At 33.0% G+C, this 144,179-nt stretch overlaps 2 protein-coding genes across 4 annotated transcripts in view; both read right to left on the minus strand.

The window, feature by feature from the left end:
* Positions 1–16,682: 16,682 nt before the first annotated feature.
* On the minus strand, positions 16,683–57,429 carry LOC129231545 (uncharacterized). Of its 3 annotated transcripts, none has more exons than XM_054865892.1 (7): positions 57,377–57,429; positions 53,770–54,100; positions 35,987–36,101; positions 33,505–33,799; positions 26,392–26,516; positions 26,152–26,306; positions 16,683–17,017 (listed from the first exon to the last, which is right to left on the minus strand). In XM_054865892.1, exons 2-7 carry the CDS (start codon positions 54,045–54,047, stop codon positions 16,810–16,812), a joined length of 1,176 nt encoding a protein of 391 aa, XP_054721867.1. In that variant the 5' UTR covers positions 54,048–54,100; positions 57,377–57,429; the 3' UTR covers positions 16,683–16,809. The 3 variants fall into 3 exon arrangements, with proteins under 3 accessions (XP_054721867.1, XP_054721868.1, XP_054721866.1); XM_054865893.1 differs by lacking the exon at positions 57,377–57,429 and adding an exon at positions 57,092–57,227; XM_054865891.1 differs by lacking the exon at positions 57,377–57,429 and having other exon boundaries at positions 53,770–54,185.
* Positions 57,430–84,952: 27,523 nt separating this feature from the next.
* The window catches only part of LOC129231218 (activator of 90 kDa heat shock protein ATPase homolog 1-like), a 60,524-nt gene continuing 1,297 nt past the window's right edge, over positions 84,953–144,179 (minus strand). The window contains exons 2-9 of the mRNA XM_054865474.1: positions 114,782–114,861; positions 111,052–111,162; positions 103,788–103,873; positions 103,117–103,237; positions 99,777–99,853; positions 99,438–99,566; positions 94,392–94,493; positions 84,953–87,436 (exon numbers count right to left, since the gene is read on the minus strand). Coding sequence (XP_054721449.1) covers positions 87,212–87,436; positions 94,392–94,493; positions 99,438–99,566; positions 99,777–99,853; positions 103,117–103,237; positions 103,788–103,873; positions 111,052–111,162; positions 114,782–114,861 — 931 coding nt within the window. The 3' untranslated portion in view covers positions 84,953–87,211. The remainder of the gene's footprint in view (positions 87,437–94,391; positions 94,494–99,437; positions 99,567–99,776; positions 99,854–103,116; positions 103,238–103,787; positions 103,874–111,051; positions 111,163–114,781; positions 114,862–144,179) is intronic.

The following is a 144,179-nucleotide window of genomic DNA, read 5'->3' on the forward strand; positions in this document are numbered from 1 at the left end:
GATAAAAACTGTACTGTGTGTCAAGCAAGTGTTGTACTTCATATCCACCTCAAACGCTTTGGCAAATTCATGTGGTCACATTAATTTCATAATCGAACTGACATTTTTTTTAACAAATTTTAACTAATAAACATTTAGCAGAATATCATAACAAAACGTTTCCATAAATCAAAATGTTATTAAAAGATACTGCCAGCAAGCACTGAAAGTCCTATAATTTATAAGCATTTTATTTCCTATGCATCTCCTTTCAAAAAACAAAAATTTGACACTGTAAATACTTACGTTGCATAAAGTGAAGATTGCTTAAAGGAAAATGAAAAACGATACATTAGTCAATTTTTGTCTAAGAAATGATCAGGAAAAATAAAAACCTTAACAGTAAAAAATAAGTTAAAATGGGTTTTAATATCAAGTCACATTCATTTAAAATAAACATTTCCGCAGCATAAAGCATTTATATACAAATCACAAGTTAAGATCTCTTCACAAGTATATGTTTTGTTTACTTTCACTCGTCGCCAAGCACGAAATTGATCGCGCCAAACCGAATACAGAGATCGATCGTTAAAAAAAATTTAATTTACACAATTTAAACATTTGCCTTGTCTTAAAGTGTTATTTTTCAATAACATTGTGATTGGAATCATAGATTTAACAGAAAAAATAACTATAAAAGGCCCAAATAAAGTGTCAGGATGAAATTTTAGCACACCGGAACACATGTTCTTGATATAATTACGCGATAGTTAAAGAAATAGGAATGGACTCACTCAAGTAAAGCTACACACATATAATTTGAACATTGTAGAACAGTAATATGAGCATAAAAATCCTGGACTCACCTTTAATTTTTCAGATTCTGGGTTTTTCCACAGCACTGTCATACGCTCCATGTTAATCCTACGGGAGAAGAAGAAACCTTGCCTCAGGCGGTCTTCGACCAATAGGGAGGAAAATGATACCGCGTTGTCGCAACTCTGAAAACTACGTTTTCATATAGGGACTCTAGTGTCAACTGGTTACCGTTCTAAGCAGTTGATTGGAGCACGTGATCATTAGCTGTCACGTGGTTAACTAACCGGTAGCTACCGTAACGTAAGCATTGAGAGCGTTTCAAAATTCGCCGCCGGGAACATTGGGCGCCGAGCATTTTGGACGCCGGAAATATTGGGCGCCGAGCATTTTAGGCCCCGGGAATACTGGGCACAATATGCTCGGCGCCCAAAGTTCCCGGCGCCCAATAGTCGGCGCCCAATCTTCGCATTTCGTAATTTTTCGAACGTAGAAATTTTTTTCCGCCGAAAGCAGAGGGTAAGAAAAGGATTTCTTATTTTTGAAGTTAATAACAAATTTAATGTTTTACATCGTTTTCGAATAAATAGTTGGAGGTTTACTGGGTGAGACTTGTAATTTTAATTTGGGATAGTAGTTTTTTATTAATACAAAAGATCGAACACTGCTAACAGCAAAATCTACATTTCGGCATCAATGAAGAGTTTTTCTGCGCAAAATGATTTTTTTTTTTAATCCAATATTTTTTTTATGCTTACATTATGCTAAGTAATCTAAACGGAGTAAAAGCTTTAAAAAAAAAAGAAAGAAAGAATACCCTTTGATTAATAGTCAATTTATCTAAATAATAACTAAGAGTTGAAATGCCAAGGAGCATTCCTGCAGCGTTTATGTTATTGCCTTGCGTGTGTTATCTGTTGTAATGAGTATTGTGAGGCTCTGAAAAGTTGAGCTCCGACTCTGACAATGTTTACCTCTGTTTCGGTAAATAGGGAGCGGTAATTGGCGCTAAATTGAGTTGTAAAACTTTCTTAGTAGTTTTTCAAAAATATTCCAACTAAAATCCGAGCCAGTAACACGTCTATTTTTTCACTAAACTCCCCTAAAACAGGTAAACATAGTAAAGGTCACAGCTCAACTAACCAGAGCTGCACTATACATGTAATGCGTAATATTAATCTAAATTAGGTATAATGGCGGACCAGAAGTTCAGCTAATTTATAGTCGAACGCTCTACCAAAAAAAAAAAAAAAAAACTTATCAGTGAAACCGAACAACTAAGCCCAGTGATTTTGAGCTTTTTTAAAAAAAAAAAAAAAAAAACTAAATGAAAAGCGTAATTTCAATTTATAGTAGTAATTTTTTTTTGTCCAAAGAGTCAAAAACTGTCATTAGAAGATCTACATTTTAGTATACGATTTTTTTATCTAAACAAAAATTATGCCATTTTAGTCTGAAATCTTAAACCTGATACTTATATTTTCGCTAACATCATGCTTTATTTTTCTGACCGGAGCCAAAGCTTTAAAAACAAAACAAGAACCTTACAATTAAGATTCAATTGAGCTACAGGTTGCATCAACTTTTCGTAATAGCAAGGAGGGTTCCTATCTCATTTATTTTCTTCCCTCATTTGTGTTATTTATTGTTTGCAAGTGCCCAATTAATGCATGATATTTGTCTAATTTTTCGGTGCAGGATTATCCGGGACGGGGCCCGACCACTCGTTCTTCTGGTTACTAGTCGAACGCTCTATCAATCGAGCTATTCTGCTCTGCCGATCACGGAGCACGTTAAATTTATAAATCTAACCGAAAACCTCAGTCCAGTGCTTTAAAACAGGTTTTCTTAACAGAAAAAATAAATTTTAGACTTTGGGTCCATTTTTCGTCAGTAGCCAAAACGATAAGTTTTAAAATGAGGGGTAAATCAAAGATATCGATCAAGAATTGAGGCAGATCTCGCGTAGAAACAAAATACTGGCTACAGAAATAATATATAAGGGTTAAAAAGTTATTCTGTGTTCACATTGTCACCTACATTGAATCCGTTTAAAAAAAAAGAAAAACTTAACAACTTATTTTGCAGTACACTCAAACCTGTTTCTTGGGGTCCTTTTTCTTTGCGATGCATGAAAATTTCAATCAAATACGGACTCAATTGACCAACTTGTCTATAAAACGAGTGCTCGGAAGTATTTTTAAGTCATGAAACGTTCTGATGTATATTTTAAGGGCGGATTATAAAAGGTTAGCGAGATTCCAAGTAACTGCAGTGTCTTGAATTTGTTTGAAGAAGAAATTCCCGTTTTGGGTTATTTTTTTTTATAAGTGAGACTGTGTTGCGAAAACATTTTTTTATAGGTAAAAGTGAAGTTTTGAGTGAATTTTTTAATACAGTCCCTATTCACCACACAAAACCAGGTTTGAGTGTAATTTGTTGCCACATTATAAAGAATGACAATTTTGTGAAGTAGTGCTTGTTATTTTTCTTTGACAATAATTGTTAGTTCATTATTGAGTACTTTTTGCTGTCTATGAAAATATTAGACACAAATGCATGCTGGAGTATATGATAAATTAATTTTAAAGGTCTACTCTTATTTGGTTTACGTAAACATGCTCAAACATTTTACTGAAGGAGTTGATTCTTGTAAAATTAAGTTACTATTTCTGTAACTATCCAGTTCAAAGAAAAATGAACTTAAAAGTGATGTTCATGTTTATTTTTTTTTTTAATAGGAATAAAAATTCCTACCACTAATTGTTCAGTAATGCAAAATAGCTTTACTAATCAGTTATTTCAAATTTAAAAGTTTATTATTAATTTTTCATGTGTTTTAAGGATTTAAAATTTTATATTGTGAACAAATTTTATTGAAAACTATGTTTTCTTGATTATAAATAAATGAAAACGGTCAAGCAAAGATTTTGAGCAACTTTTGCTCTGTATTTTAATAACATTTCCTTTCTGAGCAACCGTAGAATTGCAATGCAACCAAATGTGTACAAATTTTCTATTTGTTCGTCAAGGGAGAATTAACTCTAATCTGAATTCTGCTCAGGAACTTTTGTAACTAAGATTTGTAGCAATGTTAGTAAGTTTTGCGCAGGATTCGGATATATCCAATATTTTCACTTAGCACAAATTAAAGTCTTTAAAATAGTAATTGCATCCTCAATTTACTCTTTATTTTCGTATATTATTATTACAATATGTAGAATTAAAGTTAAGTTTTCTTTTTATTATTTATATCTATTATTTCATTTTAATCAATTTTTATGGAGTTAACTTAGCATTTGCTGTTTCATTTCTCTTCAGTTAGCTACTTTTACACAGTTGTATGATTCAGAAATAAAAATATGCATTAGTTGGTGCACACATTCTCTTTTTTTTTTCTGACCAACCTTTAATAATTAATCAGGCACTTTTAATATGAATTAAATTGATGGTGTTGTGAGATTCCGGGCTGTTATGCTGTGGTCTGAGTGTTGTTATCCCAAACGTTTGCAAACTGCATCTGCGGCAGTCATCTTCAGTGTTTACGTGGTCGAAGCTTCCAGGGAGGGGACTTTTAATTCCTTCTTCCTTTTTGTTGGGATCCTAACAATTTCAATCTTGGTTAAACTGTAAGAGCTAGCTACACTGTTGGCCACACGAAATGCAGCAACGCTAAGAAGGATAATGAAATAAAATTTTATACACGTGATGGCAACATTATCAGAAAGTGAATACAAAATGAAAGCAAAGTGATCATTTATTACTGGAAAAATCCCAAATGAATGAAGGTTTAAGTCTCCTGTCAAGCTACTTATTGCGTGGATGTACGAGGTAATACAGTCAAATATTGAAGCATAGCAGTCTTGTAGGATATCCTACTGCAAAGGTACTAGAAATGTGCCACTAATTCCATCAAGCTCATAGCCAACACAATTTACCTTCTCAAGTGATCCCAGATATGCTCAATTTGTGACAAAGCAGGGTGTCGGGCTGGCCAAAGAAAGTGGAAAAGGAAGTCCCCTCACACCCTTGCTGTGTGTGACCAAGCAGTGTCTTGTGGCAAACATGGCTCCTGGGAGCTCTGTCATGAGTTCCAACACATGTGACAGCAGAATGATATTAACGCAGTTTACTGTCATGGGGACCGCAGGGTGACCTGTCGCGGTGCTGTGGATCAATATTAGAAGTGACTGTGTTTTGTACATGATTGCAACCCATAACGGCATCCCAGCTGTGGATGGGGTATGCCGCTGAAAAGCAAAAGCATTATTTGGTAGTTCACAACGTGTTCTCCATAAATTTACAAAAATGGTATTTTTGCCAAATTCGATATGGATTCATCGCTGAGAGCAATCTGGATCCATTCGGTTGCAAACAAATCGCTTTGAACTCGAACCTACTCCAAGTGTATGCGACAGTGTGAATGCTCTAATAATGCCCCCCTGCTTTTCAGGAGCACACAACATCGACAGCTGTAGTGATGCTATGGGGTGCTATTGTGTGTGGGACAGGATCTCCTCTAATATTGATTCGCTGCACTATCACAACCTAACGGTACATTTTTGTCATGTGTTGGGACTTGTTTTCAATAGGGCAATGTACCGTCACACACAGCAGGGGGGGGGGGCTCCTCTTTCGCATTATCACCTTTTCTGATCTGCGTGATGTACTGATTTGTCACAAATTGACCATATCTGAAATGACTTGAGACGGTAAATTGGACAATCTATGAGTTTGATTGAATTAGCTGTGCTTTACATTAACGGATAGGAATTGACCTAGGACATCATATGAGATTGCCATACTTCAAAGCTCGACTGTATCATGTTGTACATTCATGCTATAGTTGGCTCAACAGTGTACTTAAACCTCCATTCATTTGGGATTTTTCCAGTAATAAATGTTCATTTTATTTTCATTTTGTAATCAATGTTGCCATCAAGTGTAAAATTTTGTATCATTCTGACTGTACCTTCTTGATGTCGCATTTTGTGTAGCCAGCAGTGTATATAACAATACCAATAATGGAAGCTACTAATTAGCCGATATTAATTTTCAGCCAGGCTTGAAATCGGCATGCAATAATGGCTCAAGAGTGTGATTGCAATATTGGCCGATATTGTCAAAATGTATCTCCTCCGTGCTTCAGTCAATATTGTGAACCACTATTTAGCCAACGTAACGCCAATATTAGCCTTAGATCGGCATGCAAAAATGACCCAAGATTGCAACAGCAATATTGGCCGATATTGTCAAAATGTATCTCCTACGAACTTCAGCCAATATTGGGTGCAAATCGTACGTCAACATTCAACCAACCAAGTACAATATTGCGCCAAGATTCAATGCTACTTGGGAAGAGTTTTTTTTTTTTTTTTTTTTTTTTGTTGAAGATATTTGGAACGCAATTTACAGATTAAATAGTTCAAAAAAAAAAAAAAAAAAACTTCACAATTTACTGATAGTTAATTACCCTAAATCCGACAACCACGGACTTTGCCGAATTTCGGATCGCTAACGAAAATTTTGACATTGCGCATGAAAAAAACTTTGAACGATCACTTTTATGGATGTTTAAAAAGTTATGAACTTACTTTGAAATAATTACATGATAAACTCGCTTAAATTTCAGCACTTTAGTCCAAACAACGATGCATAAAACAAGAGATTCGAACTTTACCGAGAAATAAAAATTCTGCAAGTTTTCCCGATCTATACTCGAAATTTAGGACATTTTTCCGATTTTAGCTCAACCCTTTTAATTAAAAACTAAAGCAATAAAACGCATTCTGGAATAAAATTTAATATTATCTTCCCGTTAATTAAAGATTTAAATTACTGTGCGGAAAAGGCGGGACACGCCGATTGTGAATTCATCAATTTTTTGTACAGTTCAATCGCTTGGGGGGGGGGAGGGGGAGCGTGTTTAATAATGCTACCAGAAATTCAAAAGTTATTATTTTATTCAAAATACATTTTGAACACAATTCCGATCATTTCGGAAGTTCCAAGAAAGTTCCAAACATTTTATTTTCCTTCTTTTCAAAATAGTTATTTTCTGAAAAATGTTGTAAACTAGAAAAAAAAAGAAAAAAACATCGCCGCACCTGCTGTATCTGCCACATCGGCAATTTATAAACCTTTTTCTCGTAAGCGCCGCGGCGCTTAGCCCCAAAAATACGGTATAGTTTTGAAATCCTTGTCTGCATTGGACTATTAAGAGACCAAACGCAGATGGGGGACTTGCTCCCAGTGGTATCTCTCATCCTCATAAATAACACTCTTGCTACTAGATTTATTGACTTGTTTTTGTCCCCTCCCTCAACAAAGCATTTCCAAGAAGCAGGAATAGCTAGTTTTTAATTTGTTCTCAGAAATTTGGGTATCATATTGATTTCTTGATTTGACAGCTTAAGAAATGAAAGGTCCCACCAATGTATAATCTACAGTGAAGATATAATTCCCAAAAATATGTGAGCTTACGAATTCAAAGATTTCTGCTAAAAGAAGCTTAGTTTTAAAATTTTGAAATTTAACTTAGGTCTTTGCATAGGCTCACATAATTGGCACGAAAGTTAGTTCCTTGTAACCTCAAAGCATATAACCTGCAGTTATTTGCAATTTTGTGTTTTATAATGTTGTTTTAGCCAATAAACTTTTACAAAATGTATTTATTTCTTATGATTAAAATATTTTTTTCTTTTTCTTACGTTATAGACAATTATTAGCTTGCAGATACTTTTGAGTTGCGTGCGCAGATACTTTATATTTTTATCTGACTCTGAATGTACGTATATACACCTATACAGGTATATAATCCTGTTTACACGTATACATACGTTTATACCCGTGCTTCCATACGTGAGTAGACACGTACGTTCCTTTAATTCAACTTTTAGATCCAATCTCATGTACCTGCAATGCATGAAAGGTCCATGATGTAAAATCAAGTGCTTTTGCAATTTAAAAAAACATACACGCACTGGATGTATCCAAATTCACTTGTGTATACCCGTATATTCATGTATCTTCACTTATATACGCATATGTTATGCACGCACTGTAACAAATTTCATAAACGTTTCTGAATATATTGGAAACGTTTCCGAAATAGTAAAAATCCTTCATCCAATAGCGAACTTCTCATTACTCAGAAAGCTTTTTGTTATTTCAAGAAATCTAGAAGCGGAAGTGCTGACCGAAACGTATTTCATTCTTCCAACACGGGCGCCAGTGAGTCGGAAGTAACGAGAACTTATTATTATTATTTATTTATTTATTTATTTATTTATTTATTTTTTTGTTATCTATGGTTGCTGCAGTCAGCAACTGTTTAGCATTGGATTGCTTGTTATTTCATGTCTAGAGAGTAGTAAAATGTGTCGAAACTAATTGTACGCCTTTGCATTTTGGACTGTCCTTGATTTTTTAGACGATGTACGCAGCTATTAAGTTAGTTAATAACGATTTGCTTCTTTACAATTTTCATTGCGACCATGATTAGACATATATTGTGTGTTCAAGCGTGAATAGTTTCAACACCCGTGTTTATACTTTATGAAACGAAACCCTTTGGATTACTTATCCGGTTGTAATGGAGGTACTTAGACTTTATTCCGCTGATGTTCACTTGTAAGTATTAATGAATATTTTAAAGCATGTTCTTATATACATTTATATTTTTGTTGATTTGCATTTGATGAGGCCCCAATTGTAACTGTTTTTGGGTTTATCGAATTAATTTAAAGTTATCCTACATACCTATGTGCGCAGTGTAAATGTTATTCCGAAATACTCGAAAATGGTTTGGGTATACATACATTGGTTCTAAATGAAATCAATTGTTTAATTCATTAAAAATATGGTAATGCCAATTTTTTCTAGTATTGTAATATGCTTCACAAAAAATGTGACAGTATCATTTATCTCTTTTTATTATAATTTATTCATTCATTTAAAAATATTTCTACCATTAGAAAATGACCCAGTTATCTATTAGTAAGCAACATAGTTATGCAAATAATTCATCTGCTTATTCATTTTGTTAAATGTGGTTAACAATAAAAAATTGCTTGACATTAGTTGTTCCATAAATAACATTTCCTTCGTGGATATACCAGTTTAATGTAGGACAGTTAGGAGGAATGAGTCAGTGGCAAAAATGGAACAGCTGCATTTACATGCCGAAATAAAAAGAAATATTATTTCATGTCATTGTTTTAAAAGTGATCATTTTTTAAATACTATGTTATTAATATGCAATGTACATATGGGGAGAAGACGAGGGGCGTTCACCACTCAGATTGTGCCATTGACATTTTCAGGGGGTTGCTTTTTTTAAGGGGGGGGGACCGCTTTATAGCATTTTATGGGTGCACCATCACTCTTATGGTGTGAGGGAGGGGGGGTTCTCGTATATATGAAATGGAATAATGATGCAATAGAATTCAATGTTTTAATAAATAAAATATATAATGCATTTTGCGCACACTGTAAAAATAAAATCAGTAACCGATTTTGATTAAGTATTTATATTTGTGATGAACTGGAAAAGGGCAAGAACAGAAGAATCAGCCCGAATGGTTCCAGGAGGGGGACTTGGTGTCATATTTAAATTCATCAATTTCTCTGTTGGTACTTTTCGGTACACTTTGTTCGTCAGAGAAATTGACTTGAGGTGAACGAAATCCGGAACGCGAAGGGTAGGTAAGTTCTGTCAAATTTTATCCGAAAATAAAAGCTATCAAAATTGATACAAGATATGTTTTTAAGTTCTGCATTAAAAATACAATATGTTGATAATTTTGTCTTGAAAATATTGAGAGAAAAACTGAAGTTTAAGATTGTTTAACTATGAGAAAGTATTTGAGAAAGTACCCCCCCCCCCCTCCCCTCCCCCGAGGATTTTGTGATTAGGAATGAAGCTACTATATTATTTCATAAATTTTCAAAAATTTATAACTGCATATGTTATGCTGTTAACCATGCTATTTGTCATTAGAAATTCAGAAAAAAAAAAAAAATCCACGAATGATTCTAAAATTGCTTGTTTTATTACTCTTAGATATGAAAGAATTGAAACTGATATGGTATGCAATACTATAGTAAAGAATTATATTTTAGAAAAAATCACGGAAAAAGGATTCCGAAATTCTCGGAAACGTTTTTGAAAATTGTTTGGAGAATTCCGAAATGCTCGGAAACGTTTCTGAAAATTACAGAAAGAGAATTTCTAAATACTCAGAAACATTTCTGGAAATTACAGAAAGAGGATTCCGAAATACTCAGACACGTTTCTGGACATTACAGAAAGCGAATTCCGAAATACTCAGAAACGTTTTTGAAAATTTCATGAACCGCAGCTGCACGATATACTCAGAAACGTTTCCGGATTTTTTTTTACAGTGCGTATATATTCATTTATGCTTGTATATACTTGAGATACAAGTGTATACATAGGGGAGGGTGGCCCAAAGCGGGTAGGTTTTCGAAGAAATTCGAAAACTGTAGTTTTTGGACTTTTATCATAACAATTTCGATTTTATTTCTTGGCAGGGCTCTAGAACTTTAATATAAAAAGTGATTTTTGTATTATTTCAAAGCCAATATTTATTTATTAGCAAACTTCACAAACATTTGAAAAACCCGCTTTGTGCTATTAGGGAGTCCAAAGCGGGTAAACTTAACTAATTGTGATTTGGTACATTTGCTAATCAAATATGAAGTTATAAAGGATTAAAATAATTGCTAAACTAATTAAAATAACTAGCTAGCTGCCATTATTAAAAAAATAACAATAATAAAACAGCTGTACTTATCCAATTTAAAGTCAGCACATTTGTTTATAAAACATAAAGAACTAACTGATTAAATTAATAGACTAATTCGTTGCCATCTTAAAAAGTAACTTTTTAAAATTATACTTATCTTATTGAAATAGAAAATCTAAGTCAGTACACGAGTCAAGAAATTATAAATGAATACATATGATTAAATTCTATACACGCTTTGTCCGAAGACACGCTTTTTACTTCAATTAGTATAACCTTCAATTTAAAAAAGAAACAAATGAAATGACTATTGTAGTTTGTAGGTGGATGGTGTAAGAACAACGTAATATTATTGACAATAAAAAGAATAAACTGGTCTTCGACTAATCACAAGTTACAAAACTTCATTTTTTTAAGTATCATTTTCTTTATTTTAAGCCTGGTTGTGCCATGCCACTTCACTGAACTGATTAACACTCGGTTGTGCTCACGTAAACACGACATACGTACGCATCACTGCTTACACACCATGGGGGGGGGGGGGAACGAGGGCCTATCCACTTTGGGCCACTCTCCCCTACATGCATATGTTCGTTTATAATCGTATATACACGTGAAACTTGTATACTCATGTATACTCGTATATACTAGAGCAGACGGGTATATACATGCTTATGATGTTTGTATGTACAGATATATATTCGTCTTCAAGTGCAAATATTCATTCATTTTCGTAAATAAACATGTATACATATGACACACATACTCGTGTAGACCCGTATACACTCCTGTAGGTAATCCCGTATACATACTTATATACTCGTGTATACACGTAAACACTTGAGTAGAGACGTGCATGTATCTACTCATATATGAACGTGTTTACTCATGTTTACTCGACACGTATGCGCGATCTTTGTAACCATAAGAATAACCGAAAAGAACATTTTTGGCTGTCAGCAAATTTCTTTGATTACTCTTCTCGATGGGGGTTCTTTCCCTCTGGAAAAGTGACAGGTCCAAGTACTCCCTTCCATTTGCCGCCCACTCTATTGGCCGTTGAAGTGTCCATCACTTGATTGAGGCTCACTCCCGCCATTCAAGAAAGAAAACCATTTAAACTTCGATGTTTCCCTAACTGAAGAGCAGCCTTAACTGATGTTTTTCTAGTATAAATTGATCACATACTAGTAAACTAATGATAAAATATCATTAGTAATCAATTTCTCTTCAAACAATTAAGATAAAAAAAGTGTCAAATACATTTTTTTTCTTTAAAATTCTTTTAGACAGGGAATGTTCATTAATGTACATAACATGGGCGCCAATATGCAAAATTGTAAGGGGGGGGGGACTCAGAAACTTTAACCATGGTTTAGCAGGATATTTTCCCCATGGAGGCAGATTTTAGGACAGATTAGAGTCATTACAATTTGACATTTTAAATAATTTATTCATTAATGGCTGGAGAAGAAATCTTTATATATTATTTCTGTAGCCTGTTTTTGGTTTCTACGCCAGATCTTCCTCAATTCTTGATCGATTTCTTTGATTTACACCTTATTTTAAAGCTGATCCTGCAGGCTACTGACGAAAAATAGACCCACAGTCTAAAAAAATTTTTTTCTACCAAAACACCTGCGTCTGGACAATCTGCATCAAAAAATTAGAGAAATATCGTGCATTACATGAACGCTTCATACTGAATATGAGGGCATAGAATAAATGAGATGGAAACGCTCCTTGCTGTTCTGAAAACTTGATGCAACACGGAGCTAAATTGATTCTGAATTGTAAAACTTATTTTTGTTTGTTTGTTTTTAAAGCTTTGGCTTCAGTAAGAAAATTAAAGCTTGATGTAAGCAAAAATATATGTATCAGGTTTAAGATTTCAGACTACAATGGAATTGTTTTTTGTTCAAAAAAAATAATAAATCGTATATTGAAATATAGATTCTTCTAATCAGTTTGTGACTCTTTGTGCAAATAAAAAAATTACTACTTCAATTTGAAGGGTAAACTACATTTTTTTCTTCTTTTTGTAAAAAACAAATAGCCTATCACATTTTTACTACATTCGAAAAGCTACGCTTAAAAAGAGCTTAGTTCAAATTATTTTTTATTTCAACTGTGCTGTTAAAAGATGAACACGTGCTGCCATCTAAGTCATAACGGTTCAAGCAGCCTGCGGTAACAAATTGTAAAATTTTTCAAAAATAAAAACATTTCTCTTCAACATATTATTTTATATATTATTCCCCTCTCATTTTAAAACTTATCAGGCCGGCTAATGACGAAAAATAGACTTATGGTTGAAAAAGCAAATTTTTGGAAATGCCCCTTGATGTTGCAAAACCTTGATGCAGCCTGAAGTTCTTATGCAGATTTTTTTTTTTTAAATCAAAGTTCTAATAGTATTTTCCAATTTCTTACGTCGCTTTAGGCTAGAAAAAAAAATAATAACCTGTGTGTGTGTATGTTTTTTTTTTCTTTTTTTCAATAAAGCTTAAAAGCACTGGACTTAGTTGTTCGGTTAAATTGATAAGTTTTTTTTCTGTAGAGTATTCGGCTGTAAACTAACTGAACTTCGGGCAAGCTCGAGCTGTCCGACATATTAGCAAATTTATATTAATATTACACATTAAATGTACTCATAACATACATCAGATAACACATGTAACAAAATACATGCAATGGGAATGCTGCTTGGTGTTTCGACTTCTTTATGCAGGCTACAGTTATCATTCGGATAAGTTGACTGTTAATCAAAGGGTGTTCTTTTTTTTTTTAAAGTTTTGGCTCCATCCAGACACTAAGCATAAAAAAGTATTAGATTTACCTAAAGGGAATCCTTTTTGTGCAGAAAAACATTTTCATTGTATGCTGAAATGTAGATTTTTCTAATAGCAGTGTTCGACATTTAGTACTAATGAAAAAATACTCCGCCAAATTGAAACTACGAGTTTCACCCATTAAACCTTTAATTTCTTATTTGTGCGAATCCTTATATATTATTTCTGTAGCCTGTTTTTTGTTTCTATGCGAGATCTTCCTCAATTCTTGATCGATTTCTTTGATTTACCCCACATTTTAAAGCTTATCGTTTAGGCTACTGACGAAAAATAGACCCACGGTCTAAAAATTGTTTTTTTCTGTCAAAAAAACCTGTTTTAAAGCACCAGACTGAGGTTTTCGGTTAAATTTATAAGTTTAACTTGCTCCATGATCGGCAGAGCAGAATAGCTCGATTGGTAGAGCATTCGACTGGTAACCAGAAGAACGAGGGTTTGGGTCCTGTCCCGGACGATCGGTATCGAAAAATTAGACAAATATCATGCATTGCATGGACACTTATAAACAATAAATAACACAAGAGAGGGAATAAAATAAATGAGATAGGAACACTCCTTGCTATTACGCAAAGTTGATGCAACCTGTAGCTCAATTGATTCTTAGTCATAAGGTTTTTGTTTTGTTTTTAAAGCTTTGGCTCCAGTCAGAAAAATAAAGCATCATGTAAGGGAAAATATAAGTATGAGGTTTAAAATTTCAGACTACAATGGAATAATTTTTGTTCAGATAAAAAATCGTATACTAAAATGTAGATCTTCTAATGACAGTTTTTGATTCTTTGGACCAAAAAAAAAAAAAAAAAATACTACCCCAAATTGAAATTACATTTTTCATTTAGTTAAACTAGGAATATTTATTAGAATACAAAGTAAAACATTGAAATTACTAACAACTTGATGGATAAAATATCTTTTTCTTCTTTCGGCAGCCTGCTATAGCAAATTGTATAAATTTTCAAAAACAAAAACACTTCTCTTCAATATCTTATCTTATACACTATTTCTGTGGATTATTTTTCTGTCTGTATGCGAGATCCTTATATTTTATTTCTGTAACCTGTTTTTTGTTCCTACACGAGATCTTCCTCAATTCGTAATCGATTTCTTTGATTTACCCCTCATTAAAGCTTATCGAGTCTGCTAATGACTAAAATCAGATCTACGGTCGAAAAATAAATTTTTCGGAAACATCACTTGCTCTTGCATAACCTTGATGCAGCCTGTAGTTCTTATGCAGATTTTATTTATTTTTTGATTCAAAACTAATACAATTTTCAATTTTTTGCACCGCTTTCGGCAAAAAAAAAAAAAAAAAATCAAACCTTTTTTTAAATGTATTTATTTTTAAGTAAAGTTCAAAAGCACTGGGCTTGGTTGTTCGGTTTCATTGATAATTTTTTTTTTTTTTTGGGGGGGGGGGGGGGGGGGGTAGAGCGTTCGGCTATAAGTTAGCTGAACTTCGGGTCCCCCATTATAGCTAATTTAGATTAATATTACGCATTACAGATTAATATTACGCATTACATGTATAGTGCAGCTCTGGTTAGTTGAGCTGTGACCTTGACTATGTTTACATGTTTTAGGGTAGTTTAGTGAAAAATAGACGTGTTATTGGCTCGGATTTCAGTTGGAATATTTTTGTAAAACTACTAAGAAAGTTTCTCAACTCAATTTAGCACCAATTACCGCTCCCTATTTACCGAAACAGAGGTAAACATTGTAGAGTCAGAGCTCAACTTTTAAGAGTCTCACAATACTCATTACAACAGATAACACACGTAAGGCAATAACATAAACGCGACGAGAATGCTCCTTGGCATTTAAACTCTTTTATGCAGGCTACAGTTATTATTCAGGTAAATTGACTATTGATCAAAGGGTATTCTTTCGTTTTTTTAAGGCTTTTACTCCGTTCAGATTACTAAGCATAATGTAAGCATAAATAAATATTAGATTAAAAAATTCAGATCTCAAGGGAATCCTTTTTGCACAGAAAAACTCTACATTGTATGCTGAAATGTAGATTCTGCTGTTAGCAGTGTTCGACCTTTTGTATAAATAAAAAACTACTATGCCAAATTGAAATTACGAGTCTCATCTAGCAAACTTTTAATTATTTATTCGAATACGATGTAAAACATTAAATTTATTATCAACTTCAAAAATAAGAAATCATTTTCTTATCCTCTGCTTTCGGTGGAAAAAAATTAATTTTTATACGTTCGAAAAATTACACTTAAAAATTTGATTCAGTTCAATTGGTTTTGATTTTGAATTTTAAGTATTTAATTAAAAGAAAAACATGTGCGGGCATTTAAGCCGTAACGGTTAAAAGCATCCTGCTATGGGAAATTGTTCAATATTCAAAAATAAAAACACTTATTTTCAATCGAATTTTATACTTCTCTAGAATGTTTGTTTCAATCGCTATGCGAGATCTTCATCATTCCTTAATCAAATTGCATGTTTTACAAATAATTTTAAAGCGTATCAGCTGGCTAATGACAAAACATAGACGCATGGTCTCTTTTTTTTTTTTCTGGCAAAAAGCTTTTTGGCTGTTTTTTATTACACTTTGATTCAATGAATAGCACTCAAAAACAAAGGTGAAGTTGCTTTGTTGTTAGGAGTGTCATGCTGACAATCAGAATGGCGTCAGTTCGAATCCATGCCAATACATATCTCTTTTATGCCTCTTTTTTTTCCGTCACAGGCTCACACAGGCAGGATTGTATTTGCCACAACCCGTTTTTTTTACATGCACAACTACTGATTTTTCACGAGTCATTCAGTCACACTTTTAATGATATTTACGTTTGCATTGAAAATACGTACAACCAAAAAGTGAGCGATGATTTCATCATCACAACGTTGTATTTAACGAGGTTTTGTCGCTGATGTCTTTAAATTACATGCCTTCTTTTGGGCCTTTACTTTTTTCCGTTTACTTTTTTTGATTCTTTTTCATAATGTTCTTCTTTGAAATTTTTAAAGAGAGAAATGCCACACGAAACGATTTGAAGCAGAGTGCAGAGTTCCGCACGGGTCAACTATTATTTTTATATTTTTGCAAAGAAAAAAGTACTAAAAGCAAGGAAGTTCTAATTTCCAAGAGAGGCTGGAGCCCCCCCTTTCCCCCCTATACGGGCGCCCTTGGTACATAATGGTTTTAAGAAAGAGAAAGAAAAACAGTTTTAAGAAAGAGAAAGAAAATCTTGAAGAGATATTACAAGAGGCATAAAGTACAATGGTAAATAAGTCACTAAAACACAATTTATTACAAACTTACATTATTAATCGTACATGATATAAAACTTCTTAATTCATGTTTAGAGTATGAGCAGCTGAAATATATATTAACAAACGTTCGAATTTAAACAAGCATACATTTTTCACTGCACTGTAGTCATTTTCTTTTTTTTCTTTCTTGATACAGATGCCTCATCTTTAGGAATTTTTTGATTCTTTTTAGAAGGAACTGTTGAAAAAAGATTTCTCCTGCATGTTTTCTTCTTTGCACTATTTAGTTTAGAAGAATTATCTTCTTGAGGAACATTTGTCTGCAAGCAATATTCTTCACCTATGTCTTTGCTTAGCAATCTGAATTATAAAATTTATGCTTTAATGAATGTATATTCACAATCATTTTAAAATTTTACCAATGAAGACATTTAATACTTTTAAATACAGGTAATAATGAACAAATAAATATATCAGGGGGTAGCTACTAGAGGGAAGGGTTAAGGCCGCAGACTGTGCCATTGATATTTTGGGGTGGGGGGGGGGTTGCTTTGTAGCATTTGAGGGGTGCTCACCCACGCCTGGATACATTACATTGAAAAAGATCTTTGAGCAAAGAGTCAAATCCACCTATTATAGTAATTACTTTTTCTCAGTATTTGTGTTTAGGTATTTAGAACTGAATAGTGACATGAAGACATAAAAATACACTATTGAGAAGGAATATTGGGTTCATTAAGCTCATATATATTGCTGGTTTTGCAAGACACATGACAATTTTTCAACTTATCTCTGAAGAAAAAAGGTTTGGCAGAAATGTGTAAGGTAATAAACATGATGAACATGGTTACAATCACAAAAAAATATCAAAGGAAAAAAGTATTTAAATATTTCAAAAGAAAATTTGCAAGGTTCAGTCATTAGTCAGGCAGAAAAAGTTACTGATCTGGGCATCTTAATAAGTCAGGATTTAAAGTTCAGCCAACACAGTGTAGCATAGCTAGTAACAAAGCCAATAAGATGCTTGGGTTTATCAATAGATCTATTTCAAACAAATCTAAAGAAGTTCTTCTGCCCTTATATACAAGTTTGGTAAGACCTCATTTGGAGTATGCTGTTCAGTTTTGGTCTCCTTATCTTAAGAAAGACATTAATGTATTAGAAAGGGTTCAAAGGCGGGCTACAAGGCTAATAAATGGACTTTCTCATTTAAACTATGATTCCAGGCTTAGAAGGCTAAAAATGTACAGTCTTGAGCAAAGAAGAGACCGAGGGGACATGATTCAGTTGTTCAAATTTATTAAAATGAAAGATGTTATGGGGCTGAAGTTTAGCACTGAAAACAGGACAAGGGGTCATTGTTTTAAGCTATTTAAATCTCAGGCTAACATGGATATTAGGAAAAATTATTATTATAGCAGGGTAGTGGAACCTTGGAACAGCTTACCGGAAGAGGTGGTAATGAGCACGGGAGTAGATAGTTTTAAGAGGGCCACTGATCTTCACTGGGGATTGTAAATTGACTAGGACCAGTCTAGCTGAGCCCAGAGCCTGTTGCTGGTCATCACTTTTGTATTTGTATTTGTAAAATGAAAAGGGAGAAAAATACAGTAAGAAATGTGTCCATGTAAAGCAGTGACCGACTGTGAGCCATTCCATGAAAACTTAAATCACAAAATTTTTCTTCCCCTCATCAAATTGAGATTTGTACTCATAGATATTGCGCAAAGTTTAGTAACTTTTATTAAAAACTGGTGACAGCTCTGTCTTTGTCTGTTAATAAAATTTTAGAGAAAGGTAAAATGGTTGTTGGAAAAATGGCTTGCACACTTACATTTTAGAAAACTTTCTCAAGGATAAGTGCATACCAATTTTGAAAATTAACATTATTTTCATGTGTATATTTTTTTTATATAACCCTGAGTAAGATCGTCGATTCTTGTAATTTTATTTTATACTTAATTCTAGAGGCCAAATGAGCAGTTTTTTTTATGTCCTGTTCCATTGCAAGAACATGTATTTTTTTAGTTTTATTTTAGAGCTATCAACATTTATTCAGTACCAATACATATTGTTAGTGACTATTATGTGACAAATACCAAATACCACCACAATATCAAGTAGCATGAAAATATAATGCTAGATATAGTTTTTGATGAGTGTCCTGTTTTGTCCCAGCTCAGTACATTCTTTAGAAAATTTTAAAATCTATGGCAGGGATATAGCCCCCCCCCCCCCCCACACACACAGAGATTAGTTGTACTTTACCGTATTTTCCTGCGTATTATCCGCGGGTGGCCTATAATCTGCGGGTCCTAAAATTGGCATGAAGAAAAAAAAGCTTTGTATAATCTGCGGATAATACAATGTAAGAAAAATAAAGTTTGAATTTAACATACCATTTGAGCAACTAAACAAAAAACTTAAAAAGGTAATTACTTTGAAGGCATAATAAATATTAATTTGAAATATAATCTATATATAAGGATTTCTTTTTGAAATTAAGATTATAGTACGCTAATTACTTGAAAAACAGAGTCAAGACAAAGGAGCAAACGGTCTTATCTTGTGCAAATGGCTTACTAATTCACTGTAGTGTTGATTATTTTACAGGGCCTGAATCGCGTAAGAGGAACATTCAAGTAACGTAAAATAACCAACATACAGGGAGGCAGCGAGAAGGAACATGCAAGTAATGTAAAATAAACAACATTCAGTCGGCGTACGGTCTCTATTGGTGAATCGAAGCGTTGGTGTTAAGAAGAAAAAAATCACAGATAATCTGCCGCAGCGTATAATCCGCACCTCATAAACTTTGCCTTTTTTAACAGATAATCCACGGATTATACGCAGGAAAATACGGTATAATTTTTAGATATCTTCAAAGTAAATGATGGATGGAAGCATAGCAGTAAAACAAAGAAAACAGGGACAACATTTGAAAAAAAGATTTATAAGATACCTATCAAAAAAATGTAAAAAAAGAGGCAAAGCAGCACACAGCAAAACAAGAAAGTGGCAGGAAACATGCAATAAGTACCAATTTCAATGGAAAGTGAAGAGAAAATAATAAAATATGGAAGTCATTACATCTTTTAGACACATCTCATTATTCCTCACCTTAAAATAAGGCAAAAGCTGTGAAAAGGACATTGTTACGGTCAGGGCTGGTATTTCGCCAATTAGATCGAAAGTGTCCAATCGGACCAACACATGGTACTTTATCAAAAGATTTAAAAATCAATGTTGACTACATCTATACACTTTTTGTTATCTAAAGCCATGAGAACCTTGTCATAGAAGAGCAATAAATTAGTTGCACAGGATCTCTGTTCCTATAACCATACTGCAACCCAACAACAGACCATTATTTTCTAGAAAATTCATTACTTTCCGTTTCAACAGAGTTTCAAAAACTTAACACACTACCAAATTTACTCACAGGTCTGTGCTGTCGACTCTCACTAACTCAAAATTGAAGGGAAGACATACAAAATTTGAGTAATCAAAAATCTTACAAAAAGTCATTCCAGTTAATATAAGTACTATTTATCTCATTAACAAAAGCGAATACATTATAAGAACTTGCCATACTTGATTTTAAATAACTGTGAAGAAGAATTTGACAAGTATTCTGTTTTCTTTCCATGTTTTGTTCTGTTTTCTTTCCATGTCAATTACATTTTTCAGACGGGATGTTTTATATGTCATTAAATGTTTTTGTGTCCATATTAGGTCTTGATTCAACAAATGCTCTCATCACATGCATGGCACTTTCTGCTCTTTTAAGGTGATCTTTTTTGGATTGATAAGTTCTTCAATGTCATCATCTCTCTCTTCTGAGAGTGGTCAAAACTTGTCAATTATGTCTTTATCTGGTACATTTCCACACACTTGAACATCATTATCCATGTTGACAAAGTCTCTAAATGTTGTTACAGGATCCAGCTGTAGAACTTTCGACACTAAACTCCTGATCGCTGATTCCTCAATTTCCTTTCCTTTTCTTTCTTGTCTAGGTGCTTTTCCTTCTCAGATGCTTTATGGTAACCTGCCTTTCTAAAGCAGTTTGCAGATGTTCTTTTTTCAATGCAATTCCAGGCTTTATCAATCATTCTCATTGCCGGCAACATTTACAGAAGGGTTGCTTCCTTCGTCAATCTTAGCAATGCATTTTTTTACTACTTAATGACGATATTTCAGTTTGAAATTTTGGATGATTCCCTGATCTAACGGTTGCAGTTTTTACGTTGTATTGGGCAGCAGGAACTCCAGTTTTAGAGTTTAACTTTGTCGTAATTGAGCTTGGATGGCCTTTAAAGTTGTCAATAAATAGGACAATCTTGCGTTTTTGACTAAACATTTTACAGCAGAGGTCGCAGTGGTGATTTCAAAAATTTTAGGACACAATTCTGCTAAAACTTTAGGACATTTGAGGACAACAAATATCAAGTTTTTTTTTAAACTTAAATGCAATTTAAAGTTTGATTTTTGTAGCGGATGATAGATTGTTTCAAATTCAATCTTGAAAACTACAATAGAATACATTTAATGTTTTATTCTTTAACACAAAAACCTATACTACACACTAGTAGGATTAAATGTATGTCCAATTGCTTCTTTACTTGCCTTGTTGTTGTAGAAAAAATATCCATAATAAGGAGGGGTTAAAAGTAGGGTGCAAGTCCAAAATTTATTACATACTCAACTTTTATCAGATAATTTGATACCTTTTATATCTCAGAATCATCAAAAATATCCTTGTAAATTACACATAAATCATTAAAAGACGCAAATGACCAATTATTTTTTACGGCAACTAAAACTAAGAAACCTCTGCTTACGAAATTTTATCTTGGAGGGAATTTTGAACAAAAGCTTTGGATTGCTTCATCATAACCAAAATACAGCTTGATTTTTCAAGTTACTTGTCAATCTCTTTTCTCTCACTGCATCAGCATGAGACAATACTTGTGAAAATCTTTGATTCTCAATTTTGGAAAGATAATGCACAAACAGAACAAAATGCTTTAAATTCATTCTTTTCTGCATGGCACCATGTGCTGATGTTACATCTGTGTGTGTGTTTCTGACTGCTTCTTCCAACCACAACGAAGAGAAATTTGTTTTCTGTGGCATTTTAATAAAACAAATTACTACTAACATTTTTTAAAGCAAAAAATTAGTGACGAAATTTAAAAATTATATGTGCAAGAAATAATCCAATTTCACTGAACGGAAACACAAAGCAAACTGACTCTTTGTACTGAAAGAACAAGCTACCGTATTTTCCTGCGTATAATCCGCGGATTATCTGCTAAAAAAGGCAAAGTTTATGAGGTGCGGATTATACGCCGCCGCGGATTATCTGTGATTTTTTTTTCCCTTAACACCAACGTATTGAACCTCAATATTTTTACAGTAGGATTCACCGATCGAGACCGTACGCCGATTGAATGTTATTTTACGAAGCAAACATGTTCTTCTTCGCTGCCTGCCTGTATGTTGGTTATTTTACGTTCCTCTTTGGGATTTAGGTCACGTAAAATAAGCAAGATTACAGTGAAATAGGTAGCCATTTGCACAAGATTAGACTGTTTGCTCTTTTGTCTTGACTCTTTGTTTTTCAAATAAAACAAAGCGTACTATAATCAAGATTTCAAGAAAAAATCATATTTTAGATTATATTTCAGATTAATTTTGATTATGCCTTCAAAGTAATTACTTTTTCACGTTTTTAGTTTAGTTGCTCAAATGGTATGTAAAATTCAAACTTTATCTTTTTACATCGTATTATCCGCGGATTATACGAAGCTTTTTTTTCTTCAGGCCGATTTTAGGACCTGCGGATTATAGGCCGCCCGCGGATAATACGCAGGAAAATACGGTAATGCACAGTCTATAACACAAGATAAGCACTATAAAAATAAATATTACTTCCCACCTGGGGACAACCCATTTACATTTTGCTCTAAATATATTTTTTGAACCAAGTGTTTATATTTAGGTTCTTACTTTATTTTATATCTTTTTTTGCAAAAGAGGAATGACTACAAAAACTACAAAGTATAGATTAAACAAACAGCTTTATACTGAGAATTTGTTTTGGTTAACAGCACCCCCCCCCCTTCTCCAGAACAAAAGTAGCAGCAGCATAGGTTTTTTCTCTTTCTTAGTTAGAAAAAATTTTAAGGATCAATAAAGTTTATTTTGTCCCAAAATACAGGCATATCATGATGAAAAGTTTCATTTTTAGGTTGAATTTCATTTTTCTGTGCAAATAGGGAATAAATAAAATAAGAAAGTGTTAGGAATTTTAGGACAAAACTCAAAATTTTAGGAATTTTAAGACAACTCCTACCCCTGTTTTACTGTCTAAATTTTTTAGCCATTTTTTAAACAATTCAGCTGTCATCCATGATTTTGTGTTAGCTTCATAATACACAGGAAATTATTCAACACCAGCAAAGCTTCTTGGCTTTTTTGATTTTCCTATCATTACTGGCTTCATTTTTCCTGATCCATCTATGTTGGTGCATAATAACAAAGGTACAATTTCTATGCTTTTCTTTCTGCCATGGCAAGCTCCCCCTTTCACAGTCACTGTTTTGTCATCTAGACATTTAAAAAACAGACCTATTTCATCGGCATTGAAAACATATTTGTCGTCATACTCTTTTAGAATTGAAGACAATGATCTCTTCCATTCTTCGCAGACCACTTCCACTTTCTCCACAAATTTTGTTTCTTTCCTTGAAATTTTCAAACCAACCGCTACTTGCCTTGAGATCTGTAAAGCCAAGTTGCTTTCCGAAATCCACAGCATTTTCTCTCAATATGTTTCCACCAAGTGGAATGTCCTGGGTCCGCTGCGTTGTCCATTTTATCAAGCATTTTTCAATTTCTAGACATTCCTCAATCTTCATTATTTCCCGATCCCTTTGATTATCATCAAAGTGTTTTAAGAAAAATCTCTTTGTTTTTGAGAGTGGTTCACATGTGCTGTTCGGAATACCAAACTCCTTCAAAATATCAATCTTTTCCTTTGGCCCCCTTTTCAACCGCATCAATCACCCTTTTTTTATCTCTGCAATAGAAAGTGCAGTGCATTTTTCTTTTATAGTAATAATTTGATGAAAAATAAACCTTAGCTTCTTTGCAGCATTAATAAAGTGAAGTAGGAAGATGAAGACTAGAACGAGAAAGGGTTGTGTTCTGAGATCTAGTCACCCAGGTTGAGAGAACGTTTATTCTATAAACTTGACCAAATTCCTTGTTCAAATTATCGCAAGATGACTGTAGTTACTTGCCTTCTCTTTTGACCCTTTCTTAAAGGGTAGCATGATGTTCGTCAGCTTCAAGTCTTCTGGCACTACATCTGAACAATAGGAAGCATTAAAAATTTTTAAGATTACATGTACTAATTTGTCTGCACACTCAACTAGATTTCTGGACACATATTATCAGATCTTGCAGCCTTAGATGTTTTAATTTGTTTAAAATAATATTATACATCTTTCCTAGAAAATACAAAATCCTCAAGCTGTCAAGTTCTGAACTGTTACGGATATCTTTTTGTTTTGACTTTTAATTGTATGTATGGAAGATTCACTCATACTTGTTGTCATGCTACGGTTGATCTTTTGTAGTTGTTCAAGTTTATCAAGAATCTTAATCTTTTTTTTGGCAGAAACTTTCTTTTTCTTCCCATCTTCAAACTTTGGATGAAACAGAGCACTAAGGAAAGTCATTATATCTCATGAACTTATTAGAAAGAATTCCAGAAGAATTTCATGAAATAATTAGAATGAAAAAAAATAAATAGATGAAAGACGCTGAGCGGTTATGTGATGCAATAATAACGCGATGCGTAGACTAGTTTGGTGGAGAACTTTTTGTGTCAGTGATGCTAAAGAGACGTAATAACATTTCACGAAATCAATATTTAGCATACTTGCCAACTTTTGAAGAATAAAACAGGAGATTCCACGAGAGGTATAGAGGTGATTCACAAGCGACATATTTCACAACAAAATTAATAAATTATGCTTTTAAATAACATAAATACTAAATTTAAAGTGAAATGGGGATTTTTTGCAGATTTAAGCTAATTGGTAGCAGCAAGAAAAAAAATACTGCAAAGGAAAAACCAAATAATGAGTGAATTTGCTTAAAGTTTCGTACATTCCATAGTCTGTACCAAAAAAGTCGCTACAAAAATTTAATTACTAATATCCAAAAAAAAAAATCAATATTTTATGAAAATAAAATATAAATTGAGTAGGTATGGGGTAGCACATGTCAAAATAACTTCAAACTTTCAAAATAATTGAAGCATTTTCAAGATGCAAAGAGATGGAAATCTGCTACAATTCTTGGCAAAGCACATGTTTCGTTGAACATGCAATATGGAAAGCATCCAAAAATAAATTTTTACTAACTGAGTTATTAGTTGGAATTTTTTTTTCCCTGACCTTGGTGGATGACATGAAAAGGGCGCCATCTATTGAGAAGAAACTGGAACTTTTTATGATTGATTGAAAAAACTGCAAAAACAGGAGAAAATGGTAAAAAATGGGAAATCGGGAGATGGAAGCAAAAAACGGGAGTCTCCCATTAAAAACAGTAGAGTTGGCAAGTATGATATTTAGTAGCCCATAACAAAGCCGATACTTCCTTCCAAAAACATTCGTGTAATCGACGAGGACTTTGCTTTAGCTCTAAAATTCGTTACTTGTGAAAAATTCGCGTTATAGTTCTTTCGCGTAAGTCGAATCTCATTTTAGCGGGAGTCGACTGTACTTAAAATCATGCCAAGACTTACAATATTCGGTCTTAAATGCACAACTATTATCACTTTAAACTGACAAAAAGAGACAAGCTTAGAATAAAGAGCATTTTTTTTCCTCCCTGCATAGGCCAAATTTTTGCAGAAACTCCAATTTTCTTGAAAGGAACATAGTCCCCTACTTTCATTTTCTGATTTTCTCTTGAACTTTGCGCCCTGAACATAAGCATCACAATTTTCCAAGCTTCAAGAAAAAAATCCTCGTTTAGTCTAAGTGCTACAAAAATCAGCATTCTCGGCATTCTTGAAATTGGTACCAATCTTAAATTTTCGCTTTTGTAAACCTCAAAGTTAGTCCAGAACCTAATAGAATTGTAATCACTATCTCTAGTATGATCCCCTCTATCCTTAACCTCTGAATAGAACTTTACAAAAAATAGAACTTTACAAAAAATAAACTTAAAACTGCATCATGGCGAATACCTTAGGTAACAACTTGATCTAAGAAGCTGTCGCCATCAAATTCAACCACTAGAAGTCAGTTCTAATGGTTGAATTTGATGGGAATCTAAATTTGGTTATCATTTGGCCTTGAGTTGAGTAAGGAATGAAGAAAAAGGAACATTAAATTGATAACAAAGATCATGAAATATATCCTTATTCTATCCTTTAAAAACTAACTGCAAATAATAAATACACAACTTACTTCTCTAAAATTTGCTGTTTTGAACAAAATTTCTTATGTAGTTGAACACAAGATTCTAATGCATATTCATGTCTCTGAATGAGTTGCTTTGGATAATTTAACAATGGTTCCATTCCACCAAATCCTGTTTCACAAACTGTCTTGTCCAATGCATACTAAAGATAAAACAAAATAACAATGTAACATTTTGTTACTTGAACACAGATGTAATACATAGAACAGACTAAGCATTTGTGATACCTCCAAATTTTTTTCCTTATCAGAATATTTTCTTAAAGCAACATTATCCCTCAATCTACAAACCATATTTCTAAAAAGTATATCCACAAATGCAACCAAGACATCAAGAGCTTCAGAATCAGCACCTATATTAAAACATTAATTCTATTAACTTTTACAGTTTCATAAAATTTCAAGTAAATACAAAGAAGACAGAAAATAAATATTACATTAACATGCATAACTTTAGAAAAAAAATTGCTAGCACATAGATCAAAAGAAAAATATAGGGTCATTCCACGAAAAGTCAACTTGTAGGCCGAAATTTCAAACTCAATCAATATCAATGTGTTACAGATCATTTTAGAGATAACATTCAGAGTTTTCGAATCTGGTAAAAGGTTTTTCAAGATGGATGTTGTGCATGGAATAATTACTGCTTGAAAATCTTCTACAACAACATGTAAATTTTAACTATAAAGCATTCAAGAAACACAGCCTGTAATTTTTTAAGCATACATTTGATGTAACTATTTTTTTTTTTTTTCCAGTTCCTTTAATTTCTTTCATTGAATTTTTATTTTTTTCTCGTTGAGAATAATTTTAATTCTGTATTGAACAGCCTGTTACGTCATCACAAAACGTCTTTTTTTCTCTTCCACACTTTTCATAGGACTATAAAAAGAAAAATGTTCCTTTATTCTCCTCCCAAAGGCTACCTAGAAACTAGAGCTTTCTAAATAACACAAGGATAATATTAACACTGGTATAATTGTAATAGTTATTAGTAAGCATGTGATAGGAAACATTTAACAAGTCAGACCCCAAAACTTTAATAGGGTTATTAAAATGGTTTAAATGTTTTTGAACAATTTAGATATTATGCAAGTAAGTGCTGATCACACACAGTAGAATTTTATATGGTACATCAAGCTTTTAAATCACAAAAAAAAAAAAAAAAAATGCTTAACACAGCTAGTAAATTTGTTATGGCTTTTGCAGATAAAACAATCTGTAGCTTTTATTTACATTTTCACATTTTAAGTTTTGTTTATATTTACAAAAAAAGAAAATAATAATAAAAAGGCTGAATGCTCCATGTTCATTAAACAACATCATCAAAATATTGCAGTTGCAGAGAGGATCAAGCTGAGAAAAATGACAAGGTTGCCAGAAGTTAATGATTGAAAGTAACCTAAAATAACTTTAAAAAGTCGCTTTTTCACCTTTAAACTTTGCTTCGCCACTGAATCAGCATTTTTTGAAATGAAATTAAGTGCAATTGTTTGAAATCTAAACTACTTCTTTCCATACCAAGGTACAGGGGTACAAGGTTGTAATTGCCAACCAACAAATCAAAACAAATATTCCCTTTCACAAGGTATTACAGTAAGCGACACTTGATTGAATCACAATTAATGTTATCATTCACTACATGTTATCAGAATCATGACGTCCCAAAACACTTATATATGATCATGTGTTAAAAAAAAAGTTGAATATTGTAATCAGTGCCTTTGTTTATTATCACTTTTTCATAAACTTTACATTTTTTCCCCTTTTTGGCTCCTCAACCAACAGAAAAACAAAGGCAAATCCTAACAAGTAGTTTACGGGAAAACAAGTTCCTTTCTTATCAGTAAAACAGAAAATTTTTTCTCCCTACTTAAGTAGGTGTCCAAAAAAAAAACAACTTTCAAAAGTTTAAAGTCTCACACTCTAAAAAGTTTCCTGTGGTGGACATAAAACCACTGGTAAAATTTTATAACTCTACAAAAATATTTAGAGGTCCCCTAAGAGCGTTGAATTTTGCCGAAATGTCCCAAAGTTAGCAAAATTTCGCTAAAACAAGGGTTTATGTCTACTAGCGTCCCTTACATCATTTTAAAATTTAACCATTTATAAATACACTATTAACTTAGTTGCAATCAATTTATAAAAAACAAAGAGGCACCAACTATTTTAACTGCAACCATATCACTGCAAATTAATATAAAGCCATTTTTTTCTCTTTAGATCCTATGCTCATGACATCAACTGCTGGTTATAAAAAAAAGGATACTACATAACTCTGATTGAAATTTCTGATAATATCTATCAGTACAATGAAAAATAATTATGTATGGCTTATTTAATTCTTAAATTACGAAAAAAAAATGTTTAGTAGGTTTGATAACTTATAGAACAGTAATGAGCACTGTAAAAACGATTCAGAAAAATTCCTGGAAAATAATACGCAGCTGATATGCCTAATTTCAGCCAGTAACATATCTTGCAACAACCAGGAACGTTTTCCGCTAAAAGTCGGTAATCTTTTTGATATTTATCTTGAAACTTTCTAAAATATTGGAAAATCACCTCTGTTAAAGCCAGACGTGCCTCGAGAACCTTCTAGACAAATTAAGTAGGTTTAATGTAACTACTTAGAACTTTCCTAATTTACCAAGAAAGCTCTTGAAGCATCTGAGCAACCATGGTCGAAGCTATGCGATAATTGCAACCAAGAAACAAGCATATTCCTTGCCTGCAATTCTTGCAGCTATCCAGTGACTTATTTGCTCTCATAAGGAGCTTAGTCAATCTGGATGGGCCGTGATCAAGCCATAGCCGATACACTTAATAAAAGCACTCAATCAATCTTTAAACTGGTAGCAAAAAATATTTTTCACACTAGTGAAAAGTCTGCATTTGTGCATTTTTTAGCAATTAAGGAAACTTTTGCTAAGATACTTAATTTTATGGAGAAATAGATGAAAACCTTTGAAATCCGGAAACATTTCACGGAAATAACCAGTAACGTTTCGGATTTTCTTTACAATGAGTAAGGGGGTAGATAGCTTTCAGAGGACCATTGATCTTCAATGGAGACTAATTGACTAGGACCAGCCTAGCTGGGCCCAGAACCTGTTGCTAGTCGTCATATTTGTATTTGAATATCCAAATAAGAAAATTAAAGGAACATGTCTACCATCAGGAAGAGATATAATTAATGCAAAACTTCATTTATTTTCATTTTATCAAGAAGCGCACAATCAAAGACAGTGCTTCATATGATCAAATTTTGCCATTTTGGGAAAAATCCAGACTGTCAAGAAGGCAAAAACAACATGTATCAAGAGAGGTCAAGGATTTATACAAAAAGCAGGCTAACTTAATGAAGCATTGAACCAGAAACAATCCAAGAGGTCAGGTGAATCAAAAGCCTGGATCCATTGTTTGATGTAAACCATGCCAACTCAAAACAATTCGTAAAAAATTATGAGAATAGGCAGTTTTTCAAATTGCAACTAGATTCAAGGAATGGGTTTATTGATGCTTTAGATAAATGATTAACTATCCGTGAAAACAGAACAATAAGGAAAACTTGCTAAGCAATTGACAGTCTCATCCATATCAGTTCATGTGCCAGCTCTTTCATCAGAAGCATCCTTTTGAAATGATTACAGAGAACTTTTGAATCTTTGTCTAATTGTTGGAATAAATGTTAAAACTTCCATTCAAAAACCAGGTGCTCTTCTTACGGCATGTTGGATGAGCAGAGTAACTTATTATTAAAAAATGATTTTTCTTTAAAAATTGGATATCCAAATGCAAATGTGACGATCAGCAACAGGCTCTGGGCCCAGCTAGGGTGACATTAGTCAGTTTATTAGTAACCAATGAAGATCTATGACCCTCTGAAAGCTATCTACCCCCTTACTCATTACTGCCTTTCCCGCTAAACTGTTCCATGTGCCCACAACCCAACTAAAATGAAATTTTTTTCCTAATTTCCAGCTTAAATAAGCCATACATAATCATTTTTCCTAGTACTGATATAGATTATCAGAAATTTTAATCAGAGTTATGTATTCTTTTTTTATATAACCAGGCAGTTGATGTCACCAGCATAGAATCCAGAGGAAAAAATGGCTCTATTAGTTTACAGTGATATGGTTGCAGTTAAAATAGTTGCCTTTTTTTTAATATATAAATTGATTGCAACTAAGTTATTAGTGTATTTATAAATGGTTATACAGTCAATCCTCGTTTATAGCGGTTAATTCGTTCCAGACTTTACCGCGATAACTGAATTTCCGCGAAGTAGGATTCTGTATTTATAAACCGTATATTTTCCTAATTGGAGCGCATAAAACTTACTTAGGACAATTTAAATAAGTTTTTAACATTGGTAGAGCCCCCTAGACATGAAACGTAGCCACCATTACATTTGCATTATTTATAAAATTGCACAAAATGTGAGAAAACAAGATATGTTAGATGTAATAGGTATCACGTTGTTGATTATTGGGAAATAAACTACACACACAATACAGTTCGTACACACTACTACTAATCTGTAAAAATAGCTCAACTTGTTCGATGATGAATAAATTGCCAGTTAATGACCGTATGTGCCCCCGTTCTTCCTCTACAATTATCCTCATTTAAGGAATTACGTATACAACTTAAAAATCTAATACATTCTTGAACACCAATTACAATTACAGATGTAATAATACAATGATTTATACTTTTCAGTTAGGGATTAATGATTAAAGTGAGATAGCGATACCCAACTCTTTCCTCGACGATTTTATACCTCCACTCCCTCAACTAGTACAGCTACAGCCCTCAGAAGAACTTGTCTTACTTAAAAGACATACTTTGTTATTCTTATGTAGGAAACAGTTTACACGAGCGCATAAAAAAAGTTAATTACTATATTTGAAAAAAAAAAAACAGAAAAAACCGCGATGTTGTGAAGCCGCGAAAATCGAAGTGCGAAGCAGCGAGGGACGACTGTATTTTAAAATGATGTAGGTGTATTTATAAATGGTTACATTTAAAAAGGATGTAGGGGCGCTAGTGGATGTAAACCCTTGTTTTAGTGAAATTTCGGCAAAATTCCATGCTCTTGGGGGACCTCTAAATATTTTTATAGAGTTATAAAATTTTCCCAATGGTTTTTTGTCCACCATAGGAAACTTTTTAGACTTTCAACTTTTGAAAGTGTTTTTTTTTGTGACACCTTACTACTCAGTTACATCAAAAACTTAACTCTAAACGGTCAAACATTTTAAAGCACACTGATTTAACTGATAAGGGAAAAACTGACATTTAAAAACGCTTCGAAAGTTTAACCGTGATGAGTCACAGAAATGCTGCAGAACAACTAAACATTTTTCAGCCATTACTTTGCAAGTTTCTAAAGATCCTGACGAGATTGAAAACCAAATGAAGCTAAATGAAAATTCAAACAACAAGCAAAACCGTGCTGGAAAAGGTGGTGAAGGAGAATCTGCTTTGAAATTGGTTTGCGAATGTCAGGGAATAGGATACACGAGTAAACGGTCCGTTAATGTGACAAAAAGCAGAAAATCTTGCTTTTAAAATGAGCAAAAAAGACTTTGTAGTATCGGACATATGGTTTAATCGATGGAAAAAGGAACTATTCCATTCTGCTAATTTAGTAATCTATAATTTAAAACTGCTTTCAGTCGAGTCATTGTAATTTAATTTGCAGTTGTAAAAAACAATGCTTTCTAATTGAAAAAATCATTTTTGTCCAGCATTCTATTCAGTTATTGTTATCAAACCCAATGTGTTCCAAAGTGATCCCATTAAGCGGGCCTACTGTATTATTTACAAATACAAATACAAATGTGACGACCAGCAACAGGCACTGGGCCCAGCTAGGCTGGTCCTAGTCAATTAATTAGTCCCCAATGAAGATCAATAGCCCTCTTAAAGCTATCCACTCCCTTGCTCATTACCGCCTCTTCCGGTAAGCTATTCCAAGTGCCCACGACCCTGCTAAAGTAGTAGTTTTTCCTGATTTCCAAGTTAGCCTGAGATTTAAATAGCTTAAAACAATGACCCCTTGTCCTGCTTTCCCCGCAAAAATTTAATCCGTTTACATCTTTCATTTTGATAAATTTAAATAACTGAATCATGTCCCCTCTGACTCTCCTTTGCTCCAGGCTATACATGTTAAGCCTATTAAGTCTGGTATCATAATCTAAATCTGAGAGTCCCCTTACTAATTTAGTTACCCTTCTTTGAACCCTTTCCAATACAAAAATATCTTTCTTCAGATAAGGCGACCAAAACTGAACAGCATACTCCAAATGAGGTCTTACTAAACTCCTATATAAAGGCAGAAGAACTTTCTTAGATTTGTTTGAAATAGATCTATTGATGAACCCAAGCATTTTGTTGGCTTTGTTACTAGCAATACTGCACTGTTGACTAAACTTGAAGTCCTGATTTATAAAGACACCCAGAAGAAATATGCATTAATGATAGATGCATATTTCTTGTGCCATCAAAAAAGGGTGATGGCACAATAAATACTGTGATACTTTTTTTTGGCAATAAATAAGTCCATGTTAGCCGATTAGGGGACTTTTGCGTAATTTGGCACCCTAAACGCGTTTCAAATTGGAAAATTTCGGCCAATGATACTTGAGGCTGAAGGTTTATTTATTTATTTACTTTTTTTATATCAGTCATATTTTTTACATTTTAATCGCTTTTAGGCTGAAATAGTAGCAGCTTTTACAAAATAGTCGTTTTTGTCTTAATTTTGTCTTCATTAATTAACAAAAATAGTCCTCATAGTCAGCAACTTTTTCAAAGAGTCATCAGTGGTAGCCCTGCAGACTGCATCAATCGTCAGTAATGGTTCATTTTGGCTCACGCCAAAGTTTTTTTTTTTTTCTATAACCGCGCCAAGTGTTTAAAAATGATATTGCAATTAATATTTTATTTTACATAGAAAATCAGGCAATTTTGGTATTTCGTAGTTGACTTACAATTTTTGAACTTTACTGTAGAAACTACGGATAATCAACAGTATTCGGCATCTCTGACTTTTCCGTGTTATTTAGAACATTTTAAAATATTTTTTAAATTTTATATGTGTTCCCACCTGTGAGAATCATTTTAATATGAGGTGTGGCCCTAGTGTAAAAGCAGATGGGCACCACTGTTTTATACTATAGCTCTTGTTAAGTGCATTTTAATTCTGTATGCATCAATTATGAAATTCAAAGTGTACGCAATGCTTTAAAACTAGCTGAAATTTGCTGTGAATGTGCTATCACTAGGACATGAATACAATGCATTTTTTAAACCATGAATGAAACTTACTTTCAAATCCAGCATTGTTAAGGAAATAAGCAACACTCATTACAAGCAACTTTCTGTGAGAATCCTTTTTTAACTTGATATTTTTTGTAGCTTCCAAGGAATTTTCTGGTTTCATTGGGGTATAATTTTCACCAACGGCGACTGAAAAGGCATGTGGAATAATAGATGGGTTTTCTGAATAGAGTTCGATTATTTTATCGTTCAACTTTCTGGTCAGATGGAAGTTTTTAGGAAATGGAGGAAAATCAATCTGCATCGGAAACTGAGATGAGCCAGATAAGTTCCCTGCTTTTGCCTTTAAAAATACATAAGATAGACATCATAACTTTTGAATTATTTCAGGAACCATAATATGAAATAATATATTATTGATTAATCACACAGGTGAGTTTTTTTATATACACACATTTTTTATATATACACACAAAAGTCTTAGTGCATAATTCTAAGCAAATCAAAAATACAGAAATCAAAAAATGATAACACTGCTTGTTTTACTTCTAGTATCAAATAAAGAAAACAATAAACTAAAAATACAAAAGGAAAAAAAAGGGGGGGGGGGGAGGGAAGCTGTTTTACTACTACACTTTTTCCTTTGGGGTTATGTGAAATCCAATGTACATCAAGGGAAGATTGGTAGCATTCAACAATTAACGCAACAAATCTATATATATATATATATATATATATATATATATATATATATATATATATATATAAATGGATGTATGTTTGTGGGTATATGTTCCTTATACAAATCCAGTTTTTGTCGGATTTTTTCCAAATTTGGCACAGAGGTTAATTGTTGATCAGAAATTCATATACTGGGTTGGAGTTTTAAAAGGATCCAAAGAGGCCTTCAGTTGAACATCGCTGAAAAACCCCACCAATCAGGTTGGTACTTTCTTGCTGCTTAGCCGCAAAACGTATTCTTCTGCGTTGAACTGCTTTGCCAATAGAGATATTGTGGCAAATGTTGCCCTTAAATAAAAGTCTTTAGGAGACGAGTAGCACAGAGAATAACAGAAGAGAATTTTTGCGCTTTTCAACGTCGTTTACATCACGCCTTTAGGGGTTGCTCTCAAAAGTGCTGGAAGTAAAAGGAATCTTCAACCGTTTGCAATTCATCGTACAATTAAAAGCTAAAAATTGTACAAAACTGCCGTAAGACCATACAATCGTACAAAACGTCTGAAAATCTTATAATGTACGGCTAAATCGTACAAGTTGGCAGCTATGCGCCATGCAACAAGGCATCAACCAACTATTTTTACTCAGTAACCACGCTGCCCATGGTTTGAAACAAAAACCATCAATAGGCATGCTGTGTGCACACTCGAAATCCCTTCAATCACCGAGAGTCAAACTTCATCCTTCCTCTCATACTAGCGTGCGTGCGTGCGAATCTTTTCCTTCGGAGTAGCTAGATGATCGAAGGAAAAAACAAATTTCAGTGACTGCTATGTGAAATTAGTCCGAGTTTTCTGTTGGGTCCTTTTTTCTTTTGGGATTTTTGTGAAAAGTCCGTTTTTGGGGTGCGAATTTTGTGAAGGGTTCGTTTTTAGGGGACAGAATTTTGTGAAGGTTCCGTAAACGGACCTAATTTAGGTCCGTTTACAGACCTAGCCTAGATTGATCCGTGCTAGTAGCCATTTAATGCCTAGATTGACCCGTGCTAATCAAGCTTCTTGAGGCGAAATTAAAATGGAAATTTAAATTAAAATTTGAATGATAAATTTCCCTTTTTATTGTTCAAGAAAAGGTGCACATCCTTATATGGTTGAATTTCACAATCACTAAGAACTTTCCACATTATTCAAAATTTTCAAGATGGAGTGAGCCCCAGAATTACTTTGGATTTTCAAGACTCCATTTTAACACCATGTTGCTCTCCGAATCCCATCGGATTTTTGAAACCAATGATTAATTTCTTCAAAATTTTGAAACACTCTGACACCCTCTGGATGATTTTAAGATACATTTCCAACAGAAAATGTAGATAATTTGCATTGAAGAAAATTAAGACTTGGGGAAATATATAATTGTCTAAAATTCATTATTATTTAGTTGATAAGTTACTTTCTCACTAAACTAGTAGAGACCAATTTAGCAATTTATAACTTATATTTAAAAACTTTAGACCTTCTGGAACACCAATATTTTACTTTGGTGGAGTAATTGATAAAGGTAGAAAATTAGGAAAAGTTTTTTGCAAATTAATATAATGTATATAAACACACACACAGAGAGAGATAGGAATTACTAAATTTTCTGAATTTATCCTGAAAGTTTCAAACTATTGTGACTATTAATGAAACTACTGATTAAATTTTTAAATGTATCTTAAAATTAATTGAATGGGTCCAATGGAAAGAAGGGCATATATTACAAACTGTTTTTTTTTTTTTAAATTTAACATATGCCTTTCTTCTAGAGAGACCCCTATATATATCCCATACATATGTGTGTGTGAGTGACTTACTTCTTTAATAAGAACAGAACACTCGTCCACTTTAAGCTTTATTTCTCCAGCTAACCTATTTAACTCTATAGTATGTTCTGTAATAGGATCTTGAGGCACTAAATAATCTCTCGCTCTAAAAAAAGTAAAAAGTACTGATTGTGTTTTCATTTTCATAATCACTTCATTTACATACATAAAACTGGTACAAAAATCTAAAGAAATAAAAAGTATTGGGGAGGGGGGGGGTTAAAAATTCAATTTTGTAAAGAGATTATTTTATGATATAAGAATTAGAGCTCAAAATTCAAAATTTTATTTTGTAAATAATACCAAAACAGAAAGTGCTAAAAATTGAAATGTGCATTACTGAGCAATGGCAGTTAAATCATTGGATGACTCAAAGCAAATGGTGAAAGGCTCAACACATTTTCAAGAGGGAATCATTTTCTTTCTTCAAAATGTTGTGAGAGCAGAGCCTATTTCACTGGTGTGGGGATAGCCCAAAATAGCTTCATATTTTATAAGGTGTTTAACAACCTTTAGGGAAAGTAAATATCTCACAGAACATTACACCTGAACAATCCCTGAAGGACTGCCACCGAAAATGGCAAAATATTCTGCTCTTCGTGTCAGGCCCAGCTCCAGGGCTACTGGCAGTCCAGGTAAGTGGAACTTTTCTGTTTTTAAGTTTAAAAAAAAAAATCAGACATAGATCTGAGAACATACAATAGGGTGTAGACTACAAAAGCCTACACTAAGAAAACCCCTGGCCCCTCAAAAATCAAGGAAAAATATTTAAATAAAACTTATCATTCGGTTGGCATTTGTGCACAGATAATTTCTAAGCTTTTAGCTCCAAAAAAAAAACTTTTTTGCAGCCCGCTATAGTTTTAGGCTCTCCAAATTAGGATAGGGCAGAAGGGCTCGTCTGTGCCCTGGGCGGTACTTTTCTACGGGCGGCAAATTGAACCTTTTGATGTGGAAAAAATAAACGCATTTTCCAAATAAGGAAATTATGGTTTTAATCTGTTCCTGCAGGCAAAAAGGAAATCTCTTCAAAATCTAAGGCTTTTGTATCACTACCAGATTTAAATCACTCAAATTTCAAATGGTGTTTGTGGTTTTTTACAAATACCAGCCATTTTAAAATAGCAAGCACAATATTAAGGAATAAATAAACAAAAAATTAAAGCCAAATGAATCTTAAGGGTCAACACAATGCAAAAATAATAATTAAAAAAAAAAGACATATGATAATTTTAGTCATGAATTTATTCGAAAATATTTGAGTGTACGATGACTTTTGTGGCTTATTTCTCTGTCTCTTCGTTTTTTGACCCATTTCAAAAAGAAAATCCATCAATATTTTGAAAAATCTACAGGATTTTATTTAGAATAACATAGGAATGATGTGAAAAAAAATTGGACTTCATATTCGAATTCAATTTCGCGTTATTTTGGTTTTAAAAAAAAGTTTTAAAGTGTACAAACACTTTTGGGAGCCACTGTATATGAAAATAACATTTCATCAGCCAAAATATTTAAATATTTGCAAGATGCAAAAAGATTGAAATTTCAAACAGGAGAAGCAATTTTCCCCAAAGTCTGAAGAAGTTCAACGTTGGCATGTTTTGCATAAAATAAATTTATTGATTTTTTGCTAAAATTAAAAATAAAATATGCTAATCTGAGGTAGCATATGCGAAAATAACTTTTGATTAGCCAAAATATCTAAATATTTGCAGGATGCAAAAAAAAATTGAAATTCCAATTTGAAAAAAAAAATTTGAACCAGAGAAATTTTCGGCGAAATCCGGGAAAGTTCAATGTTGTTATGGTTTCCAAAATAACTACTCTTTTAGACATCGAAATTGAACAAAAAATAAACTAATCTGAGGTACCATATGTCAAAATAGCTTCCGATACTAAAAAACTTCAAAATATTTACAAGATACAAAAGGATTGAAAACGGAAGCGATTTCTCGCGATGTTGCAAATTGGACGCATCTTCAGAAAATGGAATTAGTAAAATACTTTTTAAAAATTTTTAAGCACAATCCGATGATTTTTGAAAGAATTTAAGCACTAAGAAACTTTTTCAAGGTTTTCAAGTAATTGAAAATGAATTTTTTTTTCAAGCACTTTTCAAGGTTTTTCAAGGGAGTACGAACCCTGATTAAGGAAACTGTTTCTAGAAAATATGTTGTTACCAATTTCATAATTTGATATTAGGAAGCATGGCTAAATCTAAATTAATGCTGCTACGTGATCAACTGATTGTGTTGATATCAAAAGTGTAATAGTAGTTTGATTAATGTTGAGTGTTGTTTATTACTTGTTGCATGGGTGGAGTGAATTTAAATTTAGATTGTTTACCTTGAAATTAAAAAAAAATAATCAAGTTGATTATTTTCTAAAACCACCTATTTCAACTTTGATGCTTGAAGAGAAGCTCGAAATAAAGATACTGCAAAAGGATTATATTTTGTTGTTCAGTATTCTGTATAAATATTATTGTGACAACTTAACACAGCGAGCCCACTCGCTAAATTAAGGCACGAGCCTCCAGATTGTATGGCAAACAGGTAGGCATAGGGGTTAAGTAAGTGTTGAATCCCGTACAGAAAAGTTGCACATTAAAACCCAGCTCTAGTCAGCAGATGTACAACAAGCAACAGTATCTATGTCAAATGATTATGCAGCATAATAGAACTGAAAATAAAAGAAATTCTATCTTTTTTTCTAAAACACTCATAAAGACAGGTTTAAAATAATGATGATGTTTTCAAATGGTATTGGCTCAAATCAACTCGGATGCAACTGAATTGAAATTTTGAAAATTGTGAGGCAAAATAACATGCTTACAAGTTCTCAACTGAAAGCAAAACATAATGATCAAGAATTATGGTAAATACAAATTTAACAATGTCTAAATGGTAGAATTACATAGTAAACAAAAACTAGAAAGTTTGTAGAAGTGAATGAAATTTGATTTTAAAATACGTAAAAATCTGGGCCGATTCTTAAAAATGGAAAAAAAAAACAGTTCTTGGCGCAAGTTTGCTCGATTTGGCATAAAAATGAAAATTTAAACCGAATTTTGAGGGAAATTATTTGTGCCAAAACAATATTTCCTGTACTTCGTACAAGGAAGTAAAAAGATAAGAGCCTGTGACGACTAACTTTTATATCCTAATTTTGAACCATGAATAGAAGGTAGCTTAAAGCTGGCCTTCAAATGCAAAATGCTTTTTGAATCATTGCAACAATCATCAATTCTCGCACAGTCTCTTTAATTATTTTGTGATAAATTCATTTCTTATTTTATTGTTTCAAAGGTACTTTTTGATTTTTTTTTTTCGAGTTTTAAAATTGAATAGTTATTTAAAAAAATTTACATTTACCTAATAAAAGACTTTGCATGTAAATGGAAACAGTAGTTTTCAAACAAAGTTGAAGGGTTCAATTTTGTTCAAATTCAGAGTGTGGAATGGTAACTAACACGACACTTTGCGATAACCTTTATAACTGGAGAAAAAAGGAACGGGAAAAATCATACACACTTTTTTTTTTTTTGGAAGAGGAAGAAGGACTTAAAACAATACTACCCGAGAAAACAATATTGTCTCCGATCTACCAAAGAAGTTCCGTTGGGAGAATACTTCTTAACAATGCTCTGGAGAAAAAGGGGAAACGGACAGGCCCTGGGACAAATGTCTTGAGTTAGTGATTGGTCCGCTTCGGGTCAATCTTTTTTGAAGGGACAGTTAAGAATGTTAGGCTACAGATTTCAGGGAAAAAATGCAACAAAGTTAATTAAAAAATTAATAAAATTAATTTCCAAAACCCGCCCCCCCCCCATCCCACACATACTTCTTTTTCATTTTAAGTATACATGCACAAAAAAAAAAAAAAATTGAAAATAAATAAAAAGTTATAAATTATAGACTGAAAAAAGTGAGGGGGGGGACGGGCCCCCTTTTACGAGCCGCCACTGCTTCAAGACAAGCAAAGTTTTACTTATATGCAGTGACCGCCACTTATATGAATCAAGTTTGTTTTAAATAGTATAGATTTTTTTTTTTAATGTGGAACATGCTATAATTTAAGAATATTCAAATGTAGTCAAGCAAGCAGAAATATACTTAGAAATTTTTTCTTTCACAATCTTCATTCTATGATTATTGAGGAAAAAAAATGATAATGCAATATGGAACAGCAAATAAAAAATTTAAATTTCAAGTGCTTAAAAACAATTATCAATTGCTTAGAAAGGGTTGTAATTAATTTAAATAACTTTTTGTCAAAGTCATAAAAAAATCAATATAGTCTTGATAATTTGGATCTCGTTGCATCAATGTTAACACTACTGGTAATCAGACCTAGATCAAGTTTAAAACTTTCTGCGAAATCAAATAATTTCTTTAAAAATTTCTGCAAAAAAAAAAAAACGTTGTACTTCTCTAAAGTCTTAAATCATGGCAAATAGCAAAAAAATCAAGTTGAAAGCGAGTATAGTACTACAATGAAAGCAGCATGTTTTTCAATTATAATTGCTCCTTTTTCAACATTATTATTTGGGGGAACCTCAAAATTGGGGACCAAAATTAGTCGTTTGCCAAAAAAAGTGTAACAATATACAGAAATTTGTTTTAAAAATATCAAAATTGCCTGCAAACGTTGAAATTTCTCTTCATTTAAGCGGCGTATTTGCAAATAATAATTTGTAAAACAAATATAGAAAGAAATATTTCAACTAAGAGTATTATAAATCTAATTAAATGTTTAATGGAAATTTAATAGGAATTCATAGAATCACTTTATATATGATGCCAAAATAATACGGTGAGGGAAGAAAAGGGGCATTTCACAGTATTTGGCTATTACGGATTCTACACTTCACAAGGATGTTTTAGCCTCCTACTCATGATTAATGCAAAATTGTAAAGTTAAACTTTTAGTAAATGATTAGTTCTATGTGTACTTGTGTCATAGCATTGAAAAATTTATATTTGTGTTGAATTTCTAAAGATATAGGAAGATATACAGCATGTTACGGACTCCACACTCAAAAGACATGGAAATTTTTGCTCAAACTATCTTCAAATTTCCTATGAAAGTATTAACTATTCTTACCTAATGAAGGTTTTCTACTATGTCTCAGTTTATCTATAATACATTTAAGCACCAAAATAATTTTCAAAAAGGTAAAAAATATTTTTCACGGAATATATATATATATATATATATATATATATATATATATATATATATATATATATATATATATATTCACACAAACAGTCAAAATACAAATGAAAAAAGCGAGAACATCAAAATGGAAAATGAAAAAGGTGAACCCAGGACCAACACTTTATCAAGGGGGGGATTGGTCCTAAAGTTCACAAGGCCCTTTCTGTCTAGCAAGAGGGAAGGTCCCAATAGCTTGCTAACCTCCCCGAGAGCCTTAGAAGAGAAAGGAATCAGAGAACATACCTTAAGATAAAAGAGCACAAGAAAGTTCCGGAGTGCATCCAAACGGAATGAGCACATTGAAATTAAAATTGACCTGCACGTGCCAGGCAAAGATGCAGTTAGGACACGGCAGTAGCGGGGCATGGAATTGAAAACCGTGGAGTTGAAAAAACCTGGAGTAGAAATTGGATCAGAAGTTACATCAGAAATATTCAGGATAGCTCCTGGCAGACCTTCATAGCTTAGGTGGCCTTACTGCAATAATACAATTGCGCTATACTTCACTCTGCTAGGCAATTCCCTACTTTTCTAATGTAGCTTAAATAAAAAGATTGAGGGACTTTATTATAGTCTAAAGTGCTTTTCATTAAATTAAGATTTTTAGAAACAAAATCATTTCTGTTGCATCTAGTTTTAATTCTGTTAATTTCATTAATCAAGGTATTACGAAAAATTTTAATAGAAATATTTGAATCCCATGAAATCAAACGATTAACATGGAATTGAAAGGACATTCGTTTATCAAAAAGATCAATCTATTATCCACACCAATAATAATATCAATCAGATTGATTGATATTATTATTGGTGTGGATAATAAATACTTTTGGAATCATTAAAAAAGTTGTGATAAATGAAAATAATGAAGTCATCGACGTATCTGAAAGCCCTAGGAATGGATAGATTATGATTCCAGGCTTAGAAGGCTAAAAATGTACAGTCTTGAGCAAAGAAGAGACCGAGGGGACATGATTCAGCTGTTTAAATTTATTAAAACGAAAGATGTTACGGGGCTAAAGTTTAGCACTGAAAACAGGACAAGGGGTCATTGTTTTAAGCTATTTAAATCTCAGGCTAACATGGATATTAGGAAAAATTATTATTTTAGCAGGGTAGTGGAACCTTGGAACAGCTTACCGGAAGAGGTGGTAATGAGCAAAGGAGTAGACAGTTTTAAGAGGGCCATTGATCTTCACTGGGGATTGTAAATTGACTAGGACCAGTCTAGCTGGGCCCAGAGCCTGTTGCTGGTCGTCACTTTTGTATTTGTATTTGTATTTGTATGAAGTTTTTTTCAAAGTGGTGAAAGTACAGGTTGGCTAATACTGAAGAGAACTTAGATCCCTGAGGAATACCGTTGACTTGCAAAAAGCAATGTTCACCATTGTAAATGTAGTTGTTAAACAAACAGTAATTAATTAAATCGGACCATCCATTTTCATTAATGTCCAGCGTGTTGCTAAAGTCATAAAAGTATGACATAAGAACTTCTTTTAAACTAGAAATAGAAATACTTGTAAAGAGGTCTTTGAAATCAAAGGAATAGATACATTTGATTGTATTATTTTTCAGAAATTCAAGAACAGGTTTATTATTCTTAATGATCCAAGTGTGGCCGTCATCCAGAATTTTATTAAAAATTGAATTTAACAAGTTAACAAAAAATTTTCCTGGGGAATTCATATAAGAGTTGGAACCACATGTTATATAGCGGAATTTTACAGGATTTTTATGAAATTTGGGATAGATGGTGATATCCAGAAAAATAATTTTAGAGATTTTATCACAACTTTTTTAATGATTCCAAAAGTATTTATCCTCCCGAATTAGAACTTATCCACACGAATAATAATATCAATCAATCTGATTTCCTGGATCTTAACATTTCTCTTTCGGATAATTCTGTGCATATTGATCTTTTTGATAAACGAATGTCCTTTCAATTCCATGTTAATCGTTTGATTTCATGGGATTCAAAAATTTCTATTAAAATTTTTCGTAATACATTGATTAATGAAATTAACAGAATTAAAACTATATGCAACAGAAATGATTTTGTTTCTAAAAATCTTAATTTAATGAAAAGCACTTTAGACTATAATAACGTCCCTCAATCTTTTTATTTAAGCTACATTAGAAAAGTAGGGAATTGCCTAGCAGAGTGAAGTATAGCACAATTGTATTATTGCAGTAAGGCCACCTAAGCTATGAAGGTCTGCCAGGAGCTATCCTGAATATTTCTGATGTAACTTCCAATCCAATTTCTACTCCAGGTTTTTTCAACTCCACGGTTTTCAATTCCGTGCCCCGCTACTGCCGTTTCCTAACTGCATCTTTGCCTGGCACGTGCAGGTCAATTTTAATTTCAATGTGCTCATTGGGGCCGTGGTAGCCCGATCGGTAGAGGGTCGGATTCGGGGCCGGAGGGTCCTGGGTTCGAACCTCGATGGTCGAAGACCCACCGTCGTCATTAAAGGGGACTGGGCAACGTTAAATATGCTCGTGGTCTCAATGTCCTCCAAGTGAAACAATACTTCTGGGGGTGCTAGTACTAGGTAGCTATTGGCTCAGGGACTAGTTCTAAATTTTCTCTAACTGTTCGATCCGGTGATGGTGCTGCCATCTATCGGTATATAAAATAATGAAGGCAAGGCACTTAGTATACAGTCCTCGACATAAATACAGTTGTAGTCAGTTGTGACTCTGAATAGGAATAGGAATAGGAATGTGCTCATTCCGTTTGGATGCACTCCGGAACTTTCATGTGCTCTTTTATCTTAAGGTATGTTCTCCGATTCCTTTCTCTTCTAAGGCTCTCGGGGAGGTTAGCAAGCTATTGGGAACTTCCCTCTTGCTAGACAGAAAGGGCCTTGTGAACTTTAGGACAAATCCCCCCCTTGATAAAGTGTTGGTCCTGGGTTCACCTTTTTCATTTTCCATTTTGATGTTCTCGCTTTTTTCATTTGCTTTTTTCATTTGTATTTTGACTGTTTGTGTGAATATGTTTGTACTGTTTTTGTTTCTAGCAGCTTTGCGCTGGCATTACGGTACACTTTTGTATTTATTCTTTCAGTTTTTTTAATGTCGTTGATTTTTCAATTTCTTTGAATTTCTATTTTAAATTTATCTTAAATTGTATCTCTTGTTTTATATATGTATATATATATATATATATATATATATATATATATATATATATATATATATTTGATAGCAATATAAGGATTGAACAAGAAAGAAAAAACCTTTTAAAAGAAGGAAAAAATGAAAAAATCCCAAAATATCCTGGGGCCCCATCAGGGGGTACCCTTGGGTACCAGGGGGTACCCAAGGGTAGGGAAAAACCATGAGATGTTTCTTGTTTCGTGAGTGCTGCTGGCGAAATTGCCTAAAAAAGCAGCACTAGTAACCGACATCTCACAAAACAAGCAATTGGGGTACTGAAAGTCCAGAATATCAGCATGACATGAAATACAAACATTGAACCTTTTATAAACGAAAAATACAAGTTTTATCTAAAGAAAATAGAACAATATTTAAGCTACAAGATTTATATAAAGAAAATAGAACAATATTTAAACCACAAGAGAAACAAAATTCATACCTGAACTCAAAATCAGAAGAAAGAACGTACAACCATCAAATTCATGGAACAGAAAATTCAAGGAACTTTTTTTATATAAAGAAAATAGAACAATATTTAAACCATAAGAGAAACAAAATTTATACCTGATCTCAAAATCAAAAGAAAGAAAGTACAACCATTAAATTCATGGAACAGAAAATTCAAGGAACTTATATATATATATATATATATATATATATATATATATATATATATATATATATATATATATATATATACTAGAGGACCCAACAGACGTTGTTCAGTTCAAACTTCGTAAATTGAAAAGTTGAAAAACTTCAAGAAATTGTCAAGTGTTTGAACCGTTTTGTAGAAAAAAATAAGTAAATAGAAAATGTTTTAAGCTGCTTGGTGTCAGAATGGGTATATTTATTACAACCTGATTTATCTAGTGCCCACTGAGCAGTTGCTTCATCAACTTTTTTTTAGCGTACTTGAAAGATAATCTTCATAGATTGTATGGTTTGTTCCTGGTTACCATACCCAAAGGATAAAAATCACCCTCTGATATTAAGTATAAATAACTAACTACCCATGCAGAAAAAATGGGAAATCCTGCTGCAACGTCCCTCATATGAAAAAGAATAAAACGATCGAATGGATATCGTTTTAAAAAAATGATAAAAATAAAAACAGTACAATGAATGAGGCGAAAATCACCCCCATATCCCCTCCTGATGTAAAATAAAAACGTTCGTCAACTAAAATGACTAAACACACACAAAAACAATGCTTTGCAAATTTAAAATATGTCACCAAATGAACAAAAAAATGCAATAAATTACATTAACAGTAATAAACAAATAATCACGCAACTGTATTGTTATGGCCAATGTCGCCAAGCCACCACGTTCCTGCAATCTAGCCGATCAGTGAGCGAAGCAAACTCCGACCGATTAGTGACCTCATCTTTTGAACGAAAACTTCATATATTTGCCTAATTTGTCCTTTCCACCAAAGCTAAAAATCTTCCACTGCACTGATTTTGTGTATACAGAACTACCTTGTAATAATTTATCTAATCGAAAATAAAATTTTTTTCGTCTTCAAATTCCACCATCATTTCCTTTAATCATGTACTGATTAGTTTGATAATCCTTAAAGTATTCTTGCCATTGGTGCCAAAACTCAGATGGATTTGAACCGAGAAACAAATGTTGTTATGTAAGGTCAGTAGCGTAACTATGGGGTCTAGCGCCCCTGCCGAACGATAGTAATTGCGCTCCCCCCCTCCCCCCCAGGGTCGCCCACATGGGAAGTCACCAAAGGTCGTTATGACCTCCAAAAAAAAAAACTTTTTTTTGGAACATTTTGATTAATTGATTCGACAAATAGGAGGCAGCATTGTAATTTTTTTTTTCGAATTCTCTTTTTTAGAATTGTTTTCAATGATGCTCAATGCTCCTTCTCAGCAGATGTTATGTATGTGTATATATAGTTAACTCCTCTAGCTCTTTTTCTTGAGTTTTTTTTTAAAGCATTTTTCAAATTCTATGAGCAAAAAAAAATCCTTATAATGTTTTTTTGTTTTTAATCAGTCAAAATGCCGCCCTCCTGGCTGCTGCGCCCCTGGTGAAAGCCACTCCTGTGCGGTACTATCCGATCATTTGGTTAGGAAAACCTAAAGAACCAATCCGGTCACTTTAACTACGACGAAAAATACGCGTTTTGCATGAACCTAGTGAAAGAACCCCGATTTCTTCCAGTACTTTACTTTAAAATATATCACTGGACCTAAATGCATTGCTTTCAAGAAATGAAGGCTTCACTCTCTCGCTCTCTCTCTCTCTACGTTTTATCTATTCTCAATTATTGACATCTCACAGTAGGAAATTTCCTTACAAAAAGCAGAGCTGGCTTTCTTATTGTCCTTTGGCAATGGGTTAAATACTTATTTCAGTTCTCGCTTAACAATAGGTTAAAATAAATATTAATCATTTGGGAGATATAAGCATCCAATGTTTTAATTAATTAATTAATTAACAAAAACATTTCTGATTCGATCCATCGCGCTTCGAAACGATGCTTGCCACAACTTAATAATACACAAAAAATTTGATCAAAATCGGTCCAGCCGTTTAAAAGCCTTATGGTGACTAACGTCCGCACAGAAGATTTTTATATATTAAGATATATTATTGTTTATAGAGTCTAAACAACAGCAATACTACCTCATTGTTCAATAGTTTCAATAATAGAAACGACTGTTATGACTATTTCTTCATCATATATGTGAGGGGTGCCCACCTGGGGGGGGGGGGTTCTACAACTCCTATAAAGAAATCATATAGTACAGTTATTTTGAACAAATTTCAGAAACTTAATTTGGCAGAGCTATTTTTGATTGATTAACTTTCATAACTAAGCAACTTTTATTTTTTTTAAATGGTTTTCATGAAGAATTTCATGAAGATACAACTTTTTTTAGACCAAGAACCTAGGGTATGTTGCTTCACTTTTAGAAAACCCACAAAAACTTTTAGGACAATTAAAAAAGCAATACACTAGTATTAGCAATAGTGAAGTTGCTCAAAACACAAATTGTGCTGATTCTTGAAAAATTGTAACAGTAGATGTTCACCAATTTTAATTATATTGATCTTTAAACTTTGGTTTTGATTCTAATCACAAAACAACATTTGTTTGGTACAAATGTTGGATAATCCTTATATATTATTTCTGTAGCCTGTTTTTTGTTTCTACGCGAGATCTTCCTCAATTCTTGATCGATTTTTTTGATTTACACCATATTTTAAAGCTTATTGTGCAGGCTAATGATGAAAAATAGACCCACAGTCTAAAAATTGTTTTTTCTGTCAAAAAAACCTGTTTTATAAAGAACCAGAATGAGGTTTTCGGTTAAATTTATAACTTTAAATTGCACTGAGACTGACAGAGCTGAATAGCTTGATCGGCAGAGCGTTCCACTGGCAACCAGGAAAATGAATGTTGGAGCCCATGTCCGGACAATCTGCATCAAAAAATTAGAGAACTATCGTGCATTACATGAACACTTAAAAAAAATGAATAATAAATATGAGGGAATAGAATAAATGAGATGGAAACTCTCCTTGCTGTTATGAAAACTTGATGCAACGTGGAGCTAAATTGATTCTTAAATGTAAGGCTTGTCTTTTTTTTTTTTTTTTTAAAGCTTTGTCTCCAGTAAGAAAATTAAAGCATAATGTAAGCAAAAATATAAGTATCAGGTTTAAGATTTCAGACTACAATGGAATTGCTTTTTGTTCAGAAAAAAATAATAAATCATATATTGAAATATAGATTCTTCTAATGAGTTTTTGACTCTTTGTACAAAAAAAAATTTCTACCTCAATTTGAAGGGTAAAATATATATTTTTTTTTTCTTCTTTTTGCAAAAAACAAATAGCCTATCACAATTTTACTACATTTGAAAAGCTACGCTTAAGAAAGAACTTAGTTCAAATTATTTTGTATTTTAACCGTGCTGTTAAATGATGAACACGTGCTGCCATCTAAGCCATAACGGTTCAAACAACCAGCGATAAAAAATTGTATAACTTGTTTTAAAAAATTAAAACACTTCTCTTCAGTATCTTATCTTATTTCTGTGGATTATTTTACCGTCAGAATGTGAGATCTTTCTTATTGCTTGAAGAAATTCCCCTCTCATTTTAAAACTTATCAGGCCGGCTAATGACGAAAAATAGACTTACAGTCTAAAAAACAAGTTTTCGGAAATGCTTCTTGCTGTTGTAAAACCTTAATGCAGCCTGTAGTTTTTATGCAGATTTTTTTTAAAAGCAAAGTTCTAATACAATTTTCCAGTTTTTTGCGTCGCTTTCGGCAAGAAAAAAAATTAAAATTAACCCTTTTTTTTTTTTTTTATAAAACTTAAAAGCACTGAACTCAGTTGTTCTGTCAACGTTTCTTTCGGTAGAGCGTTCGGCTACAAACTATCTGAACTTCGGGCAAGCTCGGGCTGTCCGACATATAATAGCATTTTTACACTATACTAGTTATCATTCAGATAAGCTGACTGTTAATCGAAAGGTGTTCGTCCTTTTTTTTTTAAACTTTGACTCCGTCCAAACCACTAAGCATAATGTAAGCTTAAAAAAAGTATTACATTCACCTCAAGGGAATCCTTTTTGTGCAGAAAAACATTTTCATTGTATGCTGAAATGCAGGTTTTTCTAATAGCAGTGTTTGACCTTTTGTACAAATGAAAAAATACTATGCAAAATTGAAACTACGAGTTTCACACAGTAAACCTTTAATTATTTATTCGAATACGGTATAAAACATTAAAATTATTATCAATTTCATTAGTATGAAATCATTTTCTACTCCTCTGCTTTCGGCTGGAAAAAAAAAACAAAAAAACCCAAACATTTTGTCTATGTTCGAAAAATTACAGTTAAAAAATGGACTCAGTTCAACTAGTTTTGGTTTTGAATTTTAAGGGTTCGATTAAAAGAAAAACATGTGTGGGCATTTAAGACGTAACGGGTAAAGCAGCCTGCTATGGGAAATTGTTCAATATTCAAAAATAAAAACACTTATTTTCAATCTAGTTTATTACTCTCTAGAATGTTTGTTTCAATCACTATGCGAGATCTTTCTCATTCTTTAATGAAATTCCATGTTTTATAAATAATTTTAAATCGTATCATGCAGGCTAATGATAAATTATGCATTCCTTTAATGAATAACATTCGAAAAGGAAAGCACAATTGCAAGGTTTGTTGGAGTGTCGTCCTTTTAATCAGAATGGCGCCAGTTCGAATCCGTGCCAATAAATATCTCCTTAATGTTTATTTTTTTTCCGTCAGATGCTCACATGGGCAGCATTGTATTTGCCACAAATTGTTTTTCCACTTGCAGAATTACTGCTTTTTCACGAGGTCACTCAGCCACACTTTTAATGATATTTATGTTTGCATTGAAAATACGTACAACCAAAAGGTGAGCGATGATCAAATTATCACTACATTGTATTTAACGAGGTTTTGTTACTGATGTCTTCAAATTACATGCCTCCTCTTGTGCTCTTACTTTTTTCCATTTACTTTTTTAGGTTCTTCTTCATTATGTTCTTCATTCTTTGAAATTTTTTAAGAGCGAAATGCCCTATGAAACTATTCGAAGCATAGTGCCAAATTCTGCATGGGTCAACTAGTATTTATCATTAAAATTGTAACAGAAGTTGTTTTTATAATGCGGGGCCCCGGGACTGTGGCAGGTTGGTTCACTTCAAGTTCTGTTAAAATATTAATGTGAAAAAAGTTAATGAATTGAAAATTGTCTGGGATGATGAGAAATATTTAATGCAACTCACGGTAGAAAATAAAACCACTAATTGAATTTTATGATGAGGTAAAAAAAAGAAAAGTAGAGCCAGACCAATGTGTCCTACTCCCCCTATTCACTTGTGCAGTCAAAAATCTTCTGAAAATCAAAGTTTTTTTTAAGTATCCTTATATATTATTTCTGTAGCCTGTTTTTGGTTTCTATGCCAGATTTTCCTCAATTCTTGATCGATTTCTTTGATTTACGCCTTATTTTAAAGCTTATGGTGCTGGCTACTGACGAAAAATAGACCCACGGTCTAAAAATTGGTTTTTTCAGCCGAAAAACCTGTTTTAAAGAACCAGAATGAGGTTTTCGGTTAAACTTATAACTTTAATTTGCGCTATGACCGACAGAGCTGAATAGCTTGATCGGCAGAGCGTTCTCTTCGTAACCAGGAGAATGCGTGTTCGGGCCCGCGTCCGGACAATCTGCAACAAAAAATTAGAGAAATGTCGCGTATTACATGAACCCTTAATTAAGTGAATAACAACTATGAAGGAATAGAATGAGTAAGAAGGAAACGCTCCTTGCTGATATGAAAACTTGAAGTGACTTTGTGATAAATTACTTCGGAATTGTACGTTTTTCTTTTTAAACTTTGGCTCTGGTAAGAAAATTAAAGCATAATGTAAGCGAAAATATAAGTAACAGGTTTAAGATTTCAGACTACAATAGAATTGTTTTTTGTTTTGAAAAAAATATTAAATCGTATATTGAAATATATATTCTTCTAATGAGTTTTTGACTCTTTGTACAAATAAAAAAATTACTACCTCAATTTGAAGGGTAAAATATATATTTTTTCTTCTTTTTGCAAAAAAACAAATAGCTTATCACATTTTTACTACATTCGAAAAGCTACGCTTAAAAAAGAGCATAGTTTAATTTATTTTGTATTTTAACCATGCTGTTAAATGATGAACACGTGCTGCCATCTAAGTCATAACGGTTCAAGCAGCCTGCGGTAACAAATAGTAAAAATTTTCAAAAATAAAACCATTTTTCTTCAATATCTTATCTTATATATTATTCCCCTCTCATTTTAAAACTTATCAGGCTGGCTAATGACGAAAAATAGACTTACGGTCGAAAAATCAAGTTTTCGAAAACACCCCTTGCTGTTTCAAAACCTTGATGCCTGCAGTTCTTATGATTTTTTTTTTTCAGTAAAGTTCTAATGCAGTTTTCCGATTTTTTACGTCGCTTTCGGCAAAAAAAAAAAAAAGCCTGTGTGTGTGTGTGTTCATATTTTAATAAAGCTTAAAAGCACCAGACTTAGTTGTTCGGTTAAACTGATAAGTTTTTTTCGGTAGAGCGTTCGGCTATAAACTATCTGAACTTCGGGCAAGCTTGGCCTGTCCGACATAATGTCAAATTTATATTAGTATTACGCATTACATGTACACATAACATACACACGTAATAAAATAAATGCAGTGGGAATGCTACTTGGTGTTTTGACTCCTTTATGCAGGCTGCAGTTATCATTCGGATAAGTTGACTGTTAATCGAAAGGTGTTTTTCCCTTTTTTAAAGCTTTGACTACATCCAGACCACTCAGCATAATGTAAGCATAAAAAAGTATTAGAATTACCTAAAGGAAATTCTTTTTGCGCAGAAAAACATTTTCATTGTATGCTGAAATGTAGATGTTTCTAATAACAATGTTCGACCTTTTGTAAAAATGAAAAAATACTACGCCAAATTAAAACTACGAGTTTCACCCAGTAAACCTTTAATTTTTTATTCGCGCGAATACGATATAAAGCATTAAAATTATTATCAACTTCATTAGCAAGAAATCATTTTCTACTCCTCTGCTTTCTGCTGAAAAAAAAAACATTTTGTCTACGTTCGAAAAATTACACTTAAAAAACGGACTCAATTCAACTGGTTTTGGTTCTGAATTTTAAGTGTTCGATTAAAAGAGAAACATGTGCGGGCATTTAAGCCGTAACGGTTAAAGCAACCTTCTATGTGAAATAGTTCAATATTCAAAGATAAAAACACTTATTTTCAATCTAATTTATTACTTCTCTAGAATGTTTGTTTTAATCGCTACATGAGATCTTCGTCATTCTTTATTCAAATTCCATGCTTTACGAATAATTTTAAATCGTATCATGCTGGTTAATGACAAAACATGGAAGCATGATCTTATTTTTTTTTTGGCAAAACGCTTTTTTGCTGTTTTTTACTACGCATTCCTTCAATGAATAGCTTTTAAAAAGGAAGGCGCACATACTAGGTTTGTTGGGGTGTCGGGTTGTTAATTAGACTGGCGCCAATTCAAATCCGTGCCAATAAATATCTCTTTAATGTTTCTTTTTTTCCCGTCAGATGCTCACATGGGCAGGACTGTATTTGCCACAACCTGTTTTTTCACATGCACAATTATTGTTTTTTCACGAGTCACTACTCAGCCACACTTTTAATGATATTTATGTTTGCATTGAAAATATGTACGACCAAAAGGTGAGCGATGATCAAATTATCACAACGTTGTATTCAACGAGGCTTTGTTACTGATGTCTTTAAATTACATGCGTTCTCTTCTGCGCTTACTTTTTTCGGTTCTTCTTCATAATGTTCTTTCTTTGAAAATTTTAAAGAGAGAAATGTCTTATGAAACGATTCGAAGCACAGTGCGGAGTTCCGCACGGGTCGACTACTAAGTTGTAATTCCTTTTAAAGGGCTACTTTTATTCTTTTTTTTCTTTGCAGGCTGTTCAAGCATTTTGGTAAAGAAAGAGCTGTGTTGAAACAGTTGCCAAATGCAGAGTCCGTAACGTTTTGTCGAGTCCGTAACCAAATTTAGAAAATTAATAAAAAATACCAAATTTTTATAATCATGAAACTTATTTTAGAATAGTAACACCATAGGTGAAATTAGAAAATATTCAATTTAGTGATATAAAATGCATAAATAAAAATTTTAATAAAACTTTTCTTCTAATTATTGTTATGGACTCTACAGTCACCATTTCCACAACTTATAATTTTTTAACGAATGCACTTTTTGATTAAAATTATTATATGTATTAGAGATAATCTTTTATTTTATTTGTCCCAAGCAACAGTTTTGGCTTGAAATTCAGTTCAAGTCACTCTTGAAGAAAAATTCAATTTAGAGTCTGTAACGATAAAAGTTGTGTTTCGGATGTTTTGATTGCGATTACGTAGATAATATGAAGTAAATGAAGAAAACAATGTGACATTCATGTGCTTTGGAATGTGCTTTTTCAATATATATATAAAAACTGTAACTTTTTAACAAGTTTTGTTACGGACACCTCTATGTCACAAATACCGTGAAATGTCCCAAAAGCAACCTTTTTTAAAAATTCAATAAGTCACGTAGTAAGAATTTTTTTTTTACAAATTTGGATATCTCAAGTAATGAGAGAAAATTCTATACTAAATGTAGGTAAACAAATCTATCATTAAGTGCTAGTGAAAAACTTCACAATATTATTTTTTATAGATTGTAATGTTGCTATTTAAAAAAATTACACATGAAACAGTTTACATTAAATGTACTTTAAGCTCTGTGGAAGATACTTACCGTGCAGGATTACGTCGTTCTAATACATGCATAATATTATGTCTTTCAACACCTAACACTTCACTTAGAATCAAATCATCAGGTTTTGATTTTAAAAATTCATCTTGGGGACACTCTTCTATTTCGCCCCATTCTTCATCGGAGTCTGTACGTCCCAAGTCGCTCAGGTCAGAATCATCACTAGGATCTGTCAGTTTTGAATTTTTCTTCTGGTCAAAAAGATTTCGAACCACAGTAGAGTGGAGATTAAGATTGCTTTGGCAGCCTGTATTAGACATATTATTGCATGTCAAATGCAAACCAATTTTCTTTTAAAGGACGATATATCAATCTAAAATGAGAAAATAAAACCTTAAAATAGAGTCAGGTGGGGTAAAATGGGTATAAAATAGCCTACTTTTGGATTTTGACTCAAATATTTTTGTCAAAATGTTTTGTTTCTAATTTTTTTTTTTTTTTGTTTTTGTTTTATGTATACATTACATATGTTGAGAGTAGAATTAAATGATTTTCACACATAATTTGATACAAATTTATTTTTGAGAGGAGTGTTTATGACTATATGTTTATACCCATTTTACCCCACGCAGGTAAAAATGGGTAGCCTGTTGGGTAAAATGGGTATTGAAGCCTAAAAAGCGATAAAAAACATACTATTTGTTCAATACAGTGTGATAATATAGACTTAAGAGTCAGTTAAAAAAATTTAACTATTTCATTTAAAAAAAAATACTGCAAACAGTAAATTTGACAAAATATTAATAAGGTTTCTCTCAATGCATGATATCCATACTTGTCGTTCTTTAGAAAAAGTAATGGCCTCTATTGTTGTTCGTTTACTGGGCTACTGCTATTATAAGTTTTTTGTTCATTTTCAAAAGAACAATCACCTCTAATGAGCTTAAAGTTTTTTCATAGCACTCTTCCACTTCAAACCACAACGTTTTGTGTGCTATAAAATATTTATGTAAATGTATCCAACTTTTTAATACGGTAACGTAACCAGCCTGTCTGCCAAAGAAATATAAATTTTAGTGAAAATTTGGAGAAATATGATCCATGGCGGCATAGGTTACGCCATTGAAAAATTTAGGGTCAGGGGATAATTTGAAAGAGTTTTGATCTAAATTTTTGGTGGGGGGGGGGGGTGTAACCTATGAGGGGGTATGCCATAACCCTTGGCGGGATTGGCACCCCTGTTTAACTGATTTTTTATATGGTATAACACGTTGACCATTGAAACTTGAACCCCCTTTCAAAAAAAATTCTGGATCCGCCCCTGGTGCAGACATCAAGGAAAAAAAAACAATCAAAACTCATTTAGGATCAATTAAAACATAAATTTATCTTGAAATTTGAGTGATAAATTTTTCGAGGAGACAGTATTTCCTTTTCATAGCGTAAGAAGTAAAACAAACGGTCGAACAGAAAACAGAATATTTTCATTATCTTACGAAAACGTTTAATATTTCTTACTCTGTACACAGAAATAGAAAAACAGGCAACATAAAATTGAAAGAAATGTCTTGATTAAGCTGGAATTCAGTAAAAAGGGATTTATACTACTTGAGGTTCTACAGTAGTTTTGCACGACAAAATGAAATACAATAAAGTAAAACGCAAAAAAAAAAAATGTAGTAATTAAAAACGAACAATAGATTTTATCACTCAAGAAGTAACTTTGCCCTAACTGTTGGTAATCATGGAAACTAAACAATCTGAAACTTACGCTACAATATGCTACAAGCACCCTACATTTTTCCTAAAAAAAAACAAAAAAAATCCACATTTCTTTTCAAAAAACCCAGCTTTACTTGGGTTTTATTTAAAAAACCCGAAAAACCCTGGGTCCATGGGCTTTTTTTTAAAAAAACCCGGATTTTTGCCAACCCTGCGCTCCAACGAGATTGCCCTCTCTCTTCTCGTCTTCCTATGTCAGCGCCAGTGATAATTGTCCGCATGCATGTCAGTATCCAGTATTTCGTTCTCGTGCCTCAACGAGAAAAATTTCCTGAGACAAGTTAGAACTGAAGAGTAAAAAAAAAACATTTTGATGTTGATTTAGTGATACATCCCTAGCAAAGCGCCGTCTTAATTTTTAAAAAAAAAGCCTTTTCGATGATAATGTAGTGCTACAGAATTTACCACCCCTAGCAAAGTGCCGCCCCGGGGCGAGTGCCCCCCCCCTATGCTACGCCACTAAGTTTAAATGACGCAGTTTGTGCCACCTCTCTATCTCTAAATTCTAAAATTTCGTTTTAACAGAATTTTTCTTTTGTTTTTGCTTTTTTTTTTTTTTGAAAAATTTGATTTTCCACAAAATTAATTGATTTTTCACAAAAAACGGACCTTGTAAAAAATCCTGGACAGACCCCTGCTCTTAACGTTAGGACCGCCGAGATGGACTTATTTATCTTATCCACATTATGCGGAAGAAATGCAAATTATTCTGGAGGTTAAGAGCTGCTTGAAATGTTTGCAAAAGATACTCAATGAATGTTCTAAGGACAATGAAACTGAATTATTTCATTACATACGTCATGATATACTATTAGTTAAGGCGCTGCTAAAATTTTCTCGTAATGTGATAAAATCAATTTTCTGGTATTAAAATATTTTGTATAATTTAACAACTAAAATGAAATCTTTGATAAATAACAGATTCATTTTTATTATGAGTATAAAATTTTTTATTGCAACATATGATTTTTCTCAAAAAATGTTAAGACTCTAGCAAAATTTCCTCGGAAAAGGTAAATTTTAATTCAAATTTCAAAAATATATATTTTTCTTCTGTTAACAAAAGTTCAAAGATCATCTACGGGAAATAACAGGAATGTATCGAATTAGACGATTTTTTAAAAACTTGTAAATAGAGAGGTCTCTGAGACCTCATGTCCTCTGTTACGTCCCATTTTTTCACCTCCCCTGCTTTACGAGTTAAGTGAATAGTAAAAATATTTAGTACTGAAATCTATGATAATCTTTTGCTGGCAGAACAAAAAATTAGCAAATTTCGGGGGAAAAACCAAAAGGGAGAAAAAAATTTAATCTCCCAATTACAGCAAAAACCTCAAAGCAAAAGCAAGAATTTTATTTGTTCACACAGGAAATAAATGGCAACATATTTTTTCTATTGTGCCAGAACTACAATTTCTGAAACAGAGTATAAATAAAGTTTGTTCTCCTTAAAGCCTTCAGTAGCACTTAATTATCTGTAACTAACTCAAAACAAATAGGATTTGATAATAGGAATATAGGAGTTATTTAATAACTCCTACATCTCTTTTATCAGTTTTTTTTCGTTATACGCACAACAAACATGATTCAAAATTGTTCCTTTTCCAGTATCCAGCATTCTCAAAGAATTTACTCAAATTGTGATTTCAAAAATGAAAAATAGTACATAATAAAGCAAATCAGGAAGCTTGTGTGTTGTGTAAACAAATACATTAATAGTGAACGGAAAATAACTTGAGCACTAATGTTTCAAGTTTAAAACAATAGTAATTTCAGTGATCTTTAATTTAAATTTTCGGGAGTAGCAAAAGAATGCTATTATACACATTTTAAGGAACAATAAGCAACAATATGGAAAAAATCTTACCAACTCCTTCACATAACAAGTCTTCCGTAACCGTAACTTAGTGCTAATTGCACGGTTTCCCTTCGTTAATTGTTTTGTCTTGTATCGTGGCGCCATCTCGGGATTAAAATTTGTTCTATCGTGGCCTACGAGAATCGTTATTTTCACATCGGCAGGGAATTTCGCTCCTAGATGGCGCTTAACAAGCCTCGAAAATGAGATAAGTTCCGATCAGAGAATTAAAGTAATAATTTCAAACAAAGAATGTCCTTGTTTTTCGTAAATTTTCGTTAAAAACTTCTTTTACTCTTCTCGGTGCATTTATCAGATGGCATTTTGTTTTTGCCAAATGTATTTTTATACTTTTAATATGATTTTTTTTTTGTTTGTTTCATTGGATGCTAAAACCTAACTTTCTGAAAGTATTTCATTTTTTTTTAACGTATGAAATCCAGGGGTGTCCCCCCCCTCCAAGTCCAATAACGCAAATCCCCTCCTCCCCCAAAATATACATTCTCGACCTTTTATCCTTTTGTATTTTTAGCTTTCTTTTTTTAAACAAATTTATTTTTTAAAAATAATTTTATGTTTATTTATTTGAAATTATTATTATTATTTTATTTGAAAAGTTCTGTGTTACGCAAATGAAATACACAGACACACATGCTAAATAAATAAAAAATCCAATTAGTTTTTTAAAAAATAATTTAAATTCAAAATGAATAAATTTAAACAAAAAACTTTGACCCCTCCCCCCTCCAATTTAGATGGAATTTTTTTACAGTTATATGGGATTTAACAAAATGAGATCAGAAACCTTTTTACCCCCCCCCCCCCTAGAAATTGTTGATGGTACAGACTACATATACGTTATGACCCCCCTCACCCCTGAGACATATATAGCAATCGGAAGAAGCATAATTGTAAGATTGTGATAAAAAAAAATATGTATGACCTTGAGAGAATTAATTTCACTATGAAAAGAAACAGGCGGGGAGGGGGGGAGTCCTGGTGCAGACAACGCTGAAATTTTTAGGAGGTAGTTTAAAAATGTTATTTGATCTCACGGCACATGATTTAATCTCATTGACTGTCTTCACCTGGATCCCCCCTCCCCTCGTCCCGCTTGTTTCGCTGTCTGCTTTCTTCCACACTGAAATGAATTCTCTCAAGGTTATACATTTTTTTTTATCAGAGTCATAAAATACAAGCACTTGCTTATGATTTTTCAGATAGTTATGTCTGGGTGCCAATGAGGAGAGGGGGTAGGTGTAGCACCGAGAAGATTGAAAATTTCAGAGGGGGGGGAGCAATTGAAGAAGGTTTTCGATCTCGTTTCATGTAGTCCCCTTTTGGGGGGTGGAATGGGGCTCCGTGCAATGGAAGGGGTGCGTCATCGTTCTTGGGTGGATGGGCAACGTATCGCCCCTTCGAACGCTATGGAGCGCCCCCCGCCCCCACTGACAAGACTTTCCAAAATGAGATCTAAAATTAAAAAAACTCTAAAATTATCCCCTATCAATTTCAGTGAAAAAGACTATCTTTGTACCCTCGTGCGCACCCAAATGAGAAATATCCCCCCCCCCCCCCCCAGGATGAAGGCGCACACCCTCAAGTGCAAGAAGCACGCTCCGTTAATGAGACCTCCCCCCACCCCTCAATGAGATTTGAAAAGCTCCTAAAGTCCCCTCCCCCTTTGTATATTTCGCAGTATCTGCCAAGAGTCCCCGTTCCCCAGTACTCTTATTTTCTTTCCACACAGAAATGAACTCTCTCAAGGTCATACGTCTTTTTATCAGAGCTATAAAATACAAGCACTTGCTTATGCCTTTTCAGATAGTAGTTATTTCTGTCAGCACAGAAATATATAGGTATAGCACAGATCTACCATTTTAAATTTCAGGGGGGGGGGGAATATTGTTTTTTATTTCCTTTCGGTGTAGACTCATTTGGGGGAGGGGGTGTGACACCGTTCTTGGGTTCATGAGCAACGTATCGCCCTTCGAATGCCTGTAGCGGCAATTCAGGTTAATCTCCCTTAACACCTGGAAATCAAAAATATTATGCTTTGAGTCACATTATTGGGAGTAGAACAAACCACCTTTTCCAAAATGAAATAAGTTCAAATCAGATAATCTATAAATAAAACAAAGAATATATATATATATATTGTAACGGATTCGGTGCGACTTCCACTTTCTTGAAATGAAGACACAGTTCTTGATAAAAGCACAGGAAATTTATTTACACTATGTACAGGAAAGATCGTCAACAACTGCTAAATTATTCATCAGCAATTAAGCAATTATCACACAACACCGTAAACTCAACGTTTACACACGTATTTACTTCCAAATACGAAAACAACACAGCGAAATGCCTCGCAATAAACAGAGCAAATACGCTCTCAGTTCGAAATCTCCATCGAAACTCCCTTTTTATCCATCGCTAACGGTTTATATACACACCGAAAAGAAATCTCAAAGATTCCAGAAAATGCTACAACGTTCTACAACTACACTTTCATTGATAAAATCAGTGAATGAAATAAGAAAAAAAGAATAGGGGGTTGTATACTTTAGCTATATGTTAAGGGGTTGTATATTCATTACGGGAAACTATTTACAGGTTACGTTACTACAATAATTACTATTTACAGAATTTGTAACAATATATATATATATATATATATATATATATATATATATATATATATATATATATATATATATATATATATATATATATGTGTGTGTGTGTGTGTGTGTGTGTATGTATATATAAATGTTCTCTATACAAATCCAGTTTACGTCGGATCTCGTTCAAATTTGGCAGGGAGGTTCTTGGGCACCGGAGAATTAACGTGGGGGGGGGGGGGGGGGGGGGGGTCGAATTCTAAAGAAGTACCGAACTCTAAAAATGGCATTAAATGGCTCTTTCTACCGAAATAATTATACGATTTCTCTGATTCAAGTCCCGTTCGAAAGCCCGCGAAAAACACACGCATGAAGTTCCTTCAGTTTCTTCGAATTTCAAAAACATTAAAAAAAGGGGGAGCTGTAAAATCACCAGGAAAAAATTAAAAAGCACTACTAAGCCCAATGTAACAGAAATTTTAAATCGGAAAATTATCGTTTGCGCGATCTCATTTGATTATTATTTGGCGATTTATCTTCTATTTTGACGGGAAACTTTACAGTATTTTTTTCCTCTCTAATTGAAGCCTGATTGTTGAACATACGTCACGTGACAAAACGTTTAGTTTTGAGGAAAACCGTGCAAAGCCGGACAATGCAACTAGTCACAGAAATAATTTCAAACAAAACAATTAAGAATTTTCTTCTCGTATTTCGTAAATTTTCGTTTAAAACTTCTGTTATATTCTCGGTGCATTTACGAATTAGCATTTGTTTTTGCTAAATGTATTTTTAAGCTGTTAAAATGACTGGTTTTTAACTCGTTAGATGTTAAAACTTAACTTTCTGAAACTTTCATTTGAGCAGGGCCGATCCTAGGGTGTCGGTCGCCCGCGTGCAAAGACTTTTAATTTGCCGCCCCTCAAGAGCAATTCGCATATTTTGACTAACATACTTAAAGTCCATATAAATCTTTCTTCAAATTTCTGTATCAAGTTCCAATTGAAAGGGGGAGAGGGAAAAAAACAGAAGGAGGATGAACTTTATAAAAAGGAAGAAAAGTTATATAGTAAGAAACTCCTTAGGTACAATTTATATCTTTGAAGAAAGTAGATACCAAAATTTACTAGTCGTAAAAACGCATTTTAGCGTCTGTCTTCGGTGACATCAGAGGAAGGACGGAGGGGTCGCGGATCACCCCCAGAAAATTTTCGAAATTGGCGTATGAAAAAAAGTTTTAATTAATTCTTGGTTGTGCTTGGTTGCAAGGACAAAAGAGGTTGGGTATATTCAAGGTCCATGGAGAAATTTTCAAAATTGAAGTCAAAAATCGCAATTTTAGGAACTTTTCCGAGACTTTAGGATTGAAAAGTACAATCGAAAACAAATTGCGGAAAAAAAAAAACAGTTCGTTTAGATGATTTTTTAAATATTTTAGGGGGGAAGGAGAGTACCACACTGAGAGTCCCTCCTTGCTAAACATGCTCATCTTTTTAAGCTTTTCTTTTCTCTAGTCCCCCAGAAGAATGTTAACGATTAATATAATGCTCCCTCCCACTCCAAATAAAAATATTGGCTTAGAAAAAATTGGGAGGGGGAGGAGGTTGATCTCCAGAACTCCAAAACGGGTTGGGTAATAGAAAGGAATAGTGGTCATATTTGCAGGTCCTGATATATAAATTTTGGACCCCCTGCAACTAAATCTGCAGGGCCTCTCCCCAGAGGCCTGCGGTGTATATTTGCAACGTTAGTCAAAGTGCTAGTTTTCATTTCAGTTTCTTGGGCCGTCGGGTCCCTTAAGGCCGTGCCCCCCCCCCCACACTGCGGGGGTCTGCGGTACGCAGATCCGGGACCGCATATTTGGATTCAGGAGTCATTTTAAAAAGCCACATTTTATACAACATTTTACAAAAACGACTGATACAATCGATATTGATAGTGTTGTTAACGATTTTTTGTTGATAAAAAGTAGAAAATTAAAATTTTAGGTTAAGAAGAAAAAATCTTTTCAAGTATAAAAAAATGTATCGATCAGGTACTTTATAATCATAGTTTTTTTTTTCTTCTTCTTCTTTTCAATAAAAGATTTATGAAATACTACTAGTATACAGTTTCAGATCACGTTTCAAATGTTTTTCTCTAGGGAAAATATTATCTCTCATAATGCAATAATTTTTGAAAAAAATTTGTTAGAATTTTTTTCGATCAACAGTTTTTCCTGTTGAAGTAAGATTATATTAAAACGTAAAACATGTTTCAGATAATAAAATCTTGTTTTCGTTCTGTAAAATATTAAGCATGTGGATTTTTTGTTGTGTATGTGGGGGGGGGGGGGGGTATATAGCAGGACAATGTAAGAGGGGCGGCAAATTTGGTGCCTGCCCCGGGCAGCACAAACCTACGCTACGCCGCTGCTCCTGCCAGCCCCTAGTTACGCTATTGGTCGTAGTCACTGGCCGTAGTCAGGATATTTTTTCGGGGAGGGGACATGGTCGAGGCAAAGGTGGTTCCAGGACATGTAATCAAGTGGGAAAATAGCATTTTAAAATTATGTTTATTATGTTGTTTGCAAAAATTAAACAACGATGTATTTAAAAAATTCGTATCAAATAATTATTTTAATTAGGGGACAATCGGTGTAGGGGGAATTCTATGCGGGTTATTTTCCCCTGTTCAGACCACGTGCGTATCTTCCCTCCTAGCTTTATATCCAACTAAGGTGCATACAGTGTTTTCAGACCTTTAATATGTTCGCGAAATTATTCATATTCTTCAGTATACTATATAAGTTTATTTCAAGTAAAAAAACCGTATTTGAAAGTACTAATTTTTTCAGGAGAGGGGACTCCTTGTAGAGAAAATTTCATATTGTGTAAATAAGGGGTGTGTGTCCCTCTAACCCCCCCCCCCCAAAAACACCAAGATTGAGTTATCCGCAAAAAAACGACGGGAAAACGACCCTTTAAAACGGTTACTCGCCACTTGGACGGAGGTTAGCCCCCCCTCTCCCACCCCCTTGCTTGAATTCTAGATCCGCCACTGATAAAAACCGAACATTCAGCGTGGCCTAATACTTCAATATTCAGCAGCAGAATAGTAAACAAGTTTAAATGAGGTAATTAGCAAACAAACATATTTTTTATGCATTGAATAAAATTTAAACATTGTACCAGAGTACAAAATTTGCTCAAATTGTTACTTTCTAATTTTATCAGATTCGAAGTAATTTTAATGTAAGAGAAAATACTCGGATGTTAATCTAAATAGTTTTGCTTTTCAATTTTTCTTAAATCTTATGAGAGCACGTTAGCTGTCACATATTAGAAACTCATTAAAATATGACACAGTAACCAGAAAAACAATCATTAATTTAAGTAATATTAGATATATATATAAAGTCCATTTATTGTTACCTAACATTAACTGCTAATTTTTCACATAAAATACGTAGTTAAAAAATGGAAAATCACCTGATATTAAATTTAGCAGTACTTTAATTTCTGAAGCTTTACATCAAATGATAGATTAAATATTGTTTAAATTAATCGCTGTAATCAAAGTTTGATAATCCTTTGCAATAAAGAGAAAAAAATGTAAAATGCCTGGCAGTTTTAAATTTTATTCATCAATCAGTTTCCGAAGAGATTAACATTTTAGAAACTCACATGAATACAATCGTAATTTGTAATGATATATTAAGCAACTCGGGTTTCTTTTTCTATGGAAGAAACACCAGATTCTTTATTTATTACACAAAATGTTATCGTACTTATCAGTTATCGAATCATATATAGGAAAGAAAATTAACTATTTTAAATTAAGAATTATACTTAATATAGATAAGTTTATGTTGTTAAATGAAAAATGTATTTACTTTTCCGAAAAAAAAAAAATCTATTTTAAATTGGTGTAAAATTAAAATCTTGCAGTCAAAATTTTTAAGCAAGTATTCTGCTGAATATTCGGTTTGAATTTTAACCGAATATTTGGTATCCGGAATTTGGGGAAAATATGGCATTCGGTGCATCTCTAAAAATAACCATCATATATTGCTGCCAGGAATAATAAGCGAGTAAAAATTTTAATTTGCAAAATTTTAATCCTTTATTATCTAATATTTTATGTATTTTCCCCCAAAATTTGTTATTGAATTCCCCATTTCATTTGCTCTAATAAAACGACTGTCCCCAGCATTTTGGAAATACGTTCCATATAACCAAAAATACGTCTTGATTTGGAAGCCGCAGGACACCCAATGTGTAGTCCTCAAAGATTACTAAAGTTACAACTTATTTGTTATAGTTCATTTGTGAGTTTTCCAAGAAATTAGGAGAAAATAACGGATGGATTAAGTTAAGTCCTCGTTCTGCGGTAAAAAACGCACATTAGGGGTGTATGATGTACCTCGTTTACATAAAAAAAACATGTTTTAAATTTATTGAAAAATTGAGGTTCTTACGCACTAATCAAATGATTTTAAGCATAAAAATCAAAACGATGTTCTTCTGACATAACGCCTTCAGTAGGTCCTCGTAATTAAAAAAACATGAGCGTTCAATTAGATAAATAAAAAGCCATCACTTTTCTATATTAAACGTTTTTTTTATAAGTGCTGTATATTAGAAGTCAATAAAGAACTGCACTCTGAGGCAGTGTCTTATCATCTCAAAAATATTCGTGGCGCGCTTAAAATACAGCAAATAAAGTGCGCAGACAGATTCATTACTTTGCGAATCGCTGTACGGTTCCGTTTTATTTATTTTTTTTTTCTGAATTTCCAAAAGTGATTCGGATAATCGGAGTTCGGATAACTGGAATTCTACTACTTGTTAGAGTTTATTAGCTGAGTAACACAAGAAAACCCGAGAGAATAATGAAAGGAGAGCAAAGTCCTTGTTCTCAGGTACAAACGCACATTTGTATATGATATCCTCGTTCTTAGGTACAAACGCACATTTGTGTATGAGTTCCTCGTTCTCAAGTACAAACGCACATTTGTGTATGAGGTCCTCGTTTATATTGAAAAAAAATGTTTGGAATTTCTAAAAAAAATTAAAAAATCGAGGTTTTTACGCACTAATCAAATGATTTTAAGCATAAAAACCAAAACGATGTTCTTCTGACACAACGCCTTCAGTAGGTCCTCCTAATTAAAAAACTCGAGCGTTCAATTTAAATAAATAAAAAGCCATCACTTTTATATATTAAACGTTCTTTATAAGTGCTGTATAATTAGAAGCCAATAAAGAACTGCACTCTGAGGCAGTGGCTTATCATCTCAAAAATATTCGTGGTGGCGCTTAAAATACAGCAATAAAGTGCGCAGACAGATTCATTACTTTGCGAATCGCTGTACGTTTCCGTCTTATTTTTTAATTTTTTTTCTAAATTTCGGAAAGTGATTCGGATAATCGGAGTTCGGATAACTGGAATTCTACTATTTGTTAGAGTTTATTAGCTGAGTAACACAAGAAAACCCGAGAGAATAATGAAAGGAGAGCAAAGTCCTTTTGCTCTCAGGTACAAACGCACATTTGTGTATGAGGTCCTCGTTACATTAAAAAAAAAAAACATGTTTGAAATTTTTTTAAAAATTAAAAAAAAATGAGGTTCTTATGCAATAAATAAATGATTTTAAGTACAAAAATATAAAAATTGTTCTTCTAACACAACGCCTTCAGTTGGTGTGACGGCGAAAATGTAGGGTTCTCGCTTTACACCATCCGCACACATTTGTGTATGAGGTCCTCAGTTACATTGAAAAAAAAACATGTTTAAAATTTTTTAAAAAAATTAAAAAAAATGAGGTTCTTACGCACTAAATAAATGATTTTAAGTACAAAAATATAAAAATTGTTCTTCTAACACAACGCCTTCAGTAGGTGTGACGGCGAAAACGTAGGGTCCTCGCTTTGCACCATCCGCACACATTTGTGTATGAGGTCCTCGGTTACATTGAAAAAAAAACATGTTTGAAATTTTTTGAAAAATTAAAAAATAGAGGTTGTTACGCACTAATCAAATGATTTTAAGCACAAAAATCTAAAAAGTGATCATGTGACACAACGCCTTCAGTAGGTCCTCGGTGTGGCGGTGAAAAAGTAGGGTCCTCGCTTTGCACCATCTGCACACGGTGTGTGTTTCTTTCCTTTTTTTTTTTCTTTTCTAGTCTTACATGAAAGTGTTACCTACTACAAGTAACTATAAACAATGGCTCGGCTAAATTCTAATTATTTTACTCATAAATAAGAATAAAAAATAAAACACCTTGTTCACGGAAATTAAAAAAAAAGAAAGAAAATTGTGTTTGAAAATAGAGGTCAATTTAATATTATAGGAGAAATTTTGTTAAATGTGTAAACAATTAGTTATTTTATTGATTACTAGCTTTTACCCGCGGCTTCGCTCACGTTGATGTAGTTTTTTTTTTCAATCGATTCAAGGTTAACGGTCAACACAGGCAGAGGTCAAATAGTTACCAAAAAATGGTTTCTCCCCAGTTTCGCCGACGTTTAAAATGACCTGCCCCTTTAAATGTATCAAAAGGTATGATTAAAACTGAAAATCAGGGGGAAGGGGAGAAAATGAAATGTCGGTGAAACTGGAAAGACACCCAAAATATCACACAAAATAAAAATCACGAAAACGTTCAGAAGTTCTAAAGAAATTAGTTTGAGTAATTCTCAAAAAAAAAAAAAAAAAAAAAAATCGAGTGAGGTCAATTATTCTTAAATAAAGTGAAACAGTTTCCTTATAATCCCGATCTCCGTCAAATAATATCCAGTGCTACATCGGCCATTTAAATTATTGTGTAATCTGTTATGCATAGCTTCTTACCGGAGATATCGTCGCAAAATATGGTCAACAATTACTACAAATCCTGATTCTAATAATGTCTCTTTAGAGTGAGAACATCAAACCTTAAAATTACCATTAGAAGGAAATCAACTGTTTCTAAATAACGTAAACGATCCTAATTACAATACCAAAAAGTTCAGAGTGAAAATACCATTAAAATCAGAGAGAGGACAACAGTTTTTTTAAGTTCCCATTTAAACGAGGAAATAGTACAAAAAACTTCTCATTTCGCAAAGAGAAAAATCCCCAAAAGTCTCTATTAGAATAGTCTCTATCAGCGTTTTCAAAAAACATTTCCCTCTGATGATCTCAGTCATAATTATTTCCAAAAATCTTCATCAGTATAGAGGTCCGATAGGATAAAAAAACAGATAAAAAAATAAAAACAAAATAAAAGAAAGAAAGAAAGAACAATATTCTCCATTGTCGCCATTAAAAATAGGGACATTAATACCACAAAATCCTAATTAGCAACATTAACCCTTAAAAATACACACAGGAAAAAGAAAAAAGAAAATGAAAAGTTTCATAAAATTTTAAATAATTCGCCAATGCACTAACGTAGTCGCCTGGTAAGATTGGAAATAAAAAATGAATTTGGTGGATTAATTTTCATTTTAATAGCAGTTTTAATGTTATTTAAGAGTGTTGCTTCACTAATTTGGCGGATTAATTTTAACTTCAATATCTCATAGTACTTAATGATCTTTTTACCAAAATTAATTTGGCGGAATTTTTACATTTTAATAGAACTTTTTGTAATAGCTGTAGCGCCCAAATTTTTGAACACTCGTCCCGAACACGTTATCATAGCTCTTACTATCAAATAAGTTTTTAAAATGTCATTTTGTTTAGTTTCATTTTATATTTTTGCAATTAAAAGCAGCGTTAAAATGTAAAAAAAAAATAAATCCAAATCCATTATTAATCGCCAAAGGACCACAGCACCATACATTTGCCAGAGACTTGCCAAGTTTATGAAATATGAAACTGCGAAAATGTTTGGTTAATCTATATTCATAAGATATGATTTTTATATCCGAACAGAAGACGCTATAAAGAAAATGTTTGCATGTATTTGGCCGTTCCTAGCGAAAAATAAATCTTTATTCGACGGTAACTGGGGGTAGAGGGGCCGATTCTATTTCATAACTTTATTTAGTTACCAGATAATTGTACGTAGCAAAAATGCCCGGCGTTGACTGGGTCTGTAATAATTATGAGAAACAATCGCTACTTTTATTCGTTCTCTGCTGTAACAGAAATAACTCAAAACACACCGCTTTGACGTGATTAAAAATAGAGCTCCTTTCTTACCCATAAAAGTAAAATGGCAAGAAGTATGAAGAACGAAATAGTACTCTTTTAGAAACGAAAAAAACGATACCTAAACATATACAAATTTGAGGAATTTCCCAAATATGAAATTAAACTTCACTTGTTTAAAAACATTTAACTTTTTTTTTTCGAACATAGTCTAAAACTTTCTGTATATTGCTATTGAAGTACAAATTTTTAAAAAACGTAGCCGCCTGTAATCCCTTACTGCGATTTAAAATGTTATTCAATTTGCAATAATCGTATTGGGATACCTTAAATGAGGCTCCCCCTCCCTATTTTGTAAAACTGTGTGTTACTCATTTTAATCGAAGAGATAGTGTCGCCAATTATTGAGATACTTCTGATGATTATAAAATGTTGCTACCCGAAATGTTTCCAATAAATAGTAAAAATTTGGCAATTGTTTTGAAAATGTGCACAAAGACATATTAATGGAAGTTTTTGTGCTGTTTATGGATTTTCTTCATTTAGTTGGCGAATAGATTTACGTGTTAACAAATTTAAAGAAAGAAATATTAAAGAAATGGCGATACATGGTGAAAACGAAAAAAACAGTATTGCGTATTCTTGAAGCTTCACAAACAGCGAGAGTTGAAAAATTGCCGAATGCCTTAGCTATTGAAATGATTCCACAAAAAAAGTTTGGCTAGATTCCTACTGATCGATTAAACACCCAGTCAACACAAATAAATTAAAAAAAAAGAAAAACGCATTAATTGCCTCAAAGTTGCATTGAGATGGAAAATAATCAGCCAAATCCATGTATTATTTGCCAATCTTGTGCAAAAAATCTTGCTTTGTGCAAGATTTGACTTGAGAAAAGCCTTGAACGGTCACGAAAAGCAAAGATAGTTAATAATGTTAATAATACAACAATTGTCGCTATCGACAGGGAGTTGAGATGATACACTAAATACTGTATTGAGTTGAGGAAAGCCTTCGAACATGAAACTAAAAAACTCATTACTCGTTTTTTATTCTACTTAGAAATTTCGAACAGGTACCATCTTCTGCAGAAAAATCAGAGCTTTCGATGGACATATAATGTAAATATGTGCAAGTATTTTTTCATCCCTATATTAGAGAATTTATACCAAAATTGTGTTATATTGCCCCCTAAGGGGGTTTTGCCCCCCATAACGGGACGAAAACTACCCTATGTGTTATTCTGAGGCATAAGCTATATTATTGTAAAGTTTCATCAAAATCCGTTCAGTAGTTTTTGCGTGAAAGAGTAACAAACATCCATACATCCATACATCTAGACAAACTATCGCATATGTAATAGTAGTAAGATTGTGAATCTAATATTGAGTTCTTTTAATTAAAGTACGGCTTAAACTTCAGTCATCATTTTAGTTCAAATTTGTGTTAAAAATTATATAGTATTAATATATTTCCAAACTAGCCGCCTGCGGCGACCAGCTGGTCCGCCTTTTTACGCCAAGGTTGCCGCCTTAGACGGCTGCTTAAATAAATTTCGTGGCGGTATCAATCAATCTATATCTATACTATTATTAATTTGAATAGAATAATTTCTAGACCTTACCGTTTTCCCAGTAAGCGCGCCACACACACACACACGCAAACATCTTATTTCATCATAGCCGCCTGCGGCGACCAGCTGGTTCGCCTTCTTACGCCATTCGCCATTCTATGCAGGCAGCCACCTACGGCGGCTGTTTGGCTAACTTGTCATTTACCTTTTTACTTCAAGTTTGCCGCCTTCGGCGGCTGTTTAAATAAATTTGACAGCAGTATTAATCAATCCATCTCTATCTTTTTTTTGTGCCATTCACATTTTTAAGCCAAGATTGCCGCCTTCGGCGGCTATCTACCCTTATGATCTATCTCTTAATTTTCTTATCCATCTCTATTTATTTTAACCTCCCCACCCATTTCCTAATAAAAACAAAGATCCCTCAAAAAATCCCCTTTTTTTTTATTCAAGTAGAGCAAAAAAAAAAAAAAAAGTTATCCCCAAAATTCCCCGTTGTGTGCAAAAAGTAGCGTTTGACAAAGAAAAAACAATCTCGCTGTTTTTATTGAAATAATGCGCACAACTATGAAATGTAGCTAATATAGATACAGCAAAACGTCCAGTTTGGGCGGGGGGGGGGGGAATGGAAAAAGAAATAAATGCAATCCCTAAATAAAACAAAAAAAAAAAAAAAAAGGAAAGAAAAAAAAAAGCAAGCACTGCCGGAAAAACACGGGGTCATCACTTCATAAAATGTAGAAGTAAACTATTATATATGTAAAAAAAAAGATTAACATTTGTTTGCGATTAATATTCCATCCTAAATATCGAATCGAAATCCAAATAGTGACGTCAGACACATAAAAGATTGAAGAACGCTTTTTTTCGACCGATGCGTGGAAAGACGTGATGTGTTCAGCATTAAAAAAAACTGTAAAAAAAAAAAAACTATTGCTTATTTTTAAGAATTTTTTTCTTCTGAAGAGGGCGAAATGTTTTTACTATTACCTACTTAAATTTTAGAAATGAGGCTTTGATACTTCTCGCAGGATAATATTAGAAAAAAATAAAACCCAGGAAAGAATGCAAATTAAAGGTTTTTTAAAAAATTCATAAAAAATACGAAAACTGCTCTATCTTCAAAATTTTTTCCTTCATCATATTTGAAATTAAATTTCCTACACTATAGTACAAAAAATATTTGTGTGGTACGTTTGGTTCGGGGTCTGTGAGGTAAAATGTACTAAAAAGTGCAAAAAAACACATAAAGCATTAAATAACTTTTTTTCTAATTAAAATTTCAAAAATCGAAGCCCGAGGTGCACATCTTCGGCAAAAACTGCAACTGTATACCAAATTTCATCTTTCTAGCCCTTACCGTTTTCCCGGAAAGCGCGCCACACACACAAACATCTTATTTTATTATATGTATAGAAGATTAGTAAATTTGAGAATGCATTGGTAAGTTATAATTTTGGTAGATTTTCTAAAATTGAGGTATTTCCTCACCTTCATCATTTATTCTCATCTCAAAAATAATGACATTAATAAGGTCTGCCACGGAGGTGAAGAATTTTCCATTAATATAGGCCTAATAGATAAAGTTTTCAGGGAAATAAATTTTTTCTTAGTTGCTACATTCTGCTCATGTTAAGCATATGAAAACATGTGAACTTCTATTTTTACATTAATTTACGTTCTGAAATTCAAATTCACGGAAGTGAGAATTCCCAATAACCACACGATGTTATTCACGAGACACTCAGCCACAATTTTAATGATATTTATGTTTGCATTAAAAATCCTTTTTTCGGTTCTTCTTCATAATGTTCTTCCTTTGAAACTTGTAAAGAGCGAAATGCCTTATGAAACAATTCGAAGCACACAGTGCGGAGCTGCGAACGGGTCGACTAGTTTTTCATTATTTAAAAACCAAATTATCGTAATAAAGGGAGGGGGGGTTGAAAATTAAAAAAAAATATCGTTTTATGGGAGTTTATTGCTGTAGAGAATATCGCAATATTGAGAGAAGGACAACATTAATTCCTATGTGAGTTCACCGGGACCACGAAATATTATCGTAGTAGAGGGATTATCGTTGTATCGGATAGCGTTGTAGCGAGTTTTTACTGTATTGAAATTAAAGTGCTCAAGAAGTATGAAAGTTTCAAGAAAAAAGCTTTTAAGAAAATTAAACAGAATAAAAATCAGTGTGGAAACGAAACTTTCCTGCTTTTGTAGAATCACCCATATAACCTTTGAACCCCCCTCCCCCTTCCTTGGAAAACATTTCAAATGACATCCCTAGGGAGACATGGAAAAAAGAAGGTAAAGGAAGCACGCACGCGTAGCTGATATTAAAATTTTTGAGGAAAAAAAGTCAAGTCGTTCATTGACTTGAATCACTCTATCTTTGAATGTGTTGTACAAAAATCTAAAGATGGCGTCGCTGCCGCTAGCGAAATTGGTGTCAATAAATTTATGTAGTTGTTTTGGCCTTGCTGGTGTTGCCAGGATATTTTAAAAGTATTTCCCGACATTTGGTATAACAAGGCAGACGAAAGACCTTAATGTTAACCTAATCGGAAAATGGAGCCCAGGCCTTTGGAAGAACCAGACTCGGAACTACTCATTATTATTAGTAACTAGCCGCCTGCGGCGACCAGCTGGTTCGCCTTCTTACGCCATTCACTTTTCTATGCAAGCAGCCACCTACGGCGGCTGTTTGGCTAACTTGTCATTTACCATTTTAATTCAAGTTTGCCGCCTTTGGCGGCTGTTTAAATAAATTTGGCAGCAGTATTAATCAATCCATCTCTATCTTTTTTTGTGCCATTCACATTTTTAAGCCAAGATTGACGCCTTCGGCGGCTATCTACCTTTACGATCTATCTCTAAAATTTCTTATCCATCTCTATTTATTTTAACCTCTCAGCTCATTTCCTAGTAAAAACAAAGATCACTCAAAAACCGCTTTTTTATTTAAGTAGAGCAAAAAAAAAAAAAGTTATCTCCAAAATTCCCCGTAGTGTGCCAAAAGTAACAAAGTAAAGTAAGTGAGAAAGAAAAAAAAATCTCGCTGTTTTTAGTGACTTAAATGCGCGCAACTATGAAATGTAACGTAATATAGATACAACAAAACGTCCAGCTTGGGGGGGGGGGGGAGAATGAGAAAAGAAATAAATGCAATCCCTAAATAAAACGAAAAAAAAGCAAGCGCTGCCGGAAAAACACGTAGTCATCACGTCATAAAATTAGAAGTAAGCTATATAGTAAAAAAGAAAAAAAAGATTAACATTGTTTGCGATTAAGTTTCCGTCGTAAATATCGAATCGAAATCCAAGTAGTGACGTCAGAGCCATAGAAGATTGAAGAACGCTTTTTTCGACTGATGCGTGGAAAGACATGATGTGTTCAGCATTAAAAAAGTTATAAAAAAAACTATTGCGTATTTTTAAGAACTTTTTTCTTCTGAAGAGGGCGAAATGTTTTTACAATTACCAACTTAAATTTTAGAAATGAGGCTTTGATACTTCTCGCAGGATGATATTAGAAAAATATAAAACCCAGAAAAAAATGCAAAATAAAGGTTTTTTCAAAAATTTATAAAAAATACAAAAATTACTCTATTTTCAAAATTTTTTTTGTTCATCATATTTAAAATTAAATTTCCGCCCCTATAGTACAAAAAATATTTGTCTGACGCGATTGGTTCGGGGTCTGTGAGGTTAAAAGTACTAAAAAGTGCTAAAAATCACATAAAACATTAAATAACTTTTTTTCTAATTAAAATATCAAAAATCGAAGCCCGAGGTGCACAACTTCAGCAAAAACTACACCTGTATACCAAATTTCATCTTTCTAGGCCTTACCGTTTTCCCGGGATGCGCGCCACACACACACACACAAACATCTTATTTTATTATATGTATAGATACAAAAATTACTCTATTTTCAAAATTTTTTTGTTCATCATATTTAAAATTAAATTTCCGCCCCTATAGTACAAAAAATATTTGTCTGACGCGATTGGTTCGGGGTCTGTGAGGTTTAAAAGTACTAAAAAGTGCTAAAAATCACATAAAACATCAAATAACTTTTTTTTCTAATTAAAATATCAAAAATCGAAGCCCGAGGTGCACAACTTCAGCAAAAACTACACCTGTATACCAAATTTCATCTTTCTAGGCCTTACCGTTTTCCCCGGGATGCGCGCCACACACACACACACAAACATCTTATTTTATTATATGTATAGAAGATATTGCTGATAGAATCTTAATGGAATAGTTAATTCCAAAAGCTCAAGTGTACAGGAGTTGTTTAGCGAAGCGAGCACCGAGGATGGCGAACTGACGTTGGCAAGCAAAGTGAGCAGCGGGTAGGGACCCTTGTAGATCAATGATGGAATTAAGTGACTATTCATCACTCAAAATCCAATAATTTCTTTTAAAGATAAGTGCATGGGTCAATGTTGCGAAAATTGTACAAATCATGTCCGAGTATAATGATTTTTTTTTCCTGAAGTTTAATAAGCACCACAAATTCATCATATTTTTTAGATCGACTTTTAATTGCTCGTAATCAAGTATCAATTTTTTTCCCTAAGTGGTTGAAAGGTTGTAAAAAATATTTTGCATTAGAACAAGAAGGGGAATCTTACGTGCCATTGCATCTAAACATTAGGAACATTTCAGCACAATCTGAAATGTGATTAAAGATGGTGTTGAACTGCAGCAGCAATATAAAATTATCAGTTGTATCATATACTTAACATAACAATGAAGTAGCAGCACAACTTGAGAAAGAAAAAGCAATATGTTTACATTCATGTCCCAACGTTTTCTTTGTTTCGTACTGTCCACAATGTTACAGCCACTTGGAAAATGAAACAATTACATTGAATCTGATAATATTTTAAAGAAAACTAAGTCGTATATAGCTTCCGTGCTTAGTTAGTCACTGAAAGTTTCTTTTTTCTTCTTGAACTTGCTGACTAACCTAAGTTTTGGAATTATTATTTCATTTTATGCTTGTTCTGTAATTTTAATTTTTCTTTATGATTAGAACGATTTTTCATAAAGAACGATTTTTTTCCTTTCGAATTACTTTTATACAAACCATTAATACTTTACTTTACACAAATTAACGAGCAATCAATTTCGAAATATGATTAATAGGTGAAAATTATCAAAACTAATATGCGAAGTTCAAAAAAGTTGGACATGGTTTGTACTACTTTTATGGGAATGACCCGCATCCTTTTAAAATTATGCCTTATAAAAATACGAAATTATTATTTTTTCAATGTGGACATTTCTCCTCTAAATTAAACAAATGATTCCCATCAAATAAAGGAACTAATCAATATTGTATACTGAATCAGGTTTAGTTAAAATATTTTTATACTAAGGGTTTGTGCCCCTGCTCGCTATCACTCCTCAAAATCGTCAGGAACTGCAAGCAGTTACATTCAAATCTCTTCGCGTTTCAAGCTCGTTGCACTCATTCCCCACACACCAAACCATCATAGTTTAGCTAGTGCGAGTTCAATAGAATGTTCTCCTAATATCAATATATTCTGGACATGAAATCTTTCGGACTCATCCATCTTGCCCGAATGAAACGATAACCGATTAAAAATTTGGCAGTTGTGCCAAAATCACAAGGATAAAAATATTTCACACTATTGGGCGCTGACGTGAAATGGTGTTGTTGAATAAATACAAAAACATTATCTCTTTATCTATACATATAATAAAATAAGATGTTTGTGTGTGTGTGTGTGTGGCGCGCTTCCCGGAAAAACGGTAATCTATACATATAATAAAATAAGATGTTTGTGTGTGTGTGTGTGTGTGGCGCGCTTCCCGGAAAAACGGTAAGGCTTAGAAAGATGAAATTTGGTATACAGGTGCTGTTTTTGCCGAAGATGTGCACCTCGGGCTTCGATTTTTGATATTTTAATTAGAAAAAAAGTTATTTAATGTTTTATGTGTTTTTTTTGCACTTTTTAGTAATTTTTTACCTCACAGACCCCGGAACAATCGCACCACACAAATATTTTTTTGTACTATAGTGTAGGAAATTTAATTTTAAATATGATGAATGAAAAAAGTTTGAAGATAGAGCAATTTTTATATTTTTTATAAATTTTTGAAAAAACCTTTAATTTGCATGTTTTCCTGTGTTTTATTTTTTTCTAACATCATCCTGCGAGAAGTATCAAAGCCTCATTTCTGAAATTTAAGTTGGTAATAGTAAAAACATTTCGCCCTCTTCAGAAGAAAAAAGTTCTTAAAAATACGCAATAGTTTTTTTTTTTACAATTTTTTTAATGCTGAACACATCATGTCCTTTCACGCATCAGTCGAAAAAAGCGTTCTTCAATCTTTTATGCCTGTGACGTCACTACTTGGATTTCAGTTCGATATTTACGATGGAATCTTAATCGCAAGCAATGTTCATCTTTTTTTTTACTATAAAGTTTACATCTACATTTTCTGACGTGATGACCACGTGCTTTTCCGGCAGCGCTTACTTTTTTTCTTTCCTTTTTTTGTTTTATTTAGGGATTGCATTTATTTCTTTTTCCATCCCGCCCCCCCCCCCCTCAAGCTGGACCTTTTGCTGTATCTATATTACGTTACATTTCATAGTTGTGCGCATTAATTCAATAAAAACAGCGAGATTTTTTTTTATCTTTGTCAAACCTACTTTTTGCACACTATGGGGAATTTGGTCTTTTTTTTGCTCAACTTAAATAAAAAAAAGCGGTTTTTTGAGTGATCTTTGTTTTTATTAGGAAATGGGCGGGGAGGTCAAAATAAATAGAGATGGATTCGAAAATGTAGAGATAGATTGTAAAGGTAGATAGCCGCCGAAGGCGGCAATCTTGGTGTAAAAATGTGAATGGCACAAAAAAAAGAGATAGAAATGGATTGATTAATACTGCTTCCAAATTTATTTAAACAACCGCCGAAGGCGGCAAACTTGAAGTAAAAAGGTAAATGACAAGTTAGCCAAACAGCCGCCGTAGGTGGCTGCTTGCACAGAAAGGCGAATGGCGTAAGAAGGCGAACCAGCTGGTCGCCGCAGGCGGCTAGTGGTAAATAAAAGTAAGGTTTCAAAGAAATTCTGGAAGGAAATCTGTGGCGGACGTGCGTCCAGGAGACCCCATAGCACCTACAGAGTTGAAATTTTGTACAAAATTACTTCGAGCCCCGGGGGTGTGCACCTGGGGTTTTATTTTTTTTTAAATTCGAATTAGTTTTTTTGTAATTAATTTTTTAAGATCAAATTTCGCGTAAATTGCCTATTATAAGGGTGAAAAATAACTTGCACATATTAATATTATACATCGTTGGAAAGGGTAGAATTTTCCGCGTTCTACGCAAATTGTTTCTGCTCTAACTTAAATACGGCGGGAGTTATTTGCGTTTTTAGCTCGATTTTTTTAAGGCTAAGCTAAAATTTAGGCACTACTTTCTTTAATAAATCTATCAGTAAAACGCGAAGGAATTGTCCCACAGTTTTCTCTTTGACATCACTGAAAAGAGAGGCTTTTTTTACTTCAGATCTAACTCGACCCATGGTCGAAAAACTGAGCTTCTGTCTCCAAAAGGAAAAAAAGTTACAAGCTGTTAAAAATCAAGTTAGAATAATCTCATCTTCATTAAAATTATTGATGTTTTATTTGGCGTTGCCATAGTTATGTCTTTTCGATTTGCATGTTTCTTCTTTCTTATTCACAAACTTTAAGGGTTTCATTTTAAACGAAAAATCATAGGCTCAATTCAATTCAAGCCCCGAGCTAAAGAGCAAAATATGTTACTAGAGATCACGAATATGAAAGCGACTTTTCAAACGTACAAAACTGCAATTTTTCAATGCTCAGGAGCCCCTTAGCCCTTATACGGCTCTTCAAGTTGGTACAAGTTATTTTGAAACTCGGGGAAGGGGTGCTTTTTGATCCAAAGAGAGCTCATAATGCGTTTTCAATCTGTTTGTTTCGAATTGACGATTTAAATCTTTGTGAATCAAATAAGATTGCGAAGCAATCTTCGAGGGTTGGGGAGCGTCAGCGAGCAGGGAGCAGAGCCCCCTAGTGTAATAAATTTGTGTAACGGTGCTACTCCAGTATTATTTTAATCTATTACAAACTATAGCATTGATCTGTTTCAGTCTTAGCTTAAAATTTTAATTGTTGGTTTTAAAATTCAACCTGACTTTTCTACGTCATGACGTTTCAACTATTGCATTTGCTGCTACACCATCATTACATTTATCAATAAAGCCTTTGTTGTTCCGACTAAAGCCTTTGTTGTTCCGATTGATATAGAGCAATAAATTTTATGATTTTTCCTTCCAGAAAATTCTGATCTTGAAACAAACAAGCCCGAAATAAAAACTAATGAAATAGAAATTAAGGAAACAGAACGGAGTGGTAATTTTAATGAAGATGAAAGCTCGACTAGCACGACCTCTGCAGCATTGTTCAGTATTAGTCAACCATATCAACCCGATATATTGCCTGATAACTTTCCCGTTCACCAACATTTAGCCAGAAAAATCTTAAGCTTTCAGAAGCATTTGTTTAAACAATTTCCGTGGTTGCATGTTGCTGGATTCGACGGTATCGGATGTTTTTATTGCACCAAATATGTTCATATGCCACCGGAAAAAACGCTTGCCTCAAAAGCAGATGAAACTTTTTATCGAAAGGGCTTTAAAAATTGGAAAAAAGCCCTGGAGAGGTTTAACAGCCATGAAAAAAGTGCGGCTCATTCTCAAGCTCTACTGAGTCATGTACAACAAAAAGCCCCCATCGAAAAGCAACTTTCTGTAATGAAAGCTGAGGAGCAAAGAATTGCTGCTGAAGCCCTGCTAACTATTATCAGCAGTCTAAAATACCTCGTAAGACAAGAATTAGCCATTAGAGGCCACGCCAATGATGAAGGAAACCTCATGGAGTTACTGAGACTTTGCACTGAAGATAACGTAAGCCTCAAACAGTGGCTTCAAAAAGAGATAAAATTTACTCACCCGGAAATTCAAAATGAGATTCTTCAAATGTTTGGGCGAGAAATAAGTTTAACTCTCATAGAAAAAATAAAATCAAAATCACCTTTTATTTTCTCCGTGATATGTGATGGAACAAGAGACATTTCAGGGGACGAGCAGGAAAGCGTCTGTGTGAAGTGGTTAGAAGACGATTTGGATCCAGTTGTAACTATTGTAATAAAACTAAAGAAATAAATAAAAGAAACAGAGAAAATAAAAACAGCTGTGATGTTTATCATCTCTTCAGAGCTACCTGCTTGATTTTAAATGAAATGGTACTTTTTAAGTCTGTAAAGGAGTCGGAGTTGGATTTGGAAGTTTCCCAACTCAAGGAGTCTGTGACTCCAGTCCTTGTTACCATCTTGTGGTAGCATACACAGGGATAGAAGTGACATTTGCCAACAAAAATATAGGAATTTTCTGAAAAAAAATATAGGAATTCGATGGAAATTATAGGAATTTTCTGCAAACAATATAGGAATTTTTCGAAATAATATAGGAACATTTTGAAGGAAAAAAAAAGGATATACAGGAATTTTTATAACAAAGCTGGCCAGTATGACATTTTTTTTTTCAAAATGCAATACTACTATTCGATTAAAAACATGTAATAACACTTCCTGACATAAGTGCAATACATACGCATAAATAAGTCTAAAAATACACACAAAATCAATTTTACAAAAAGTAAAAGAGTGTAAAACTGTAATTTGTACTAAATAACATATTAAGGCATACTTCTTTAAAAAAAAAAAAATAGACGAAACTTTTTGTAGATGAACACAAATCTTTCTTAAAATAGTTGTGTCACTAATCTAATTTTTAATGAAAGATTTTGCATGATCCGATACTGCGATGGGCAAGCTGTGCTCCAGAATGAAATTCATGAATAAAAGTCCTAAATATAGCACTTGACATTTCCCAACATTAACAGCCATACGCCATTTATCAGCCCACTCCGTAATATGATCTAGATCCTCTTGCAGCTGTTTTGCTTGTTCTTCATTTTCTACAGTCCCCATAACTTTGACATCATCAGCAAAACAATTCATGTTCCCAAAAATATTTTTGTGAATATCGTTCATAAAAACAATGAACAAAACAGGCCCTAACACTGATCCTTGAGGAACCCTGCTTAAAACCTCACTCCAATTAGAATAATTTCCCCTTACAACTACCCTTTGTTTCCTTCCGGTCAGCCAGTTTTTTACCCAAATGAAAGTTTTCCCTCCTATTCCAATATCAGCTAATTGCCAAGTAGAGCAACATGCGGTACCTTATCGTAAGCTTTTTGAAAATCAATATAAACAACATCTACAGGCTTCTTATTGTCCAAAGCCATGGTAACTTTGTCATAGAAATGTAATAAATTAGTTGCTCAAGATTTACCTTTCCTGAAACCGTACTGAAAACTAGTCAATAGATTAGTCTCTAGAAAATTTACTATCTTAATTTTTATCAATGTTTCAAAAATCTTGCAAACCACCGAAGTTAGACTCACAGGTCTATAATTTCCCGCACTCCCTTTAGACCCTTTCTTGAAGAGCGGTGTAATGTTAGCTAGCTTCCAGTCCTCTGGCACTGTCCCCGAGTTATAAGAAGCATTGAAAATATTTACGATTACATCTGCTAATACCTCCGCACATTCAACTAAAATTTTTGGATAAATATTATCAGGTCCCGGAGCCTTAGTCTCTTTAATATTTTTCAAATGAAGTAAAACGTCATCCCTGGAAAATACAAAGTCCTCAAGCTGTACTATAGCTTGTGTCTTGTTGCAGTCGTCTCATTTAATCATGAAATCTCAAAAATTTTAACAGGCTGTAAAGCCTAAACGGTTTGAGATTCACCATAAATATTTTTTACACTTTCTTAAATACACAAAAAAAGTAACCATGCCAAGTTTCAATAAAATTCGAGACTGTGGGTGCTATGCCACATTTTTTGATTGACTTTTGCATGTTTTCCAAAATAAATTAAAGAAATAAAAATATTTTTGAACTGATGAATAAAATAAGCAGATATAAGGTAGCATATAGTGAAAAACCACTCAACATTAAAAATAGTTGAAATACTTGCAGGATGCAAAAAGATTGAAATCTCAAACGAGGCATGCAAATTTCGGCGCAGCACGTGCTTGAGACATCGTTGGCATGATTCCAAAACATACGTTTTTGGCAGATGTCGCGGAGGATGAAGATTCGACGGAGGAAAATAGAAAGAATAAGAAATCGAGGACCGAAAATTTGAAAAAATCGTATTTTTTTCCGATTTTTGAGAAAAATAAGGCCTGAAAGAGGCAAAAAAAAAAAGAGGAAAAGGATGGAAAATTTCTAAAAGTCAACAGAAAAAGACGGAATTCCGGCAGAAGCCGGAAAAATCTCATCCCTGTATAGAGGTTGAATTATATGATATAGCTCTAATTCTGCGCCTGAAAATAGTGGTCAACTTACAAGAGTGGTCAACTTCACAGGTTTTACTGTATACTGTATGTTTTTTTTTCTTTTTTCAGAAAAATCTCTGATATGATACTTTTTGACCTTTTTTTTTTCCTGAAAATCCTGACTTTTCAGTACCAAATTCGATCATAGTTGGAAATCCACGATTTCCCATGACTTTCAAGGACACCCAGTAAAATAAACATGTGATTTAGAAATATTTGGTCATTAAAGCAAAATAATCCAGACCTAAAAAACTTGGTGGCCACTACTGTCCCAAAGTTTTAAAGTACAAAAAGTGAGGGGGGGGGGGTTAGTTTTTACTACTTTCATAAAAAAATTAATAAATAGAATCTTGCACTTGTTTACAAAAACATGCATTTTGGAAAATTTAAGTTAAAATAGGTTTTTAAATTATTTCAAAATAAATAAATGAGAAGTCGTTAGGAAACTGCATTTTAGCAATCAAAATTGTTTCTCTAAGTTCATACCAAAGCCTCCAAATCAATGAGGATCAAATGCAATTGTGCAGATAAAATTTTACTTTTTTAGAAACTAATTCAGGGCTCCCAACACATTTTAGTTTTAGAAAAGGGTAAAAAAGGACCATTCATTTAAACCCAAGGAAGCATCAAAAGGCAAATTAGCTGCCTGCTGCTAAATCCCTGAAAATAATTTGTAAATTAACCATAATACTGATTTTTAATGATACAATTCCTTTATCACCTTCTGCACAACTGATCTTTTTATCCATTGAATAATATCATTATTTACACAAATATTAGGATGGGAGGGGGGAGGGATTCACTTAGCGCAGCACTTAAGGCAGCCTCCTTAGAACTAAATGCGCGTAATGATACATTTTGAATTGAACCAGGGATGCTGGTAGTCTCACTGAAGGATAGATGAAGCTGTGCTTCATCTTTCTATAGTTTAAAATTATTTTTGTGTTTTTCTGTCTTGTAATGCTTCTTAATAGCATTATATCCCTTCTGCACCAATATGAATCTATCACACACCAAACAGATCTACTGTATTGAAAGTTTCCCTAAAAATGTCTGAAATTCTCAATCACAAAGAGAAGCAGATCACATGAGGCATAGTTTTGCAATTTTCATATTCAAAGTATATTTTCAAGAATCATAAAGCTTACATTAAAAAAAATACTTCATGATTGCAAGACTATGAGTGCTTTGAACTTTTATGGGGGGGAACAAATTCCCCCCTTTAGCAGGCATCATGCCGCCTGCCTTGTCTTGTGGTCAGAGAAGTCTGACTGCGACAGGAAGGTCTGGGTTTGAATCCCAGCTCGGGCATGGACGTACTTTCTCTCTCCTGTCCTTGTCCCCTATAAACGGGTCCTTACGGCATGTGTGTACTGTAGAAGTGGGACTTCACACCAAATGACGGAGCAGTTTGAAAAGTGAAGTAGCGCACCCCAAATTGCCAGCCTACCTGGCACACGACAACAACAGCAGCAGGCATCATGACAATGAAATGATGCACACAAATTCAACCTCATATAATTACATAATTCAACTTTGTTTCATATACAGACGCTACTTAAAAATGTTATGTGCTCAATTGTTTAAATTAAATACCCCTCACCCATCCCCCCCCCCCCCCACACACACACAAAAAAAATAAGCTAATAATAATCAAAATTAAGTTTGGAAAACTAAATAAACTTCAATCAAACAACACAAAAATTATTCATTTTTTTTGTTATTTAAATAAAAATTAAATCGAGTTAATCTGACGTAGCATGTCAAAATAACTTCTAATTGCCATAAATATAAAAATATTTATAAGATGCAAAACGATTGAAAGCTCAGAGAAGCAAATTTTCACGAACCAAGTTCAATGTTGGCATGCTACCCATAAAATAAATTTATTTATTTTCTACTAAATTCAACCTAAAACATGCTAATCTAAGTTGGAATATGGGAAAACAACATTCGATTGAGCAAAATATTTTAATATTTACATGATTCAAAAAGATTGAAATTTCAAACATTAAAAGCAATTTTCCGCGAAGTCCGAGTAAGTTCAATGTTACCATGGTTTCCAAAATAATTTCCTACGTTAATTATTGAAATTAAATGAAAAATAAGCTAATCTAAAGTAGCATATGTCAAAATAACTTCCAATTGTCAAAAACATCAAAATGTTTACAAGATGCAAAAGGATTGAAATTATTTTCCGCGAAGTCCGAATAAGCTCAATGTTGTTATTGTTTTCAAAATATTTCCTTCGTTAATTATTGAAATTAAACGAAAAATAAGCTAAACTAAGGTAGCATTTGTCAAAATAACTTCCAATTGTGGAAAACATCAAAATATTTACAAGATGCAAAAGGATTGAAATTTCCAACGCGAGAAGCATTTTTCCGCGAAATCCGAGTAAGTTCAATGTTGCCATGGCTTCCAAAATAATTCCTTCGTTAACTATTGAAAATTAAACGAAAAATAAGCTAATCTATAGAAACATATGTCAAAATAACTTCCAACTGTCAAAAACATCAAAATGTTCACAAGATGCAAAAGGATTGAAATTTCAAACGCGAGATGCAATCTTCCGCGAAGTCCGAATAAGCTCAATTTATTGTTATGGTTTCCAAAATATTTCCTTCGTTAATTATTAAAATTAAACGAAAAATAAGCTAAACTAAAGTAGCATATGCTAAAATAACTTCCAATTGTGGAAAACATCAACATATTTACAAGATGCAAAAGGATTGAAATTTCAAAAGCGAGAAGCATTTTTCCGCGAAGTCCGAGCCGAGTAAGTTCAATGTTGCCATGGTTTCCAAAATAATTCCTTCGTTAATTATTGAAATTAAACGAAAAATAAGCCAAGCTAAGGTAAGCACATGTCAAAATCACTTTGGATTGTAAAAAGCATCAAAATATTAACAAGATGAAAAAGGATTGAAAACCTTAAACACGAAAGCAATTTTTCGCGATAAATCATAACGAATATATATGTTCAGAAAATTGTACTAATGAAATATTTTTAAAAGAATTACAAGCACAATCCAAGCAATAAATAAATTCAAGCAATAAAGAAACTTTTTATACTTTTTCAAGGTTTTCAAACACTAGAAAATGTGTGTGTGTGACCTCTTTTTTTTCCTCAATAACTTTTCAAGGTTTTTCATGGGCGTACGAACTTTGTTTAGCACGCGCTGCGGCGGCGTGCTTGGGAGAACAGTAACTTTTAACGAAATGAAAAACTTTTAAAATCTGATATTTAAGTAAAAACAATATAAAAGCGAACTAATTGGACCAAAATGTTAAAAGTCTAAAGCGGACTTTACCATAAAATACGGACTTTGGCGGGAAAAGCGAACCATTTGGGAGCCCTGCACAATAGGAAAGATAAAATGGCGGCTACACGTGGCTCGCGGAAAAGGCGGTAGCTAAAAGTCGAGGGGAAAAGTAAAAAAAAAAAAAAAAAAAAAAAAGGAATCGGAAACTGAAAATATAGGAATTATAGGAAAATAGGAACTTTTTCAGAAATATAGGAATATAGGAACGCTGCGATGCCTGCATACACCTCTGTATATATACTTTATAATGTCAGATGTACAATTTTTATGACTGGGTGTAAAATTAGTCAAACTAAGTCTTCTTTTTAAAAAAGCTGTCAAAAAAAGATGAGTTAGTATAAAATTGTGGGAAATAAATTTAAATTTTTAAGTGCAAATTACTACCAACAGCTAATTTGGAAAAAAAATAAAACACTACTAAAAGATTCCATAAAGGAAACAAGAAACATTGAAAACTTTTATTATAAAAAAATGATACATGAACAAATGGAATACAACAGAATCAAGAATCACATACTTTCAAAGAGAGAAAAAGCATAAATCTTTGGTACAATAAAAGCAAAATTTTAATTGTATACTTATTAAGGATCTATATATCAGTGTACCAACTGAGTGCTTCTTGCACAAAGATGGAAAATATTACCTGATGAAAATGTATTTGTACTTTTAGCTTAATTTTTGCTACAGTACAGTGAAATCTCTCTTAGTACGATTTTTAACAATATAAAATGCTTCACATGCATAGCAAAAAAAAGGACAAATATATTTAGCAAATGTATAGCTTGAAATATCAATTTTTTTCCCGTGCAATTAAAAGAAAGTAGCATAATACTAAATCTGTGCAATGCCAAGATTCTTAAAGAAAATCTACCCTAAAAGGCACCTATGCTAACACGTTCTGACCACTTAATCTTTTTGAATCAACAGGGTTGCCACAGGGAAAGTGTAAAAAAAAAAAAAAAAAAGGCCTAAAACTTTCAAAAAAAAAAAAAAAAAAAAAAAGTAGCTCATATGATTAAAGAAATGATATAATGAACAAATTGAAGGAATTTTATTTTTATTGCATAAATAAACTACTTTCGATCAAAACCAGAACCATATGGGTGTACTAGATAACGCTTAGGCTTCTTTTCTGGTGGCCATGAGAATTTATAAAATATCCCTGTTAATCAATATAACTGGAAAACTACAGACATTGTCCATATTGGGCGCAAGAGTAGCTCTAGAGTCCGCTTGATGCATCCACCAGAGGCAATGTTTCATGGTTTATTTATTTTGATAGTTATAGAACATGAATTCATGAAGAGATTGGAAAAACTCATGACAGGAAATAGTACATAATATCAAGTTTGTCTTAACAAGTAAGTGAATTGTATTGTTTTAAAGTATGAAGAAAAAAATTAGATAATTTTACCTGTAATTTTGTTGGTAATTGAGTTTTATTTTGAAAATAATGGGTATTTTCAGTTAGAGTTCATATTTGCATAACAGCCAAAACTTGGCGAACAAATTTCATTTATAATTTGTAATTAATAGTTTTTTTTTATTCATTTCTAAAGGTAGGAAGATTTTAACTATTCATTTATTGAAATAAAATGGTGTATGATTGTTTCGTTTTTCATAGACAAAGTAACTTTCCTTAGAATTGTTTCTTGTTAGAACTTTTCAAAATATCAAGTGTAGCTCAGAAACATAACCTGTACAATTAATTTTTCTAAACGATCTTTTTTATAAATCAAAGTTCAAAAACTCTAACTTTTTTTCTGTTGTATTTCTTTTTCTTCATGTTAAAACTTGCGAAACAAGAGAAGGCTTTACATTTTTTAACTTTTGAAAATTTCTGTTAGTGTACAAAACAGAGAAAAATAGAAAAAATCTCAAAGTCGGAACATTTTAGAAGTAAATAGTTGATCATATTTATTTATTTTTTCAATACAGAAGGACATTTTTGATCCATACTTTGTTTCTGGGTTGTGCATGTTCTTTTTAAATATGAATATCATATCAAAAAAAAAAAAAAAAAAGAAATTTTTCCACACAAAAATTGGGTTCTTGGAGTAAGAAAAAAATGAGAACTTAGCTGCTATGGTTATTCAGCAAACTACTTTTCACTCAAAAACAAAAGTAGAGATAAGGTTTTTGCATCATTTAAGCTGCTCCCTGATTGCTGTTTAAATGCAATAAAAATAAAGAATAATGAGCTTCAAAATAACAAATAAGAGATAAAAAGTGTGAAAAGAATCTTGAGTATTTTCGAATGAAAATTTGCGTTGGTGAGGGGTCTAGAGAAAAAGTAGCCGTATTGAAAAAGATGCTTTTCAGAAAGATTTTGCTTGAAAGTCTTCGAAAGTCAAAAAGGTAGTAATAAGTCACATTTAACTAGCCTATGACAACCGTGACTCTATAGCTTACATTCATTCATATTAAAATAGTTTTTGGCAGATTACTATTTAAAAAAGTTCCTTGTGGTATAGTTCTTTATAAAATGTTTATTACGAATAATTTGAGGTAATAGCATTCATTTATTCATTAACATAGTTAAGACAATATACAGAGAGAAATTTATGTAAGACTTTGCTATAAAGAGATTTCACTGTATTTTTTGTAGCAAATCAAAGTTTGCAATAAAATAAATTTTAACTGAAACAAAATCAAAACAATATCTTCTAAACCGCAGATGCTTTAAATAACAATGAAATAGCCTGCATATTAAAATAGAGGTGCTCCAAATCCTAAAGTTCTTTTCATGCTATCCCAATAAAATCTCTTCCAACCTTCTCTAGTATTTTCCAACTCCTTCTTCGGAATCCCTAACTGCTGAAATTTTATTTCCGTGCAATCTAATTTTTGATCAATATCTATTCTGACTGTAGAATAATGATCAGCAGGCCAAGTTTTAAATCTCCAAGTCATTTGAATGAATTTATTTGGAACCTGGGAAGATAAGGAGCTTAAAGTGAGATTTAATGGAATTGAAATGAAAATACATGTAAGATTTATTGCATAAGATAAATAAGACAAAAGCCAATACTATAACAAACAATAAATATCTCTTTTCATAATTTGATAATTGTCAATGTAAAACACTTGCTTCAAACAGTAGTACAGCGCCTACATAAAGTGACAAAAAAAAAAAAAAAAATCCTCCTATAATTTCATGTACAGTCGACGCTCATTATAACGACCACACATTATAAAGACCGTCCCATTATAACGACCAGTGGTTAAAGTCCCAACTTTGTTCCTATAAACTCTATGTTAATTTGCTTTCGTTATAACGACCGTTCTGTATCGTCTAATCCAATACAGCGACCGAATCAGCGGATTTTCTTGTGTTCTTTCCAATAAAACAAATTTGTAGCTTGGAATGACATTATTGTTTACGGACATCTGCCTGAAGTTTTCAATGTCAAATCCAACTTTAAGAGGGGTGGGGGGGGGGGGAGATTACCATTCACCACAACTAGCACAGAAAAAATAATGGGAGGAAAAAATCGAGAAATTTCCAGATTCCTAAGAAAAGGGAGTTGACAGATGTATTGGTAGTTTGGTGTTTGAATTTAGTGGTTTTAAAGATTTGGGGTTCTCGAGGGACTTTTAAATGTTTCTTTGGAAAGCAAGAGAAACACAATTTATCACCTATATCTGAAACAGAAAATAATGTTTTGCAAACATCACGTCTGCTAAAAAGGCAGACCTCTGTTTCTGGTTTTATCTTCAGAAATTGTTGTAGTAGTAGTAGCAGATTTGAAAGTGTGTAACATTTTCCTCCCTATATTTTCTACTTTAAAACTTGTTTAATATTCTGTCATAATATTTTGCACACGAGTTTTCTAAAAATTCCTATGATAAAAAAAATTTGGGCATTTACTTGGGCATGCATGATGACGGTGTACATTTTTTAAAATTTATATCTCTTATAACGACCACTCGTTATAAAGACCTTTTTCTCTGGGACAGAGATGGTCGTTATATCAAGCGTCGACTGTATTTTTATTTTACAAACATTTTCTGAAAATTGAGGATGAAGTACATTGAAACATCCAGATCAGTTTTTAATATGAATTGAATTGTTGCAAACAGCTCAGTCACATGACTAGTATTTTAAAAAGCATCATGAACATTTTTAAAGTAGACTTAACCGTAAAGCAGCGAAATGCTGCCAGGTGGGTTAGTCCAGTCAATGAACACATTGTAGCATGCATGGAATATGCGATAATTTTTGAGTTCAGAATATTGTTGGGGTAGTTAGTAGGTAAACATACTAAAAGTCCTTACACCTGAGGGTGAGCAAAAGGTGGGAGGGAGGGGGAAGCACATCTTGTTTTCTTTAAATATATGTCGTAAAAGGTGGGAAAAATGAGTTCAAAATAAAAATTCAAGCTAAATAAAGTTCCTATAAAACTGTTTCTACACAGAATTGTCTAATTCCCAATCATTTTCAGGGTATATAATACGAAAAATCGATGATTTTCCTGAGAAATTCTTTTTTTTTGTCAAACATTTTCTCTTAGTGCCTCCCGGGATCAGTATTCATAAAAATTGTCAATGAAAAAGTTGCAGAGCTTTAAATCTCCTTCAATTTGATGTGCTACTTTGTTACATTTTATTCAACCAATCAAAAGCTACAGAATTTCAAACACGCAGCTTCATGGCAAAAAATGGAAGACCTGCCATTCACAAACATCAAACCCATTCGAAAAGATCACATACTTCTTCTTTCCTTAATGAATTTGACAATCTGACTGACAATGAAGAAGTATTTGTGGATAACTACAACACAAATGATGTCACACCTCCAGGGGGAGGAGGGTTTGTGAAATTGTGACAAGGGGGCAAGAAATGGGAAGAAGTGTGAGATCCAAGTATTTTTTAACACAAATATGTTATGAAAAGTAGCTTGTAAAACATACTTTGTGACAAAGTGGGAAGAGGGTTAAAAATAATGAAAAAAAAGTGTGACATCATCTTCGGATAGCCCTTTACCAAGGAGTCGGATGAAGATTTTCAGAATTATGTATATGCAGTATGAATAAGTGAACTGAAGGAGTGCACAAAGTGAGCGCTATAAATAGTATTTAAAGAAATTCAAAACAATATTGATTTAATTAAATTTGAATTTGTTGTTGCTGATGACATCTACAGGGATCAAAGTGACCAACTGACAAAATATAGGACATTTTTTGAAAAAAATATAGGACATATTTTGAAAAAATATAGGATTTATAGGACACCAAAAAATGATTTAAATTTTGCATACACATCATAAAAAAGTTACCTTTTAGTGCCACTGATGAAAATATATGCATACGAAAATTATTAGACATATTTTATTGATTCTTTACTTATACTGTAAAAATTTCAATTTTTCACACGCAAAAAATAAATAAAAAAGATAATATTATGGGAAATAGCAATTTATTTCAATTGAAAATCAAAATATGGTTTAGCAAAAAATTACATAGAACTTCCGACTCTTTCCGAGCAGCTTTTAAATTTTTTATTACCAGCGTCTATTACGGCTTGCCCCATCTCAATGTCAATCACGCATTACATTTAAGTCCTAATTTTTTATTTCGTATTCCAATCATCTATCATTGCCTGAGCTGAATTAATGCTTTCCTTACAACCTTTCAGTTTATCTCCGGAAGATTTTTTTGTTACATCATTCGATTTAGGTTTTATTTTTTTCCTTCTTATTTCTTACAGTTTTTTTTCTTTCTATTCCTTTTATTTCAAGTGTGGTGCTTTGCACAACTGGCTCATTTTTATTTATATCAATATTTTTCACAGGTTGTTTTACCGAGTCTTTTATCACTCACAGAGCAACAATTGTGTCTAAACTCATGTTTGGTTTGTCACTAGTCACAATTCTTTTGTTAGCCTCTCTTCTCGGAAGTTTGGTCATGAGAGAAAGTCAGAACAGCCTTATCAAGTTTGGTCAAATTAGGGTAGTGCAGCTTTTCATCCTTCAGGTTAAAGATGAAATTCCAATCCTTATTGACGGGGTTATCTGCTACATTCTTAGGAATATCTTCGTCATTGATATTGATGTACATTAGGGTATATCAAAAAAAAAAAAAAAAATTGTTTTATTGAGTCGCACACCCTGATATTTTCCCTTTTATGTCAAAACAATTGTAAAATATGTCATATAATTTTAACAACACCAAGCCATGCCGACTTGCATCTGAAATTCTGAACCAGCACTTATGTACTAAGCGGAATAGAGAAAATTTTTTTTTCGAAAATTGGAAATTTCATCCTGATAAAACGTTGCTTCTACAGCCCCATATGTACAACAAAAACATTTATCCAAATTAAAAACTATTAAAATACACAGCAGGAGGCCTTTTTTCAAAAAAATTGAATTTTTCTATTTTTTAAAAAATTATACATAAATTTATATTAAAAATATATCAATTTCAAAAATTATTAACGAACACATGTTTAAATCAACATTTGCAAAAGAATAATAAAAAATAATTATATTTAAAATGAAAAATTCAACTGAAACACAATTTCCCCCCCCCCCCACATATTTTTGAGTACTATGTGGGAGGGAGACTTAAATATTACATGAGAGCAAAATCTCCTACTTAATGCTAATTACCTATTTTATTATTTATATTTTTCAGCTTCATAATTTCTAAAAATTTACTTTATGTTTTAAAAAAAATATTATATAGAAAAATATTAGTTTTTTGAAGAAAATTATAAATTTTAGGCTAAGTGCAGGATACTTTAATATTTTTTAACTTGAATAAATGTTTTTGTGGTACATTTGGGGCTATTTATCAACATGAAATTTCAAATCATTTATTAGATCTAATTGAAGTAAATTTTCACCAGATTTCCCTTGAAGAGCTTCTTTTTTGATGAAGCAGGGCATAACTTTCAATGAAAGGTCACATAACTCGTTATGCATAAGGTATAAAATTCCTTTGGGGTACCAAAAATATAGGATTTTTATTGGAAATATAAGATTTATAGGAAATATAGGATGGTTTTCGACCTTTTTGAAAAATATAGGATTTATAGGAAATATAGGATGACTTTGATCCCTGCATCTAGTCTACAAAACAGTTTGGCAAAAAGAGATGCCTGCATAAAGCGACAATGTGGACATCAATGTCAGTTAGAAAACTGAAACGACGGTTAAACATGAAGGCTTCTATCCAACTTTTATTATAACAGTCAGTCAGCTGACAAATCTGCTAATGATGCCGCTGTTGAAATATGAGACTAATACGCTCTGAGCTTTAGGTGATGCTGACGTTGATATTGCAAAGACAGCTATCATCAGATGGAAAAATGCTTTGTTATCTATTATTTGAGAGGAAGTCCTTCTAGTTGATTTCTTGATAGCCAACTCCCTAACTGATCATAACATCCTGCTGGCACAATCTGGAAGAGGAACTTAAGATCCCCAGCATATCTCAGGAGAAAGGGGTTTGTCAAAATACACCAGAAATCTTAAATCATACAAAATGTGTCTCAAAATCCATTCTGAATCTATTGAGTCTGCTGGGGTCATATGTATCTCTCATTGTATGGTGCTCCAGCCACAGAAAAGTCCCTCAACGAGTTCCACAACAAATCATTTATCAAAGAAGCTGTAAACATAAAGACTGATCTCTTTACCACCAGGTAAGACTGTAGCTAGGAACATAATGGTGAAGGATAAGAGGGGATTTAGCAATGAGATATGCACTCATGCACAAAATCTTTACACAAACAAATTCACAGATATTTTCAAAACAGCAAATGATAATTTTGAGTTTTTTTTCTGGAACGATACATAACATTATAACAGACAAATGTGAAGGAAAAAACAGATAACATAAACAATAGGTAATAACAACAGATAAATATACCAATCGGCATAAAATTGTTGCACAAAACATGAACTAATCTAACACTATCTAACTCATTCTGGAAAAATATAGTTGGTCCACTTCATATTTATGCAGGGGAATGTGGGGCAAAGTGAAATGGTTAAGATGACAGAGTTTTTCAAAACGAATAAATTGGAAATTTATTTAAAAAATTACAGTACACAAAGAAAGAACATTGTATTTTATAATAAAACTTGCGTTGAAACAGTATTTTTTTTGGCAATAACTTTGAGTCTTCAAAAAAAAGTGGAAACTTTTTTTTATGGGGCAAAGTGAAAAATAAAATATTTATCTGGATGAAATATTTCTATTCGATTATAGAACACTTTTGATCAAAAAAATCAGTAAATAAAAGATTGAATGAATAAATGAAAATATAATGAAACAATAAACGAACAATTAAATGAATAAATAAATTAATACATAAAGAAAAATAAATGAGCGAGTAAAAGTCTTTATGAATAAGAAAATAAGTGAATGAATGAATAAAAAAGTGAATTACTGAATGAAAGGTAAATCAATTAATTAATAAATGAAAACGTAAGTGATTAATGAAATGATTGAGTCAGCAAATGAAACAAACTATTTCAAATTTTATTATCAAATGAAACATTTACTTTGCTCTTTCTACTTTACATTGCATGCACTTGACTAATTGTACAATTTATTTAAAATACAAATAAGCTTAATATTAACTAACTTAAAACTGCATTGACTATTAGGAGGTCTCAATTAATATTTAACATCTTAATAACAATTTTATCATTTTGTAGTCACAAAAATAATTTTTGACTTACTACAAAATACTGCAATATAAGTAAAATCTTTTTTTTTTTAAATTTCCTATATCACCAAATGTTTTACTCTTTGGCAGTATTTCTTTCCTGACTGTAATAGACTTCATATAGTACTACATAGTGAAAATATTACCCGATAGGTGGAGCTTAAAGCAGAGTAAATATTTTACTATTTCACTTTGCTCCATGTTCCCCTACCTAACAAGAAAAGTTGAATTGCTTTAAGGGGAAAAAAAAAAAAACTATTTAGCAAATTTGTGTTACATTAAAAAAAAGTTAGCAAATATTTTAACCTAACGTGGTTTTAACCAAACAACCCTGGTCTAAGTGCTAACCACACAATATATACACTAAATAAATACTGCGTGAGAATAAGTTTTATTAATATGTTGTGGTAATATAAATTTTTTAATTTCATGAAAATGACTTGAAACAATTTCTTATTGTTGTGAAACACATACATGCACACAAAAGCTTTTAGTATGTGGCAATGTATAGTAGTTTGTTTATCCCCTTCATCTGACTAAGCTCAAATCGAAATCAATATGATTCAAGAATGAATAGAAAGAAATGGAAATAAGAAAAATCACAGAAAAACATGTAACAGCAGAGTATTGAATTCAAAAAATAGTTTTACTAACCTTAAATTCTTATGCAAACCCAACTTAAAATAAATAAAAAGAAACAACTCAGGTAAAAGTTATTTCCAATCGCCATTAGGTATTGCATCACAGGTGATCCAAATAAAATTTATATGTTAATAAGACGTAATATCACAGTAAAAATGTTTTTTGCTTTAAATTAGTGAAGAGATCATATGCAAAAAGAAACATTTACTTCAAAAATGTGTGCTTCAATAATGAAAAAGAAAACTATTCCCCGGTGAGAAGACATCACATTTTGGTTCAAATTGGTGCTAGAAACCATAATCAGGGAGAGATACTTTCAAATGTTATGAAAAAAGAAAAATTTCTGAGATGTTTCACTTTGTTTTACAATACAACTAGTTTCAAAACTACCAGCCTTTCGGCCTTTTAAAAAAATACGAAACTTTTGTATCACATAAGATACTTGGGAATCAAGGAGGTTTAGTTCATAGTTTCTAAGAAATCCATCAGTCTATATGCATGTTAAGATAATTTTGGATTTGTGTACATTCATAAACAAAAAATTCAATAGGAGTATCACACTTACCAATTGAACAAAATTGCCTTGAACATTTCCATCAAATAACTCAAAAGATTCATTTTTTTCTGCTTTAACAACACAGTTTCCTTGAGTAAAAGCTTGCACTAACTGAAATAAAGAGTAAAAAGTAATGCAGAATTAAGTCTCAATTAGGGATGACCAAACTTCAGATTTCAAAAAAAATTCTGTTAACCAGAAGAAAAAAAAAAAAAAAAAAAAAAAAAAACAAACACACACACCAAGGGAAAAGAAGAAAATTATTATGAAGAAAGTTGGGTTCATTTACAGACCCTCACAATATTCCAAACTCTAACAGACCCTCCATAAAACTAAAAAACTCAAAAACCAAATCTAAAGAAGTCTGCTACTTTAATAAAGAAAAAACAAAAACTTGCTTTCAAAATATTATATTTTATGAAATCAACATTGGAACTCTTAAATGTATTATTTATACAAATCAGGAAAGACAGCCTTGCATTGTTTTTGGCTGAACAACATATTGAAATAGCAATTTTCAAACCTTGAAGCACCCCACATAATGGGATTCACATGCCTCAGTTAGGCATTCCATTCAAACTTAGAATTAAGTTAATAACTTACAATTGACAACAGAGAAAAGTACGAAATTGGTAAAATGGTAAAATTGCTGAAATCTCGAAAAATTGGCTAGATTTTAAGAAATATATTAAGAACCAGTATTATTTTGTACATAATACAATTGAGACTTCAATCAGAATATTAATTAGAAATTTCATTAATATGAATTCAGTAATTAAAACTTTAAACTGCTTTTTGAGGACAGCCGATTCAAATTTATGAGACATGTGGCCCAAATACTACACAAAATATTGAAATTGCATGATTGTGTGAAAAAACACATCACTGTCAGGTTTTTACTACACTTGCAAGTTGGATTTTTGTGTCTATAGATACAATTATTTTTATCATTAAAAAAAAAGCAATAAAGTATAATTATTGCCAAAGTTGAACACAGTAAAAGTAAAAAGAGTTTCATTCCTCCAAAAATAAATAATTTCCATTTTTACTGTTTTGGCAAAAAGTGGCAAAAAGGATTTTTTGCTGGGACGGTTTTTACTGTTTTTTTCCACCTATGGCCACGTGCCAACCCTATCTCAGTCTATGCTTTAAAAAGGTATAGGTGAGCGGGGGTTTTTTCATGATCACTAATAGATTTGTATTGAATTTGACATTCCTGATTGTCAATGCTTTACTAAAATTAAAATCTTTATAATTAACAATCAAAAGCAAAACAATTAGATCAAAATTTCCTGAAAAAGAACAATAGAATAACATCTATATATTCATAGGGGTCTAGCGCATTTTGACGGTCAAAAAGTAGGAAAAGTAGAATATTTTCGCAAAAAAGTAGGAAAATGTAGGATCAGTATTTCAATGCCAAAATAGGAAATTTTCAAAAAAGTTAAAAAAAGAATTGAACAATATTTTTCATAAAAAACTTCTCTTTCATATTTCTAACTCCCCAGTACATATCTTACATGCAAAATATATAAATAAATGAACAAACAAACAAAATAGAAATCATTATATATAACTGGAGTACTATATACACTTTTTTTTTAGGTCGACTCAACTTCATAAACCAGTCATTAAAAATTACTTATTTGAATATTTTTTTTTCGAAATTCAGATGAAATATCATTCATAAGCATGAAATAAAAAGATACGTACAATACTAATCTAGAAGCAATATTATATTGTCGACTCCGGAAACTTCAAATTATAAGTAAAACTTGTAATGTTTTACAGCTGTTAGTACATAAAGCTTTGTTATTTTAATTTTATTATTTTTTAAAGCTGCATGCTTAGTTATATGTCTTATGCTAGAGCTCAGTTCCATTTCCTCCATAAGGTTTATTTTAAATGAAAGTTTTATTAATTTTAAATTGTAAATTACCTTTTTAGAATACTAATATGTATATTTAAGTAAATACTTTTAAATTCTTAGCCAAAATCCTGCAAGTAATTTAAAAAAAAAATTTTTTTTTTTTCAGAAAAAAAAAAAAAAAAAAAACAGTTGGCTCTCTGTTTAACGACTTTCAAGGGACCAAAAAAAAAAAAAAAAATCGTCCTGAAGTAGAGAGCGTCTTTAAATAGAATGCTTTTAACACTGTAGTGGACCATCTGGGACCATGAAAAGCCATCGTTAAATAGAGAATCGTTAAGTAGAGAGCCAACTGTATAGATACAAGAAATGTAGTATGTCCACTTTAATAGGAAGTTTGAGCTTAATGTTTCAAAGAAGTTTTCGTATTACTAGTAAAGAAACATAATCAAAGAGTATTGCAGGTTAACAGGCAGTATGTTGAACATAATACAAACTAATGTGTAAAGTTATACCACTGAGCAAGAATAAATAAGACAGGGATGCTCCCTCAAAAGTAAGGGCGCATCACACCAAATACTACCAAAGAGTACTAAATACCCCCAAAAAAAGAAAAATACATCTTAAAACACCCCTCCCCCCTAAAATTTTCAATGCCGCAGTCCGCGTCATGATCCCTCAGGTGGACACCCCTGAATAAGAATAAGTTAAATACTTGTTTAAAATCAAATGCTATTCTATTTTTCAGAACCTATCCCCCCCTTTTTTCTCTTTAATAAGAGACTTTGTTCAATACAATAGTAGCAACATTAAAACATTAAATCGAATATACAGTTTTTGTTGAACTTTTTAAGAGATGTATTTTGGAAGAAAAAAAAATATTTTAAATTTTAATTCCAGGAACAGCTTGGATAATGAGTCTTTAAAGTTTTTTTTTTTTTTTGGATTTTTACATTGTTGTATTTTTAAAATGGATGAATACTTTGAAATTGTTTTAAAGATTTTTTATGTGTTATCGATTTCTCCCCCTATATTAAATTTAATCAAAATCTACTACTGTGCAGTCAAGCCTGGAGTGCGCCGGTGGGAGGTTGCTTTGACCTTCCAAAAATTTCTTTATTCGGCAAATATTTCCTGATAATGACATAACTGCTTATTTTTCTTGAGACTTAACTGCAATTCTTTAATAGGCAAATGTCTCTTTTTATTAGTTATATTTATGTGTTACACACATATTTTATGATTTGCCAAATTCAGAGCTTCTGCCCTCCCAAGAATTAAAGCTTAGGGTGCCCCTGAGGCAAGTTATTACCAGCATCAAGAGCGTTTAAAGAAATAATGATACAATTGAAATAAAATTTTAGAACATTTCTATGCTAGACAATCCAAATAAAGTTCAAACAATACTGAACATTTCAAAATTATTATCTTATTGCAAAGTACCAGCTTCCAAATCAATGTTGATTGAGTAAAGAGAATTTTTTTTTTTGATTTCAGTCAAGTGCATGATAACCCTTTTGAAGCATTTTATTGTACTTTAAGTGCTACTACATCAAAAAATCCAGCAATTTAAAGAGGCAGAAATTTTGAAATAAGTGTACTCAGTACTTATGCAACAAAATATTTTAGGTCAGAAATAACATGAAATTTAAAACCTTTTTTTACTTAAAAAAGCTTTATTTCTCTAATTAAACTAAACTTCATTCTGCGACACTAAGAGTTATGTCTATTTTACAAAACTATTGAATTTTAAGAAAATGTAACAGAAAAAGGGGGAGATTTAGTTTTTCTCCCAACCATAGCTCAAATTGAAATTCAAATATAATAACTAACATTACATACCAGCAAAAAAAAAAAAAAAAAACCCATACATAATCAAGTCTAATTATCAAAAGTTCATATTTGTATGGATGGATTTTTTTACTATGTACTTTGTAAAAACCAAAGTTGTTTCTTAATACCAGAAGGAGAATTCAGAAGAAATTGCAAGCATGTACACCTTCATGAAATAAAATCAATATTAAATATTAACATTTACAATGAACAAATTTTTAATTTCTGAATGGAAATTTCCTGCAATCACATCAATTTCAAAGTCTTCTGAAGGAATTTCAAGCTAAATTCTTTAGGAAAATCAAGTTAAAACGTAGGAAAAATCGGAATTTTTCGCTAAAATGTATTAAAACTAGGAACTTTTGCTGAAAAGTAAGACCTTTCCTACATAAGTAAGAAAAAGTAGGAAAAGTAGGAGGAAAATAATCACTGTATTCACAGTAAAACTTTCCTTAATTGCCACCACTGGACAGCAATAATCTCTGAACAGTGGTCACTGAGACAAGCAGATCAGCATAGAAATAACATTAAATTAAACCTCTGAAAAATGAAACATAAAAACAGTACTGCCATAGGAAGGTAAAGCGCAGTATCTGCAGAATTGAATTCTTGAGCTATTTGAAGAAATGCGTTTTGGATTCCATACAAGCAATAGGGAAATGTTGGAAGTTGACATTTTTTCGTGTTTCAGTTGCAGCATGAACAAAATAAATTTTTACAATAAAGTGAACATACAATAGTTGGAAAAAAAAAAGAAAAATACAAAACAGATGCAAAGTGCTCTCATCATCTTTAATCAAACATTTTTACTTCCTGCTTTTTATGACTATAATAAAAAAGGGAAAAGCTAGCAAAATTGACACTTTTTTTCCTGTCCCTTTTTATCACTCTTTAGGCAGAAACATTGTAAGCAGAAAGATTCTATTTTGGCTTCCAGGGATGTTCTTGTCATGTAATATTTTCTTTTTCTGAAAGCCTGCTGATAATGCGCCCACCTTAGCAATGATCACCAGAAAATATCATAAATTAACACAATCTAAAAAGATTGGCAAACGCAATACAAATGAATGCAAAGGCTTTTACTTGCTATTTTCATTAACATTTTGTGACCATTTTTATCAACATTTCCTAACCATGTCTGCATTTCACATAGCTTCTTTAATGACTGAAGAGAAAAAAATGCCACCTAGTGGATGCCATAAGAATCTTTTATAAAAATAGCTTAGAAAATAAGAATTAAGTATACATTCATTTTTATTTTAAATCCAGAAAGGGAAAACAAAAAGCTTTTAAATAACATATTACAAAGCAATAAAAATATTTGTAAGAAAATAATGTACTATTAAAATACATACTTCTTTAATAGTCATTGCATTGTAGAATTCTTCAGCAGTACATTTAAAAGTTTCAGTAGACCTAAAATCACAGGTTTCGAAGGATGTCTCATAATTTGAAGCACCTTTAACAGCAGTTAATCCAATCGCCTTAGAGAGAGAGAAAATTCTTATTAGAGGTCAGATTTGCAAGCAGAAAAATAATTACTGCAAAAAGTTATGCTATGACAGTGCAATTAATACAAAACTTTTCATGTCACTAACATAACAAGAAACACTGAATAAGTACATTTATATGACAAAACAGCACCTTAAGATTTATGTTTTAAACATAGACTAGTTAACCCAAGTTACAATTACCTCATTTTTAATATTACTCTTTGATTCATCAGATGGACCTCCTTCTTTAGTAGGAAGAATCAGTCCTTTTGAAAACTCTGAAAATAGAAAATAAAAATGATTCAATCTTTAAACAAACTCAATAGTTTCCTTAAAATTGGCACAAAGATTAATTTGAAACAAAGCAGCAGAAATAATATAAATTAAAAATAAATACTAATTATTTTACAAGTTTTTTAACTACAAGTGAAAGTTCTTATATTTTTTTTCTCCTTACACTATCCTGCTTAGGATGGCAGCCCATAGAAGATGGCACTCCCTCAGGATGGTAGTACAGTCGACGTTTGGTACAACGACCCCTGTCGTTCAGAAGAAATCGGTCGCTATAATGGGAAGTCGTTGTAACGTATTGCATGTTATTTAATCTTTCTTTTTTTAAATTTTTAATGTAGAAAGAGTTTTCAAGGTTATGCTTTGTCTCAAAAGATAATCAATAAACTAACAAAATAATAAAATAGTTACATTAAAAAACATATTCTGCTAGTTCAAAATAATAAAATAGTTACATTAAAAAACATATTCTGCTAGTTTCTCTCTCTTGTTTTAAACATTATGCTGTAATACAGTTGGCTCTCTGTTTAACGACGGCTTTTCAAGGTCCCAGTTGGTCCACTATAATGTTAACAGCATTCTACTTAAGGATGCTTTCTACTTAAGGAAGATTTTTTGTGATCCCTTGAAGTCGTTAAACAGAGAGCCAATTGTACTATCCATAAATTACACATACAACTTTGCATCTATGGAATAGGGAACGGGACTTCCTACATCGGGCGCTATAACGGAAGAGTCGCAGTAATAAAGTGTCATTCTACAGAGTGTCGACTGTAGTAACATCCCAGGGCATTTTCTCCCGCTAAGCCTAATACGAAATTTTGAAAAGTATGCACCACATAATAATCATAAAATGAACACTATGTACTTATGAAATCATTTTTGCACACGTGGTTAAACATATCATAATTTCTATCATAACAAAAAAGTAAAAAAAAAAACCTTAAAATAATTGATATTGAACAATAAAACTATAAATATATTCATGATATCTGTTACATTTAGAATTTTGTAATCCATGACTTTAAATGACTTTTGCTGGTAATTTTCCATGACTCACAAGATGCCTGCAATTTTCCAGAAAAAACATAGGTAGCGAGAAAAAAATCCTGGATTGACCCCTGAAATATATTCATGATATCTGTTACATTTAGAATTTTGTAATCCATGACTTTAAATGACTTTTGCTGGTAATTTTCCATGACTCACAAGATGCAATTTTCCAGAAAAAACATAAATAATTCTCAATAATTACGTGAAATTAAATTTAAAACCATCTTACTTTGGACAATGGACAATTTTTTCTAAAAATACAAATTCAAGAGTAATGTAACAAGCTGAGAAACGATTAGACAATTAAGCACCAATGATTAATGGCATGAATGAAATAATTCGAGTTTTAAATGAAATATTTTGCTACCATATTTGAATACATTTATAAATCTAAAACTTTCGACAATCCTTTTCAGTTTTAGACAAACTATACAGATTTCTAAATGGAAGAATTTACATATGAATAATTTTATTATTTTTTCTCCAAAAAATCTGATATGATAACCAATAATATGGGGTTAACCAATAATATTAATTAGGAGTGTACAAATCCTCAACTACACAATATGGCACATAAGAAAGGTTAAAACAATGCTAAGCACAAAATTTTGAATGCCCAAGTAGAAGAATCACAGTGAAAAGAAAACCGAGTGTTTTATTGGAACGGATGCAATTGTATTTTAAAATGTATGAAAAATTAGGATTAACTGCAAAAGCATAAGAAATGGTTATGATGAGTAAATTTTACACATAATTTGTAAAATTTGATAACTATGTATGCTCTGTAGCCCAAAATCCATGGTCAACTGTCAGTTTCCATGACTTTTAACCATGTTTTGCTGAAATGTCGATTTAAAATCATTAAAATGTTTACAATGAACATTATGAAATAACGATTGACAGAAATTATGACAAAAAAGGTTACGTATGCGTATTTAACTAACTAATCCGATTTCTGAAGTGAAGAGTTTAATTTCACCCGAATATTTAAGAAGGCGCTAAGAACTATTTCCTTTGCTTGGCCTCAGCTTATTTCTCCATTGCTAAGTATGCTTGCAGTGTTTCAGTATAGGCTGGCAATTCGAGCTGTGCTGCCTCACTTTTCAACTGTACCGTAAAGTGATGTGAAGTTCGACTTCCACAGTACAATAGGGTGGTTCAAAAAAATTTTTTTTTCCAGTTAAAGACCAGGACACCCCCTTAAGACTTACTAATAGTATTATGCTGTAAAAGGTTTTGCTTCTTACTCAAATTTTAAGAGTGTGCTCAATGACCTGTCAATTTAACATCAGCCGTAGCATAAAAAATGTCATTTAATTTTCTCAGCTGTTTTTTTTATAAACAATTATTTTTTTGCAATGTATATGCATATTACAATATGTAGCATTGTTTTTTCCGTTCAGTGTTCTTTTTTAATACACCTCTCCATACGTATGAAGTTTGGGGGTGAGGGTTGAGCATCCTCTTTCAGTCGAAATAGGAAGCGAAAATTCTTCCAGTACATTACTATCCACAAGTCCAAAAATATTGAGGGGTGTCCTGTTATCTAACAGAAACTTTTCTTTTTTACATGCGTTTTTGAACCACCATAACAGTTCACACATGCCATAAGGACCTGTTTATACGACAGGCAACCATTCACAACACAACAACACATTCACACAAAAGAAGGACAAGGACAGGAGAGAGAAAGTACATCCATGCCCGAGCCGAGATTTGAACCCGGGACCTCCCCGTCTCAGTCAAACTCTTTTGACCACTTTATGTCTAATTTAGGATTTGTACAACTTTTATAACTATGACCCTTAGCAGTTTATTTTTGTTACTTATAGACAAGTATTTATTTTGATTGAGTATAAATAGCTTCTGGTAATGGCAGCAAAAATTCAATCAAAAATTATGTGATGAATGCAAAATTAAAACCAAATGAACATTTTTTTTCATCCAGATTACTAAAACTGGTCCATATGCCCCATACCTTAATATTGCATTTTTATATATAAATTAACTACACCTAGTTCAATTTTTCAAGGAGTTTCACATGTTCATTGACAATATTACAATGAACTTAGTTGAAATGATTATACGTCATATTTACTTCACTGAAACAAGAAAATACTTGCCACATTTTATGTATAGTTATCCTGAAAATAAACAATAAAAACAATTAAAATTTGTAATTTAGAAAAATTATCACCTTCTTTTAATGCAATTACATAACCACTAAGACGTTCCCGCATAATATCAAGTCCTGTTGTCTTCATTACGTCTTTCAAAATTTCAGACTCTGGACCAGATGTTTCCAAATGTACAATCACCTATAAAACAATTTTTTGACAAATTCAGTACATTTTAAAACAGGTTTTCAGTGGAGCAATAGAATTTACAAAACAATTCTTCTAAGCACTTTCAGCAACTTTTACAGGTTGTAAAGACAATTAAGAACTATACACTAAATACAAAACTGGAAAAAAGAAATTTTACAGGTAATAAAATCTTGTTTTTTATACTGCTGATATACCAAAGACAGGAGAAAAATTAAGCTATACCCCTCCCACCCTCAAAATGCTACATGTAGGAAGAACAGAATATAGCCATGTAGCTGTTTTATATATTTGTGATAACGTGAAAGAACTGCAGGCAAGCATGTTAATGAAAAAATGCATAATAGGTATAAATTAATATGTATTTGACTTTATAGAGAAAATTTTAAGAATGTATAAATGACAGAAGTGTATCAAAGAGAAACATTTAAATGGTGCTTCACTTTATTTGGTTTTTGTACAAGTTTAATCAAAAGTGGAAAATTAATTACTAAAAATAGGTGAGTAGTGATAAAATCAAGCTATAGATCAAGCATAAACTTACATCAACATCCTTTATTTCATGTTCTTCACTCAAATTTGGTATTACAATAGTTCCTTTTCCTTCTGTATCACCATTTATTAAGGCACCTATAAATTGTTTCATTAAGTCAAAATTAAATATAGATTTTTACAAGTAATTTTTGCATATAGCTGTTAGATATTTTCTTTTCCAAAATCCATAACCAAAACAATTCCAGCAAAAAAAAAAAAAAAAAAAAAAGTAATGTATTCAAAACCATGCTTACTATCAAAAAAGATACAAACACTAGCTTCATGTGATTATAATATTCAGAATGGCTCATTTACAAGCTTTTGAATATGCTTTCATGTACAGAACACTAATTAAGAAAATGAAAGAAAGCAAGATATCTCCAACAATGATTGTCACACATTCAAATTAGGTTTTGTTTTCCAATTGGGTTTCGTAAAGTTGTATTTGCTCAAAACAACCTCGTTTATTTGGACTAACTGGAACCAAAAGCAATCCAGAGAATCAAAAATCAGTAACAAGCAAAACAACTTCCTAAATACAGTCTTACCATTTATTAGGATACAAAACAGAGTTTTGTAACAAAATTAAAACATAAAATTGTTTTCAAGACATTAAAAAATATAAAAACTAATTTTCACATCATTTTTTAACAAACAATTGGCTCACTCTCTTTCGTTTCAAACAGGCGTGACATTTGAATGAAGAATGCTAATATTTAATTCAATTACAATTGCTTTCCCAAGCAATAGTAGTTCCAGGGACATAGCCAAGGAGGGGGTCCATGGGGTCTGGACCCCCCTCCTGATAGGCGACTGTCCCCCTGCACTTAGATAAACAGAATTTTCTAAAAAAAAAATTTAATTAAATAAACAATTCTTTTGTCCTAAATATTTTCATTAATTGACAACTTTCTCACGTTCAGTTTAGTTCAGAACAATAGAACCTCTGGAAGTGGTGCGGGGGGGGGGGGGGGGGGGGGGGGGGACGGACAGAAGTCTTCCATCTGTGGTACCGATTGCAGACCTGTCCAAAGGAGACATTATCTTAGTGCCCCTCCATGCAAGGAAATCGCCGGCAGCTCTTAAGCAAACATTTATTTTCAACGAAAGATCGATGAGAGTCATCAATGATGAAAATGTCGGAGACAGGAAATTTGTAGGAATGTTTTTGCGGGAAGGTCATACAAAGAGGAAAGCGACACTTGAGAGATGTTTTTCTGAGTTTAATCAGAAACAGATCCTCTTCTCTTCTTTTTCTTGGACAGTTGTGGGGTCAGCCACCCGTGTTATGTAGCGCCGTCTTTTTAGAAGGTGCCTAAGGCTCCTAGAGTCGTGGATAGTTCAGAACTGTTATTAGGTTGCACATTCAGTTTCTCTATCAGTCATTGGTATGGGTCGATTGCCATTGGCATGGTCTGAATGTTTTCCTCCAAAGTTAAAGGGAAAAATCAGGAGCAAAACCATAAACACATAAGAAAAAAATAGCCAACCCCCACTCGGTAAGTTGTATTGCATTTTTTTAATGTGTTTTTTTTTTTAATAATAGGCGCAATTTTATTCATTGTTTTCTCATTTATTTAAACTTTTGTACAGACAAAAATAACATTGAATATCATTTCATTTTTTAACCAATCAATTCAATTTATTTCACTTATAATTTTCATTCGTAACAATCATGGATTACTTATATCATTGTGTCCCGGAAGCTCGCAACTTTTAGCATTCATCTAACACTCTAAACATAGTTATTTTAATAACAATATAGAAATATAAAAATTTAAAATTTCTACATTTGGCGGTAGTCATCCGATTTCGATTCTTTAGGAGGTAATCTTTGCCCTATTTGAGATAATACGGCAGCACCAAAATTAGATATGCTGTAAAAAGCTAATCATCTTTCGATGACAAATATAAAAGGTTAATAGGTAGTTTGAAGCCTCAATTAGCAAACATTTTGTTTTAAGTAATCAGATGTTATAATCTTAAGGTTTAAAAAAAGACAAATCTCTTGTAAAAACTCTAAGAAAAGTTGTAAATGCCTTTCTACAACCATGAAAGTAATGTCTGGAAATTCGTTCTGAGTTTTTGTTCATTTTCATCACAAGGTAAGAGATTTTTTTTTGTTTCACTTTTTCTGAGCTAAAATGTATTGAAAAGAACTAGAATTTTTGAGAATGTTTTATCTCTAGCGTTTTTATACATCTTTACTAATATTATAAAGACAGAGGGCGGATTTTTGTGTGTTTATATGTTCGAAGTAATACCCGAAACCACTGCACCTATTTGAAAAATTCTTTCACTGTATGAAAGGTGATTTCTTACTGAGTAACATAGGCTATAATTCGAAAAAAATCCGATAAACAGTTCTTTTTTAAATTCAAATTTAGGCCCAAATTTCACGTAAATTGCTTATTAAAGGGGTGAAAAATTACTTGCACATATTAATATTATATATCGTTAAAAAGGGTGGAATTTTCTGTGTTCTAAACAATTTATTTCAATGCTCTAACTTAATTATGGCGGGAGTAATTTGCGTTTTTAGCTCGAAGTTTTTTAGGCTTAGCTGAAATTTAGGCACTACTTTCTTCATTATATCTATCAATAAAGTGAAGGAACTGTCCCACAGTTTTCTTTTTAACAGCATTGGAAAAAGCGAGATTTTTTACTCCAGATCTCTCTCGACCTTCGGTCGAAAAAATGGGCTTCTATCTTCAACAAAGGAAAAAAGTTAAAAGCGTTTTTAAATCAATTTCGAAATACGTCATTTTGATTCAGGTTTTCAACCATTTTATTTTCGCATTTTCATTCTTTAACTTATTTTATTTCATGTTTCCATGGTTACGCTTTTAAAATCAGTCTTTCGCATTTTAATTTCTTAAAAGTACTTTAATAACTGTCGTCATTGTTTGGAAGGGTAATTTTGCATGGTGTTCTTTTATTTAAGTTATTAAGTTATTCTTTTAATTAATTGCTGAATATATGTCACTTGACACAATTTTTGTTCTCAAGGTAGACCGGGCAAAGCCGGGCAACGCAGCTTTTAATATGTAAAGATTTGAAAACTGTTAATGTGATTTTATACCTCTTTGTTTGTTTGGCGAAACATCTATTATTGGCCAAGAAAAACATCCGCTTCACTGACAAAAGGGCTGGGTTCTGGTAGCGTGGTCGCTTGGCACGTTAGACGCTGAGCAGGTTCAGTCTAGGATTATTGTTTTAAAGCAACCGTTAATGCAATTCATTGTTTTGAAAGAAAATAAACTTGATTTGTTTTTATCCAAATGAAATGTACGACAGTTTCTTCTTTTTTTTTCTGACGATGATTTTTGAATGTTCCACGGGATGTTTTTCTTTTTTCTTTTTTAGACCGATGGATTATGCTAGCGTGGTTGCTGGGCAAATTTGGCGATAAACAATAGAGCTGTGGAATTATTTTTACATATGAAAGATGTTATTTGATGTCTTTGCTTATTTGGCGAAATATTTTAAATTGCAGTAAAAACCGCTTCACTTGCTAAATAGAGTTTTAAAGTAACTGTAAATCTAATTTAATGATTTGACGAAAAGTTTTTGATTTCAAAGAAACTTGAAGTTTTTTTTTTTTTTTTTGAAAAGGTGTGTACGCATTTTATACAAAGAAAAATGATCATTTCACATCAGAGGGGGAGGGGGAGTCAGTTTTTTTTATTCAACGAAAATTTTTAGCACGGGCATCACTGTGCGGGTACTGCTACTGATTTATAAAAAAGGAAAACAAAGTATGTATCTGGAGGTAGTAAAAAAAAGATGAATAAATAAAGTTTAATACTAATGTGACAAAACTGATTTCAATGAGATGTCAAAGTTTAAAAAAACAAAAAAATTTAATTCAAAAAAAATTGGATCTGTTTGGTTTTTAGTTTTAAGTTTGGAATGATTAACACATGTGTAAAGATGTATAAGTTTAAAGATACACATATATTTCACAATGAAATTATTTTAAATCATTATTTAAAAATACTAACTGAATTGTGTTCACGAGGTCAAAAGGAAAAGTTATTTATTAGTTTAACTGAATATATATGTTTTCTTCTATCTTCTAGTTTCATTTTTTGAATAAAATACTATATAATATTTGTGCATATGCTTTATTTAGCAAATTTTTTGATAGCTATTTACTGACAGCTTTGTATTCAAGAATTATGTAATAAGTATCTGTACTTTCATGGTTAAAAAGCACAGTAGACTCCAAATGCAAAAATAATAGTTGTTGTTCTTATCCTCATATATGTAATAGCCAATGATCGACTAACGCTCTTGACCTCATCAATAATGAAACTCCCTAAACGAATGATAATTTTATAATATGTTTTGATAATGTTTAAAATGCAGGGAATGGATTTATTGTAACAAGGCTGAACTGGATTCAGTAGCTTAACTGTTTTACTGGTGAGACTGTCATTTCAGGGCACTAAAGAAACTAAAAAGTGGTCATCAATGAACGTTATCTACTGAAGCTTAGGGTTAATCTACTGGAGTTATGGTTTAAAATGTCAACTATCAAAATATCAATTGTCACAAACAGGCAATTGTTTCGCTCAAATGTGGAATCAATTTAAATCCTATCTAGATTTCGATTTACAACTTTTCTTAGAGTTTTTACAAGAGATTTGTCTTCTTTTAAACCTTTAGGTTATAACATCTGATGACTTAGAGCAAAATGTTTGCTAATTGGGGCTTTAAACAACCTATAAACCTTTTATATTTGTTCCCGAAAGATGATTAGCTTTTCACAGTATATCTAATTTTGGTGCTGCCGTATTATCAAATAGGGCAAAGATTACCTCCTAAAGGATCAAAATCGGATGAGTACCGCCAAATGTAGAAATTTAAAATTTTTATATTTTCAGATTGTTAGTAAAATAACTAGGCTTGGAGTGTCAAATTTTGTTGTGATGATTCATTACTGTTACTATCGGTCATTTCCCATACAGTTGTTGTTTTGAATCAGCATAATGAACAGAACTACTGCTTTGATTTAGTTTATTTGTTTTCCTGAAGAGGGGTAAAGACTACACATAAAAATACTATGTATATACAATGTGTTTGTAAGTGTATTCATTCATTTTCCTAAGTTCTAAAAGTAATGCTTCCTCTTATCACCCTTAAATGACCCTGCATGCGAAACTCCTTAAATAGAAAATGTCCAAGAAAAATGTTTAAAATCTTTGATGGCCTAAAATTGTATTTATAAAGAAATTATCATTCAAATTTTTTTCAAAAATTTTGACACAGAAATTTTATCGTTTAACTTAATTCATCGTAAATACCATAAATGATCCTTAGCTTCAAATTTACTATTTTAGCAATACATCACAAGAAAATACTTATTAACGAGCAACGACACTTTCTATGTATTTTAGTTGTTTGAACAGCTTTAATAATGTTTTCCTAAGCTTTTATATGAAAATACTATAAAAAAGAAGATTAGAAGTATCATTCCATCTCTTATCGTTGAATGTATTTTAAAAATTTAATTGAATTAAGAAACATTTCGAGCTTCTCTTTAATGAACCTTGGCGATATTTTCGTCCATAGAAGCATTAAATGCAGTCCAAAATCCAATTCCCAGGAGTGAGGAATTATGGAGCATTTAATTGAGTTAGACAGTTGATAATGTAGTTAAAATAAATATGAGCGTTTTTTTTTTTAAAGCAAATATATTGCAAAGCTTTAATTATCATACTTATTAATTGTAGTTTTGATTGGAATAGTATTAATTTATACAATTAACAGTTAATGCTTCTGATTTGGCATGCTTCCATTTTTAAAGTTCGTGCAACCTTGGACCCCCCCCCTCCCCTTAACAAAATCCTAGCGATGTGCCAGGTAGTTCATTTTCATTTAATTCTTTATCTTCTCAACATGCTGCCGATCATCCAGTGAAAATTGAAGGAAAATTTCATGAGATACGAATTTTTATAAATACAGTAATTGGCATGGCATGGAGGAACTTAAGTCTTGATTGTGAAACAATAAGATTGGTCATCAAAAACTTTGCACAGATAGCAAAGCATTAAGCTAAATTTCTAAAAATTGAAAATTTATTAATAGTGATAGAATATCAGGAGAAATAAACTGAAGTGGGAAAGCAGGATATGATGAAGAGATAAGCAAAAGCAAACAATGGCAGGTTTTCACAATATGAGACATTGAGATAACCTCCCTGTTGTTTGGCACATAGGATAGAGCTGTGCTTCAACGGGAAAATACGGTATAAGGAAACACTAAGACTTAAGAGATGATGGAAACAAAATAAGAGCATGGAATAAGACTTAAGTTCTTAAAAAAGAATTTTCTAAGGGGTTAAAAACGGAAATGAAAAATAAGGATTTTCTAAAGACTACAAACCCTGAACTGCCTCTTAGTTATTCCTGTCCAGCGACAGAGTGTTTATTTTGTCATGTCAAATTGAATTTACGGACATACATAAATTACTAAGCTTTCTATCTGTAAAGGTGGATTTTTCCATGCTGTGTATTTCTATTGTCAATCATGACAAGATGAAGCTGCTACCTCAATCTATATTGATGACTTTTAATTGATCATATCTTGCCTTGTGTGATTTCTGTCATAATATCTCACACTAATAAATAGTATTTGTTTACTTATTCTTGTCTATTTACTCACTTCCAATACACAATATCATTTTGTCAGTCAGTTCTTAGTTTAAAAGGAGACATTAATTATCATTTAATATCAAAATAGAATTTAAAGTATGCAACAAAACAAGTTCATTTTAGCCTTTGTTATCAGTGCAGAGTAAATACTATCATCTGACACTAAAAGCAAAAACAGAAAAGAATTGAATAATTTTTGAATTGTGAGGAGCCATTAAAAGACAAGACGGTTCCAAAGGAAAAACATGTCAGAGGTAGACACACTTCAACACTATATAGGATAAAAAGAAACATTTAAGTCAACAGAAGGACGCAAATATCTGGAAATTGCTTAAAAGAGCACATAAGATTGTATTGAATAAATAAACAACATTTATTTAACAAGACACTGTTTAACATATTTGTCCTAAAATGAAAGCTTACTACCAAGTATCATCAACAACAAAATTTTTTAATAAAATATTGCAAATATTGCTCATAACACAATCAACAATTTTTTCTTACAGCATTTCAAAATAGCTTAAGGTAAGAAAACGTGTAGAAACAAGAAATTATAAAAGCAAATTCTATAATTTCTCTCCTAAACAAACAAAGATTATCTAAGAACAAGCTTACCATTCCACTTCATCTCTAAGGCCCATTCATAAAAAAATATAAGTTTAGCTTTGCGATTGTTTACTACAGCATCACCTTCACATTTTACAACCTCTGTGATTGTGCAAGCAGCTAAATGAAATAAATTAGAATAAATAAATTTTCAATTAAAAATTTAAAAACAGTAATCAATAACGCTAATAAAGGTAAGAAAGTTTTTACACACAAAAAATATTACTTTCAGCTTTGCTGCAACATAACTGCAACAGCAAAAACAAGGAAACAAAAGTAAGTTTTGTGAAACGCCCCAGTTACAAGTACTAAGCAATTAATTATGCATTTTTCAACATTATTTTTTGCTAAGTGCCTTCCTTCCCCTTTCCAATAATCATTAATTATTATTTTTCTATCTCACAAATATTCATCAAAATTTCTTTTGCTAACGTTGAATATGCGATAAACTTTAAATTATAAATACTAACTGTCCAAGATTTCATTTTTTTAACTTAAAAAAAAAAAATTGCCATTTTATATAAAGGAGTTGTTACTTTATGTTCTCCTTAAAACAGGGTTTAAACTCCAAAATGGAAATCAAAATAAAACACTCTAAAGCAACAAATTTCCTACAACTAGGGAATTTTCTTCGAGTTCTTGGTATATCACAATAGTTTCCTGCTCTGTGTACTATCAGGATTTCTACCAGATTCCTGGAGATCCAGTAACAAATGGGCAAATAAAAAAATATAAATTTTAATAAAATGAAATTAAAAAATTAAGACAACAGCGAAAAAGCATATTTAGAATAGCATTTCAATATGTGAATTAAAATAAAAAAATATGTATAAATCTAAGGCTTTTGTGTTTATTTTAAAAGCCATTCAAAACATAAGCATAACAATAATTATTAATAAAACTGAGTCATCATCAGAGCTAAACAACTTAGATTGGTTTCTCCACATCCATACATATGTCATTATAATGCTAAAACAACAAAAGATAATAAAAATAGAAAAGACTGAATAATTTATTTAAAATTTTGGAGTTAGTGCTGATAGCTTTCAATTAAAATGAAGCTCTCACCTTGTCAAAATAATAAACAATTTTTGTTTAAAATTGAGCACTTCAAAGGGCCATTTGTAACAGGCACTTTTAAACACCCGTGGCAACCCTGTACAATCAATCACAGATATTTTTCAGCTTCAATTACTTAACTTAGTGAGCTTTATGGCTCATAAAAATTTATGTTTTTTATTTTAATAAAAACAAGAACTAATTTAGTTGCAATAAATGAATCGATTATTTCAGAAAGGGCATAAGTCACACTTTTTTTCGAAATTGAGTTAGCTGTGGTTTTACCATATTTGCACGTAGAGAAATAGAATTGTAGCAGGAACGACAACGTGTAGCAGGGAAGTCGATCCTTGTACAAAAATGCACTTTATTTAAGAGTCACATTTTTGTTTAGTGCAGAAAAGTCATAAGTCCCGGACTTATGCCATTTCTGCACTAAACGTGAATGAAGGAACAGTAAGATGCAATGTGAATGTATGGCAAAATCATAGAAGAACTACATTTTTTGCCGTAATGCAATAAAAACAAATAACTCCTTTGATCTAGCATTATTACAGCAAGCGGAAGATTTTTCAGTTAGCGGTGTTAGGGAGAGGAGGGATTCGAAATCACGATCCAGGTAGAGATAAGGTAGATATGTATCAAAATGAAATTCGCTAATTTCTCAGGGATTTTATTAACATCAATCTATTAACTGCGAAAAAACTGTGGCTTTCAGTGAGATATACGCTGGTCAAAATAAGAACAACACTGCAGGAGACTTTTTCTGGAAATGATACTGAAGGAATTTAACAAGATTGCTGAGTATTTTTTTCTGAGAGGACATTCGCTTGTCCTTTGCAACCGAGATTTGGGACAGTAAAACAAATGTTAAACAGATATGACAGATTATTACCATGTGAAATCTAATCTCTTATAAGTGACATCCTGAAATTACATCAAAATCCACTGTTAAATCAACAAAGGAATGGTTTCAGGCAAGCTCTTTTATAGACGGTTTTCAAGAGCTTATTGCAAAGTAACGCTTGTCGGTTAAACTACCTTTGCCAATATTGAGTACAAAGGGATAAATTTTCATATTGTAGAATGAAATAACAGTTATCAAGATGATTATTCTGTGCAATTCGAACATAATCATACTAATATGTACATCAAACTTGGTACAGAAAATTAGCCAACAGAAGAATAGAAAAAGAAGAATTCTATGCAGGATGTATTTGATGAATATAAATATAGTTTTATATACATGTGAAACTTTTGCTTTTTTTTCCCTCAGTTTGTTAGTTTTTACTTTTTTTTTAAAATTTTTTTTACACCAGACTTTATTATTTCACAAAAACAAGACGAGTGAAAGAGGAAAATACAGGAAGTATTTTCTTAAGATAATGAACTTATGCATGCAGACTTCATTAATTATTCTTGCCACTTTGTTATATTATTTTATATAATCCTAAATCAGTTTGAAACAAATCTATTTCACTTGATTTACATTTTCATTCCTCTAAACTAGCTTTTTAGAATATTTATTACGGAAAGAGCACAAGTCCAATTTTTTAAAATTAATTTCAGTGATGAAAGGAAGCGTAGTTTAAGGTGAGGTAATGTTCTCACTTGTGGCTAGATTAGTCAAAAAATTTTTTGTCGAATTTAGTTCATTTATGAATGAAATAAACCACTTTTTATTGATTCCAGAAAAGTTGCATCAGGGATTTATGCCTTTTCTGATATAATAGATTCAATTATGCTTGCCTTTGAAAGAGAAGCGCTGTGTAACATTTTTTGTGTAACATGCTGAAAAGGACCCTATAGAATAGGCTAATATAATTCACACAAAATGGGCACCTTGGTCCACTTTCAAGGATTCTATTTAGAAATAAATAAATTTTAAAATATAATATAAATAAATAAATTTTATATATATCATTCTTTACCCTAATGATTTAAATGTTTTTCTTTTAGTGAAATAAAAAATAAACTGGAAAAGAGGAACAAAGTGTCCCTACTTGTCATATGTTCTAAGCCAGTGGTGACCAACTTATGGCCTGTTATTATACTCAATGTGACAAATTGAAAAATATATTCTGGAACCTTTCAAAACAACAGATCATCTTTAATCGATATTATGAAAGATTGTTCTAAATTTGAAGCTAAATAAATAGATAGAAATTGGTTTCTAAAAAAACGAAAGAAATTTTGTATGGATAAAAATCATGTAACAATGATAACAGCAATGCTTAGTTTAATTTTTTTTTCTTTTGCTGCGTTTTCCCAAGCTATCTAAAAATATTTATATATACAGTGAAACACCGTTTATACGTTTTTCTTTTATACATTTTTATCTATACGTTTTTTCATTTGGTTCCTGCAGAGTTTAATACATATTAACTAATACCTTTTGTATGTCCTTTTCATTTTTTTCATACTGTTTTTTTCAGAAACATATAAACGGCACTTCACTGTATTTTAATGAAGTTATAAGTGTTCTGGCTTGTAAGATTCATCTGAACCTGAGATGCAGACTTTAGGTAAAAGAGAGGTTGGGGACCATTACTCTAAGCCTTCTGCAGACGTCCATTTCAAAATGTTTCCTGTTCAGGGAGCTTTTATTTCAACCAAGAGTCAACCCTAATACACATAACATTTTATACAAAATATTAAAAGTATAAGAAAATGAACTTACCAAAATCAGTTTCAACTTTTACATTAGTAAACAGTTCTTTAAGTTTTTCTTTTGACCAATTTGCAGCATTTTTTTCAGTCCTAATTTAAACATTGAAAGAGAAGCATTAACAGAAATAATTAGTACAAACTAATTATATTAATAAAAAACTGAAATGCAACTGTCAATACAGGATTTTCTCGATCAATTGAAGAGTTGGTAATTTTTTTGGCTTAGTGTAACAGGGTTGCCACTCAATTTCGGAAAAAAAAAAATTCCCTGTGTTTTTCCCTGTATGAAAATGACACATTACAAACGAGCGAACACTGATGTTTGAAAAAGAAAATTAATATCTTGATAATTTCACCACAGGAAATAAAATCAAAACAATAAGTATTTTAATAAATAAATAAAAAATTGTAACACAGTACAACCAGTGGCGTAGCTAGGGAGGGGCGGAGGGGGCGGTCCGCCACGGGCGGCACTTTTTGAGGGGCGGAAATTTCACTTTTGATGCGGAAAAATAACGCTTTTTCCCAATAAGTAAATCATGCTTTTGATCTTTTTTTAGAGTCAAAAAAAGATCTTTTAATTCTAAGGTTGTGGTGCAACTATGATAATAAAATTACTCAAATACGAAACATGTGTTGTTCTTGTGGACATCTGAGTATTATATTGTTTGTTTTTTCTCTTCCTGCGTCTGAAGCTACAGACTGAGGGCGGTGTCACATTTTTCGGGAAGTGTAACCGGAAGAGTCTTCCCATCCCTTAACGTCACCAAACAGCCTAAAAGTGTAGTTGTAGGCTTTGATTCTCAAAACATTTCCAAAGGATAACGCCTACCCCATCCCTTTACATCCCATCATTTAGCCTTATATTGGGTTTTTAAAATTTCAATACCAACAAATTCCTGAGGGCGGTCAAGCCCTAACACTTCCTGTAACGTTGTAACGTCATCACAGTTGACTCTCTCTTATGATGTTGTCCGTCAAACAATGGCTAAAGTCGCGTTTTTAGGACGTCATTTTCAAAACATTTCATAGGGAGAGGGGAAAACCATCTGACTCCCCAACATTTTTGGAAATAGTTGGAAACTTATGCCGTCAAAGCTAGCCTATAATTCCCTTTTTGAAACTTCAGCATCGGAAATTTTTTTTCGAGAGCTTGCGTACGTTCCCTATTCTCCATCAAAGGTAGACAAAAATTTATTTCAAATTTGAAAATATTTCGGGAGGAAAATCCAGTCTTTGTTGGAGTTAGGGGAGGCCCTTACACCACTAGATACAGCCTACATTTACATGCTTTTCAGTATAGTTGAAAAGCTTTCCGGACAGCGCCGCGGAACTGTCCCCAATGTCTTCACGTATCCAAAAATTGCTTTTTTACGACTTCTATTTCGGAAAATTTCCTTGCGAACTCCCAATCCCCCTAACGTCACCAAAGAAAGCATAAAATTGATTTTAATTTAAAAAAAAAAAATAATAATATGGAGGGAGCTCAAAGCCTCTTTTCCATAAACCGTTAGCAAAAATTACTTAAAATTCCGACTTTTGACTTAACTTCTGGAATTTTTCGGTCAAGCTCTCAGTTCCTTCTTTTTTTCTTCTTTAAGAAAAATAAGAAGGAAATTTTTTTTTTATTTTTTCTTTATTAAAATCTTATTAAAACATTTTTGACTCTTTAATGTATTAACTATTTCCCATCAAAAGGGCAGCAAATTGAGGAACCGTACCGTGCGGCAGAAAGCGTAGCTACGCCACTGAGTACAACCTCAATATCTCAAATCTCTCGGGGCGGGAAAAAATTCGAGATATCGAGTTTTTGAGTTATCATGGTTTAAAAAAAAATTACACTAGAAACTCTCACAAGTACACACATGTACGCTATATGCATTTATATATGTACTATGAGACTACTTGGAATTACAATAGTCTTCAATATTTTACTAGATTTGAAATTTTATAATTGTCGAAAGTGCACAGGAAGAGATTTTGAAATGAACAATTTCAACTTGATTTTTCACCTAAAAATTAAAAAACTCTTATCTTCAACTAGTAGCTCTCCACATTCAAAAGAGTTTTCAGCAGCCATTTTGTAGGAGTTAAAAAAGCAGAATGATGAAAATGAGGAACACATTTTTCGCTTTCACTTGAAAACCGACTGGCAAAAAATCAACCCCCTTTCCTCAAAGTGGACAACACGTTCGAGAGAAATGAACTAAGATTCTAAACTCTGGGGAAAACACAGCACCCCTTTCATACCAACACTTCCCTATTATCTTGCTTCAATCCACTAAAATCACAAATTTTACTAGAATAGAGATGAAAATGTTAAAAATATATACCTCTCACACTATATTTATGTTTTTAGTATTTTTCATTTGTTGCTGAAACTGATTGGCATCGTGAGTTTTATTATGTATCTTAGTTATACTCAATTGGCAACACCGTTGGTTGTTGTTCCGTTTTTTCTCCTGCTGCGTGAGTTGTGCAGCACGGTATGTTGTAAGACATCGTAAGTTCTTCAAATATATTTTAATCCACATCTAGACTCGTTTTAGCCTTTCTTTCTTCATAATGCCTTTTGGGAGTTTTTAACACGTTATCAGCACGAACGCTCTTGGAATAAATGGAGAGGATCGACGAACGATCGACTGATGCGAGAACTAGGCCTAACTAGCAGCGATTCCCGAAGTAAGGTTTTAGAAGAAGCAATTTAACTCGTTTTTGAAGAAGTTGGTCATCGTATTTTTTTTCATTTGAAGGTTCATTAGAAGGAACTGAAAAAGAAATGGCTACCGACGAGCATAAATTGCCGAAATTGAATTCTGACAACTACCATTCTTGGTCAATTAGAGCTCGTGCTCTGATGGTGCAAAAACGCTGCTGGGAGGCGGTTGAGCCCGGATACGGTCATGAAATGACAGACAACCAAACTAGAAGAAATGAAGAAGCTTTAACACTGCTTTTTTTAATTGTTGAAGACAATTTTCTCGATGACATCGGCGATTGCAACAGCGCGAGAGAAGCGTGGAATACATTGAAAGATATCCACACTAAGTTTGGACTGCTGCACACCATACAATTGATGAAAGAATTTTTCAATACAACAATGAAAAATAATGAAACAATGCACACCTATTTAAGTCGACTAATGGACATTCATCGAAAACTTGCGAGCGGAGGCTACGCCTTTACAGATAGGGAAGTGGCATTAATAATGCTGATTGGATTGCCAAAGCAATACGAAAATCTGATTCTAAATTTAGAGAAAGACGAAGTTAACCTATCAACCTCAATGGTGAAATCAAAACTACTTTTAGAGGAAAAAAGAGTAAACAGAAGTGAGAATTTTTACCACGAAGAAGCAGCACTCCATACAAGAAACTACAACCCCCCCTCGTGGAAACCAAACGAGAAGAATGAAAGAAGGTCGTCATCAAGAAAACCAGTAGAAGAACATGAAGCCAAACCAAGGAAAATTAAGTGTTTCTCATGCGGAGAATGGGGCCACATTGCAAAGAACTGCAATTCACAGAAAGGAAATAAAAATAATTCCAAAACTGGAGAACAAAGAAGAGACAGTGCACTTTCTGCAAGAAATGATATGGCATCAGTGAACCCCCTACTCTGGATCCTGGACAGCGGAGCCACAGAACACATGACTTCTGACAGAAGAAAATTCCTTAGTCTGAGAAAATATGCATCTGAAGTTGAAGTGGCTAATTCTGAAAGAATAAAAGTCAGTGGGATTGGGAATATTTCATTTTGCATACATGAAGAAAACGAAGGAAGAAACATTACCATTCAAGATGTTTTATTTGTCCCAGAGCTAGGAGGAAATTTACTGTCTATTGGAAGAATAGAAGAGAAAGGCTTTAAAGTGGAATTTGCAGACGGCAAAGCCAAAATAATCGACAGCGAGGGAAAAATATTCCTGTCAGCCAAGAAAAAAGGAAGACTTTACATCATTGAAGAACAGATAGAAACTGCCTGTATGACTAGAACTAAAAATACTGAACTGTTGCACAGAAGGCTCGGTCACCCACACTACAGTTCCATCAAAAATTTGGATTCTCTTGAAGAAGACAAAGAATCGGCAAATACACCTTGCACCGTCTGTATTCAAGGGAAAATGAAGCGGAAAAAGTTTCCAAAGTCTGCCAGCACACGAGCCAAGGATCTCCTTGAAATAATACACTCAGATGTTGTTGGCAAGATTTCCCCTTCGTCTCTTGGAGATTCAAGCTATTTTGTCACATTTACAGATGACTACTCACATTATACTACGTTATATACTATGAAGGCCAAAGCAGAAGTATTGGAAAAATTTGACGAGTACCGCCGCACAGTTGAAAACATCCACAACAAGAAGATCAAGATTCTGAGAAGTGACAATGGGGGAGAGTTCAAGAATGCAAGTTTTGACAAGTACCTCACCATGCATGGGATCCAAAGACAACTTACAGTGCCAGAAACACCTCAGCAAAATGGCAAATCGGAGAGATTGAATCAGACGTTAATAAACACAACAAGATGTTTGCTAATTGAATCCGGAGCAGGCCATGAATTTTGGGCCGAAGCAGCAGCTACTGCAGCCTACCTTAACAACAAGCGACCATCCTGTGCAATAAATGGCAAGATTCCCGATGAAGTTTGGTCAAGCGCTGAAAGTAAAGTAGATCACCTCAAGGTATTTGGATGCAAGGCATGGAGTCATACTCGCACACATTCAAGGAAAAGCAAACTTGACCCAAAGGCTATAGAATGCGTTTTTGTTGGCTATCCAACTGGAGTCAAAGGCTATAAGCTATATGATTTGAAGAAAAAACAGTTTTTCGTGAGCAGAGATGTGATCTTCGAAGAAAATGTTTTCCCCTTGAAGATGGAAAATTGTAATGATACTGCAGAAGAAGCCATTCTTAGCATTGAAAGCTTAGATGAAAACTGCATGTATACATCTGAAGAAGAAGTTGATCTTTCAAATTTAGGAAACCAAATGCCTTTAAATCATCAAGAATCACAGGATTTATGCACTGAAGCGTGCTCGATTCAACAGATAGAAGACGTCCCAGATGACAAGTGTGAAGATTTAAATGAATCATTTGGAAATACTATTGAAGAAGTGCATGACACACACGATGATGTTATTACTGAAGCGTCAAATAGCAGTTCGGGCAGTGGAAGCAAGAGGGGAATAGGTGCAAGGCCTGTGAATCTTCCCAAACACCTTTCGGATTACTATCTCTACAATGCCAAAGAGACACTCCATGATGAGAGAGACCCAGTGACAGTCACTGAAGCCATGCAATCCCCTGAAGCGGACATGTGGAGAGAGGCAATGAATGAAGAAATTGCAAACCTCACTCAAGCCCAAACGTGGGAACTCACCACGAGACCACCAGGCGTGAAGATAATACCGTCCAGGTGGCTGTTTCGCAGAAAAAAGGATGAATCTGGAAAACGAACAAAATTCAAGGCCAGAGTAATTGCAAAAGGTTGTGTTCAGGTATCTGGCAAGGATTTCCAAGACACCTTTGCGCCTGTCATCAAGCTTAAATCCATTCGACTGTTACTTGCAATAGCTGCCGAAAAGGATTATGAAGTCCATCAAATGGATATTACAGCTGCCTATCTCAATGGCGTTTTAGAAGAGGACCTGTATATGGCACAGCCTGATGGATGCATTGAAAAAGGTAAAGAGCACCTTGTCTGCCACCTGAAAAAGAGTATATATGGTCTTCGACAATCGGGAAGAGTGTGGAATTCTTGTTTGAATGACTTCCTAATCGATTATGGATTAATAAGAGCTAAAGCAGACCCTTGTATCTATTTTTGCCATGAGAGAAACATCATAATTGGAGTCTATGTTGATGACCTCCTAATCATTGGCGGCATAGAAGAAATAAACAAGTTCAAAGGAAAAATTAAAGAAAAGTTCACTGCAAAAGACCTAGGTCCTGCCAGCCAAATATTGTCAATGCAGATTAACAGAGAAGAAGATGGGTCGATCACGCTGGATCAAATTGCTTATGCGTCTGAAATTTTAGACACATTTAAGATGAGTGATGCAAAACCAGCTGCTACACCATTAGACCCAAGCATCAAGTACTGCAAGCCCGATGATCAGCAGGGGGCGGAATCGAAGCAAACGGGGGCCAGCTTCCCTTATCGACAAGCCGTCGGCAGCCTCTTGTACTTAGCCTGCGGCACACGACCTGATCTCGCATATGCAAGTACATACATGAGCCAATTCAACGAAAGGCCGATGGAAGAGCACTGGAGAGGAGTCAAGCATATCCTCAGATACCTCAAGGGTACTAAGTTTCGGAAATTGAAGTTCCAAAGAACCGGAAAAGGATTGCTTGCCTTCTCGGATGCCGACTGGGGAGGGGACAAGACCGACAGGAAATCCTTCAGTGGATACATGCTTTTACTTGCTGGAGGACCAATATCTTGGTCTAGCAAAAAGCAGACCATCACTGCTTTGTCCTCCACCGAAGCCGAATATGTGGCCATGTGCCACGTAGCAAAAGAAATCTTGTGGTTCAATAGCTTGGTAAAAGAGGTAGTAAGTAGCCGCTTATTTGCCTCACCTCAAGTTGTGAATGTGGACAATCAGGGAGCAATATTCATTGCGAACAACAGAGTGACTTCAGAAAGAAGTAAGCATATAGATATCAAACACCATTTTCTACGTGACCTGGTTTCCAGTAATATATTGAAGTTTGAGCATATACCCACAAAGGAAAATGTGGCAGATGCCATGACAAAACAAGTTTCCGAAGGAACATTGAGTCATTTGAACTATGTGATGACTTGTTAGGTTTTTTTTTATTAATTCTTTTGAAGTCCTGCAACCATGGACCGAGTTTGCAGCTATGAAAATACTTTTTATTTTCTTAAATTTAATTTCTGTTAAAAGTGTATTGAAGTGTGTTCTTTTTAAATTGTAGTACCTAGAGTTTGCCATGTCAGTATTTTTTTGCTTAATGGTTGTATTTTTAATTAGAAGTTTTATTTTCATTGTGTTGTATCTAGTGTGATAGGCAAGGGAGCATGTTAAAAATATATACCTCTCACACTATATTTATGTTTTTAGTATTTTTCATTTGTTGCTGAAACTGATTGGCATCGTGAGTTTTATTATGTATCTTAGTTATACTCAATTGGCAACACCGTTGGTTGTTGTTCCGTTTTTTCTCCTGCTGCGTGAGTTGTGCAGCACGGTATGTTGTAAGACATCGTAAGTTCTTCAAATATATTTTAATCCACATCTAGACTCGTTTTAGCCTTTCTTTCTTCATAATGCCTTTTGGGAGTTTTTAACAGAAAACTGGTCCCAAGAACTGGTTTACAACAAAAATTGCCAAAGAAAAACGACAACTGAAACTTGCTTCTGTGCAAAAATTTCGACACATCAAGGGTTTCCAAAAATAAATTTCGAGATAACAATGGAAAATACATAAGGGTTTTTATAGAAAATGCAGGGGAAAAATGTTTTTTCGAGACACCAAGGGTTTCGAGATAAGGAGGTTTGAGATATCTAGGTTCAACTGTAACTGAAATAATAGCATGGTGATTGAATATATTTAACTTTTTATGCAAGGTAAAAAAAAAAAAAAAAGCCATCTCTTAACCATTCATTACTTGAACCTAAAAGTGTAAAAGTTAAGCAGAACAATTAATATTGAAGACTAATTTCATACACTTTGCATGATCAAGAAATTCAAGATAGAAGTTAATAAAACAATAAAAAGATTTTTTTTTATGATCAACATTTTAATATTTACTCTAAAAAAAGAAGCAAAATTACTATTTTTTATTTTACTTTATTCCTGAACTTCATTAATATTATCAATACTATTATTACTATTCATTTATTTTCCAGGTTTTTGAGGAAAATTTCAAAATTCCTTGGATTTTTCCTGTTTTTTTTTTTTTTTTTTTTTTGTTGATTTTTGAATTCCCTGTGTTTTTCTTGTTTCTTCAGGTTACCCTGTGGCATTGCAACCCTGGTGTAAAAAAATAAGTTTTGTAGAATGAATATTTCTTCACAACAAATTGTCAAAAGGGGGAATTTTGATGGCACACAATGTTTAATTTTTAATTCTTGACAATTTGGCAAATAAAAATAGAATTTGAAGTAGATAGACGTAAATCATGGAAATCACATTCAAGGAATAAAAAAAATTCCTACGTTTCCTGGATTGAAGTTCTTAGTAGAATCACTTTTGACCACAAAATAAACTTAGTCAATTCTACATTAATGCTTTACATTATTTTAAAATTAAAAATTAAGAATATTTTCTTGAACCTATGCTCTTAAAGAATCAGTCCAAAAAATAAACATTTTTAATATGAAAATAACAAAATATGTTGATATGAGAGGCTGAGACATATATAAAAAAAACAAAAATTCAAACATAAAGAAAAATAACAACCAGAAAAAAAAAATTAAAAATTTAAGAGTTAAAATCAACAACAAAAGGGATTATGAAAATAAAGCTGCAATGTCCATTTAAAATCCTTAAATTATCTACAATAAGAATATAAAAAATAAAATAAAATATTTTTTAAAAGCAAAAGCAAATTAATATAGTAAATGGTTCATTTGTTTATCTAAAAATTCTGCATAATTGATAATTAGTTTCTTCCCTGATACTGATACATGATTTGACAACTCATAGCCATGTTAACATGCTTATAAAGAATTTTGTAAAACCCTTGATGCAGCCTCAGAAAAAGATGGATGCACCAAAAAACTAGAAAAAAGAGATTTAAAAATATTTAAAAAAAAGAGAAAAAAAAATTTAAAACAAGGGTGGAGCTAAATATTCTTCTGCTGCCAACAAAATATTGAAGCATCACTTAAAAAAATTAAAATGAAAAAAGATCTTTTTGAAATAATAAAATACAATGTAACTGCCATGAATTAACTATCAAGTAAAACAAATAGTTAAAATAATAGATAAAATAATTTCCAGTTTTCAAAATAAATGACAAGTTTGCAGGATGTAAAAGGATTAAAATCTCAATCACAGCAAGTAACTTTCCATGAAGTATGTGTTTCAACGCCAGCATGTTTTTACATTGTCTTCATTTTTATTGGCTGTATTTTTTTTTCAATAAGTTATTTGCTTTATTGAAAAATAATAAAAAGCAAAAGAATTAGTTGATCCTTTCAAATTTGATAGTTTCCACGAAAAAACGTAGCTACTAACAATATATTTTTTCAATAAAAAAAGTTATTAAAATAAAAATAAGCTATTCTAAGCTGGATGATAAAATAATTTTATATTTTGAAACATCTGAAAAAAAAAAAATATGCTGTGTCTAAGATGCATAAGGATTTACATCTTAAACACAATAAGCAATCATCTAAACAGTAGCTATGCATTTAAATGCTGCCATGCTTAAATATTGCTTTTATTTCGTAATTATTTTGTTCAGAATAATGTTTTGAATGCATTTTTTTTCTTTTTAATTTAAAAACAAATGAGAAATGAAACAGTTGAATATTTCGTACTTTCAAATTCAGTGATTCTTATAAAAAATATATAATTACACGAGATGACACAAAGTTAAATTTGGCCGAGGTTTCAGCTGGTCTGTAGGTTGAGTTTCGGCATTAAATGCACAATAAATGCAAATAACATCCCATAATTCTCCATATAGTTTACTACTCTTAGCTTTTTTAACATTTTCAGCCTACAGTGCTTTTTAAATTAATAAATATCACCAATTAAGATTTTAACGGTTGCTTTGCAATGGTAGTACCAGAAAAGCAAGTTTCTAATTGTTCATTAATATAAAGCATTATTTGGAATATTAAAGACATGCTCTACAATTGAGTAAATGTTTATAATAACCAACTGATATGATCAAATATTAATATATTACAGTAGAGTCTTGAAAATTTGAGTCTCGAAAGTTTGAGGTTCCGCTTAATCCGAGGTGCTTCATTTAAGTAAAATTTTTTAGCAGCTCAAAATTTGATTTTCATTAAAATCTGAAAATAGAAATCTTTTGCTGCTGTAAAACTTATTGATTAAGTACAGTAAATGATAAAAATACATTGGGAGTTTGGTTATGTTTTGGTTGCCTTGCACACATAAATACAAGAAAAAATTAAGTTAGCATTAATTTTAGACGCAATTAAAAGAAAATGTTTTGAGAGATAAATTTTTCGTAATGACACTAGTTCATTTTCTTTATACAAGGACATAAAAGGTGCTCCTCTGCATGTCTTCCGAGTACTGAAAATTTTAAATCGGGAAGAATTTTCTGGATAGTCAGACATTTCAGAAATCCGAGGTGAGATGAGCCCCAATTACTTTGGATTTTCTAGACTCTACTGTACTTCAAATATTGATCTAGAATTTTTTTTATGTTAATCAACTTATCTGGATTTTAATTATTTGGATTTTAATTATTTAGAACAAATATTTAAAATGTAGATCAAGGGTGGATGTGCTACTAATGAACTGGACTCCTTCTAATAATCGTTCCGATCCTATTTGATTCCCAATTAACTCAAACAGCCTTTTTCTGAAAATCGTCAAAATAGGAAGACAAATTAATTTAAAACTTAAAAAGGCAACTTGTGTTTGACCGCACAAAGCCCCCCCCCCCTTTTATCATTCCTTTGCCATAATCAATGTTCCATGTTGTCCCATAAATCCTGTATTTCATTAAAAATCCTATACATCATTAAAAATAGAAAGAAAAAAAAAATAGATTTCTGTAAACTATATCCTATGTTTCTCCTATGATGTGGACGCTAATACATACGATCGATTAGGAATACGCTGCATTGAAAATCGTTTCAACAACGGGGGTTAGTTTCTATTTATTCGAATAACTGTTGTAATTTTTTAATCTTCAATCGCATCAGATTAAAATATAAGCCAAATAGCCAGCCTGATCGTTTTCCCTTCATAGTCATCCTAACATGGCGACGCTGCAAATGGAACGTAGTCGCCATGTTTGGTCATGCTCTTAGTTCAAATAATGCAAAAAGAATGTTTTTTTTTTGGAAATATATTCTTGGTAAATGCCAAATTGTATATTACTGGAGGAGGTTTGTATTTAATTATTTAGTTTAAAAAAAAACTATCTTAATTATTGAAAAATTTCAAATCATATGTTTATCTAATATTTTTGCTATTCCCTTCCTGCTAATTTTCTTACAATTAATTCTTTTCATTAAACTAGTTTCCTGAAAAGTACATGTTGATTTTTACTGCCATGGTGTTTGCAATGATTTACAAAAAGATTTTAAAGGAATTTGTTGTTTTTATGGCAAATTCATTTTTTTTTCCACTGTGGGACCATGGTACTGTGTACACTACTTTATTTTTGGTTTAATGATTTTTTTTCTTATGAAACTTTAAAATGGGTAGAATGAACCATTTGCTTCAGGAGCCCCTAACCTTCACCCAATGCCTTTTATATTTCCATGAATAATATGATTTATATTTCTTGTTATCATTCCTTTAGCATCATTTTCATAATATTTGTATCAAAAAATACAAATAGAAATCCCCCCCCCCATTCTCGTACTAGAGCGCTGTTTTCGAAACCCGGTAAAACTGGTGGCCACCAGTTTTTTGAGTTTAGTGGCCATTGGCCACTTGAAAATTTTCTGAATCTTGAGGTCTACTTTTGAACTCAAACTAAAGGGTTACAACTAAAAGTGCGAACAGGTGTCATTTTGACCCCTTTGAGAAAAAAAAAGAACTGCAAATACATTTACTGGTGCTAAAACTGAGCAGAAACTCAAAAATGTCTCTTAGAACATATCCTTTTAAGAACCTGATGCATTTATAATGTTTTTGTACATAAAACAAAACATTAGTCGCTAGCATCTAAAATGCAACTGAAACAGCGCTGGTTTTTTGAAGAGTATTTTAAACCTCTGTATTCTATAAATAAACTGCATTTATTATAAATATGTTTATTTTAAACTTATTTTTGCAAATATGTAACATTATGTAGGGAATTATGCAGTTTTCTTATCAGGGGTCAAAATGACCCCCACCGTATATTTCTAGGTATAAAAAGATCTCTGTAAATCTAGTGTTAAGGTTCTGTTTAGTTATCGATTTAACAGACCATTCTCCGAAATTATCTCCAATTACAAAGAAATTTAACACCGTTGTCTTTTTTAATAAGAGACATCGTCGTATAATCCAGTGGAAATTTAAGACTTCAACAATTAATATTCAAGCATTTGCTTCATTTGAGCACCCAGGGGTGCCCACTGGGGGGATTATAGCGCAAGTTGCGCCATCAAAATTTTTGGGGGGGATTTTTTTCCAGAAGGTTTTTTTTTTATTTAGAAAATGAAATTTTTGAATTTTGGAAAGAAAAAAATATTTAAACTCATTCAACAAGAAATAGTAGCATTAATAATACTACATAACTACTTTTCGGGGCCGTCGGCGTAGCAAGTCCCCCCTCCCCGTTTTTCAGAAGTGTGGCCGCCAATTTCATTTTAGTGATGCAACTCACGAAGAAAAAGGAAAACTCTTCGTTGTTTTAAAAAATTTAAATAGTAATTATAAATGAACAAGTGAAATAATGGTGACAAAAAAGTATTTTTTCTGTCAAATTTGAATAGAAAATGTAATCTTAAAATACAATTTAGGAACATCCATGCTTCTCTTTTATCAAAAGTAAGTAAGGGCCGCAGAAATGTACACTTCAAACATTTTTATTAACACAAAAAAAAGTATTCAGTACAGAACACTCTTCCAGACCCCGAAGTGGTTTTTTGAGGAGAAAAAGTAGGAAATAAGGAATCAAAAATTAAAAAAGTTGGAAAAGTAGGAGAAAAATCACTTTAAAAAGTAGGAAAAAATAGGAAGAGATAGGACTACACACACGTCAAGACGACTGACAATCATTAGTTTGAAAAATAAACTGGTGGAAACAAAGATATTAATTACAAAAATATGAAAATAAAATACAAACAAACACTTTTCAACAATACAGTAATAAAATTTTTAAGTGTGAAAAAAAAACTAATAATAATAATAAAACTCCTATTTTGGTGCAATAAAACCATTTCTGTTAAAGATTTGTTTTGTCAAAGACAAAAACATTCGAGAGCATCCATTTATTATTTGAAAATACTCTAACACTTTCAGCTCATGTTGTCATAAACTATAATATAAAAGCAAAGCAAATATTAAATTAGTTTTAGTTGAAAATAATCAGCAGCTGACATGCATTCTTGCATAAACAGAGGCAGATGTTTAAATTTGAAAAACAAGGAAAAAGGCTGAAAATGCAGAACTAAAATAAATTTGTTCTTAAATATGGGACATAAAATTTATAATAAAATAATTAAACTAAATAAATAACAAAATAAGTAAACTAAAGGGTTTGTACAGTCGAATCCCGACTTACGCAAGGGATGTGTTCCAAGACCTCTCGCCTAAGTCGAAATTTCGTGTTGTATAAGTTGTGTAAGTGTAAATTTTTTGTAACATACCTAGTTTTTTTAGACACTTGTTAACACCACCTCAAACTGTTTTAAACCATACCTTAACTACACATTATCGTTTCTTACATAAAGAACTGAATTTTTATTTGTACTTTTAAAAAAGCTGTTTTAATCAACATAAATTACTGTCACGGTGCACGAAATCAGTGATCAACGTGAAATAAAATAAACCAGTATGGTATGTACTGTATGTATTGTAATAATAAAATGATGTACTATAATAATACTGTGCAGTAGATCCAGTAATGATACTTGTAACTTTAAAAAATGAAGATGTTGATGATTTATGCTCCGTCATAAAACCATTATTCTAATACATTTTTAAATTCAGTTGATTTGCTAGTTCTTTTATAACGCTTCCACACCTCCTCTTGGTTTCTTTCATTCTCAATACAAGAGGAGCTTCCATTTTCATAATTTTTGCATTTTGCTTAGACACTACTCGGCGAACCAGGGGGTGTGCACAAAAATTTTGGGGCCCGTCACAAATGACTTTTATGCCCCCTCCATACCCTTACATCTATCTCTACACGTATTTCCCCTCTTAAAAATCTCGGACCAACTTTAGGCTCGGGCCCAGGCCAACAGATGTCCTCCAACCCTGTGCATGCTCCTGCGGCGAACTTTCACAGATTTTCTTTTTTTTTTTTTTTGACTTTTAATTGTACATATGGGAGATTCACTCGCACCTAATTGTCGTGCTACCTTCGCTCCACTTCCTACTTGTTCAAACACATCGAGAAACTTTAGCATTTCTTAAATTGTCAGAAACTTTCTCTTATCACAAACTTTAGTTGCAACTGTGCTCTTAGATGTCATTATATTTCATCAACTTTCGCATTTAGAATGGAAAAAAAAAATGGTAAATGAGGAGTAGTAAGTTGTACACACAAACACTGCTATGTTCAGACTAGTACGGTGTGGGAACTTCCGCAGCCAGTGATACTAAAAGGATGAAGGTTCATTAATATTCTAGTAGCCAATAACAAAGCTGACACTTTCACACCGCGATTCCCTTCTGAAAATTTTCCTGCTGCAGGGGAGGAATGCCCGTTAGGTCAAATATTATTTACTTGTGAAATAATCGCGTTATAGCCATTTCGCGTAAGTCAAATCGCGTTGTAGTAGGAGTCGACTGTACTATGTTATGTATTTTTAGCATTCAACATACATTTTTGTTTAAGGCACGTCATTTATGGGGAGTCAGTGGGGTCAATTTCTCCCCTCCCTGGCTTTGGAAAATTAATGCTTCACCATACAAGTTTGGGCACTTTTTGTTGTTTTCAGATAAAATTTGCATTTAGTACACATCCTTCGCTAGCCACCTCCGGGGGGGGGGGGGGGGGAATCAATGTGACGGCCAGTTTTAATTTTAATCAAGCAATAAAAATGAATATTGTTTTAATGATTTGGCGATTTTTACCTCCCTCTTGTTCCAAAATTTTTGTCACCAAAAAAAAAAAGGAAACATCCATGCACATGGTAACCATAACATTTTTATCAAAGACAAAGATCAGTTTCTAATGTTTCTCTGTGCATAAAAGGGAAGGAATGTAGTTTCTCTCAATCCTCACCATACAACAAAACAATTCATTCGGAAATTGTTCACGAAATTGAGAGCGGGGAGAGGGGAGCATCTGGCATCAAATGCCTGAATATATCTCTTTCTCCCCCATCCATTTGAACAGAAGCACTAAGTACAATAACTTACAGTAGATGCGCCGCATCGGTATAATTGCCGCACCCCAAAAAGTGTAAGAGTCTTTCAAAAAAAATTTTAATGTTCAGAAATGCCGCATTGCCATAAACACAGCATGTAAAAATGATGAGCGACTCCTCGATATTAATGATATATCAGAGTAGAAAATACCCATTAAAAAGAAAAAAAAATATATATATATATATATATTTGCTTGTGGCATAATCCCCCAACTTTTAAAAATGTGAAGAAATACAAACGGAATCTCCCATTTAAATTGATTTCCGATTTTTCTCCAAAAATCGGGAACGTTTTGCCCATCCAGGTTTTGCCGCTTTTTTTTTTGCAAATACTCTTTGCAAGGAAAGAAAATGAAATTTAATAAATTTTATAATCATGTTTACGATTTAGAATGAACGATAATCATATTTATGTACGAAAAAAGTTAGTTTCAACGATTATTTTTGAAGTGGTCCGTTTTTTTGCGAATTTCTGTTATCTGTCGATTTTATTTTGCACTAACATTAATAAAATATGTACACAAGTTTTTCATTTTTTGCTTCCTTATGTTCCTTTTAAGGTTTTACATTGCCTTTCTGTTTAAATAGAGCTACATTTCACTTGTAATCATACAAACAATTTGCGACTAGGAAATTCGACTTTTCCCGAACTTTTTGAATAGTTCGCCGTTTGCTTTAACTAAAGCTTGTAATTGATGGGTAAATAATATATAATTGCATCAGAATGTGCCAGTATCTTTTTTTTTTAGTTTCGTTAAATCAGTAAGCTGAAGTCGGGACGGTAAAAAGAAAAGTCGATCATAAACGCCGCAACGGCAAAAAAGTTACTAACGAAAATTTAACTTTTAAACACGCAAACGCCGCAGCGTTCTTGTTTGTTGGATATAATTTGAGGTTTATGGCCTACAGCTAAGCTGAAAATTAGGCAACTCATTTCCAACTAAAAATTTGAGGTAGTGGTCTGCCCGGAGAAAATAAAACATGAATCATTCTTTACACTGGAAAACATTTATTTGACACATATTAAAATTGGTTACAACACAATGATTTGTTCCCCGGGAAAAAATTAGAAAAAAGGGCTTACAATAGGTCCATGCATGGTTTAAAAGTCCTGTTGGTGTTCCAAGGTGACGTCTCACCGGTCGTTGGACAGCATGGCAATTTCCACGAATTGCAGGCAGGTCGAGTCACACCGCGTGAGCCACAGTTCACCACATCAAGGAAAGGTATACCAGGGATGGACGCGATCTTCTTCCGCAGGAGAACAAAAAAAACCCACATCAGGGAAACTTAGAACTCTTTGCTTTTGTAGACGTCATCACAACACACGGGTTCCAAACTCAAAAACATCACCAGTGCTTTTTCCGGAAAAACCAGACCTCACCAAGAGGCCAATAACAAAAATTTAGGAGGACATCAGACGAGCACGTTCACAACACACTACACAAGACGAGGAGACAAGTAGAAAAAACGAAGCAGTAGCGAAGCAAGCGATCGAGCTCCTGCCGGTCAGCGTATTTATAGCCCGATTCGGCCTTTCCAGAAACAATGTGACGTTACCTAATTTGCATATTGCCAGAACAACTCAACCCGAAGAAAACACAGCTTGCCGGTTGCACAATCATTATTTAATTGGCATTCAGCACTTAACACCTCAACATGATTTCATCACGTCATTGACACGTGCTCTTTCGGAAGTTTACCGACATCTGCCGAATGACAACAACCAATCATAGCATGCCGCATGTTTTCCGAACACTTCCGATTCAAACTCGGACATTTGAGTGTTGGCGGCAGGTGGATGGGATTCTTCGCGCAAAGTTTTCTCTCGGAATGGCAAAAGGTAAGTCACAAAATGATTTTTCTTTTAAACAATATTGGTGAAATCCTTCAAGAACCAAAAATAAAGGCATTTAGCCCAACAAGTTCCCCCCTCTTGAAGGAATTTCATCAAAAAACACATTATATACATTAAAAACATTTAACTACATTCATATTATATTTACAAAAGATACATTTGAAAAACAGTTCAAAAATTTGATACACCCCCCCTCATTTAATCCCAATTAAATATAATTTTACAAAGTTTATTTAAACAATTCTTAGATAGGGGTTTAGTGAAAATATCCGCGATGTTTATATTTGTCCTCACATATTTAATCAAAAAAATCTTTTGCTCAATTAAATTTCTTAAAAAATGGTACCTTACATCAATGTGTTTTGTACGGGAATTCTCAATGGGAGACTTAGAAAAATCAATTGTTGCAGTGTTATCACAATAAATAATTGTATCTCTAAGCTGGAGGTTTTCAATATTTAATTCACTTATTTCTGTGATTATCCTCTTCAGCCAGACCATTTCTTTTGCAGTTTCACCAAGTGAAATATATTCTGCTTCCATTGTGGATAACGCAACACATTTATGTTTAAATGTCCTCCAATTAATCGGGACCCGATCAATACACAAAATTGATCCTCCCATTGAGACCCTATCCTCCCGATTAGCGGCGTAATCGGAGTCTGAAAATCCCCGTAGATCTACACTATTGATTGAGCTTAAATTTAATTTGTATGATATTGTATGCTTTAAATACCCTAGCAATCTTAATAGAAAATCCCAATGCTTTCTTCCGGGATTTGCTTGAAATTGGGAAAAAATATTCACCGCATACGAAATGTCAGGTCGGGTCTTCCCCGCTATGTATGCCATGCAACCCAACAAATTTCTGTATGGGAGCTTTTCTGCTTCCCTTTTTTCTTCCTCAGTTTTCGGGCAGTCGTCCTTCGACAAAACTGTACCCTTTGAGATTGGGAGGGTTGAATTTGGCACATAGTAATCAGAGAATAACTCCAAGACCTTCGAAATATAAGAGCTTTGGTGAATGAAAAGATTATTTTTATCTTCCACAAATTCAATCCCCAGGAGCTTTCTGGTTTTCCCCCCCCCATTTCTTTAATATCATACATACTTTTAATTTCATTGATTACCTTTTTAATTAAATTTTCATTTTTTGCTAGAATTATTATATCATCTACATAAATAAGAAGAAAAGTATTTTTGTCTCTATGGTATACACAATTACATCCTTTTAATTTTTGAAAACCAAAACCACGAAGAACACTGTCTATTTCTAAGAACCAGTTTCTTCCGGACTGGTGTAGTCCATAAAGAGACTTCTTCAATTTACAGACAAAATTAGGGTGGCTTTTACTGACAAAACCCTCTGGTTGTCTCATGTAGATTTGTTCCTCTAAATCAGCATACAGGTAAGCATTTTTTACATCAATTTGTGAGTGACACCATTTTAAAAGACATATAAAAATGGAAAAGAAAACTCTTACAAGTGAAAACTCAATTACTGGACTGAAAACTTCAGAATATGACTCAATTGACTGACGGTCCCCCCTCACAACTAATCTGGCCTTGTATCTTACAATTTCACCCCTGTCATTTACCTTGAGGTCGTAGACCCATCTGTTTCCCAAAATTGGTTTCCCCTCTGGTGGGGGTACAAGGTCCCACACCTCCCTTTGGTTAATGACATCCAATTCAGACTCCATGGCCAGTTTCCAGTTGTCCACCTCGGGGGTAGCCATACATTGCCTATACGAGTTCGGTATAAAAATTTCTACCAGACTTGCTTCTTCACTTTCTCCCGAACTTTCACTGTCGTCACAGATTTCCCCTACTGTTGGATTCTTAGATGAAAAATCAAAAAGTTTTGGTTTATACTCTATTTTATTTTCACTACAATATTTTAGAACCTGTTTTAATGAATTTAATCTTACTTTATTTTTACCGGCAATTGTATAATAAATATCAGTCCTATCCCCGGTCTTTCTCTTTTTGGCTTCTCTAACCCATTTAATCTTTTCACAGGGAGTTTGCTCAACACTCTCCTGGATTTCCTGTTCAAGTTGAACTTCACTTATAGGCCTGATAAAATTAAATTTTCTCTCATTTTTATTTTGGACTTTTAATTCCCCCCATTTTTCATTTTCATTAAACTTTACGTTAATAGTTTCTGTGACTGTTCTGGTTTCAGGATCCCAGATTCTGTACCCTTTGGTACGTAAGGCATATCCGACCATGATCCCCTTGGTAGCCCTCATATCTAATTTTTTTAGTTTGGACCTAGGCTGACCTACATAGGCAGTACACCCAAAAATACGTAGGTGCCTCACTGAGGGTTTACGTCCAGAAAACAGTTCGAATGGGGTCTTGTCCATATTTCCTATTACCGTCCGATTTCTTACATAGTTGAAACAAAGAGCGGCTTCAGCCCAAAACTCATCCCCCAATCCAGAATCCTTGAGCATAGACCTCACACCATTCATTATGGTTAAATTATACCTTTCTACTACCCCGTTCATTTGCGGGGTGTAGGAATTGGTCCGCTCTATTTTTATTCCCTGATTGGTGAGATAGTTTTCAAAATCTTTGTTAACAAATTCTGTTCCATTATCGGAACGGATAGCCAAAATTTTTGAATTCAGGAATCTTTCAGTCCTTTTTTGAAAATTTACAAAAACATTAAATGCCTCATTTTTGTTTCTTAAAAAGAAAACATATGACTTTCTTGAGAAATCATCTATAATTATAAAAATATATTTCTTTCCCCCCAAGGACTCGGTCTGAAGGGGTCCCATCAGGTCCATGTAGAGCAATTGAAGTGCAGAATTGGTACGCCTTTCTGGCATAGATTTAAACGAGCACTTCCTCATTTTCCCTAATTGACAAGGGTCACAATTGGGTTTTTGCCCCTTCTTAATCTCCAGTCCTTGGACTGCACCAAGTCTACTCGTTTTGGTGATACTTTCCATATTTATATGGCAAAATCTCCTATGCCATTTCTCCATATCAACACTGACCATATTGGCCCCTTCAGACGGGTCCTTGGTCTTAAAATATTTGGTATAATTAACATTTGCACAATCAATATAAAAATTTGGTTTAACATGATAAAGTTTATTTATTAAATTTGCTGTAAATAATTTAACATTTTCTTGATTAAAGACACAGATCTTTCCGGGCAACCATTTGAGCTTATAGCCCTGTCTATCTATACAAGAACCAGAAATTAGGTTGCGTCGCAGTGTTGGAGCATAGAAAACGTTATTCAATGTGATGGTAACTAATTTTCCATCTGATTCAATTTTAAAAATCACTTTCCCAATGCCCTCTACTTGGCTCTTCACATTTCCTACAGCTACCTCCATTTGTGTGTTTTGTACAGGCTCTAGCTCGGCAAATAACGATTTATCTCTACAAAAATGAGATGTGCTGCCGCTATCCAATAGCCATGTATCCTCACATTTTGGGTAGGTAGTGTTTGCAGAAATTTCATTTACTGAACAAAACATTCCTGCCTGAGGGTCTTCTTTGGTTTGAAATTTAAAATTCCTATCCTGTTTTACTTTATTACGGCTCCAACACTTCGACGCAATATGCCCTTTCTTTTTGCAAATGTAACAAACTTTATTTTTAGCAAGAAATTTACCCTTACCATTTGCCATTCCGGAGTTTCCGGGTTTTGAAAACATTGCCGAATTTTCTATATTAGGCTCTTCGGCCAAATACCTAATCCTACCTTCCTCAGCTAGTAGTTCATCTTTTACTTTCGAGAAAGTAAATTTCTCTCCTTCCCATCTGTAGATGGCTTGAACAATACTGCTGAAACTAGGAGGTAGATACCGTATCAATTGAAAAGTTCTGAGTTTCTCTTCCATAATATATCCATTTTCGACTAGTTGGTTAAAAATTCCCCCCAACCTTGCAGCGAATAATCCCACCGTTTCACCTTCTTGCATTTTGCAAGAGAAGTAGGATTCCCACAATGCGGCTACTCTGGCCAAAGATGGGGGTTCAAAATTTGCCTTAAGGGCTTTCCAGGCTTCATTAGGGTCTTCCAAATTATCAATTAACCTTTTTGTATCTTTTTCCAAGTTTAAATAGATGATGGCTAAAGCTTGGCCACATCTTTTTCTGTCAGCACCAGTTAACTCCCCTTCTGGTTTCTTTTGGGTAATCTCCCATAAATCCCTTTCTATGAGCACCATTTTTATATCTTTGGACCAGGTAGCCCAATTATGGGAGCCCAACTTCTCAACGTTTCTATAATCTTTCTCCATAATAAAGAAATGATTCAATTCCCTCCGGGCAGGTCAACCACACGACTCTGCTACCACCTGTTGGATATAATTTGAGGTTTATGGCCTACAGCTAAGCTGAAAATTAGGCAACTCATTTCCAACTAAAAATTTGAGGTAGTGGTCTGCCCGGAGAAAATAAAACATGAATCATTCTTTACACTGGAAAACATTTATTTGACACATATTAAAATTGGTTACAACACAATGATTTGTTCCCCGGGAAAAAATTAGAAAAAAGGGCTTACAATAGGTCCATGCATGGTTTAAAAGTCCTGTTGGTGTTCCAAGGTGACGTCTCACCGGTCGTTGGACAGCATGGCAATTTCCACGAATTGCAGGCAGGTCGATTCACACCGCGTGAGCCACAGTTCACCACATCAAGGAAAGGTATACCAGGGATGGACGCGATCTTCTTCCGCAGGAGAACAAAAAAACCCACATCAGGGAAACTTAGAACTCTTTGCTTTTGTAGACGTCATCACAACACACGGGTTCCAAACTCAAAAACATCACCAGTGCTTTTTCCGGAAAAACCAGACCTCACCAAGAGGCCAATAACAAAAATTTAGGAGGACATCAGACGAGCACGTTCACAACACACTACACAAGACGAGGAGACAAGTAGAAAAAACGAAGCAGTAGCGAAGCAAGCGATCGAGCTCCTGCCGGTCAGCGTATTTATAGCCCGATTCGGCCTTTCCAGAAACAATGTGACGTTACCTAATTTGCATATTGCCAGAACAACTCAACCCGAAGAAAACACAGCTTGCCGGTTGCACAATCATTATTTAATTGGCATTCAGCACTTAACACCTCAACATGATTTCATCACGTCATTGACACGTGCTCTTTCGGAAGTTTACCGACATCTGCCGAATGACAACAACCAATCATAGCATGCCGCATGTTTTCCGAACACTTCCGATTCAAACTCGGACATTTGAGTGTTGGCGGCAGGTGGATGGGATTCTTCGCGCAAAGTTTTCTCTCGGAATGGCAAAAGGTAAGTCACAAAATGATTTTTCTTTTAAACAATATTGGTGAAATCCTTCAAGAACCAAAAATAAAGGCATTTAGCCCAACATTGTTCTTTCCAGAAATTAATGTAGTCAATGAGAAGCTCAGGATCTGCTTGCTTCTTTTTCTTTTCAAAATTGAAACATGCAGAAAATTATCGGTGCGGCATTGTAAAAATAAGAATCAATGCACAATTAAAAGTGCTATACTAAAGAAAGAAAAAGTAGGAAAAAAAAAGGAAAAAGTAGGAAAATAAGGAGAGAGATCTGAAAAGTAGGAAAAAATAGGAACTCTTCGGGGTCTGCTCTTCACTATGCCACAGTGTTTGTATGTCTCCCAAGTCGGAAACTATGGGCTCGGCTCGAATTAAAAACATTGTGCATAGAGTAAAATTTCAGTAATGGGAGGGAAGGCAGGTGACCAAACTAACATTTTGCACACCTTATCTCTCGGCGGCCCTGGTTATACAAAGCCATGCTTCATAGTTCTGAAGTTAAAATAAAAATACATAAATAAATAGGACAGCCCATACTTTTATATACTTTTTTTTTAAAGAAAAATGTTGCCCTGAAAATCATTGCTAAGTGGAGAAAAATGCATTGGTCGCCGAAATAAATTTGAAATAGAGAGATAGAGGGGGAAAAAAACAGTTAAATGCAAAAAGAGATTCAAAGTACTATAATGAATACTCACACCAAAAGTTCTAAATGTTTGAATGTAAAAATCGTAAGTAAATCAAAGTTTGATCAAGAGATGCAGGTGGCATATTTAAAATAAAATGAAGTGGAATAGGGACCTAAGATATCACAGAAAATTACTACATCCGTTCAAAATGTTAAAAGTCCTTTTTCTAAGGCCGCAAATGATTGTATTGCAAGAAAACAAAAATACTGTGCGAGAAATTGAAAACTTTATTATAGAAAATCCAAGCAAATAATCGTGTTTGGCAAAGGAATTGGGAAAAAAATATTACCACAATATGTTTATCAATTACTGAAATTTACAATGAAGATAGGAGGGACGTAGCCAAACTGAAAGGAAGTGGGGGACTCTAAACCCGTCTTTTTACGCCCCCAAAGCTGGCCTGGAAGTGAATTTTTAAAACTTAGGTTTTGAAACCATCCTGGGAAAACGTTTTCAAACCCCATCCACTACGTCATTAAAAATGGCCTACATCTAAGTATTTGGAACTGCAATTTCGAAAAGTTGTGAGAGTCCTCCCAACGTAACCTCCGAGAAACGCCCTCTCAATTTATCATTCATCATCATTCAAGGTCGAATAAATTTCGTACTTTTGGACTTTAATTAACAAAAATCCCTTAAAAAATTCCTGGGGTGTTCCGAAACTTGTTCTCCAAATATTACCGAAGATCCTCAAAAATTTCATTGTTAAGGCTTCAATTCAGAAAATTTTTCGGGATCATCTCCAAAACCTTCTACTCCTCTAATAGTATTTAAAATCGTCTACGATTGCGTTAGTTGAATTTAATTTTGAAAATTTGCCAGGGGAGGACTCCGAATCTCTCCACCCATTAACATTACTGAAAATCTTCTAAAACTGCGGTTTCAACAGATCGAAATTTTTTCGAGAGAATGCCCCCCCCCCCCTATCTCTCTTTCGCCAACATCATCGAAAAATGTCTTAAATCTCGCTTTCAATTACGAAACATTTCTGGTCTCGAGTCCCTTCAAAACTCCCCCTTTCATCAAAGGTTGGCTTAAACTACGTTTTCGGAGCTTTAATTTCAAGAAACTGGCGGCGCACCAAATTTTAACAAAAAAAAAAAAAAAATCTATAATCGCGCTTTTAAGGCTTCAATATTTTAAAAAATTTCGAGGAGGGGGCGCATCTCCCTTCCCCTTAATATCACCATAGATCATCTAAAACTGCATTTTTCAAACTACAATTTTCAGATTTTTCCTGAGGGAGAGCCCCCAGACCCCCCCCCCCCTTGTGTCACAATCACAAATAATTCACACTTGGGAATGCGTGCTTGAAGTTTGCATTTTGAAAAATTTTAGAACGATGGCTCCGAGTCTCTTCCTCCCTTAACATCACCATAGGTCTTCTAAAACTGTGTTTTTCAAATAACAATCTTTTAAATTTGGAAAAATTATCGGAAGACGCTATCCTGGACCTCCTCTCCCTCTTCCTCCCAAACTTAAAATACAGTTTAAAATTGCGTTTTTATGTAATCAATTTCGAAATAATGCAAGAAGGTAGCCCTCCGACACCTAATTCTGATTGAATATTATCCTTATGTGAAATACACCACCAGCTCAGTCAATTCCAGCCGAGGACTGCAGTTTCGTGCTTATTAGCACTCATCAGCCCGGCATAGGAGTGACTGAGTTGGAGGCGGAAAACCTCTTAAGGAAGCCAAGAGTGCCAAACAAACTGGTCGCTAATACAGTCCTTACGATTAAATTTATATTGCTAGTACTAAGGTCTAGTAATATAACTATCCCTGCTATACCAGAACTTAAATCTTCTCTCTCTCTCCGCATATTGGAACATGCGTTTGAAACAATTAACAGGCCGCCAAAAGCGTACCCTCCCTCCCTCCTTAGTTTTTTGACCTAGCGACAGCCCTGGTACTCTTTCCAAAACTTAATGACTGTGTCTCTTTTTCAATGAAGGGAACATCACACACGGCATGGAGTTAGTGTCCGTTTCAAAGCTGGATCAGACGATTTGATTTCTTTTCAATTTTTTTCATAAATTTAGTAAGTAAGCACATAAAGTAGCACAATTCTGCATGATGAATGCATGTGTAAAAATGACGAGAGGGAGAGAGGTCAAAAATGTTTTATTGTTTGTAATAATTCTGACCAGTATGCTGTAGTCTTCCATTGATTCATTTGCTCCTTGACAATCGTTGAGAACTAGTTTTGAAGTTTCCGAATATTTTTTATCCCTCCAATTGAGAATTAATATATTTTCTTCGTTAACGAGCTTAAGCTTGTGAAGAATTTTTCTCATTTCACTTTACTCCCATCTTCTCTACCATTTTTAAACTGATTGTTTCAATTTATCATTAGGTAATTTTTATTAAAACTTTCAGTGATGTTGGTTTACGCTAATGGAGGTAGAACAGTCTTCTTAAGGTGTTTAAATTATGTTTCGTAAATCATATTTACTTTCTTCTATATCTGATATGTATAGAAGGATATTTGATTCATTAAAATTCTTGAGTTCTGATTTTTGATGTGTGCTGAATAGCTGAATCCATTTTTAAGGATTTCCTAAACATATCTGTCACGGTGTGTCTGATCCATCTTTTTTGGATATGCAACTTCAATTTTGGAAAACTTCCAGGAGAACGCCCCCCACTGTAGTGCCAGAATAACACCATCTTTATCATCAAGAGTCATCTAAAACTGTTTATTGAACTGCAATTTTGAAAAATTTATAAGAGAGCCCCTGATTCCCCCCTCTTTCCTTAACATGATCAAAGACAAGCCTAGAATTGCATTTTTTGAGTATCAATTTCAAACAATTGCCGGGGGAATGGCACCGAAATTCACCTTCCACTAACATTATCCAAATCTATCAAAACTGCGTTTTTAAAGCTACAAGTTCAAAAATTTGAGTGGAGCGCCCCCCCCCCCTACTCTCGTCAACATTATTAAAAAATCATGTTAAATTTGATTTTCAGGGCTTCAATTTCGAGAAAATTACGAGAGAGCTTCCGAAAACTTGTTTTCTTAACGTCACAAAGGTCGGCTGCAATTGAGATTTTAGAGATTCAAATTCAGAAAACTGTTTTTCCCCCAACCATAGATAGCACTTTTAAGACTTTAATTTTGAAAATTTTCCTGGGGCAAGCCCTAGGATCTCTTCTTTCCCTAACATTACCACAGATAGTTTAAAACTGCGTTTTAAGAACCAATTTTGAAAACAAAGGAAAAGCCCTCTTTCACACAACGGTAAACTATCTACAATTGCGCTTTTAAAGTTTCAATATTGAAAAATTACCGGGAAGGGCACACCAAACCTTTTATCCCCTAACATCACCAGAGATCGTCTAAAATTGTGGTTTTAAAACTGCAATTTTGAAAATTTTCCGGAGGAGAAACTCCCGGACACCCTATCTGAGTGACAATGAAATAAGATTCATATTGTATACATCTAGTAATGATTCCCTCCCAAGCCAGAAAGTTGAATCCACTCTTCCTCGTAATTGTTCATTCGTTAGAAAAAAAAAGGTGTAGCAAAATTCAAGGGTACCCAAAACTTGTTTACTCAAGGTGCACGTTGTAAAATTTAGAAAGGGAAGGCAGGTCAACAATCCAACAATATTTCAGTTCAAATGCTATCTGTTAGAGCTACCCCCCCCCCCCCCATGAATTTGACAAGAAATTAAACACTCTAAAAACTGTTATATTTTACCCGATTCGAAAGCGAATTTTTTTTTTTTGGGGGGGGGGGAATTTGCGCCATTGAGCTTGGGGGGGGGGGGGGGGGATGGGCATCCCTGTGAGCACCAAGTCTAAACCTCCACAGAACCTAACCCTTTTTTTGTTAAAATAAGGGGGCATATTAATTTAATATGCCACTCCAAGCCTTTTTTTTCAATACCAGCACTACTTATTACAATATGTTCAAATTTCAACTACTACAAGCTTTCCACAATAGGAACAATTATTTTCATCACCTTTCAGTTTAAGATCAACTTTCATTGAAGCTTTAAAAACTAACATCGAGCTTACCGTTGTTCACAAAGCAAGTACATAGTAGCTATTCCATCTTTTGTAAAAAACTATGCTTTAATTCTTGAAAATGAGTTAAGAAACCCTCTTATTTACCAACTTTTTCATTTATCAAAGAAACTTATTTTAAAACAGGGTTCACTGCAGCATATAAGCTTTTTAAGATTCCATCAACTTTGATGAACAGTCTTTCTTTTTTGTATGCCATTCTCAAGTTTTACAAAACCCGTTAGCTTTTGGGGTATTTTAACTGCCACCAATGCCCTTGGTAAGAAACTTGCCATTTAACTTGAGTTTCATTTGAAAAAAATTGTTTCCTTTCTTAAAAGTCAGAAACAAAATTGGTTTTGGATTGTTTATAATAGCGTGAAGGTAGTTAATCTTTTGAGTATGCTTGATATCTCAGCTGTTTCAACTTTTGCTTTTGAAAACCTCCTTATTAGTAATCTTTCACAAGATTTATTTTTTGCTATTTCTTACACTTTTGATTTGGCTGGCTCTTCACTCAGTCTTGATAAAAACTTTTTTCTTCCACTCTCACATTTTTTTTTCTTGCCATGAGTTCTAATTTTAGCTTTACCTTAGCTTATTTGTTTTCATTGTACTATAGAAGAAAATTTTCTGTTTGAGATTCTGCACCTCTTTCTTCTTTTGATGACTTACTCTGCATTAACTGCCCTGATTTAAAAAAACTTTGCCACTCCATCTACAAAAACACCATAAACCTAAAACTTTACAAAAACTTCTTTCAGCCAATTTTCTGGATGTTAGCATTCATTTAAATTTTGAATGCTATTCTTTCATTTATGACAAAATAAGAGATTTTAGCTTCCCAGTTAAGTTTTTCAAGATTACTATCTTGAAATTGGGTAACTGTATAGCTAATGACACTTCCATTGTTCATTGTTGTATTAAAGGACATGAAGTGAAGGTTTTTGGTTGTGTAGTTTAGATGATGATTTGGTTTGAAATTTGCAACGGTTTACTCTTACGGCCTTTTTTTTTTGCCTACACGGTGACGATTGGAACTGAAAGAATTATGATGGACAAGAACTTGATCTCTACCACGAACTTTACAAGTAAGTGCTCTTTCTGAAAGAGTAGGATGATGTGTGGTTTACTGGAACCTTTGCTAAACTTTTTGGTTCGGATGCAGCAAAGTGGACTAAACCCCTACCCAGCTATTTGATTTTCGTATTTTGTATTGAATATTGCACAATGTTTATTTAAAACACCTTTTTTATTTAGCACTTAGGTTTTGTGACAAAGTACTTTTCTTTGCCCCAGACATTGGATATATTGGATCAAACTTTTGATGCCTCTTCAAAGCATATTCATTAGATTTTTCAGTGCTTCTACCCTTCGCCTTTATTTCTTTTTTCTTTTTTGCTTTTATTTTAGGACAGATACAATACATTTTATTTCAAATGAATTTTACATTTCAAACAAAGTTCAACAAACTAAGAAGGAACCCAGAAATGTATAGTTTTGAGAAATTTATGCCTGTGCACCTCATATTACTTTCAAGACAAGAAGCTCCCAGATATTGTCTCCCACCAAAAATTTATTTAACAATTGTATTAATAATTTGAAAAAAATCTATTGAAACAACTGATAGCAAACATTTTAAAAATGCTATTCAAATTACTATTACTCTGACAGCCACAAAAGCAAAGAGGGCATAAAATACTTTCCTACATGCCTGCTGCTTCTGTTAGATTATAAATGAAGCTTATTAAAAACATTTGGGCACTTGAGTGTTATTTTGTCGAATATTATCATCAAAACCAAAACTTCATGAAACTCTTGATAGAGTGTCTATAATAACACTGCTAAATTTGATCTTTCTCTCTGAAAACTTCCGGATAAAGGTTTTTTCCCATGATTTTATGATCTTAATTTTCCGCTGGCAATAGTTAGGCAAGAAAATAGTTCACGGCATATGGCAACAAAATTGGGTACATTGTACAATTATATAATTATCTTCTTCCGATTTGTATACACAAAACAGAAAATGCTAAAGAAGCATTAAAACAATGCAGAACAAACAGCTTTGCTACAAAACAATCATTAAACAAACTGGGAATAACAATCCATGGACGTTCTCAATGAAAATGAGCTTTTCAGACATTTGTACAGAGAAGTCGAATTTCAGGGGCATAAAACTCTTTTCTTCATACTTGCAGCTCAATTGAGCAGAAACCAATACTCTTAGACTAGAACAGAACTTGTTAAAGTATTCGAGCACTTACTGATTATTCTGTCTATCATTTTTGTCAAAACCAAAACTTAACGAAATGCTTGA

This window comes from Uloborus diversus, chromosome 10 (assembly GCF_026930045.1).
Source record: "Uloborus diversus isolate 005 chromosome 10, Udiv.v.3.1, whole genome shotgun sequence".
NCBI lineage: Eukaryota > Metazoa > Arthropoda > Arachnida > Araneae > Uloboridae > Uloborus > Uloborus diversus.

What these genes read in the sequence shown, in the direction of transcription:
- LOC129231545 (XM_054865892.1), bottom strand. Translation starts at nt 54,047, where the DNA reads ATGTCTAATACAGGCTGCCAAAGCAATCTTAATCTCCACTCTACTGTG. An exon ending in GTTCTGTTCTTATTAAAGAA is followed by an intron (nt 33,800 to 35,986) that starts GTAAGTCACTCA and finishes GTATTTTTAAAG; the next exon opens with GCAAAAGCAGGGAACTTATC. An exon ending in AAACAGCAAATTTTAGAGAA is followed by an intron (nt 17,018 to 26,151) that starts GTAAGTTGTGTA and finishes TTTATAATTCAG; the next exon opens with ATTGCTAAGCAAAGACATAG.